The sequence below is a fragment of the Perognathus longimembris genome, chromosome 3 (assembly GCF_023159225.1).
Source record: "Perognathus longimembris pacificus isolate PPM17 chromosome 3, ASM2315922v1, whole genome shotgun sequence".
Taxonomy (NCBI): Eukaryota; Metazoa; Chordata; class Mammalia; order Rodentia; family Heteromyidae; genus Perognathus; species Perognathus longimembris.
In genome coordinates this window covers 20,935,528-21,079,706 of record NC_063163.1, presented here as the reverse complement: position 1 = coordinate 21,079,706, position 144,179 = coordinate 20,935,528, and the positions used below count along the sequence as shown (strand labels likewise).

Genomic DNA, 144,179 nt, shown 5'->3' with positions numbered 1-144,179 from the left:
CCCCCAGCCCCTGGCCTTCTTTAGTCTCTGGGAGGCCTTGGACAGTGTTGCTTACCTGGGAGAATGAGTCTGAGCGCTCAGCATCTCAGGGTTAAATGACACAGGTGCAAAGGAGCTGGGGATCTTTTGGAGACTGTGGGCAACATCAAATCAAACATTTTCACTGCCATCCCATCCCACCATTGTGGAATGCTGTTTTTGTAGCCAGTTAGGTCTGAAAATTCTGCCAAAGGCCACTTAGTCTTTCCCTGCTCTGCTAGGAAGGAATGCGCCCAAACTTTCCCAGAAAAATGGGAGTTCCTTTCAGAGAAATTGATTGCTCAATCTTGCTTGGTGGCAGCCAATTCCAGAGAATTGCAAAAAGTGAGGGCAAGATTTATTTGAATTTATTTTCATAGCTGAACGAAAGTACTGGTTAGAAGCTGGAGGGAGTCCATGATGGCCTGTGTTTACAATGATCCAAAAGTTGCCTGGCTGGAGGCCCGTCTCCTTAAGATGCCCACAAGATACCTCAGGCGAACCTGGGGCCCAAGCGAGGTAGCAGGGCCTGGAGAAAAAAAAAAAACAAAAAACCGGTGGAAGTACTGATCAATCTGTTTGATTGGGACTAATTTAGGAGACTGTGGTTCAAATTATTTATGCAAAAATCAGGAAATAATCTAGCTACTTTAAAAGAAGGCTAAGAGAACAAAAGATGCTTAAGAGGTAGGACTTCTGAAGAAAAGGAAGGAAGGCCAGGAAAGATAAATAAAAGGTAGAAGGGTCAGATTCAAGATAGGTGTGTTTCTATTTCCCCCACATCCCTGGGGAGGACCTCAAGGTCCCTTGGAGACCCTGTGGGGTTCCTTAAGGGATCACTGCTAGTGCTGCTTCCTGACCTCCTTCTTACCTTCATCCTCCATTTCCTCACGCCTAGCCTCCTTCCTTCTACCCATCCTTTAGCTAACTGTCTGATAAAGCCGTTTCCTTTCCTTTCCACTCCCAGACCTTCCCTGCTGGTTTCTGACACATAGTTTGTGTGTGCTATGTGTTGTTGAACTGAATCTCCATAGTTTTTGCCCTGTCGTGGGCTCCATGGATGAGGGGTGGGGAGCAAATGCATGGCCCTTCCTTCCTGTGCATTCCCAGTGGCTGGGTTTTCAAAGATCTTCAAAGAGCTCTGGTTTGATGTGGAGCTTCAGGCCCAAATTAATGGGGAACTAAACTTTCTCATCTTTCTGAAAAACTTCAGTGCATTCTTTTCTACTGAGAACAAGAAAGTCCACGTGGTCTTTGGAAGAATTTCATGAAATTTAACACAGAACTTCAACATTTCGAAGTTTAAAATTTGAGTCCCTGAATCCTAATGGACGTTTATGGTTTATGCAAGCCCTCGAGCTGGTTGGCTATGAGGACGAGGTAGTGTTCTTCCATGCTGTGTGATTTATGTGCTAGAAACATCTCATCCTTAGAATTCTAGAAATGTCTCCTCATCCTTAGAATGCGGTGACGGCAAAGGGAAAGGTGAGATGAAGTATTGTAGCTGGGAGGGTGATAGGTGACCCTCAATCGCATTTCATTCCCAGCCTTTGGTTACCAGTCTGGATCCAACCGGAAGAAAGGAAAACGACTGGGGGACCGGTCACTTGTGGCTGGCACAGATATCCTTTCCTCCCTACCTCTGTTTTATTAATCAAATAATCCTAACTAAAACATGGGCCTCACATTTGCTAGACAGATTGGTTCTTGCTTTTACCCTGGCTGGCCAACACCACCATTCTCATGCTTGTCCTGTGGATGGAATGACAAGCATATGCCACTGTACCCTGGTTTTATTGTTCAGGATGGTGGTCTTGTGAACTTTCTGTCTGGGCTAGCCTGTGACCCTCCTAATCTCAGCTCAGCCTCCCAAGTAGCCAGGATTATAGAGTCCACTTTATAGAGTCAGCTACAGTGGACTCTCATTTCTTGAAACATTCAACTTCAAGAAATCTTTCTCCTGGAAGCTATGCAGCCCGCACAAATGGCATTGTCGATGGGGAAGGCAGAAGAGACAGGAAGGACTCAGAATAGAACACACCTGCTCCTTTGTTTCTGAAAATGACACGACAAATATGGGCAGCCTCTGAATTTGAAGATCTTGTCAATATTCATGCAACTTAGGGTGATGTTTCTCCTTCCCTGCTTGGCGCACCTCCGATGCTAGAGTTACCATGCCAGGGATGGCCCAGTCGATAATCCTGCTCTTACTATCGGGGAGCCGCACAAATGGAGAGCCCTGACCCGGAGCCGTGCGCTGCCGGGTAGAGGACTGAGTTGCACCGAAAGCCAAGTGCACTCGGAAAGCCTGTGGAGTGAGCGGCCATCCCTGGCTCCATTTCTATCTTGCAGTCTCCTTCAGTCAACTTTAGGAAATTCCAAAGGAACAGTACAGTCCTGGGCCATGGAGCTCTGTGTGAGACAGGGTTGTGCCGTTTGCAGGAGTGTGTAATGATTACAGCGCAAAATGATTGGGGGTATTGAAGAGGTACGTGAGGAACTCTGAACGATGGGGGTACGCATCTGTTTTCTGTGAGGCCCAGGGCTTTCAGCAAGGACTCTCCAGAAATGATTTCCCTATGTAATTCAGCCTCAGACTTGCAGGCACTTTAGGATCTGAGCTTTTATCTTTGCATGTGACTAATTTATTTTACAATAGGTCCTGAAACTTACTAGGATAATCTAGCTTCTTCCTTTGTGTATAGTGGAACTAAGTAAAACCCTTGGGCATCCAGAATGACTGTGGCTTAGGAAAACCATGGGGAATTTTAGCCATTCAGTCTCTGTCTCTGTTGTCTCTCTCTGTCTCTGTCATCTCTGTCTTTGTCTTTGTCTGTCTCCCTTTGCCCCCTTTCTTTGAGCCAGTACTTGGGCTTGATCTAAGGGCCTCCCTCCTTTTGCTTGGCTTTTTTTGCTCAAGGCTGGCACTTTACCACTTGACCTACACCTTCATTTCTGTGTCTTTGCTCTTTGACTGGAGATGAGAGTCTCATATACTTTTCTGCACAGTCTGGCTAGGAGCTCCAATTTCAGATCTTAGCCTCCTGAATAGCTAGGGTAACACTCATAACTCAGCTAGTGGCTGCCACTTACATTAAGTGGCTTCATCATAGTGAATCCAATTGACCAAATATTTTAGGTTTGTCTGATTCTACGGATCCTGTGCCACCTGCACACAAATATATTCTCTCTCTCTCTCTCTCACACACACACACATGCACACACACACAATGGAAGGAAAGGAAAAGCCATTCAAAGGGCTCATAGATTTTCTTTTTAAAAAGAAGCTTGAATAAAATTCCTCATGAGATTCTATATAGGTTGTCTTCCATTTGATCACATGACTTGATTTTCTATGTGCTCATATAAAAAATGCACTTACTGGCAAAAATATGTGAGCAAACAAGGGCACAGGCATTTTTCACATCATAAGAGACTTTTACATCAAGAAGGCAGGATGCCATGTATCTGCTTCAGGAATCAAAATGTGCTGTTCCGACTTCGGTCCTCATTCTTTTCCGGTATGTCTAGTTCTCCCTAGGTTCTTTAGTGCCTGTAATATACACAACCTGTATCTATTATTGCATTTCTCTGATCAAGTCAGCAGTTGCCGATCTGAAGGACGTTTCTTGATATATTTCACTGTTTTCAAAGCTAAGAGCCAATTCTAGGCTGGAATGACCCGACAAGGTTTGTTAGCTTTAAGTGCTGGTATTCTTCATACCTCCTGTTTAGGATTCATTCTCGGTTGTGCTCGCCCCACCCACAGCCTGAAAGATCTTGAAAGCAGCAGTGCTCAGTGCCTGGATGTCTCTCACCATTTTATCTACATTTTCACACACATCTTAACATAGTGTGAGTCATTTCTTCCTCACCTCCCACAAATAGCGTGGGTCACACAGCTGTGGGGAGTTTTTAAAAGTAATAATGTGGACTTCACAGTCTAAAAAGACATAATTTACACACACACAGACACACAAACACACAGACACACAGACAGACAGACAGACAGACAGACACACACACACACACACACACACAGAGCCCCAGCCACCTACCAATGCAGCTTCCTTGGAAAGTTCCAGAAGGTGTAGGGGAGTGATTTATGTTTTGTTGTGGTGATCTTTTTGTAGGCAGAGTTAAATCACAGAGTGGATTGGGGGACTGACCTCACAGGGTCACGTGCTCCCAGTCCAGGGAAATGCTGGCCAAGGCCAGCCCTGCACAGGCTTGGTAGATATGGTTTTACTTAAATTTCTCATTGATATTGCATTAATATGATTAGGAAAATACTTTACTCCCCCCACGGCCTCCCGTTTTTTCTCACACGATAAACAATCAAATGCTTTAAAAAAAAAAATCCTGCAGAACAGTTTTCGTTATAAGGTTCTGATCTCAGCCTTTGCCTTGCGACAAGCTCAGTGTCATGACTGCCCTCTAGTGGCGACTTTGGATCATTTCAGGCTTCAAAAAGATTTCATCTTTGTTTCTTTATCACGTTGTGCCTCCAATGAAAACCTGTGTGCCTATGAGTCATCTTTGAAAATATGTGACGCTTTGGGCTATGGAAAAGAACAAGAGAAGGATGGATTTTAGTCTCTGTTTTGCTTTGTTTTATGTCAGTTTGAAGCCCTCAAGAGTTAAGTGAATTAACCCACTTCTGTTCGGACTACATGCATATATGCCGTAGCTGAGGAGTATTCATTCTTTGACCATCAGACTGCTTTTGTCTGCATTACTCACTTTGAGGGGAAACCACTTCTGGAATCCTATCCAAGCTCTTGGTGTTCTGCATGATTTCCCTGCCACTCTAATTATCAGCTAAGAGACTTATTTGTAATCACTAGCTTCCAATAATTTAAATAGGGGGTTGTTCAGTCAACCACCATTTTTATTCAAAATACACCAAGAGCTCAAATTGCATGTTGAATTTTATCCAGACGCTGTCTTCTTTTAGGACAGACCAGCTTATTCTCTTGTTCAGTTTCTTATGTCAGAAGCAAATTTTCATTTCACAAATCTAACTGGCAATCTACAATGAAGTCTACAATTTATGTATCAATTTAGTCCTTTCCAGAGCCAAGCACACAGGCCATCTGAAGAATTAATCCACTGTGTGCATATCAACATGCACAACTGCACATATGCCGTGCCCAAACATGGTGAGTTATTCTGCAGGGATTTGGATATAAGCTTTCTATTGCTTGTTGGTATTCAAACAAAGACTGCTTTAGTGGTTAAAAATTTTAAACCAGTAATAAAACAAATACATTGATATGAATATTACTGATGAATACTCCTGTAAATCCTTGTGTGCAAAATTGATTAACATCTTTAGCTCAAATTTTAAAAAAAAATCCCATGAAACAAAAAAATCTTAGATTCATGAAGAACAACTTGTTATTGAGTCAAGCTTTTTTATTTTTTAGGTCCAATAATTACTGAGGTCTAAACCAAATATTACAAAACTGAAAATCTAGGTGAAAGGCTTTTCTGTCCCATAAAATTGGCTTGAATGTGCAAGTCCCTAATTTGGTACGGGAAAAGTTTCTGTGAAGGTTTGCCTTCTCCTTTGTTTGGGTCTTTCTGTATGGAGTGTCTATGGAGTGGTGGTTAATTGCTATTAGCAAATGCAAATAGAAACAGTAGCCTCAGTGTGGATTAATGGTTCTTTTCCCACTTCCTAGTGGGCTGCTCTCTTGCTTCTCCTTGGGGCATTTCCAAGTCTTCCCTCATCTCTGCAAATCCTCCCCAACTCCCTACACTCCCTGTCAGCTGATGACCTTGGCTCTCCTATCACGGGGAGACAGAATCTACTACATAAGTCTTTCAGGTCCCTTCTGCTCACTAAATGTGCTTGCCTTTGCAATCTTGCCCTTATCATTTCCTCCCAGAGGGCCCTGAGGTGACTCCTCTTATTTCCAAGACCAATGCCTCCCCCATATCCATTTCCCTAGAGCCCTAGCTCCATCCTCATCTCTTCTCTCTCACGTATCTTCAGTTTTACCCTGGTGTCTGTCTCAGTGTATACACGGAGGACAGCATATACACCTGATGTAAAAACTCTCCCGCACAACCTCTAGCTCCTTTGCAGAATACAAAGGCCACAAATGGCTCGGCACACTGGAACAGCTATTAGAAGTGTGGCCCTATCACCCTTGGCCGCAGCAGATGTAAAGGCCATAGCCAAAGGGAGCTCAGATGTAAGACCAAAATTACGTGGTGCCCAAGCTCTGCCTAATTTAACTTCGCTGAGAAATTTGCTCAATAGTTGTCTGTGACTGGTGTATCCACAGATGCCTGGATGCAAATGCCCTGGGGGGACTCTGGGTGGGAGGAGTGTGTGCTGAACGCTGTAGCAAAGGTTTTACCCAATCAGCAACATGTTCAGCTTACTGCTTCTGCCATTGCTTTTTAAGGTGTGTGTGTGTGTGTGTGTGTGTGTGTGTGTGTGTGTGTGTGTGTGTGCGTGATCTGCTTTGGTTGCTTATATTTGTCTGACTGTTCCAGGCACAATGACTTGCTTATTCCATAATCAGACTAAATATGAAGCTAAGGCATTGGCATATCAGGTACAGCATGGAATGTGTGCGCCATTGTCTCATTAAAATGCAGCAGGATAGACTCAAAGAGACTGGTGTGTCCGTAGGTGTTGGAGGTAGAACTGCTCACACTTAGAAACAGTGCCTACAGATGGCTGCGCACGCACACTCAGATGCAGTCCTGGAGAGCATGCCTATGAGACCCCCAGAGAGAGGGAGGAGAAAGCACTAGGAAAAAGAAGATCTACTATGAGAGAAAACCAAAGATGTGTTAGATACAAGGAGCCAATGGCAGATAGGAAAGGAGAATGGTGGAGTCAGTCAGGGTGGAGAGATGGATGGGCCCCGTTCTGAGAGGTGGTGAGGCAATGGCCACCATGGACGTGGAGTGGGTTGGACACGGTGCTGACTCCATTCCGGAGTCATGGGCAATGTTACGTCTCTCCCAGGGTTTGGCATCAGACAATCACTGTGGTTCTGGGGGACAAAGTCCAGCTTCTCTGACTGGAGGACCTGGAGCATGTATTTTAAACACTATGCGTCTCCCCTTCTTCATGTGTAAAATGTTGTCTACGTTTTCTTCTTGACTAGAAAGTGAATCTTAGCAAAGTTCCTGGCATACTAAGCAGTGGCTGTTATTATTGTTATTGTTTCTGGTTTCCCAAGATTTTATAAATCCTGTTCCATTCTTGAATCTTCATAGAAAAATCTTCATTCCTTTTCTTTTTTTTTTAAGATCTCTTTCCAAGGTTACCATCTTTGCAAATCCAAATTGAAACTCCCTCCTTACCTGGAATATAATGTGTGACTGTTCAAGTGGACATGTTTGAGTGCATGCATACTGCGTGCAAGGTACAGTATTTTCTTAATTGTGGAAATATCAAAGGTCCTCAGACACCTATAATGTACAAGCCAAGGCAGAGGCATCCGATATTAAAGCCTTCTCCAGCTGGGACAGAGTTGTCTATTCTTCCACCGGAATTTCACCTCTTCCACAACAGCTCTGCCTTAGTCATTCAGTGGTTTGCACTCCACTTCTCTTAGGGGCGGGATGCTTTTTGAGTTCAAGAATATGACTTTTCCTGGGCTGGGGATATGGCCTAGTGGCAAGAGTGCTTGCCTTGTATACATGAGGCCCTGGCTTCAATTCCCCAGCACCACATATACAGAAAATGGCCAGAAGTGGCGCTGTGGCTCAAGTGGTAGAGTGCTAGCCTTGAGCAAAAAGAAGCCAGGGACAGTGCTCAGGCCCTGAGTCCCAGCCCCAGGACTGGCCAAAAATAAAAATAAAAAAAAAGAATATGACTTTTCTGTCTTTTTACTCCTAGAACATATGAGACAGTACACATCTTTCTGGAACAAAGTATGATTTCATTACATTTCCATTCAAAAACATAATACTTATTTTTAGGGATGTTATTTATTTGTGTATGTATGTATGTATGCACGTATGTAAATATCTATTTTTGTGCCAGTCCTGGGGCTTGAACTCCAGGCCTGAATTTTTTCCCTCAAGGACAGTGCTTTATCATTTAAGTTACAGCTCTACTTCTGGCTTTTTAGTAGTTGATTGGAAATAAAGTTTATTTGGTGGTTTACTTATTAAACATTTTGGAAAGAAGTTACTTATGAAATGTATTGGAAGTAAATTTACTCGGTAGTTTATTGGAATCTCACAGAATTTCTTGCCCCAGCTGGCTTGGAGCTGTGATCCTCAGATTTCACCCTCCTAAGTAGCTAGGCTTGTAGGCGTGGGCCTCAGAGCCCGGTAACAGGTCGTTCTTAATATTATGTAAAAGGGAACATTTTATTATTTATTTTATTTTATTTTATTTTTACCAGTCCTGGGCCTGAGCACTGTCCCTGGCTTCTTTTTGCTCAAGGCTAGCACTCTGCCACTTGAGCCACAGCGCCACTTCTGGCTGTTTTCTGTATATGTGATGCTGGGGAATCGAACCCAGGGCTTCATGTATACAAGGCAAGCACTCTTGCCACTAGGCCATATTCCCAGCCTCAAGGGAACATTTTTAATCTGAAATCCCACAAATAATTTCCTTACCCCAAATTAAGACTCGGTCACTGCTCAGTGTTGTCACCTCCAATCTGGTTAAACTTTGCACCAAAGTAGGAGAGGGGGCTGGGGGATTGCTGGGCCAAAGATGTAGGGTTGCTGTGAGGTCCCAACGGAGTCCAACCCACCCATGATAGAGAAAGATGTTTGGGGAAGGCCAAGCCATGAAGGTTAAAACTAGGACCCAAGAGGATAGAGACAGACATGGAATTGGACAGGCTGCTGAGGGCTGGGCATGGTCCAACATGGAGAAAAAGAGGGAAAGGAAGATGTTCTGAGCATTCCTTTGTGTGAGAAGGGAAAGAGCAATTGTGGCCAGCAGAGCAAATGAGAGCAGAGGTGACCTAAGTGACAGGGGTGGATGGAAATGAGGGATGGATTTCAATTATTGATTCATTTGAAGGTCAGTGAATCCTTGGCATGTATAGAGTTGCCTCATTGCAAGAAGGATGTATGCAAGGGTCAGGTTAGTCCATGGGACAAGCCAAGCCTGCTAGGTTGGAAAGAGAAAACTATCTTCCAGTACCAGACAGACAAGGGTGAATGGAAGATGGAGGGTGCCAGGGTTCAAGAAGTAGGCTCAAATCCAGAATTCAACCCAGATTTTATGTTCTCCTAATCACCTACTTGAGGGTTATGTTATACAACCCTTTAGCGAGAATGCTTGTGACTCACACAATATATTCATTTGTGTCTTCTATTGTCCTGGCTAGTAGACTTTGGCAATGTCAGTCTCCTATGTCTCTGTCTCTTCTTTCGTTGTTCATGATTAAGGTTTGTGTTGATTGATGGCCAGACATGGTCTGAAAATTTAATACTGCATTATGTACATGCTGAGTAACGAGATTATTTTTGGCTTACATGACTCAGAACTGGCAGCTTTTCAATTTTTATTTTATCTCCTTTGGCCAGTTCTTTTGATCAGTGGAGCTAAATGGAAATAGAGCTCACTTTGGGTGGGGCTGGAACATAGGAAGGAGACTTGTGTGGAAGGGTCAGATTGGGTGACATAGAGTTTACAGTTGTCCAGAGCTGGAAAGCTTTAGGTCTGGTTTCTTCATTGTGCAAATTTTGAAGATGCACATAGATAAGGATTTGACAGAGTAATAGTGTGGGAGGAAAATTTTTCTCCTTTCCTTTGTGGATAGAATCTTTAATATTTTAAAAAGACAATAGGAAAATTGCTTCTCTCTAGCACTGGGTAAGGAGAAAAGAAATTACTAATCATTTAGGTTTTGCTTACCTGTTCTCTATGTAAAAATCTGTTTCCCTAGATCTATGGTCTATTTTGAGAATCAGTGAGAAGTTTGAGGGACAGAGTAAAAGGACATGATTTACATTTTAGCAAATCAATCTAAGAAAGCAGGCAGTAATGAGGGCATTACTGTTAAGATTATATATGCTTCAAAATATTTATCCACTGGAGCTGTCATTGGTAATATGATTCATTGTTTTGATTTGTAAAACAAATACACTGCTCTTTTGTTATTATCCTTTTCTTTCCAGTTCGTGTCATTGTTTTTCCTTGGCTTTACTTGGAGAGTTGGAACTTTTGCTCAAGTTACTTATCATAATGACATGCCTGTTTGCTGACATTTATGTTTCACAGGCTTTTAGAGACTAATATCACCAGATATTAGTAGTAGCAGTGTCTGTCCTAGTCCATTCATGCTGAAAGAATAAACTATGTTAGGTGGGGTGGCTCATAAACAGCAGAATTTGCTTCTCAAAGTTCTAGAGGATGAGAAGTACCATGTCAAAGCACTAGCTAATTTGTTGTCAGGTGAGTGCCTGCTTTCTGGTTCCTTCTGTATCCTCACATGACAAAGAATCTTTCTGGGCCTTTTATAAAGGTACTGTTTACATAAATTAAAATTGAAACTAGATCTAAGGAATCCCTGAGCAGAGAATGCTGGTTAGACCTACTTAGTGATTTTTTTTTACCTTCTTTATTATGCAAACACAAGCAAAACTGAACTTGGGTTAATTTGTGTAAATGCTTATTTTTAAAAGAAATTTACAGTTAGCCAGAAGACACAAACTAACTTAATACAGCAAAAATCATATATAGTCAACAGAGTAGACAAAAGAAACCAGTTTTTAATTTGTGTTTAAACTATAACAACCTTTCTCTACCATTTTTTCCTGACTCTCCCTCCCCACCCCATATCACCATTATACTTCTGATTCAGAGCTGCTAGAGTCACAAATCACTGTTTCCTCAAGGTATAATAGAAATTATTAAGTCTCAGTTTACCTCTTAACAATCTTCATCTCATTCATGATGTTTCTGCCTGTCCAACCCCGTCATCTTCCCAAGTGTGCACCTCCTAAAACTGTCACATTGTGGATCCTCTTTTCTTTTGTTTTTTTTTTTTGGGGGGGGGGTTGATCAGTGTTCAAATCTTTCAAATACGAATATACCTTTCCACCCACGTAACAACACCCTAGAGTCTGTTACAAAGTTAGCCTCAAAGAATCACAAGATTATTTTTATCTAGATTATAAAAATCTGACTGATATATGTGATAGTGAATATTGAGACTCTTGACTAAATAGGGAGAAATATGATGAGAAGTGCAATATGTGAATCTGTGTTCCTCCACCTTTCTAAATTCAGTGAGAGGATTTAGTTACTCTTGTGGTCCACTGTTGAGACTTGGACACAACATTGGCCTACACATTTCTGTTTTAAAAGAGAAGTGAAAAGCTATAAAAATGTAGGGATATGAGTGTGAGTTTTCTACATGCAATCCATTCCCTTAACTTCCCAAGACCTTGTGACATATGCATGGAGGAATTCCTTGGTGTAGAGTGCTAGGACTAAAAAGACAAAAATCACAATGGAGGCTCTACCTCGTGGAGTTACAGTACTGGATTGAGAGGAAACACAGTTGAAATGAGCTGTGTCATTTCCCTGGAGTGTTAGATTCCCATAGGGGCAGAAGTTGTTAGAAGAACTCATGTGGGCGACAATTGGGGGCTGGGTGGGTGATTTGCAGGGGTAAGTTGAGTCACTGTAGTAATAAAGTGGTCCAAACCTCGATGTTTTTTTATCTTTATTGAGTCATTTTGAGATAAAACAACTTATAAAGTAGAGTAGATTTTTATTTTTTTTTTGGCAAATGGTTTCATAGGCTTTAGCCCATGATTGCTTGACCTTGTTGGCCTGTAGTGAGGTTATATCATGATGGGGAGCACATGAAAGATGAGACTGCTTCTTGATGGTGGACATGAAGTGAGTGAGCAGGTGAGAGAGAGAGAAAGACAGAGAGAGAGAGAGAGAAAGAGAGAGAGAGAGAGAGAGAGAGAAACAGACAGACAGGAAGAGGTTGGAATTCTAATAGTATCCCTGTTGACAGCAAACAACCAATGACCTAACTTTCTTCCACTAGGCACTACCTACTAAACACAAAGGTTCTACCACTTTACAAAAGCACCATGCATGGGTTAGGGACCAAGCTTTCAACCCAGAGACTTTTGGGGGACATTCAAGACACAAATGTAATATCATTCTAGAAGCAAAATATATGCATAACCAACTAAAAGAACATTTTGATGATAAAACAGCATCAACACTCACCATAGCCCCAAAACTTTAAGCCATTAGACGCCTAACTTGAATCTCTACATAAGAAAGTGTTTCACTTTCAAACTTAACTTCCTTATTAGAGTAAAAATTTTAGAAGAAGAAGACACCTTAATGAGCAAGAGCTTGATAAATCAGGTAGTTGGGGTGGGGTGAGCCAACTGGATTAAAATTGAGGGGGTCTAGCTGATATGGGGCTCCTAAGCATCTAGTGATGATCTACAAATATGAAGAAAGATTAAGAAGACAATGGAATATAAAAACAACAAGTACACAAGCTAACAAATTAAAGGCAATGTTACTTGCCTATGGGAATCAAAAAGCCACTACAAGGGACTTAAGAGTTTCAGGGGTGATGGCTCCCTGTCTGGTTTCCATTTAACTTGCCCACGTGGCAAGAGGCAGATAAGGCAGATGGGCAAAAGACGATTGTGCTTCTATATCAAGATCAAGGCAAAACACACATCAGAGAAATTCTGTCTCTGGACATGGGTGACCAGGGAATACCGTATCATATCTTTGAGTCCTTGCCATGATGTACCATGATGTGCCTTGGCATATGGTTCTTTCCATATTACTTTTGAAAGTGTTGTGCTGCTCAGCAGATCTCCATGAAGTGATACTACAGAGTCAAGTACTACAGCATATTTGAATATTATCCATTCCAAGCTTGACTGAGAGCTGTATTGTTTGTTTCATGAATGGCTTGTCTTTCCTTGCTTAGCTTTACCACCGTCAATCAATGGGACAGCCTGATGTGTGTGGATATCTAAGCTGAAATTAAAATCTGTTGGTTTGAGATGGCCTGGATGGATCAGTAGAGCAAGAGGGATGATTTGTACAGCAGTTTATCTCTTAGCATATTTGTTTCAGAACCCACTAGCTCAGTTACACACAGTGTTAGCTTTTGTCCTGCCCTGAATGATTTTGAAGCTGATCCAGAACACTAATATACAAAACCATTTCCTCCTATTTAATGTTGCTCCTTGTTAACAGCAGTTCTCTTTCCTGGAAAATAGAGCCTGAATTATCCACAGTAGTTTAAAAAAATGGAAAGGTATCACCTTTTCTCCTGTTGAAAAAACAAACATATTTAATTACATGTTGAGAAAAATGGCCAGGAAATGTATTCATCTTATCACTGCATGACAATTTGCCAGAGTTAGGAGCTTAAAAACATATGGAACCAGGCACTGATGGCTCCACGTGTAATTCTAGCTACGCAGGAGGCTGAGATCTGAGGATCGTGGTTTGAAGCCAGCCCAGACAGAAAAGTCTGTGAGATTTATCTCCAATTAACCATCAAAAAGTCAGAAGTGGTAGAGTGCTAGCCTTGAACAAAAGGGCCTAGAGACAATGCCCAGGCCCTGAGTTCATGCTCCAGGATTGGCACAAGAAAAAATTAAATTTGTAATTGTTTTTGTTGGGGTTCTAGACCCCCTGTCCCCGTTTCTCCCAGGGAGATGCCCAAATCCCAAACTATGAAAGAATCTCAGCCCTACCCCTCCTGCCGGCAGAAGGAGTAAAGTGTATCTTTGTGCACTTCGCTAAGCTGAGGAGAAATGCCGAAATCCCCTTCCCCGTCCATCCCCCCTCACGTGTCCAGAGCCGACGCAGGAAAGAAATTCCGGGGAGTCGGTCTGGATGGTCCACCGGTCTCACTCGTTCAGAGGGAGGGCAGAAGAATTTATTACGGTGACAAAGGCGGGAAGGAGAGGGACTTGGGGTGACTAGCTGGAAGTAAGCGATTGGCTGAGCTGGGCTGCCCATCAGGTGATGTCATGAAACGTCCTCTATGGGCGGAGACCACAGCCCTCCAAGAGCTGGGTCTCTGGGGGCTCCGCTGCCATGATGGCACGCACGTGTTCGTCCCCCCCAGGGGCGGGGACTTCTCTTCCGGTTGAAGCTGGAAGATGGGCGTGGCTAGCTTTTTACACTGCCCCAGGGCTGGGGGAAGGGCAGCGTGAATCCCCAACAGTTTTAACTACTATCACAAAAGCATTAGCCAAAATATGTCAGATTTTATGAAAAATCATAGAAATTCATCACCCTGGCTTGGGCTTTTGTAGAATGGCACAATACATTATTTAAATTTCAGTAGCTGGTGTATGTATGCACGTACACACATGTGCACACACATGTATACACGCACATGCATGACTGCACAGACACAGTCTATTATTCAACATTTCCAGTGGGTTTTTTCTCCCAATTGAGAAAATGTGCCTCATTTACCCTGATTCAAGCAGTCTGTTAAGCAAATATTTCATATTTCCCATCATTTCTATATTGCAATTCATGCTTTATTTCTTCAGGAAGTTCTCGTGATTTGAGACAATTTTCAGGTTATTTACTGAAACAATCTACATCACACACTCATTGTACTCATGAAATTATGAATATTTCTCTTATGTGGGCATCTGTCTACCTTATCTGTGCTATCAGATTATAAATCCAGACAGAAGTATACTGTGCCATAACTCTGGCTCCTTTGGGTACTATATATAAAATATACCTTTGCAAAATATCAAAAGGAAACATAATATTTTATTTCAGGATCTCCCATCTGCAAGGAAGAGATACTTAAATACTTAACCTGTCCTAGACAAGGAAGTAGTCAAGGATTTCATGAGAATATGAGGCAAATAGCTACAGGACAGCAGAGAACTACTGTCATCTGTCTGTCTGTCTGTCTGTCTGCTGGCAAGCAAGTTTTAAATACTCAAGAGCCACACAAGTTAAATCAAAGAAAGCATCCAACTGCTGGTACCATTTTTCTGAGTTTGTCACTTTTTTCCATTGCTCTGACAAATAACGATGATAGAACAAGTTAAAGGAGGGAACTTTTATTTTGGGCTATGGTTCCAGTAATTTAATTCCACAGTCCTTGGCTCCACTGATTCTGGGCCCTTCAGCAAGCAGAGCATCATGGGAATGGGAGTCTGTGGAGGGGACCCTTCACCTCAAGACAGACAGGTGTAATCTTCAGGGTAAAGTCCCCGGAACCATTTCCTCTAACTAGGCCCTACCTCCTCAAGTTTCTAGGACCTCTCAGATAGCGCAATAGCACCGCCTGCTGGAAAATAAGCATTTAACATGTGCGTTTGTGGAGGATTTCATAGGCAAGCAGTAACACCAAGTCCTCTTTTTCCACTTTCAGTCCATTTATTTAACACAACTATTGATCCTTAACTCTGAAATAAGAGTTCTAAGATTTTTCACTGTCTATGTTATATCTATGTAAGAAATTTTGGTAACTGAAGATATATGTCTCAAGGAAACAGAGATGGAAGTAAAAAAGCTTTATTAGAGAATGTTAATGTCTTCACTCAACTATGTTTCAGTCAACAAATGGTGAACAGTTGAATGGCAAACCATTGATTATCTGGACACTGATCTCCTGTAGATTCATGTCCATTTCACCCACTCTGTACATCAAGGGCCATTGTGGATACTTAGTCAGTGAAGCGGCTTGAAATACCACTAGTTTTACAAATGGGAATTATTTTGAATTGGGTATGGCTGTGACCATCAATCAATCTAAAATGAAAGCAGTTTAACCAAGGAGGAACTCAGCTCTACCTCCCATTAACACCCGAATTTGAGTATTTCATCTCCTTCCAATGGCAAGAAGCGCTGATTAGTGAGGTGCTCAAGGACCAAGGCTTTTTTTCTGGGTGCTGCCCCATTTAGGGTCTCTGTTCCCCACATTGTAGTATCAGATTCCCTTCTAGACCCTGAGAATGAGAAGCAGCATTTGCATTAGTACTAATTGTACTAAACACTGAGTTGTTAATTTCCCCATCATGGATTCTTTCCAAGACCAGATGTGTGCTTGGGTGCATGATTGATTCCTTTCTGAGGCTCAGTATTTTCCTTCTCAGACCCTTTACTTAATTAAAAAAATGCCCCAGGTACTGCCTAGAGCTTCCTATACTCTGTGTCCCACTGAGAGGTCTTTATCCTCTGGGTTACTTTTTCCCTATTCCAGCACATTCTAGAAATCCTCAAAGAATATGTCTGCATGTTTGTAATGCCTAATGACCCAGAGGAAGCAAGAGAGGTTTGGTGACACATTCCAAGTCCTAAATGTAAAGGTCAATAGAAAAGCAAATCATTGTTGTGGAAACCGATGTCCAAGATGGAGGAATGGCCACAGGGCACCATTGCTTATCAGTAGCTGTAGCCACAGACTAAGATGGAAACACCAAGTAAAAGGATTTCCCACAGGAGCATTCATGTACGTTGCCAATTTAAATCATAACCAGAAATATTTTAATTCATGGTGATCCAGTCAATGAAGAGTAGCAGTACTTCCCATAGCAAGCCACATATCTCATACACAGGTTCCTTAAACTTGCTTTGTATAAATATTCAAATAAGAGGAGGGAAGATGGCGCTGACACAGTAGGGAGGCACCCTGACTCGCTCCAACTGAATAGGGAGCTGGGAACTCCAGCACCCAACACCCCATCAAGAACCCAGCAAAACCAGCAGCCAGAAGCAGTGGAGAAACGCAGGAAAACAAAAAGGAGCAAAAAAGAAGAGCCGAAAACCTACAGGGAGCCGGAGAATCTCTGGGGCACCCTCCCCCCACCAGCTGACCCTGACCCGAACAGGGCCAGGCTGGGAAAGGGGAACCCGGCGATCGGCAGACCCACTGCTGGGAGCGCAGAGTCCAGACAGCAGGACTCCACGGACACCAGGGAGAGTGCGGACCAAGACATACGGCGACAGCAGCAATGGGAAGTTCGGGTCCACACCGGGAACGGACATAAGTGGCTGGTGAACCCAGTGGTGCAGAAGAGGAGAGCCGGGGACGCCACCATGACCTTTCACCACACCCGAAGGACCAACGGTGGCGCGGGACACACCCACAATCCAGGACCAGTGAGTTCCCCATTACCCCCTCCCCCAACGGGAGACCAGCTATCAGAGACCCAACTACAGAGAAGCTAGGTCTCCCTCCCTCCCCCTCCCCACCCCGAGGGAACAAAGAACCCCCAAATCAGGCGGGAAGCTCCCATCAGGCGCTGGGAAGTCAGAGGAGTTTAGCAGGGGAAGGGCTGGAGCAGCCCCAAGGCTGCCCAGGAGGCGGAACTGGCCGAACCGGCCCTGCCCCCTTCCCAACAGGGGCCGGGGAATGGCCAGCAGTGCAAGCCCCACCCAAGGTGCCTGGGCCTCGCGGACTTTTACAACTAAAATCACAGGTGCTGGTGGGCAATACCAGCACAGCAGGGACACCTGGGCCTGATCACGCACCTCTCTTGCAGTGGAGGCACAGTCTGAGGGCGCTAACCCGTGCCTGGACAGTTGATCCCACTGGGCCCCACACATACCGCCCCCCACATCGGCTTGAAGGAGGGCGCAAGCACAACCCAACAACTCGGGGCTCGCTCTGGTAGGCGTACCCCGCTCAGGTGGATGGGGCCGCAGCGGCAGCGCCCGTGGTAGTGGGTGCACAGCGCACAGGTGGGTGGGGCCACAGTGGCAGCACCCGCTCTGGTAGGCGTACCCCACTAAGGTGGGCGGGGCCACAGCGGCAGCACCCGCTCTGGTAGGCGCGCCTACACAGGAGCACAGAGCTCTCCATCGGCCCGTGCCCACTCAGTTTGGCGCATTTTGCACAAGTGGGTGGGCCGCACCCCAACAACACTGGCACCAGAGCGGTCCACACAGGAAGACGAACTGCCTGAGAGGTGAGCTCCTCTGACCAAGATACAGAGTGGAAAAAAGAACCAAAGAAGAGATAAGCCTCCACGCCACGCTGAATTAGTGACCAACAAACCCCCAACAGAGGCATGCTAGGGTCAGCACAGCACAGCGCCAGGACACTGTCCTGCAGAGAAAGACCCAGAACCTACCGGCCCCCAAGTGCAGGGAGGGTGACCACCTCAGCAACAACCGAGAAGATCACGCTCACCCATTGGGAAGCAAGGTCCAACAGCCAAACCCAAACCCAGAGCCAGGACACCAGGTCACAAGGCTCTCACTGATGGACCAGTGGGAGCCAGCACAAAACTAAACCAGGGAAGCCACCCACAGATCTCCAGATGCGCAAATCACAAAGAAATATAACACAGTTCATCAAAGGGCAAGCCAATTCACCAGCTCCAAAAAGCAGCACGACTGAAGAGGAGATGGAGAATAAAAAAGCAAATGAGGCCATGTTAACAGAAATGATGGAAAGTGTCAGAAACAAAATCAGAAAACAATTCCAGGAGTTTAGATTGGAAGTCTTGAAGGACATCCAGGAAGCCAAGAAAGAAATAGAAGCAAAAATAGATACAATGCAAACGTCCGTTAAAGAAGACCTTAACATCCTGAGAAGTGAAATGCATGAAAAAATAGATTTAAAATACAACTCTTTAAAGGAAGAAATTTCCACGATCAGAGCTGATCTGACAACCATAAATAGCTCTCTGACATCCATAAACTCCACAATTGAATCCACAGCACAAAGAATTGACCATATGGAATCCAGAATCTCTCGCTTGGATGATGAAGCAGCCGACAACAACCAGAAAATTACCACACTCCAAGAAACGGTGAAGCTTCAGGGCAGAATAATCCAGGAACTAATGGACAAAGACAAGAGATATAATCTGCGCATAATTGGAATAGAAGAAGGAGCCGAATACCAGAGCAGAGGGCTTCATCATATTTTCAATAAAGTTATTGCAGAAAACTTCCCCAATCTCACAAGGGACCCCATCCAGGTAACCGAAGCCTATAGGACACCTGGAAGACCAGACCCCAGAAAAGCCACCCCAAGGCACATAATATTCAAGACTTCAGATCTCAAGAATAAAGAGCAAATTCTGAATGCAGCCAAAACGAAGAAAGAAATTTTCTACAATGGGAAGAGGATCCGAATAACAGCAGACCTCTCCACACAAACCTACCAAGTGCGAAATGAGTAGAAGAACACCATCCAAGTTCTACAGGCCAACAATATGCAAGCTAGGATTAAATATCCAGCGAAATTGGAGTTCACATTCGAAGGGAAAACCAGATCTTTCCATAGCAAAGAGGATCTAAAGTAGTATGTGAATAAAAAACCAGCCCTACAGCGAATTCTAAGAGGGGATTCCCAAGCAACAGAGATCATACAGGACACACAGACAGAAACAGAAACAGAAAGAGCAGCTCACTAAAGACAAGGAAAAAAAGAAGAGGAAAAAACAGCCCAACAAGAAAATGGAAGGAGAAAAAACACCCTTATCCTTAATCTCTTTGAATATAAATGGTATAAACTCTCCAATAAAGAGGAGCAGACTGGCAGAATGGATCCGCGAACAAAAAGTTGGCATCTGTTGTCTACAAGAGACCCACCTTACAGCAAGGGACAAAAACAGGCTCCGAATGAAAGGATGGAGCAAGATCTTCCAAGCAAACGCACCTACCAAAATGGCAGGTGTAGCCACCCTGATCTCAGACAAGCTGGACTTTTCATTAAAATCAACTCAAAAAGACAAAGAAGGACAATACATTTTAATACAAGGAAAAATCCAGAATCAAGACATCACGGTGATAAATGTATACTCACCGAACAAAAGAAGCCCCACATATATCAAGCAAATTCTCACAGAATTACAGAACAAGACAGACGCAAACACAATCATAGTGGGAGACCTAAATACCCCACTCTCCCAAAGACACAGATCCAACACCCAGAGGATCAGCAAGGGAGCTGAGGACCTAAGTAACACCATATCCCAAATGAATCTGACAGATCTATACAGAATCTTCCACCCTACAGAGACCCAATACACCTTCTTCTCAGCAGCACATGGATCATACTCCAAAATAGACCATGTCATAGCCCACACAAAGAACCTCAGCAAATACAAAAGTATTGATGTCATCCCATGTATTATATCTGATCACAGTGGATTAAAGGTAACCCTAAATAACAACGGTTACCACAGAGGCTATACACATTCTTGGAGGCTAGACCCCACACTGTTATCCAACACATGGACCACAGACCAAATTAAATATGAAATCAACGAATTCATAAGCCACAATGACAATGAAAATACATCACAAAGAAACCTATGGGACACAGCTAAGGCAGTACTGAGGGGCAAAATCATTGCCCTCAGCACTCACATTAAAAGAATGGAAGCAGAGCAGGTGAATAACCTCACGATGAAACTAAAACAACTGGAGAAACAAGAAATGACCGAATCTAAAATGACTAGGAGGAGAGAGATCACAAAGATTAAAGAAGAGATAAATCTGATTGAAAATAGAAAGACCATTCAACAAATAAATAAGACTAAAAGCTGGTTCTTTGAGAAAATAAATAAAATTGACAGACCCCTCGCAAGACTTACAAAAAAAGAAGAGAAGAGATTCATATACGTAAAATCAGGGACTCCACTGGAAAAATTACAACAAGTACACACGATATTCAAACAATCATAAGGAGCTATTTCCAAAACCTCTACTCAGAAAAAAACAATAATTTTACAGAAATGGATCAATTCTTAGAGAAGTATAAACTCCCCAAACTGAACCAAGAAGAAATAAATCAACTAAATAAGCCAATAACTTACAGTGAGATACAGGAGGTAATCAAGAACCTCCCAACAAAGAAAAGCCCAGGCCCAGATGGATTCACCAATGAATTCTAGAAAACCTTTAGTGAGGAGCTAATACCAATACTCCTCAAACACTTCCGCGAAATAGAAACAGAGGGAGAAATCCCAAACTCATTCTATGAAACTAATATCATACTCATTCCCAAACCAGGCAAAGATCCAACAAAAAAGAGAACTACAGACCAATATCACTAATGAACACAGATGCAAAGCTCCTCAATAAAATATTAGCTAACAGGATCTAGAAACTGATTAAGAAAATTATACATCATGACAAAGTAGGCTTCATCCCACAGTCACAAGGATGGTTTAACATCTGTAGATCAATCAACGTAATTCACCACATAAACAGCACTAAAATCAAGAATCACATTTTTATCTCAGTTGATGCCCAAAAAGCCTTTGACAAAATACAACATCCATACTTATTAAAAGCTTTGGAGAGAACAGGAATAGATGAAACATTCCTCAAAACAATAAAAGCCATATTCAACAGACCAACTGCTAACATCATATTAAATGGAGAGAAACTTAAATCATTCCCCCTAAACTCAGGAACAAGACAAGGATGCCCACTCTCCCCACTTCTGTTCAACATAGTGCTGGAATCCCTAGCCATAGCAATAAGGCAAGAGGAGGACATCAAAGGGATCCACATCGGCAAGGAAGAAATCAAGTTATCCCTGTTCACAGAAGACATGATCTTATATCTGAAGGATCCAAAAAACTCAGTCCCCAAACTCCTACACCTAATAAACCATTTTGGCAAAGTAGCAGGATACAAAATCAATCCACAAAAGTCAGCAGCTTTTCTGTACACCAGCAATATACAAACAGAAAAGGAAATTATGGAAACAATTCCTTTTACAGTAGCCAAAAAAAGAATAAAGTACCTAGGGATCAACCTAACCAAGGACGTGACGGACCTATTTAATGAAAACTATAAAAATCTAATAAGGGAAATCAAAGAAGACACAAGGAGATGGAAAGACCTCTCCTGTTCATAGGTAGGCAGAATCAATATAGCCATATTGCCCAAATTGTTATACAAATTCAATGCAATCCCTATCAAAATCCCAGTCACATTCTTCACTGAAATAGAGAAAGCAATCCATAAATTCATATGGAACAGCAAAAGACCTAGAATAGCCAAAGCAATTCTAGGCAATAAAAGCAGTGCAGAAGGTATCACAATACCAGACTTCAAGCTCTACTACAGGGCCATCATAACAAAAACAGATCGGAAGACCAATGGATTAGAATTGAAGATCCAGAAATAAAACCGCACTCTTACAGTCAGCTGATATTCGACAAAGGAGCTAAAGACATACAATGGAATAAACATAGCCTCTTCAACTACTGGTGCTGGGAGAACTGGGCAGCTATATGCAGAAAACTCAAAATAGACCCAAGCCTATCACCATGCACCAAGATCAACTCAAAATGGATCAAGGACCTCAATATCAGACCTGAATCCTTGAAACTTCTGAAGGACAGAGTAGGAAAGACGCTAGAACTTATAGGCACAGGAAGGAACTTCCTGAATATAGTCCCAGGGGCACAACAAATAGGGGAGAGACTCAACAAATGGGACTACTACAAATTAAAAAGTTTCTGCACAGCTAAGGACATAGCCACCAAAATAGAAAGACAGCCAACCATATGGGAAAGGATCTTTACCAGCACAGCAACAGACAAAGGCCTAATATCTGTCATCTACAGAGAACTCAAGAAACTAAGCCCCTCCAAGCCCAATAAACCAATTAGGAAATGGGCAAAGGAGCTAAAGAGAGACTTCACAAGAGAAGAAATAAAAATGGCAAAGAAACATATGAGGAAATGTTCAACATCCCTGGTAGTAAAGGAAATGCAAATAAAAACAACCCTGAGATACCACCTTACTCCAGTTAGAATGGCCTATACTCTGAACTCAGGCAACAACAAATACTGGAGGGGGTGCGGGGAAAGAGGAACCCTTCTCCATTGTTGGTGGGAGTGCAAATTAGTACAACCACTTTGGAGAACAGTATGGAGGTTTCTCAAAAAGCTCAATATAGACCTACCCTATGACCCAACCATACCACTCCTAGGCATCTATCCTAAACAGCAAAATCCAAGATATCAAAAAGACATTTGTACTTCCATGTTTATCACTGCACAATTCACAATAGCCAAAATATGGAAACAACCCAGATGCCTCTCCACAGATGAATGGATCCAAAAAATATGGTACCTATACACAATGGAATACTACATAGCGATTAGGAATGGTGAAATACTGTTATTCGCAGGGAAATGGTCAGAACTCGAACAAATAATGTTGAGCAAGACAAGCCTAGAACACAGAAAACAAAGGGGCATGATCTCCCTGATATATGACTGTTAAGAAAGGGAGACGGAGAGACAGTAGAGACCAGGTCTGTGAAACCAAAAACTGCTTGTCAAATGGTATTTCCAATAGGATTGGGGCAGCAACCCAACAGTATGTAACTAAAACCAAACAACTACTCAACATATAAAGGTCAAAAATCGACCTCTCAGTGGAATACAATAGCTCAAAATCTATGTATGTACGTTCATATAAGTCTACTGTCGACATATTGTCTAATATCGACATTACATTTAAAGCCCTAGGCGAATTTTCTTGGGCTTGGCCACGTGGCTACTGTATATGTTCTTGATACATTGTATATTGTATATATGTCTACCTGACCTAGAGAAGGGATAGAAAAACAGGGCGTAAGATATTACAAGAAATGTACACACTGCCCTACTATGTAACTGTACCCTTTTTGCACAACACCTTGTCAAAAAAATTGTGTTCAATTAATAAATAAATTAAATTAAAAAATATTCAAATAAAACTTTAAATGTCTTTCCTGCCCTTCCCCCCCCCCAAAAAAAGAAAACTATCAAGAAGTGACTAATGGCTCAGGTTTCTCTTTCAGGCAGACCTCAGAGAACCCTGGATTTTCAGCTATCCCTTCTTAAATCTGTTTTCTTTCTTTAAAATAGTAGTTATCTCATAGGGATATTGGAGGCTAAAAGGAACAATTTATGCACATGCTCACAGTAAATACCAGCTTAAAACAAGATGGAAGACATAAATGAAATCACAACTTCACTGCTGTCTTTAAAATTAAGCAGGTAGAGACTCACATATTAGGTTAATATACATAGCATGCTCCTCCTCCACAGTACCCCAACATGACATGGAAAACTAATAATTCTCCACATGTTCTACCACATACTGTAATAAATTCCATTATTGTGGTGTTTATGTTTTAGTTTTGTGAGTGGTGAGAATTTGAGGCAATATGCTAGGCTCAACAGAAAAAAATGGAATGTTTACATAATTAGTACTCCACCCAACCACCAATCCTAATCTCTAAAATCTCACTGTAAGCCTGTTGTGATAAATTTGATTTCTGATACAACTGGCTATTACCAAGCAGGTGAAACCTGAAAACGTTGGGTGTCAAAGAAGAGATAGGAGTCTTATCTGAGATTCCACACAGGCATCAAGCAAAGTGTTGCCACTGGCAATGGCTGTATAGGTCAACTTGTTTGAAATGCAGGAAAAAAAAGGGTCTCGCCTTCTTCCTAAGTGACTCAAACTCTGTTTTGTAACAAGAAATCCAGAGAAACACAGAGATGAAAAACATTTGACATGATTTGCATTTTAGCAATAGTCGTGTCCTGCTGATGAATATTTCAGCCAGTTTGCTAGACTCTGTGTGTTTAATTCTATCTTCCCTTCTATTGTGACCTTTGTTACCGGCTTTGGGGGTGTCAGTGTTTCCGTTATTAAAGCTCATGTCTTGTGCCTCACCTTGTCTTAAATGCTCTTGTACTGCATTATGACTGCAAGCTTGGGTTCATCAAGACAGTTGTCCATTTCCATCTCTTCCAGGTACTCCTGTGAAAATTACAGCAAATCAGCATTCTCATTCTGAACACGAGAATAATAATGGTGTTTGCTTGTTCAATACTTCAGTAGCTCCCATGACCTATCTCTTGGTAATCAGTCCATTTTCTTCTTTTGGGGTTTTATCAGCGAAAACAACAAGATACATTTTCCTCATGGGTGAATAGCAATGAAATGTATGCATAAAATACAATACCTGTTTTTCTTCCATGTCTGCTATACTCAAAAAAAAAGAAGCTAAAGTCAGAGATGGATTGACACAATCTATGCTTAATACCATTGAAAATTGTATGCTTACATGTAATGAGGAGGAATCAATATACTGAACACAATTTAAATAAGCCCCAAATAATAAGGCATGTGTAACCCCAGCCTTTCTTGAACCTGAATGACTGCTTTACTGTTTTTTTTCTGAGTCCACCATAGATAATGGATCTCTCAAGGTTCCAGTTGGAGATTCGTTTCTGAAAAGTGAGCCTGACGTATTGTGAAATCAAGTGCAAGCCTATATACTTTGAAACTGGGCTACCATTTAGATGCTACTCATCTCCCAAAAAGATAACAGAAGAACACACTTAAATGAAAAGCATTTTATTAACAGCTTAATACGCTAGTGTCCAGTAACCCTCTCATTTCGTTTCCCTCTAGCGCATGGATATTTTGAGGACACGTCCAGCTCAATGAATTTGTTCAATAAAAGAAGTTGGAAACTGGGAACTGGTGGCTCACACTTGTAATCCTTGCTACCCAGAAGGCTGAGATCTAAGGGTTTCTGTTCAAAGCCAACCTGGGAAGGAAGATCTGTGAGACACTTATCTACAGATAGCCACCTGAGAATTGAAAGTGAAGGTGTGGGTCAAAGTGGTTGAGCAAAAAAGCTCCTGGACAGTGCCCAGACCCTGAGTCCAAGCTCCATGACTGAAAAAAAAAAATCTGCCCCTTCAGAATGCAAATGTCCTTCTACCTCTCTAGCTACCACCACCTCTGGACTCTCTTTCTGAAAATATTTGGATTTCTAGGGACAGAGCCCATAATCACATTTGTTGCCATATCTTACGCCTGGTCCTATGTTTTTAATTTTCAGAATTTAATAATCCTACCAATCACAGGGATGTACAGGTATTATACTCAAATTGGAGCAACTTTTAACTTATTGTTAAGTGATTTAACAGAATCAATTTCACTTTATTACACTATAGCATAGTAATTTTTTTTTCTTTTTTTTCTTTTTTTGCCAGTTCTGGGTCTTGGACTCAGGGCCTGAGCACTGCCCCTGGCTTCTTTTTTGCTCAAGGCTAGCGCTCTGCCACTTGAGCCACAGTGCCCCTTCTGGCCGTTTTCTTTATATGTGGTGCTGGGGAATCAAACCCAGGGCTTCATGTATATGAGGCAAGCACTCTTGCCACTAGGCCATATTCCCAGTCCAGAATAATAATTTTTGAAATGAGAAAATGGATGACTATTTGGATCTGAGGGCTTCATTTTTGCCCTGAGGGCAGCATCGTTGTTGTTTCTAGTTACTCTTGGACATCTGTCCTTCTCTTAGTCTTGGAACAGAGAGTAGTCAGGGCTTGTACCACTCAAGAATTATTGCTGGGGAAAGATTATTACTTGGCTGATACTCTAAATGAGACTTAGTATGCTTTGTGGTCACTGTGGGCTGCCACTTTGGAACAGTGATTCAGAACCACTAAGGCTTCTTTCAGCAGGAGGTGGGGTATATATTACCAATCATTTTTATGATGTCTCTATGGTTTGATGGGCTTACATTTCAGGTTAGACAACTTCTCACAAGGACTGCTTTATTAACCAGAGAATGTTAGTGTGATTACCAGGAAGGCTCTTTTCTCTTTTCAAAGAAAGTATAGGGTAAGCCAGCAGAGAGGCAAAGAGCTTCTGTGAGTTTGGCCCACCTCAGCCGGCTCTGGTTTCAAATATATGGCCACACACCTCTGTGCCATCTCTTTGCTCATTCTCTATCAGGTGACACATCGAACAAGATCACCTTGATTTCAATCAGTTGGATCCCTAATTTTTGTTGTTGTTGTTGTTGTGTGTGTGTTTGTTTGTTTTTTGGCTTGTTGTGGGGCTTGAACTCAGGGCCTGGGTGCTATCCCTGAGCTCTTTTTGCTGAAGGCTAAAACTCTACCACTTTGAGCTACAGCACCACTTCCAGTTTTCTGGAGGTTAATTGCAGACAAGGGTCTCACAGACTTTCCTACCCTCGCTTGCTTTCAACCGTGATCTTCAGATCTTAGCCTCCTGAGTAGCTAGGATTATAGACATGAGCCACCACCAAACAGTTGCTAATAGTTTCTTTTTTTTTTTTTTTAACTCAAGGTAGAGTTGATGGGCCGAAAGTGAGATCCTAGATATTTGGAATTAGAATAAGGAAGGGTGAGACGAAGTAAACCTGACCAGATTCTATCTTTGGCATTATTTTAAAGGCGTTTGGAAATAATCTTCAAGGAAGGATGTATGTTTATTGTTCTTGGCATGACTTTTGTTTTACTCGTTCTGGAGCCCCACCTTTTATTTGGGGTAATATTGCCTTCCATATGCCAGGTGGCTCTGCTGAAACTTCCTACAAACTCCCTGATACAGTTAAGGAAAATAAGGGAATTTCATTTTTTTGTCATCTGGTAGAAAAATAATATCCAAATTATTTCTTTGCAGTAGAAGATTGTTTGTTGTATTGATAATGAATGATCTGAGCAATTCAAAATTGTAATGAGCCATTTCTACAGAATCCACTGAAGTGAGCCTGAAAAAATAGGATAGAATATCAATCAACATTTTATGTTATTTAAAAAATTCCACTTTCACTAGCCACAATCAGCAACTTCACTTTTTAATAGCCCTCACAAGGACAGATGGTCTATGTTTATGTCCTTCAACTATCATTTTCTGGTTGTAGATCCGAATATGAAGGTGGACATGTTAATTACTAATATCAAATACAATGGTCAAGTGTGTGGTTGGAGGTAGACAATCTTAAGGATAAATAATACTCTTTTTAGCCTAGCCTAGCCTACTCTTTTTTCGGTTTCATGCTATTCTTCCTCCAGTGACTAGAAAACTCAGCTACCGAAGTGTTATTATTCAATCAATTAATAATTTTTTTTGTGACAGTCCTGGAACTTGAATGTCAGGCCTGGGTGCTGTCTCTGAGCATTTTTTCCTTAATGCTAATGCTCTACCACTTGAGCCACAGGTCTACCTCTGGCTTTTTTTGGTGGTTAATTGGAGATAAGAGTCTCATGGATTTTCCTGCCCAGGATGGCTTCCAACCACAGATCTCAGATCACAGTCCCCTGAATAGCTAGGATTATAGGCCAGGGCCACTGGCGCTCAGCTGCAGTGAATCATCTTTGACCCCCTTGAATGATACATTTGTACAGAGTAACCAATGCAGACCCAAGAGACTGAGACTCTTTCTCAGTACTGTCTCAGTCAGCTCTCACATTCAAATTTCTCACCACCCACCCAGGTCCTCTGGATTTCATCTCCCTCAATATCTTTTCAAACCAATTATACTCTTTGTCTTCTCAGCCATCACTTCCCTTCAGGCCAATATCATCCATTGCTTAAAACAGCATACTGCCTCCCAATATGTTTTGGTCACACTCAGGCTTCTGTAACCAGGTTGGTCTTTAGGGAGGAAAAAAATTACTTTGATTGAGGTAAAACATAAATGAAATGGTCAGATTAAATTGTACAGCTCAGTCAATTTTTATTTATTTATTGGACAGTCCTGGGGCTTGAACTCAAGGACTGGGTGCTGTCCCTGAGCTTCTTTTTGCTGAAAGCTAGTACTCTACCACTTGAGCTGAGGCACCACTTCCAGCCTTTTTTTTGTTTATGTGGTACTGAGGAATCGAACGCAGAGCGTCATGGATGCTAGGCAAGAACTCTATCCCTAAGCCATATTCCCAGCCCCTCAGTCAAATTTTAAGTGGATATACTCTGCTAACCACTATTTCTCAAATAGATCATAGAGAAAGACTTCAAGAACCAGTTGCCTCATGTGTGGTCCTGTTGCAATAACATGCTTCCAGCCATTGGGAGGAAAAAGTGTGTGCTAACACAGGCAACATTGTCTTCATGTCCCTTCTGTGGGAGGGAAGTTAATTACATGGGCACACCTAGCTTAAAGGGCCTGGGAAATGTAGTTCTAGCTGGGAAGCCATGTGTCTAGCCATAACTCTATTGCCTTAGAAGAAAGGGAAAATAGATGGTAACAGACAGCTAGCAGTCTATGCTACAACATGCTATAATGCTGATTTTTTTCCCCTCAATTCACTAAGTATTTTGTTTCTCACCACATATTTAGCAGTTACTTATTTTCTTCTGATAAAGTTGCATAATTTTCCCCCTGGAATTCTTGCACATCTTCTGTTAGATTTTTTCTCTTGGTATTTATTTGGTATGATTAATGCACTTCTACTTCCTTTTCTGTTGTGGATCATATAGAGGAGTGTGACTTGTTTTTGTATGTTTTTGTTGTGCATTTTTTATTGTTATTATAAAGTTGATGTACAGAGGAGTTACAGTAATGTAAGTCAGGTAAAGAGAACATTTGTTTTTGGAGAATGTCACCTCTTCCTGGGCTCTCCCCAAGTTTTTCTCTTATGTCCCCACCCACAAGTTGTATAGTTCATTTTCATTTTCAACATAGTGTCTAGTGAGAACCACTGCTACATTTGTTCACCCTTTGTCCCTTCATTTCTATGCCCCTTTATGCCCCCTTGGTACCATGGCTTGATCCATATGTTGGATGGTCATGTGGCTGATGGGGTGTGTTAGGTGTGCTAGTGCAGAACCCCTCCCTTTCCCTAGCTTTCATCCCTGTAGCCTGGGCTTCCAACATCAAGTTAACTCCTCCTGAGATGACCCTCTTAGAAGACCTTTTTGTGCCACCATGTCCACTGGGTAATTCTTCCATCTGAAGATCTATTACTTCATATGGGAAGTTTTCATAAAATAGAAAATACTATTTTTCACAGAGTTGGGGAATAGTCTTACATTTCAAGATTTACTAAATGTAGTTAATGTTAGAGAAAAAAAAGTGATTTATGTTATTTTTTTTCAAGATAGTAAGGAAGACTTTATTCAAGGAACGGAAGAGAGACAGAGGCAGCAGAGACGAGACAGAAAGAGATCAGGTTTAACTTCCAATAAATTAAGGAAAGTGGGAAAATTTGTAGCCAAAACAAGATGGAAGAGGTCAATGGATAGAAAATGATTAAGATGAAATACCAGGATGGGGAAGGCTCAAGCTTGTGGAAGCTGACTGAGTGCTTAAATATCACTCAGGGGATGGTGAAGGGTAAGAATTTTTTAAAAATTATTTTATTATTACCGACATGTGACAGACAGACATGTGATGAACGAATGGACATGTGATGGTGGACATGTGATGGGCAGACGGACATGTGACGGATGGACATGCGATGGATGGACATGTGATGAGCAGACATGTGACAGATGGACAGACGTGATGGATGGACGGACATGTGACGGATGGACGGACATATGACAGATGAACATGTGATGGAAAGATGGGCAGATATGACACAGGTATGCAACCAACATGCAACTGACATGAGATTGACAGGTGACGGACATGCAAGTGACATGTGATGGACATGTGGCCAACATGTGCCGGACATGCGATTAACACACAACTGACATGCGACCAACATGCAACTGACATGTGACCGACATGTGACTATGTGACTGACATGTGGCGGATATGTGACTGACATGTGGCAGACGTGCAACTGGCATGTAAATGCATGTGACTGACATGCGACTGGCATGTGGCTGACATGTGACTGACATGCGACTGACATGGAGTGGATATGTGACTGACATGTGACAGGCATGTGACTGACATGCAACCAACATGCAAGGGACATGTGACTGACATGCGACCACATGTGATGGACATGCAATGGACATGCAACTGACTTGTGAGGGACATGTGATGGGCATGTGACTGACATGCGGTGCACTTGTGACCGATAGGTGCCAGAATTTGACCAACATGTGACCAACATGTGATGGACAGACTTGTGACAGATGGACGGACATGTGACGGGCAGACATGTGATGGATGGACGGGCATGTGACGGGTGGACATGTGACAGACAGACATGTGACAGACAGACATGTGACAGACAGACATGTGATGGACGGATGTTGGGATGCATTTTCAGCCCATGAGATTCCCAGCCCAAACTTGCCTTCTTCATTTGACTGAATGTCTGAAACTCTTGGGTCCTTCATTTGAATAAAGGGGAGTGTCATGACTGGTGCAAAATAAAAAGAAAACATATCCAAAGACATATGCTTCATATACAAATACAGTGACTAAAGTATGGTATCCACAGGGATATGTGTACAATGTGTAACTCCTTTGAACAACAGCTTAAGAACATGTAGAACAGGAAGCTGAAACATGTTTTGTAGGAGGGAGTTGTGACTCAAGAAAAGGGCAGAGGAATGGAGAGAAAAAAAGATGGGTGAAGACAGTCATTATAGCCAGTGAATACGTGTCAAAATGGAATTTTTCAAAGGTAACTAGTTGAATAAGTAGGGCTGAGATAGAGATATGGTGGAAGAGATAACATTGATCAAGATACATTATATTTATTAATTGATATTTTGAATTCAAACCACTTTGTACAACTGCTTAAATAAAAAATAAACAAGAAAACTTAATGCTATGCAAATACTGGTTATACCCTATTGCTTATGGAATAACAACTTGGAAAATAAAACCTCTACATGATAAAAAAGTAATAACTACTAAAGATTACTTTATTATTGTTTTAAAGGTGATATACATGTTTACATATGTCAGACAATAAGTATATTGCCTTCCCTTTGCATAATATCATCTGTTCCCCCATTCCCTCCCATTCCCTCTCTCCCATCTCTGCCCACAAGTTGCATGGTTCACTTTCATCAAAATCCAGAAGGGTAAGACTTTTTTTTTTCTCAAATTTTTATTATCATCCTGATGTACAGAGAGGTTACAGTATCATACGTTGGGCATTCTTGTACTGTTTGTTGCCTTGTCCCTTTTGATCAGTTGAAAGTAGATAATTCTGGCAAGGTAACCCACTAGGATTCTTGCTATGATTGAACAATGAAGGGTTGAGTATAGATGGCTAGAAGTCTAGCTGAGAGGAGTTCAGAGGCTCTGTAATAGAGCTTGATCAAGGAATCTGATCGAAGCCTAGCTAGAGTTTGTTTATGGATTGTGTGAATCTACTACAAAATCCCTAACACGAATAATTTACAAACAGGAATGATTTATGTGATAGGAAGATAAACGGAAATATGTAATCTTTCTCTCTGCCAACCTGCCACATGGTTTCCTCCTTTTGTTCTATCCAGTAGAATTTTCAGACATATCAACTTCCTTTTCCCCACATCTTTGGCAATAAGTATGTTCTTCTTCAGTACTGGACTTGTAAAGAGACCGTTAGAGGTGAACTGAAAGGTTCCAGTGCAGTTTGGTTCAGAGAGGGAAAGGCTGCAAGCCACATTCACTAATAACTTGGGGTCCAGCACATGGTCAGAAGTGTTCACAGACAAGGTAAGGTTTTGTCAATGAGGTTACCATAAAGTACTTCCAGAGTCCCACACATATTTTATATCATTTCTCTCTTCACCATCCATCTTGGTGTTTTTTTTTTTTTAAGATGGTCTTTCTGGCCCACAGGAACTAGCCTATTATTTAATTGGCCTCTTTCCATGGACAACTCAGACTTTCTTATTTAAAAAAAAAAAAAAGACCAAAAAACTACCCTTCTAAGTTCTACACACTGCATTCTGACTTCCAGAACGGTCATGCCTGGTTCACAAATGATTCACAGGGCTGTGACAGCTTCTGTGGGGTGAGGTTCCCGACACTCAGCCTTCAGCCCAGGGTGACAGTGCAGCTCACTTCTGCAGGCTCCATGTCTTACTCCCCTCATGGAAGACAGCTCATCTTCAGCACAAGGGCCATCAGAGGAATGGTACCTGCAGCATCCCATACCATATTTGGTGCAAAGTAAGCAGACCATATGTCAGATGGAGGTCAGAGTAACCTGAGCTGGAGTGTAGTAAGAATTCTAGTGGTTAAAAAAAAAAAAGAGGAGACAGGGAGCAAATTCCTCTGAGAAATTCTTGAACCTTCACTGTATGGCGGTAGAGGGACAATAGCATCTCTGCATACCTGGCCCTGTACGACTGAAAAAGGACCCTGTCCAGTCCCCGCATCCCCTGGGCACATGACAGATACTTGAGTCCTGCCTGTTTCCCTCTTCTCTCCTCCCGTCTGTGGAGCTCCATGGGTGGGGGGGAGTGACAGACAGACAGACACAGACAGAGAGACAGACAGAGACAGACAGAGACAGACAGAAAGTGCTCCCACCATTCACAGTCCAGGAAGAACTCAATTATTCTTGATGAGGTCCTGAGTTACTTCCATCCTGTAGTTGGCTCAGTACAGGAAGCATTTGCAAGGATCTTATCTTTTTATTTTCTCTTTTTCTTCACCTCCCTCTTATTTCTAAGTTCCCTTTCCCTTCCCTTCCCTTCTCTTCTTCCATTTAACAAACTTATTGAAACAATTATTACCTTTAAGTAGTTGTACGGAGAAGTTGCCATCTAACAAAGCAGTTTATAAATATAATATCTCTTTTTTTTTTTTTTTTTTTTTGGCCAGTCCTGGGCCTTGGACTCAGGGCCTGAGCACTGTCCCTGGCTTCTTCCCGCTCAAGGCTAGCACTCTGCCACTTGAGCCACAGCGCCGCTTCTGGCCGTTTTCTGCATATGTGGTGCTGGGGAATCGAACCTAGGGCCTCGTGTATCTGAGGCAGGCACTCTTGCCACTAGGCTATATCCCCAGCCCATATAATATATCTTGATCAATGCCACCTCGTGCAACATTCTCACTCATCCCTCTTCTCCCCACCCCTGCCTTCAATGTTCTTTAATTTAATTTTTGTAATTTAATTCTTATTGTCAAGGTGATGTACAGAGGAGTTACAGTTACATATGTAAGGTAATGAGTACATTTCTTGTCAAACTTGTTACCTCCTCCCCAATCCTCCCTGCCCCCCACCAAGTTGTACAGTTAGTTTACCACTTATTGTCTTGTAAGTATCTCTGTTGCACTGATTCCTCTTTTAACCTTTGCATCACCATTTTGATGTTCCCCTTCCCTAATTCAGATAAATATACATACACACATATACACATACATACATATATATTATCCAGGGTACCAAAATCAAATACAGTGACAATAGGGGCTAAACCATAGGAAAGAAAAATGTAAGAAAAAAGAAATAATTTTACACAGGACATTAAAATAACAACAACAATGATAAAGCCACTTATTTCCATAACTTGGAGTTCATTTCATTTAGCATCATCTTATTTGTTCATATGGACATAGCTATTGAGCGATTGGGATCTTCTGCTAGGACTACCCTAGACATATACTAATTACTACCAGTGAGGGAAAACAGAGTCTATGTTTCTTTGAGTCTCGCTCACTTCACTTAGTATGATTTTTTTCCCAAATCTTTCCATTTCCTTATGAATGGAGCAATATTATTCTTTCTGATAGAAGCATAGAATTCCATTGTGTATATGTGCCACATTTTCTTGACCCATCTACTGAGGGGCATCTGGGTTGGTTCCATATTCTAGCAATGATAAATTGTGCTGCGATGAACATAGTTGTGCTGGTAGCTTTAGTATGGTCTTGTTTGTGATCCTTTTGGTAAATGCCCAAAAGTGGGGTTGCTGGGTCATAGGGGCGCTCTATGTTTAGACTTTTGAGGAACCTCCATACTGCTTTCCAGAGTGATTGAACAAGTTTACACTCCCACCAATAGTGTAGTAATATTTCCTTTTGGCCACATCCCTGCCAGCAACTGTTGTTATTAGTTATCTTGATAATGGATATTCTTACTGGGGTGAGGTGAAATCTCAATGTTGTTTTGATTTGTATTTCTTCTATGGTCAGAAATGTTGAGCACTTCTTCATATGCCATTGGCCATTCTCATTTCCTCTCCAGAGAAGTCTCTCTTTAAGTCTCTAGCCCACTTATTAATGGGGCAGTTGTTTCTTTGAGGACTTCTTTTGGGGGAACTTAATTTTTTTTAATTCTGAGTATATTTTAGATATGAGGCCCTTGTCTGTAGTATGGCCAGTGAAGATCTTCTCCCACTCTGTGGGCTTTCTAGTTATCTTGCAAGCTATGTTCTTTGCCATGTAGAAGCTCTGCAGTTTGATGTAATCCCATTTGTCCAACCTTTCTTTGATTTGCTGTGTTTCTGGGCCTTTATTAAGAAAGTTTCTACCTTTGCCAAGGAACCTTAGTGTTTTCTCTATTCCTTTCTGCAATGTTTTCAGGGTATCTGCTTTTATCTCCAGGTCTTTGATCCCTCCTGAGTCTGGTGCAGGGTGATATATAAGGATTTAACTTTAGTTTTTTACAGGTGCACCAATTTTGCCAGCACCATTTATTGAAGAGGCTGTCTTTCCTCCATCCTATCTTTTAGGCTGCCTTATCAAAGGTGAGGTGGCCATAGGTCTGCAGGTTCATTTTTGGGTCTTCAGTTCCATTCCATTGGTCTTTGGGCCTGTTTCTATGCCAATACCAAGCTGTTTTTATTACTATAGCTTTGTAATAGAGTTACCCTCACTGTTCTTAATTTTTTTTTTTTGCCAGTCTTGGGTCTTGAACTCAGGGTCTGAGCACTGTCCCTGGCTTCCTTTTGCTCAAGGCTACACTCTACCACATGAGCCACAGCCCCACTTCCAGCTTCTTCTGTTTAATGTGGTGCTGAGGCATCGAACCCAGGGCTTCATGCATACTAGGAAAGTACTCTACTGCTAAGCTACATTCTCAGCCCCACTGTTCTTAATTTTGAAGGATATATATATTGAGTTCTTGTCTGCATTTTCCCCTCTTCTGCTCTTCATTCTCAAAGGTATCAGTAGCCAGGAAGTCTTCAGGCATTTTAATGTACATAGGGACTTATGGGTAAGTGCAGTTTAATAGTGATTTCTTTCCAGAGATTCTAGACAATCCTCAGCCCTTGGCTGAGGAACTTCATTTTGGCCACACCTTATGGGGAAGGCATAGCTGCCAATTTCTCTCACACAAATCCCCAAAGAATGTCTTCACCTTTCAATGTGTTGACTGGGCCTGGTCAGATTTGACTGTGGTAGGTGGATCAGCCCACTGGGCGGGTTGCATTCCTTTCTGGGGAGACCCAGGAAGCTACCCAGCAAAGCCAAGGGCAGGGGAAGTTTTGGTGGATGGAAAACATTTTTCTGTAGTTAGGAATTTGCCTAGAGGTGTTGAAACAGCTTCACTGAAGTTCTCTAGATGATTAAAAATACCTTTACGTAGTTATATGGGTTTGCGTAGTTTACAAAGGGGTTTCAAGTCAAAATCAGTTTGTAAGTATAATGCATCTTGATCAATGTCACCCCTTCCATCATTCTTCCCCATTGGTTGTTATTTTTAAATAAATTTGTTTACTTTCAAAAATGAATTCTCTGATGCCCCCATCCAATCTTTACATTTTTATGGAATTTTTACTGTGTTATCTTTTATTTTTAATCCACAAAGGTATAATTGACATATAAGCATATATACAAGTACTCATATTGATAAGGTATAGGATGATATTTCAACCCATGTAACAATGTGTAATAATGAAGTAATTGATATTTAAATCACTTGAAGCATGTATCACTTTTTATGCTGGGACTCCAAAGTCTTCTCAACTAGGTATTTTGAAAAACAGAATTAATAGATAAATACTATCAACAAGAGTTGCCCTACAGTGTTAAGGAATACAAGAAGTTGTTCCTATTAAGTAATTCAACCCCAGAGCCAATTTGCCATCCACTTTCTAGTCACCCTTCCCAATCCGGTACCCACTATTTTGCTATGTCTATGATAATTTTTTAGTCAATATCACCTTTTCAGTGACAATGTCATAGCATCTTTCTGGGCCTGACTTCTTTCATTTAGCACATTTGGCCCATCACTTGACATTGCTTGACTTGCTTCTGCAGTCTTACAGGTCAAGAGTTCTGGGAACGATGCTGCACTCTTACCTTCTAATCTGCAAAGCCAACTCCCACAGCTTTGGAAGTCATTCATCCACTGTTCTTACTGCTATGATCTCCACCTTGGGAATCATGGGAAAGGGGCATGGAAAGCAGCTCACTTGATTGCCAGACCAGCTGTTTCATCAGGTTTCAAGGCTTGTCTTACTTTGCTACCACATGACACTGGAGTTTTTGTGCCAGTACTGGGGCTTGAACATAGAGCCTGCTCTTACTGTCCCTTAGTTTTTCTCACTCAAGGCTGGTACTCTAAATACTTGAGCCACACTTCCACTTCTACTGTTTTGATGGTTAAATTGAATAAACTCTCACATACTTTCCTGTCCAGCTAGCTTTGGACCATGATTCTCAGATCTTAGCCTCTAAAGTAGCTCTACTACTTGAGCCACCACTTCTGGTTTTTGAGTGGTTAATTGGAGATAAGAGTCTCCTGATGACTTTTCTATCCAGGCTGGCTTCAAACCATGATCCTCAGATCTCAGCCTCCTGAGTAGCTAGGATTACAGGCATGAGCTATCAGCTCTCAGCTCAGAGTTTTTCCTTTTAACTGTTGAAGTAAAGATGGGAAAGAAGAGCAAAGATAATAGGCCTCATAAAGTAGCTTAATTGCAACCTACTGACAATTTTCTGTCATTTCACTTTTTCGTTTGAATCAGTAGTAAGATGAAAAAGGAAAATTAGTAGGAGGTGATATATATGCTGCTGATGCTAGCAATCTGTGGCTAACACATTTTAACCTATGCCCTTTCCTAGACTATGAGATAGTGATTAGAGTCTATAGGTTACCTGTTTTCTTAAATAAGTGGACAAGTGAACAAGTGGCTTATATTAATGGTTAGGATGCATGCAGTGCAACATTCAATTCAGTCATATAAGTACATGACATATCAACTTCTTATTTATTTATTTATTATTTTATTTTTTGGCAGATTGAACTCAGTGTCTCATGCTTGGCAGCATAAGTCAAGCTTCCAGCCTTTCTTGCTTTTAGTTTATTGTTTTCAGCTGGGCCTCTGCTTGGTCTAGCCTTAGGTTGCAATGGTATCTTTGCCACCCTAATAGCTGGGATCACAGGAGTATGCCACCATGCTCAACCCTAATTTTTTTTTTCAAATTATAGCTCAGAGTTTGCCATTTAGTCTGCAATGGCTCTTTCTTTGTATGGTGGAGGATTTAATTATGATACTTGCCAACGCTCATAAAGAAATGCATTTATGGTGGGAATAAAGTGTGCATGAAATATCCCTTTATTTCTTCCTGCATCTCTGCACCTACTTGTTGGACAGGGCCGATGGGAAACAGTGGATGAAGTGGGAGGATGCTTATTGAATACAATATTGGGATGTCAATCAAAGCTTGGCTTTCATACATTCTGGCTCTGCACCAAAGTTTTTCTGGGGATCTGGTGTGTTCCCTTAGTGGCTGTAGGCCCTGGAAGGAGCCACTGAGCTGCCCCAAGAGTGTCCAGGAGATGATGGAGTATGCAGTTAACTGTCCTTCCTCATTCCCTGGGGACCAGGGTGTCTGAGAATTTCTGTGGTTGTCTAGAAACATTGAACACATACCTTCTCAGACTTTTTAGGTGGAGCCGGGCCTGGGTGTGTGAAGTCAAGTCCACTCCCTGTTTCTGTGTTGCAGAATTATCACTAGACTGGATGGGCAAGTCAGGTAGTGTGGCTGTGTCTGAGGCAGAAGGCTCGATGCTGTGGTGGGATCCTAGGTGTGGCTTCCAAGCACAGACAGTAGGCATGGCGTGTGGAAAAGGCCTCAGTTTGCTAGGGTCACGGAGTAGCATGCAAGGAGAAGTGGCCTGGTGGGAGGACAAGAGCAGCCCCAGGAGAAGCAGTGGGTAAAGTGCTACCTCTGTATGCTTCACATGCTGTGAAACTCTGGCTGAATTGTTTAATCTCTCTGAATCTGTTTCTTTCTCTGAAATGAAGATGGTGGTCAGACTTTAGCAAGTTGATGAAAGGTGGCAGAAGCTTGCACTTGAGAGGCTAAGGCAAGAAGACTGCATGCTTGAGGACAGCTGGTCTACATAGTTTTAATGTACTTTAAAAAATTCGAATGGGGTTTGAACTCATGGCCTTGGCAAGCACTTACCACTAAAGCCATGATTTCAGCTCATTTTACTTCAGGTTGTTTTCTAGATGAGCTCTCACATTTTTGCCTGAGCTGGCCTTATGATCACAATTGTCCAACATGTATCTCCTGAATGTCTGGGAACCACACAGACATAACACCTTACCCAGCCATACCCAGCTTATTTGTTGAGATGATATCTCTCACTAACTTTGTGCCTGGGCTAGCCTTGAACTATCATCCTCTTGGTTCATCTTCTCCCAAGTAGCTGGAATAACAGGTATGAGTCACCAGGCCCAGTCCTAAGCTCTGTCTTTAAAACAAAACAAGATAAAATAAAGAAATAAAAGCAAACTACAAACTGTAATGGAGTTACCCCTCCAAAGGGAGGGGACTCCTGGTTCCTCCTAGAGTCCACCACTCAGTCTCCAGCAAAAAGATGGTAAAAGATGGATTTATTGGGGAAGTAAAAAAGCGAACCGACCGGCCAGGGTCGCAGCCCAAACTGCAAACACGTGTGGCCTTTCAGGCCTGGTTATAAAGGCAAACATCACATAGTCAAACCTGCCACATGCAGGTGGCCAATGGGGTTACAGTCTGTCTCACAGTATCTGTTTGAACCAACCTATCATTCTAGTTAGAATTGGCGCATGGATTTGGTGGGGCTCACATGATGCAGGTGGATATGCCTACTCATGGGAGGGCACAGGTTTAACCTTGAACGTTCCATTATTCAGGTGGTCATGCAATTTACACAATCTTATCACAGCGAAGGGATAGGGCGGGGGAGATCTTAGTGAAGATGGAGTAGGCTTCTGCTCTCTTTAACTAATCTGAGATGGAGTCAATCTGACACCCCTCAACAGCCAATGATGGCGCTGGTCAGATCTGACCTCCATATTACACAAACAAGACACAATATTGTATACTTATACTTATAAACCCAGCTCTTTGGAAGTTGAGGCATGAGGATTGAAATTTCTGTCATCCTGGGCAATTTAGCGAGATCCTGTCTCAGAATAAAATATAGGGATATGGTTCAGTGTTAAAACCCTTCCTTAGTGTGTATTAAAGTCCTTAGTTCAACATCCAGCATTGGAAAGGAAGAGAGAGACAGACAGAGACAGAGACACACACACACACACACAGAGATACATACACAGAGCAAGTGAGCAATAGTTAGAGGAAGAAGGAGGAGGTGAGGGTGGGAGAGAGGGAGGGAGTAGGCATGAGGATGAAATCAGATAAGGCGAATTGCTTAGAAGTTTACCTGGCATAGTCAGTGGTCAAGAAGAATCCCATAATCTCTGAATGGACTCTACTCATCTTCCAACTAAGCTACTGAAGCTCTATCAAGTGACTTGGACCCCGAGAATGATTGATTGGAAGATAAAGTTCTGCCTAAATACTTTTTCCCTTTTACTCACTGAGCTTCTGTTCCACAAGAAGGGAGGGAAGGGGAAGAGGTGTGTTCATCCTTGAACACTCAAGGTAGCATAGACCAGGGGCTGGCCAGCCCTGCCAGCTTTGTCCATTGTGGGCCATCTGCCTATTGTCCACTCCGTTGCCATATTATTCACAGATGATTTTGGCTACAGTGACAGAGTTGTGAGTTTTGCACATGGCTGATATTCACTATCTAGCTCTTTAAGGAAATGAGAGCCAACTCTAAGCAACAGATCAAGAATAGAGGGATTAATGCTGGGTTCCATCAGCTGTCATAACAGTTTTTCTGTTGGATGTTTTCCTAGCAACCTTTGTTGGTATCTGTGTTCAGTGTCAAAAAGTGTCATATTTTATTTGCTAATGCTGATTTCAGTGTGTCTTGGGAATTTCTCTGGATTGGGAGGAAGTAATCTATAAGATGTACTTTTTCTGTAAGATATGCTTTCATGTGTCAAGTAGATAATGACTTAGGAATTATAGGTTGTTATTGTGACTCTTATGTCTATAAATAAATTCAATTAAGGCTTTACATATCTTAAACCTCTTCTTGGGAGTTTGATTTATCAATTTAAATTTTTTCACCTTGTCTATATTGCTTATGACTAGTAAAATTCAGATTTTTTTTTGGTTGCTTGTTTATTTTGAGCCAAGGTCTCACTGATCTTGTTCTGGCCATGTAGCCCAGGCTCACTTCAAACTTGCAATCCTTCCTCAGCTTCCTGAGTGCTGGTATCACAGGAGTCCACTACCATGCTGAATGAATCAAAATTAGGTTTGTTTGGTTTTTTTTAATAGTAGACATATGAATAGGAGCCATTTTTTTCTGGAGGATTTTTCCTTTGATTATACAAAGCGAAGGACCTAGAAGATGATATGAGGATGAACTAGATGAGTTGTGAAGAGGAACTTGAGAGGGGGGAGGAAGGAAGGGCAGGTATGACAAGTAGGGGGTATCAGATTCTGGGTATGGGCAAGGAGCAGAATGGCAGTTTCAGAACTCTTAGGCTGAGAGTCTATGCATAAAAAGTAAAAGACAAAGCAACAGAATCATTGAAGAGGGTAGACACAGAGTCACATTTTTCTAGTGTGTGTCTAGAGATAATAAGAAAGAGGAGAGAGTGGTTTCTAGTGGCTGTCCGTGGGCTGCTCTTCTAATTGTCCCCTGTCACGTGGTAATGCAAGTGCATTCCTTCGGGAGGCGATCTGTGAGGACTGCCCCAGTGAGGCCCACTAAGGGCTCAAGGATAAACAAGTCCCAATCTGTGCTTTATGCTCTGGTAGGAAAGATAGATGCAGAGCTGTGTGTGTGTGTGTGTGTGTGTGTGTGTGTATGTGTGTGTATGTGTGTGTGTGTGTGTGTGATGCTGGAGACCAAATTTAATTAGCCTTGTACATGATAAGTAAACTAGGTAAGCTTTACCATTGAGCTACACCAGCCTCTTTTGTGATTTTTAAGTATAAAATTTTAGATGCCATCCTACTATGGTACCTATGAGTCAATATAGGTAATAAGAATGAAGAGTTTTGTTTTGTTTTTTGCCAGTCCTGGTGCTTGGACTCAGGGCCTGAACACTGTCCCTGGCTTCTTTTTTGCTCAAGGCTAGCATTCTACCACTTGAGCTATAGCGCTACTCCGGCTTTTTCTATATATGTGGTGCTGGGGAATCAAACCCAGGGCTTCATGAATGGGAAGGAAGCACTCTATCACGAGGCCATATTCCCAGCCTCAAGAATGCAGAATTTTTGTATTTATTCTTTATAGCAAGTTGTTACATGTGCTTTAAACTTTCATTTACTCACTAAGAGGTTTGGCTTTTTAAAATGTAAAAATAAAGTTTTGGAGAACTTGCAAATCTAAAAACATGATAGGTGTGACATAATGGATAAAATGTCTCTACCTCCTCCCCCTCAAACCCCAAACAAGTCCACCTCCTCATCCCTAGAACCTATGAATAGGTTGTCTGGTTTAGCAAAAGGAATTTTTCAGATGTGTTTAAATGAAGACTATTGTGACAAGAAGATTTGTCTGAATTATCTTGGTGGTCTTCTTTAGAGGGAGAAAGAGCACCAGAGTCAGGAGAAGGAGATAAAATGACAGAGCAAGGCACTGGAACGAGGTGAGGGTGGGCTGGTGCACAGAAGGTTGAAGGTGGTGTCTAGAAGCTAGAAAAGGAAGGGAATGCTTCCCTTAGGGTCTCCAGAGGAAGAAGCTAAGCCTGATGACACTTTGACAGTAGCCCATTAAAACTAATTTTAGACTTTTCACCTCCAAATGATAAGATAATAGAGTCAGCTGCTGTAAACTACTCTGCATAGTCTGTGGCCGGATCAACAGGAAAAATGCTGCAGCAATGAATTGTGAGAGGAGAGACAAAATGGAGTCCAGAAACAAACAATGCTAGGGATAGGGACACTGAAGGAAAAGAAGAAATGGTGGTTCCAATAAGAGATAAATGGCAAGCCAGTCAAACAGAACATGTGAATAATGAGAAGCTGTGCTGTAAGAGAAATGAATTCGAGAATGTGGTAGTGAACATCACTCCTCAGGACACCTCTCTCTGTGACTAACAGACCCCTCTCATCTGGAAGACAACATTTAGCCTTCTACAAAACCATCACTAAGTCCTAAGGCTGACTCTTGAGAAAATCGTCGTATGACTTTGTTTTGGTTGGTCATGAGGCTTGAACTCAGGGCCTGCATACTGTCCCTGAGCTTTATTAAGCACAATTGCATTATACCATATAGTGTAATTAACAGTTTGAGGTGGGGAAGAGAAGGGAGATGCTCTTGGAATAATAGGATGTCGCATCCTGACCAGCTTTCTAGCTGGGTGCTGGTATGCCTGTAATCTTAGCCACTCAGGAGGCTGAGATCTGACGATTGCAGTTCAAACCCAGACTGGGCAGGAAAGTCTATGAGACATTTATTTATTTATTTATTTATTTATTTATTTATTTATTTATTTATTTATTTATTTATTTATTTATTTCTATATTTTGCTAGTCCTGGGGCTTGGACTCAGGGCCTGAGCACTGTCCCTGGCTTCTTTTTGCTCAAGGCTAACACTCTGCCACTTGAGCCACAGCGCCACTTCTGGCTTTTTCTGTTTATGTGGTGCTGAGGAATTGAACCCAGGGCTTCATGCATGCTAGGCAAGCACTCTACCACTAAGCCATATTCCCAGGCCCCTCTGTGAGACTCTTATGTACAATAAACTCAGAAAAAGCTGGAAGTGGTGGTATAGCTCAAGTTTTAGAGGGTTATCCTTTAGCAAAAAGAAGCTTGAACTCAGGACTTGGGGGCTGTCTCTTAGCTTTTTAACTCAAGGCTAATGCTCTACCACTTAGGCCACAGCTCTACTTCCAGCTCTTAAGTGGAGATGAGTCTCATGGACTTTCCTGCCTGAGTTAGCTTCAAACCAGGATCCTAGATTTCAGCTTCCTGAGAAGCATGGATTACAGGCATGAACCATTCGCATCTGGCTGGAAATAATACTTAGCATCTAAGAAATGCTATTAAGAGTGTATCCCTTTTTTGTTCTTGTCTCTTGAATCTTCATATCAAACCCTGTGCTAAGAAGGTTAATTCCAGGGAGGAGGTAGCAAGTTTGACAAGAAATGTACTCACTACCATATATATGTAACTGTAACCCCTCTGTACATTACCTTGACAATAAAGTTAAATTATAAAGAAAGTTAATTCCAACAGGTCTGGAATTATCTTCAGTTGTAATAACAGAAGATAGGAGCCTTCCCAGTACTGTTCTGGAACACGGTGATTGACAGCATTATTTTGTAACCGAGTGCCTGAGTGCTCTACAAGTTTTGAGATGGTTTGCACCAGTTAGTCTGCATTGTTTGTTGATAGCAGGAAGACAGATTATTTGTACCTGATAGAACCTCTACAGGCCTGGTGGCAGAGAACAATGTGCCAAGGTGACCAGCAGTCGGTCACGAACTACAAGAAACTCCAGAGGGGTGTGTTCCACTCGTAAATTAATGCTTCTTGACTCGAGAGAGAAAGTGAATACTGAAAAGTACCTTCGGGAAGAAGGCTAATTGGAGCTTGCATATGGCCTCTCCGACCCTTTATTGTGACACAGCCTTTAGCTAATGCATGCTTATCTTTACTGCAATGGGATTTCCATCTTGTCTCTTAACTGTAGATTTGAAATGGCAAGTTTCTAAGTGTCATCATTTTAGGTTCTATGGGTCTTCTCTGCATGACTGCTACTGTTAGTGTGTTCCCATGAACTGAACTTTGCAGAGCCTTACAACTGGAAAGCACTTCACTGGCTTAGCAGAGGATGGATGTGAACTGGGAAATGACCAGATAGCAGCTGGCTGTTGCTTTAAGATAGGGGAAGGCCCTGGGAATAGAGGCCCTGGGCCTAGTGGAAGTTAGCCTGAAGGCACAGGGAGAATTGACAAGGGTGGTCTAGTGATGAATGAATTGGGGTGGTTTACAGCAGAAGGAGAGGAAGAGGCAGTGATGATGGAAGTTTCAACCTGGGGCAGTAAATCCAGTCATGGTTGTCATTATTTGCTCAATCTCTATGAAATGCAGGAAAAATATCCCTTTGTTTTAAGAGAGAAATAGATAGTACAGGTGAGTTGAAGCAATGTTATAGTCTTCCAACCAGGGATAAAAAAAAATCTAATAAGAAAATTGGATATATATATATATATACATATATATAATAAAGATCAACTAAACATTTGTGAATAATGACTGCCTCTTGTATATAAATATTCATTTTTCATAAATATTCTTCTATTCAGCCCACAAACACAGTGCTTCAAGAATCACAAGTATGACAAATATGAAAGCCTCTCATCTCAAGGGGCATATTATGGAATAAGATTAAATACTTGGCAATGGAGAGCCTGGGGTAAAGCGGAAGAATTGACAGCGAATTGAGGAAAATCAGAAGTGAAGACAATGAAGTTCCAAAATGACAGTCCTAGTAAGATTTTTAATTGTAAACACATCAAATTGCCACTGTACATTTTTCAGTGGGAGAAAGAACAATTCTTCAGTCTTCATGGAGCTGTTTATTTCATCCCGAAGACTGGAGGGTTGCACTATATCTGCCACCCAGCTTATGGTTGTCTACAGAAGTTTAGGAGGCCAGGAAGCCAGTTCACATGAACACACTGAGGAACTGAGGTTTTCGGAGCTGCCACACTGCTGTTTTTGGGTGAACATAGGAAAGGCATAAAGGGGGCTGGGAATGTGGCTTAGCGGTAGCATGCTTGCCTAGCATGCATGAAGCCCTGGGTTCGATTCCTCAGCACCACATAAACAGAAAAAGCCAGACGTGGCGTTGTGGCTCAAGAGGTAGAATGCTAGCCTTGAACAAAAAGAATCCAGGGACAGTCCTCAGGCCCCAGTCCCAAGTCCTAGGAGTGGAAAAAGAGAGAGACAGAGAGAGAGAGAGAGAGAGAGAGAGGCATAAAGAGTAAAGTAGGAAAACTTTCAAGCAGCATCTTTCTTCTTCAGCACCATTGGATGTGTGCAGGTCTTGCTCACCCAATTATACCTCTGCTCATCCTTCCCTCATTAACTGGGCCAGTTTTGCCTGGTTGTATCTGATTTCCAAAACCAGGATACAGAAGTTTGTTATTGGTTTGGAGCCTAAAGGAAAGTGAAAAGAAAAAAAAAGAAAAAAGAGCTCAGTTCTCATTCCTCCTGGTGATTTATACAGCATAGGCTTGGTGTCTTGGTCTAAGAAACTCCAATATTATCATTTTTTTTCTATCCAAGTGGTAAGAGATAGTTATCATCAATCTTACTAAGAAGGACATGGAATAAGGGTTGAGTGATTTGCCAAGAGTGAGCAATGAGTCTTCACAGCAGACTGAATGCCGGCTGCTACAGGGTCTGTGCTGTGTTCTGCACCACTCAGCCTCATTCTAGTATTAAGCAGTTCACCAGCGCTCGTAGCATTGGCAGTCATTTATTAATTGTGGCATCTATCTACATTCAGACAAGGAGAAATTGGCTCTTCAATTACTATTCTAATGAAGTGCCTTTTTTTTAGAGTCACATAACATTTATTTCTCCCATCTGGAAGAAAAATGGGGTGCCTTCTGTTTGTTTCAAATTCCCCAAAGTACAGGAATAATACCAGATAAAATTTCCAAGATGCTAATTTGTCTTCTTTTTCAACATCAGTTTGGTATTCTTGGATGAGGAGGTAACAGTCATTTAATAACCACTATTACAAAAAGGCATGAAAATTTCCTAGATCCATGCTTGCCACATTAAAAGAGCAACGAATATTTTCTCTTTTAATTATATGCAGAATAAATGTTCATTTTGATTAGCTGTTCCATTGGATACAAGACATAGAGCAATGTGGCATTGCAGTGTTTTATTTATTGAATCAGGGTCAGGAAACACTTCCTAATCTAAGGTCTATGGTGGACATGGCTAAGGAACCAAACACACTCCTTAGCAAGTCCAAACTTGCCTTTGACTCAATCCTATCTAAGAAGCTGACAGCAATCAGTTGCCATAAAACTATGTGCCCTGCCAGCTTCTGCTCTTGACATTCTAAAGAGGCCTCAAGAACTGGGATGGATGGATATTATGAAAACAAGTTGGTTCTGCACATGCTCCAAGTTTCTCCAAGGCCTTAGGCATTTGGCCACCTTATGTGTTTGGCTTGTGGTGTTTGCTTTTTTTTTTTAATTTTCAGGGTTTTTATTAGAAATTTGTCACCAATTTTATTGACCTGCAGAGGAAACGTTACCAGTTGTTGACACATAAATATTAGATAGTATTTGTAACAGTTGAATTAGTACAATGCCAAACCAGAAACCTTACAGTCTGAAAAATGTGGGGATATTTGCTCTACAGGATAGCAAGATGATGCATAGAGCTCTATAATAGAAGCTTAAAATAATACTGCAAGTAGAATTTCCCTTGTCTTAAACTACAAACTAGTTTGAGCACTAGGATGACAATAAGTTCATAACAATGCAAACACAGTCTTCATCTGGCCTCTTCACATCTTTGGTTGGTTCACATTGTTGGTTTTAGGCAGTGTTTTCTGAGACTGTCTATTTAGTATAAGGAAATGTGAATTTTTCTTTGGTATTACTAATTAGACCTTTTCTGAATCAGCAACTTGGTTATATAGGAAATGACATTGGCGTGGCTTAGCAGAAGGGATAGTATATAAAGGAAGAGAAACTCTTAATTACATGCAGAAATCATTGCTTAGAAGCTCAGATGCCTTAATTATATCTTGAACAGCAATTCTTTACCTCATTACAGTATAAGAACCCATTTTTCTAATTTTGTATTTTATGTGGGACAACAACATCTGTTTGAGCATTCTATAATGCGAGTTACTACTTGTCCCAAGAAGGTAGCTTTTAAACTGGTTATCTCTGAAATTTTAACTAACTTCAAATGCTGAATATGACTTTTCATTTATTATTTAGGTTGAGCCATGTCATATCTTTGTTCTTCAACTTTCTCACTTGTAATATTAACATCCAACCTCAATCCAGTCAACACCTATGGGCATCACCTCCACTTCCAGCTTTTGCTGGGTAATCGGAGCTAAGAGCCTTGAAAATTTGTGTGCCTGGGCTGGCTGTGAACCATGATTCTAAGATATTAGCCTCTTGAGTAGCTATGATTATAGGTGTGAGTCAATGGCACTTAGACTAAAACCTATTAAATATATTCTTTGTATATAACTATCCAGCCATATGTGTTTTACAAGAAAACAACCTTCTTTGACATTTTCAAATTTCTCAGCTCAGAATAAGGGAACATCAGGGAAGTGATCTTTTGGCTGCAATTTGTATTGCAATCATCTTGTCCACCCATCCAGACCTTTTTACTTCGGTGATCATTGCCATAGGCATAGCTCAGCTGCCCTGTAGGTTTCTGGAGCAGTTTCCAGGAGGATTTTGAAAATTGTTGATGTGGATGATGAATAAAGATGACCCAGGAAATTTTAATGACCTGGCGCCTCTGGGCAGTGTTCCAGATTTGTTAAGCTTTAAAAAATCTCCTTCAGCTATGAGGAAAGGTACATTTCAGAGCCTGTAACAGAAACACCCACCCAAGGTGGCTGTTCCTTGTTGACTCGTCCTCCTACAAAAGAAATTTCAACCACCCTCTTCACTTATAATCTTGAACTAAAGATGAGAATTCTTCCATTTCAGGATACCTTCTTCTGATCATTTGATACAAGTTCCTGTGTGCAGAATTATGTAACAGATTCTTTCTATGTTTTTAGGTACCAGAGCTCCTGGGTTCTGGGGGGACTTTTCTTTCTTGAGCAGTGTGTGTGTGTGTGTGTGTGAGAGAGAGAGAGAGAGAGAGAGAGAGAGAGAGAGAGAGAGAGAGAGAGAGAGAAAGAGAGAGAGGAGGGAAAGGGAGGGGAGGGGGAAGAAAAGAGAGTGGAGAGGGGAAATTTCTTCTGAGTTGTTTGTTTTGATTTTAAAAAGAGAATTCAGAATAGGTTGGCTGGGCTACCATCTTGTCATTAATAATTGTGTGTCTTGTTGGTACCAGTTCAAAGGGTGATAACAGAAATATTTATGGCATAACAAGGCCATATGAAGAGCTCAGTAAACAAGAGACAGGAGTTCGGTGAGTGAGACTGCTTTAGTGGAGTTGGTATTTGTACAAGGTGACACCCTCTTTCATACCGCCCACCTCCTCCCTGAGTGACTCAGTGTTAAGGGAGAAGCCTCTAAGCTGTTCATTAACACAGCAGGTGGAGGTGGAGCACACTGAGGAAATTCCTGCTGCCCATTTGTTTCAGTCGGATCCGCCTGGGGAATCACTGCAGGCTGGTTCACTCAAGAGTTCTGGGTTTCTGTCCAAGAGGGGTAAGTTGATTTATAATTGCAAATGTAAATAAATCTACTTTGTTTTACTTGCATGACTTTCTTTGCCCTCCATCCAAATGATTGAAATCAGAGCCAGCTGTATTTTCTTTGTCTTTTTCCGAGTTGAATTCTTGGCATCTTCCAATGAGAATTCTGCTTGTCCAATAGCTGTTTTTCGGGATAGTGTATTTAGTGCGTGTTGCTATCCACTTGGCAATTGCTTCCATCATAACATCACAGAAATGAGTCCTTTGAGTGGGGCTGTGCTAGCAGAAGATGCCTTTCGCATCTAAGGGTAATGAACCTTTAATCTTGAGTTGATCTCTTGCAGGTCTGTTTTCTCAAGTGATATTTTAATTTAAAAAATCTTCCTGTATGCATAAGTGATGTTTTTACTGGAATAGTGAACTCTGTTAATTTATTTTTGTAAATATTTTTAAACTCTGTATTTTTAGATCCCAGAGCTCCTGTGTTCTGGGAGACTTTTCTTTCCTAATCAAGCAGTGTACATTGTGTGTGTGTGTGTGTGTGTGTGTGTGTGTGTGTGTGTGTGTGTGTGTGAGAGAGGGGGGGGATTTTAACAAGGCTTAATTGTTCTTTTCTTAACTTCTAAGAACGCTAAGCTGAGCTGTTAAGAAACATGTCAACCCCCTGCACTCTATTTGTCCCAAATAAGAAACTCACCTTCTCTTAAATGAATGTACTTAGCATAAAGGCAGAGTGATGACCGAGTGGTGTGTGGTCCTCCAGAGGCATCTGTGTTCACGTGGCTAGTTTCTTTATGTTATTTTCTGAATTCTAACCTAAGAACTTCAGATAGCCAAGACCAACTTTCAACCTCTATGTTCTAGCCCTGAAATGCTAGTTTTAGAAGCCTTTTGATAAGAATTCAAAAAAAGGTATTTTCAGCAATTCTAATCTCTTCTAATTAGTATCTAAGCAGACTTGTCAAACTTGTGTTTTTAGTCTTACCGTTTCCATACCATACTATAGGAACCAAATATCACTTGTTTCCGCAGCCCTGGTTCTCCAGGGAGCCATCCCTCCCCTCCCCCCCACCCCCCCCCACCCCCGCCCTCATCCCCACCCTTTGGGCTCCATTGGAGGACTAGAGTTTTCATTGCTTCCTGCTGGGCCACTTCTGAAGTTCCAGAGGAGTTTGGATATGACCGTGCTTAATCACTACACATTTACTCAAGAGTTTTGTTATTTGTCTTTCCAACATCTGGAGTAGTCACAAAGCAAAGTATAGCGTTTGTGCAATATGGTTTTATCTCTCATGACATATGATCAAATTGAAAGCCATCTTTCACTTCCATGATCTATTTTGCAGAGATGGACTTTTTAATTTTTGCTGTAGTTGAGGTGTTTTAAATATTTTGGCAAAACTAAAGACATAACAGCTGTTAAAAATCTCACTAAAGTATTTAGATGATTCTAAATGTCAGGACATACAGGGTAATGCAGACAGTCAAGCCAACACTTTTACTGAAATTTTAGCTTCATGCTAATCTTAGGTTTGACATAATTTTTCCATTGGAGTGGAGGTCTTTTGCTCATTTAGTCTAACTCTGGAATTTTCAAGATGAGGAAAATAAAGCCTAAATGTTAGGTACCTTGCCAGGCACCAAGTAAGAGAATCGGAATGTAAAGTCAGCTTGACTGTCATTGGTCTCACCGGATATTCTCAGTGACTTTTTTCAAATTCCTTACACATAGAATAATAGCAAAAAAAATAAAAATAAAAAGCCATACTCATCTTTATGAATGGGCCATACATGTTATGGGAATAAGAATGCCCCCACCTAGCTACCTGTGAAAATTTGTTAGTATGTGTGTGGTTTGACTGTGACATAATGGACTACATTTCTAACTTGCAAACTTAGTCTTTCTATCTGTTATTCTGTTCTTGGATGCAATCTTATGGGTCTAGGCGCATTGGTAGGAAGGTGATCTGGTGGGTGTAGATAGATTGTGGTCTACACCATCAGAATCATTCTTACCTCAGCTACCATTCTGTACAATCGGTTTACCTGGCTGCCTTCTCTGTCAGCATTAATAGAGATGGATCTGAGAGGTTTTCTTTATTCCTGGGGATTCTGGAAACAAAACAAAAGAGGTATGTTTTGAAGACTGAATTCATTGTGGAGTGGATTGTGTATACTTTACCAAGTGCCAACTTGAGAAAACATGACTTCAGAGATAACATCTGGTTAAGATGCACCATTAACTCCAGCATTCCTTCCAACCAAGAAGACAATGTCTTTGGCCCAGGTGTGTTGGTCCCACACACCTTGTCCTGGCCACACACCTTCTCCTGACCATTATCTGGCTTCTAGGTCATTGGTTGGTCCTTTTCCATTTTCTCCTCCTGAGAACACTGATCTAAGGGTTTTATGTATTAATTGTTGCATACCTGTCCACAGCTGCTCAGTGTTTCTCACTTATCATGGTACAAATCCCTGTAACTTTAAGATGGTCCTCACATGCATTCTTAACCAAATAAGAGCCTCAATTTATTACGCTTGCATTTATGTCAGTTGTTAAATTCTTTAAAGATATGAATCATCTTATTATTGTGATAATTAATTGGAAGAGTGAATTTTATAGCTATCTATTAAATGCCAACAGGTTTTCTTCTAGACATGAAAAGTAGTAGTCCTGAACATTCATTGTAATTATATACTGGAGAGCTCTAAGTATCTAAATAATGTATTCGTCGTCTCCGTTTCAAGTATCCCTTCTCTAAAATGTTAGTGAAGCCCCCAGAAGGACTAAATGAACTGTGTAAACAGAACTTCGAAAATGGAGGTGTTCTAGAAAAGTACACAAAAATTATAGAAGAAGCTGATATTAGTTAAATGGTTTGGCGAAAACTGTCTCTATACCTCTGCTCTCACCTCTTTTCTCATTAAGTATGCTGTGAATAAAAAATTTAAAAGCATCTGCATACCAAAGGTACAGGGAACTGGACTCTAAATAGACCTGGCCTTGAATCTGCAAGGAGTCGAAATAGCCCGTGATGGAGCTTAGGTGACTGATAATTACCATTGGAGTGGGTTTTTAATTGATGACTATTGCATTTCACATATAAGGGGAAATATGTGTGATATTTATCTTTCTAAATCTAGCTTACTTCACTCACGATGATCACCCCATGTCCTATCCTTTTTCCTGCAGATGTCATAATTTCGTTCTTTATGGCTGAATTGTGTCCATGTGTGTGCATGTGTATAAAATTTCATTTTTATGAGCATATATTAATTATGTGAAGGAATTTCATAGATGCCTATAATGTCCTTTGATCAAATTTGTCCCCTCTATTACATTTTCTTATCTGTTATTTGGCCCATTTGAAACAATTATATATGGATTTCATTATTCTATTTTCACAAATGTTTATGAAGTATTTTTTCATATCATACTCCCTTCACTTTTCTCTCTGACCCCTCCTGCTGGTTTTCAAAAATCCCTGTGTTTTACCCTTGGATCCTATTATCTATTCATTTACTTATTGATTGATTCTGCATATGTGAAAGAACATGCAATATTTCTCCAAGTTGGACTAACTGTGCTTAACACGAGTTTTCTAGTTCTATACACTTTTTTGAAAAACAAGACATATAATATTATTCTTTTGGGGGGCTAAATTTTATTCCATTGTGTTTCTGTACCGGATTTTCATTATCTGATTTGTCGTTGATGTTCACTATGGTAGATTCAACAGACTTACGATTGTGAGGAGTGCTGTGAGAAACATGGATGTCCAGACTTGCGTTGTTCTGATTTACATTCCTTCACATACATACCCAGGTGTGGTATAGCAGAATTACATGGTAGCTCTGATTTGAGTTGTGTGAGGAACCACCATTCTGATTTCTTTAGTGGCTGCACTGGTTTTCATTCCCACCAACAATGTCTGAGGGCTCTTTTATGCCTTCTGCATACTTGCCAGCATTTGATGTTTGTTTTCTGACTGGGGGAGATAGAATCTCAGTGTTGTTTTAATTTTCATTTTCTTTATGGCTGAAGACGTTGAAAACTTCTTCAAGGATTTATTATTTATTGGCTATTTGTACTTCTTTTGAGAATTGTCCAATTTATCTGTCTGTTTGTAAATTGGATTTTTCTTCTTTTGGAGTTTATATTTTGGAAGTCTATGTGTGGAATATTACTTCTTTATCTGATGAATAACTGGAAAATATTTTCTTCTATTCTGTTGGCTATCTTCTGATTTGGATCATGATTTCTTTTGCAGTGCAGACAGAAGCCTTTTAATTTAATGTAACTTCCCATTTTTTGTTTTTAATCACCTGAGCAATAGGAGCTCAATTCAGAAAGGCATGACCTATGCTTATGTTTTCAGGTTTTTCTCTATGCTTTTCTCAAGTAGTTTCAAAGTCTCAGGCCTCATGTTCTGGCTTTAATCCATTTTTAATTAACTTTTATACAGAATCAAAGTTAGGAATCTAGTTTCAGGTATTCAGTTTTCTCAAACAACAGTTATTGAAGACATTCTTTTTTTTCCTAACATATATTTTTGGCATATTTGTTGAAAATCAGATGGTTAAAGCTATGTGGACTGGTTTCCTGGATCTTCTTTTCTTTTTCATTGGTTGATGTGCCTGTTTTTGTACAAGTACCAAGATGTTTTTGTTACTATGACTCTGTAGTATAATTTGAAGTAATTTGAAGTCAAGTATTATGACACTTCCAACATTGCTTTTTTTTTTTTTTTTTTTTTTGCTCAGGCTTACGTTGGCTATTTTTTTCTTTTTTGTGTGCTTGTATATGAATTTTAGGGTAGAGATTTTTTCTGTGATAGGTGATATTGGAATTTATAATGGGGATTTTACAGTATATTCATTTTCTCAATATTGATTCTGCTAAATCCATGAACATTCCATATGCACAAGTGAGGAACCTTTTTCTGCCAAGGGTCATTTAGATATTTATAACACCACTTGAAGGCTATACAACATTTTCAATAAAGATGGGTGGCCACAAGCAGCTGATGAAAAGCATAGCTGTTCATTCCCTTATGTACTGAGTGATTTCTTGGGCCTTATATAGAGCCTAGAGACGAGACATTCTCATCTCTGTTGGTGTCTTCTTCAATTTCTTACATCAATATTTTATATCTTTTTACTGCCAGGGTCTTCTTCAATTTCTTCCTTCAACATTTCATATTTTCCTTTCTAAAGAACTTTAACCTCATTAGTGAGGTGTGTTTCTAAGTATTTAATCTTTTTTAGGCTATTGGGAACAGAATTGTTTTCCTGATTTCCTTTTCTGCATGTTAATTATTGGTACATAGAAAAGCTAAGTTTTGTGTGAGTTTTGTGTTCTCTTTTTGTAAAGTGTTCATCAGATCTAAGTTTTCTAGTGGAGTCCTTTAGGATTTTATAAGTATAAGTCCATATTGTCTGAAAATGGGAATAATTCAACTCCTTTTCCTGTTTATCTCCCCTTTACTTCTCTCTTCTTATTGCTGTGGCCAAATCCCCAAGCACTGTATTGAATAAGAGTGTCTTATTTTATATTGTTTCATTTCTGACTTTACAGGAAATGTTTTCAGTGTTTCTTATTTAATATAATGTGAGCTTGTTGTATATAGCCTTTATTATGATGAAATAGGATCATTCTATTCCTAGTTACTTTCAAGATTTTATTATGGAGACATGTTGCATTGTATCAAAAGGTTTTCCAGCAATGATTGAAATGAAAGGTCTTAAGATCATGAGGATCAGCTAAAGTCTGAGGGTCTGAGGGAGATGGAGAATTCTGGGAGCATCCAAAAAAACTAGAGTTGGAATCTGTTGGGAAGAAGAGACAGTGAAAGCGCAACTCTTGCTTGGGAGCCCAGTAGACATCTTCAAGCCTCAAGAAGAAGATAGGGCAAATGGCCACATGCAGAAGAAATACTTGCTTCTGGAACTTGCCATAAGTAGTATGAATAGGAGAATACAGTGTGCAAAAGACAAATTTGTGGGGTTTTTTTTTATGACTTCATGACTTCACATTAAAATTCCAACTTATACATTTAGTGCTTTTTCAGGTAAAGGATGATTTTACAATAGGAAAACTATTACACATCTCTTTTTCTAAATAGTCCATGTATAGAACATAATTATTTTCCTGTAATCGTCATACTCAGAGTTAGGTAGGCAGATGGGACATTCAAGGTCAGCCCTAGCTACATAGTGTGGCCACGTTTCAATCAACCAATCCACATTCACTGCTCTGTTAAGACAAAGGTACAGGAAATGGCTTTATGAACCACGATAAGGCTTTTATCTTTCTCATGAGAAGCTAAACCTTTGATGGAATCTAGAAGGTGACTGAAGTGAACCTAATTAGCCAACCTGAGGCTACTGAGGCATCTGACCTGGGTGTTGAATAGGTTTTTAAATTTAAAAAAATGCCTTATTATCATTAGATGTTGTACAAAGGAGTTGCTATTTAACAAAACAACCCATGAAAACACTGAATCAATGTCACCCCTTTTGGGGTAGGTTTAAAACTCTGGATAACCTCGGCCCCTAATAATAATCTTTTTAAATAATTTGAAGTAAGGTTTTGTTACATCTCATTTTCAATGCTGTAAGTTTCAGAGCCTCATTCACACCACTAATCTGTCCAGGGAGCATAGGGATTCATAGATTCATGTTTAATACCAACACAATCAATATCCATATATTTTACTGATTATTTGATTGGTTGCCAGTCCTGGGTCTTGAACTCAGGGCCTGGGCACTGTCCTTAAGCTTCTTTTTGATCAAGGATAGCACTCTACCATTTGAGCCACAGCACTATCTCTGGCTTTTTCTTTCTTTTTGTTTTTTTTGCCAGTCCTGGGCCTTGAACTCAGGGCCTGAGTACTGTCCCTGGCTTCTTTATTTTTTGCTCAAGGCTAGCACTCTGCTACTTGAGCCACAGTGCCACTTCTGGCCATTTTCTATATATGTGGCGCTGAGGAATTGAACCCAGGGCTTCCTGTATATGAGCCAAGCACTCTTGCCACTAGGCCATATTCCCAGCCCCCACCTCTGTCTTTTTCTATGGATGTGGAACTGAGGAATCGAACCCAGGGCTTCATGCATGCTAGGTAAACACCCTACCACCAAGCTACATTCCCAGCCCACCATATATTTTAAAATACTTTCTCCTGTTCTGTCCATGATGGTAAGAAATCCATTGCAGTAAAATGTCTGTGAAAGAAGAAACTGGTGAGACAACAGATTTGCATCTCTGAAGCTGTATTTTAGAACTTCTAGGATGTCTTTGGGGGCCAGCAAATAGACACAAAATAAGGAAATGGTCAGAGAACTGGGGCCAATGAGCCCTCAGAGAAACAGGAGCAGTGGCCAGTGAGTCCTCAGAGAAGCAAGAGCCGGCAGAGCTGAGGAAGATTGTGTAGGAGACTAGGCGAGTCACTAAGAGAATACAAGAACAGTGCAAAGAGCAGACCTTGTCCACCTGACAGGTACCACTACTGCTTTGGCAACATGTAAATATAATAAAAATGTAATCTTCCTCACAGTCAGCCACATTTTTATTTCAGAGGGGAAACCCTCCAGCATTCTTATTAAGATATTGTTCTCTGAAAATAGCATACAATATTCTATCATTTCCCATTTAGCTGTGTCAGTGGATGGCATCTGTCTGGGAATGAATGTGAAGCACTGTCATGTATCTGGTAAGGAGAAATACAAAGAGAAGGTCAAGGTCACTGTGTCAGGACACTGTTGGCTTCAGGGTTGGGTGGGACGGGGGGTAAGGCTCCATGTGGAATGTCAGGAGTTGGTAGAGCCACCCTTCATTACTGCCACATTCATTACTCCTCCCAGACACTCTTCCCTTATCCTCATCTTCTAGCACACCAGAGCATTTGTCCACATGCCTGGCACTGGCCATTCACATAGTTCTTGAGTTCCATGTAGGATCACTTACTGAAAAGAACCCTCCTATTAGAATCATATAGATCTAATTACAGTGCCTGATTCTGTCACTTCCTGTGTGATTTGTGCATCTTAAAGTTTGAGGCTCCTATAATTAGAGATAATAGTCCTCATCTAGAAGGATTAAATCAGATCATGTGCTTAAGGCACCTGATGCAGTAAGCAACACACAGGAGGGACTCAACAAGTGACTTGCGACAAACATCGATCACATAGACATTTTGTGATATATAATATTTTACTCATCAAAGAGTCACACATATCTTTCACAAACCTCCTCCAGCTTTTAAATAAGTTTCTCCATGAATGGCATTGTAACATAGAGGAAAAGCATTAGGCTTGAGAATTAAAAGGCAAACACAAAAGAATATACACTCTTCTAGTATACCTTGAAACCTTTACTGTACCTCTAGGAGTAGTAGTGTCCAGTGACCCATTTGCTCATTCTGAGACACTTCAGATTTTCTTTCTTTTCTTTTTTAAAACAGTGTTTATCTATGTCACTAGGCTGTCCTTGAATTAACTGGGTAGGCTAGGTGGGCCTCTAATTCATGATTCTGCATACACAATCTTATGTATCATATGCCTTAAGTCTTTGCTTTCTAAGGTGATAGAGGCATGAAATTAGGAATTACTGAGCACCTACGTATGTTGGGCAATAATTTTAGACATGGTGTGTGTGTGTGTGTGTGTGTGTGTGTGTGTGTGTGTGTATTCCTTCAAGGCTAGCATCTACCACTTTGAGCCACAGCTCCTTTCCTATATAGCCTTATTTCACTCTATTTTAAGAAGAAGGATTTGAGCTAATAGCATACTCGATGTGACATGGCCAGTTAACAGGATAAAGTCTGTCTAACTTCACAAGGACTATTAGACTCAACTCAGAGTCTCTGTTTAGACCTATACTTCACAGGAATCTGGGTGCTATGACTTACTGTGAGTGTGCTTTTGAGAAAAAGAGGGTTGGGGAAGAGGGGCAGAAGGATCTGAGCAAGAATGTCATGTATTGGTTGAACTTCAGTCAGAACCTGCGGTGAGCTCTGAGGTTCAAATTACTTTCACAGAATGGACTATACCTTGAAGCAAGGTCCTGGCATTTTCCATCAGCGGCTGGGTGCAAGGACGTGTTCTTAGCACTGCAGAGCAGTGATGCAGGACCTAGTTTTGCATCAGAGAATAAGAGGTTGGGGCTATATCTATACTGTCTGAGAATACTGTGTTAAGTTTAACAGTGTTTCTAGTTTAGCCAAGTGATTTTGTCTCTTTATCTTCAATTAAACGCCAAAAAGGCTGGAAGTAGAACTGTGGCTCAAGTGAATGAGTATTAACCTTAAGAAAAAAAAGCTCAGAGGGGCTGGGGATATAGCCTAGTGGCAAGAGTGCCTGCCTTGGATACACGAGGCCCTAGGTTCGATTCCCCAGCACCACATATACAGAAAACGGCCAGAAGCGGCGCTGTGGCTCAAGTGGCAGAGTGCTAGCCTTGAGCGGGAAGAAGCCAGGGACAGTGCTCAGGCCCTGAGTCCAAGGCCCAGGACTGGCCAAAAAAAAAAAAAAAAAAAGCTCAGAGACAGAACTCAAGTGAGTTCTAGTTCAGAACTGGTATACTATAGAATTTTTTTCTCTCTCTCTGCTCTCTGTCTCTCTCTGTCTCTGTCTCTCTCACACACCACATGCACACACACACACACACACACTCAAACACACACATACACACAAGGACTTGAGAGGATGGCTCAAGTGGTAAAGTGCTAGATACCAAACTGAGTTGAAATTCCAGTACCACTGAAAGACTGGTTGTGGCTTAAGACCTTTCAGCCTTCTGATAGTTGCCTACTGTTACTAGTGTTTCCCTTCAACCATGCTTCCATGCAAATGGGTGCTTCCCTTCTAATGCCATATCCCTTGCCTGGGTTTCCTTTGGCCCCTGAGTAGTTGCTGCTTTGACCTCATTCACACTGTACTGAGTTTCAACACAATTTCTCTTTCTCTAGGTGGTCTGTAATCCAACACATCACTCATCTTCTCACCCTCTGTCCCTGGCACTTAGGGGCCAACAATACATGCACCCAATAAAGATTTATTGATTGAATAAATGAATTGACTGTGTGTTACGTAATATTGGGGATACTAACTTCGCTGGGCCTTATTTTCTCCATCTGTAAAAGAAATTTTCTATAGTAGCTGAACTCCCAAGGTTATTTGAGGGACTTTATGCAGTGTATTTGTTATACTATATTATGAGGTTTTGTCTTGACATTGGAAAATGTATGTCCGCATTGAAAAATGTATCTTGGCAGTGAAATAGTCACTTTCAGATGTTTGATGACATTTTTAAGCTTTCTGTCATCCCCCATTTTCTTTTAGATCCATACTGGAAGGCAGTATGTCTAATTTTCCCTTGAGAAAGAAGTCTCCTACAGGAAATGGTAATGTAGACAACGTTTCCTTTACTCAAAACACTTTAAAACCTGCTAGGTATAGTGGTGTATGCCTATAATTCCAGCCCTTGGGAGGCTGAGGGAGGAGGAGGATGGAAAATTTGAGACCAACCTGGGATGTATAGCCAGACCTTGTCTCAATGTATGTAAGAGGGACAGAAGTGGTTGGAGTGGGAGGGAAGGGGAGAGGGAAGGAGAGAGAGGGAGATGGAGAGGGAAGAAGTGAGGAACACAGAGAGATCTTTTAAAATCTAAGGAAAGAAAAATAAGAAACTGATCATAGTTCTTAAATATAGAGATGGAATATTGGAAAGCAACTATCAAATTTAATTATCATTGCTTAAGTTAAATCTAAGAAAAAGTAAGAATGTTTTTGTTCATGTAATTGTAATTTTAAGGTGTTTTTTTTTTTTAAAAACAAACACCAAAGCAGTAAAAATGACCTTATTTGAGGATGACTTATGATGCTTCTGGCTCCCATGAGGTCAAAGAACTAGGTTTCTTGATATCAAAGTGCATCCACCGACTACTATTTACTAGGAATAATAAAACTAGTCCTGTGTGTGTTTCTGAAGCAAATTTCCTATTGAGCAGAAGGGCCAGCTCTCCAAAGCCTGGCTGGGTTTATTCCAGGCTGGTGGCTGTGCATTCCTCGGAGCCAGATGGGGCCCTGTGAGCTACACTGGCAGTTTCAGTTGGCACCTGAGTAGTTTTATATGTTATCTTTGATGATGGGGTGTAGGATTTGTTCTTTCTTGCTGGTATATCCTGCTTTAAAACAGTACTGGGCTTGCCAGCAGGGATCAATCCAACATGTCTCTCAAGACTTTCAGGTTAATAAATCCACACTGAGCCCTGCTGTCCTGTGTCTCCTGACTTTCATGTTTCTGTTGCTAGATATGAAGAGTTCCACTCAGGGGACTGCACTGAAGCAACAAGGTTTCCATGAAATGAACAAAAGACGAGCTTTCTTGCAGGATAACAGCTGGATAAAGACACGTCCTGAAGAGGAAAAGTAAGTGTGGAGGGGGATGAATAGGGGTGGATGAGTAGAAAGAGGTATTCATTCTTTGGAAAACTAAGGACCACTAGACACCCATCTTTTTCTTCCAAAACACCTTTCTTCCTGGTCTGAGTTTTGGTAGGATTTATTATCAATTGGGTTTGTCAGATATTAAAAAATATCTCTACCTTATTATCCACATAGCACAAGAGAATATTACTGAGAAAAAGCATGGTTGTCACCATGTTTGTGGTGTGTGTGTGTGTGTGTGTGTGTGTGTGTGTGTGTGTGTGTGTGTATGTATGAACTAACGCTTGAACTTGGAGCCTTGAACTGTTACTTAGCTATTTCTGCTCAAGGCTAGTGCTCTACCACTTGAGTTACAGCTCCACTTCAGGCTTTTTGCTGGCTAGGTGGAGATAAGAGTTTCAAGGATATTTCTGCCCTGACTGCTTTTGAACCACAAACTCAGATCTCAGCCTCCAGAGTAGCCAGGATTACAGATGAGAGCCACCAATGGTCAGTTTATTTGTGTTTTCCTGATGAACTGAAAAGAAAACAGAACGTGTCAATTTCCCAAAAGACAATGTTCAATCCACAGGGAGGTTCCTGGTGTGCATTGATCTTGTCAGTTGAAGCAAACATGTAATACTACGCTTTCAGATTTACAAATATAATAACAATTTATTTAAATATCTACATACACAAGTAAAAATTCTAAACTTTTCAGTCATTTTAGTACCATCTAAATATTAGAAGGGAAAATGTGATGAACTTTGTATGGGGAAATGCTGGCAGTCAAGACTCATTGGTTTCAAACATAGCTTCTGCATGCTATTTATTTAAAAGTCTAAAAACAATGATCACAGACAGCCATATTCAAATATAGACTTAGAACAGATATTTGTCCTTCATAGATGCTTTCTTGTTATAAATTATTCATCTACCATACATACCTTTTCTAATATTTTATGTTTTTTTTTTTTTTTTGTTTTTTTTTGGCCAGTCCTGGGCCTTGGACTCAGGGCCTGAGCACTGTCCCTGGCTTCTTCCCGCTCAAGGCTAGCACTCTGCCACTTGAGCCACAGCGCCGCTTCTGGCCGTTTTCTGTATATGTGGTGCTGGGGAATCGAACCTAGGGCCTCGTGTATCCGAGGCAGGCACTCTTGCCACTAGGCTATATCCCCAGCCCTCTAATATTTTATGACGCATACAAATATATCATATATATGCATCATAAAAATCTATATACTGATGTTAGATGCATGGTATATGAAGTATCACTAAATCTCACAACAAACATACAAGGTAGGTGTTATATCCCAATTTTATAGGAGAGAAATCTGAGGCTCAGAAATGATGTAATTGTGCATTGACATACAGCTATTAAGTGATAGAGCTGAGACTTTAATATGACCATTGTCTTTCCTCTGTACCACTTTTTTTTTTGCCAGTCCTGGAGCTTGAACTCAGGGCCTGAGCACTGCCCCTGACTCCTTTTTGCTCAAGGCTAGTGTTCTACCACATGAGCCACAGAGCTTTTTCTGTTTATGTGGTACTGAGAAATCGAAGCCAGGGCTTCATGCATGCTAGGCAAGCACTCTACTGATAAGCCACATTCCCAGCCCTGCACCCCTCTTTTGCAATCAAGGATGATGTTACCCTCCAGGGGACATTTGGCAATGTTTGTAGATGTTTGTCATTTGTCAAAATTGGGGTGTGCCCCTGATATTTAATGAGTAGAGGCTCAAAAAGCTGTGGAAACATCCCATATTATACAGGATGGCCCAACAAGAACTCTTGTCAACCTCAGATGTTAATAAACTTGAAGTTAAGGCCCCCTACGTTACAGAAGACTTACTTTAAACTTTCTACAAACTGTCCAAATACATTTTATTTGAGGAACATACTTGTAACTGAGAAATCAAAATGCATATTAATTTCTGATACTGCCTTATTAGGGTGTATACAAATGCACAGCATGTAAAAACCCACTATTGGAATTAGCACCCTCATGATCTATGGTTCATGCACAAACAGTATTTCTGTCAGAGCTTAAGATGGCATTTCTATTTTTCTGCAAGATAATGCGTACATAAGACATTTTTTTTCATATTACATCCTGCATTTTATTCAGTTCCAGGTGACAAAAATAGTACCCTAGACTAGGACATCCATTTCAGTCAGCAGATGTGTCAAGCAACAAGATTTATCATAAAAAATATTGGATCTAGGTAACCACCCCCGTCTCCCAGGACGGCCCTCGCCCTACATGGTACTACCGTATAAAAATAGTGTCTCTTTACCACACAGAAGGACGAGCCTGCCTGAATGCTGGGAGGGGTGGGTCTCCATGGACTTCATGTACATAAGACATTTTAGGTCAGAACTATTTCTTCAGGATGACAAAGGTAGAGGCATGTCACGTTGCTCACAGCTGGTAGATACATTGGTTTGATGCTGGTTAAGCCTCCCTCCTGAGGACCAGGAAACTGGTTTAGATGGCAAGACAGCTGCTAAGGGAAGGGGAAACTGGCTGATGTTCTCTAATTCCCATCAGACCAGTTCTGGTCTGTGTGTTATGATTTGTATTCATGCACAACACACCGGGTGTCTGCTGCATCTTTATGAGTTTTTGGAGGGATACTGAGGAAGATAGAAAACATTCTTTGGGTAGATTGCTAGGATTGCTCCCATGTCAAGGTTCATGTTTCTTTTTCATTGTCTGCTCCAGTGTGGATAGCTTTTTTTTTTTTAACATGGCTCCAGAGTGTTGAGTAATGTGAGTAGAGCCAAACCATCAAGTATGTTGTGTTTCAGGTTTGGTTTGTTTGACATGAAGAAGGTTTTAAGTATTTACTCTTGGCTTTGGCTCAAGTCCAAAGGCTTCACTACATGTTTTGACATTTCCTAAAACTGCCTGTACCTTCAAGTTCACTGTCCAAAGGAAGATAGACATAGAGTTGGGTATAAAGTGCAGGATTGATTACAAGAAAAAGTAAAAAGGTTTGGAATACAAAGATCTGAGCCCTTGAGTCATGAGTGACAGCTGCTAACTTGTCTTTTAGAAAAGCCACAGAATCCTTCATCAGTTTCCTCTTCTGAGAAATGAAAGGGACATGGTTATTTTAAGTATGAAGCACAGTGATTTATCTATTCTCGTGATTCAAAACTACCATGCCTAAGAATGATCAATCCCTTTAACCTAGGTATAGGCACTTGTTCACCTACATTTTGTCAAGGAAAACAGTCAGATCCATCAAAATATCCAGACCTAATGGGCTTCATTGAATTTGAATATAATTCATAGAAAGCTTTTGTATTTGCCTTTCTGTAAGAAAAGAGCTCCTTTGCCAGGCGCTGATATCTCATGTCTGTAATCCTAGCTACTCAGGAGGCTGAGATCTGAGGACCACAGTTCAAAGCCAGCCTGGGCAGTAAAGTCTGTGAGACTCTTATCTCCAATTAACCACCAGAAAACTGGAAGTGGGGCTATTGCTCACATGGTAGATCACTAGCCTTGAGCTGAAGAGCTAAGGGCAGCACCCAGGCCCAGAGTTCAAGCCCCACTACCTAAAATAAAATAAAAGAGCTCCTCTAACACATAAAAATAGATGGCTTCATGTTCTCTCCTCTCACTAGAAAAGCAACAACAAAAACAAATGCTGGTCCTGGTTGAATCATGAGGAAACCTTAATGGGATAAATGATCATTTGTCTTGACAGATTTGTTTCTTTTCTCCATGCTTGCAAGTGGTGACTGGTTAAAATAGGTTCATCATTGTGTTCTTAGGCCTGAAGCAAAATGAATTCACCTGGACAGAAATTGTGCACCCTTCCTCTGTCTCTCTTATTGTGTGCTTCCCAAACATTGTGGTAGCTTTTGATGTAATATAATTTTGTTCTTTCTTTGCAGAGATGAAAATTATGGTCGGGTAGTACTCAGCCGGCATAACTCCCATGATGCTTTGGACAGGTAGGTATTTTAAACCAGCTACATCATTAGTGGGATAACAACACAAGGTGTTTTGAAAGACTTGCTCAAGCCTGGTATGTATTTGGGGCTAGACTTAGGCCTTCCCTGACATTCTTTTCTGGGCATGAGAAGCAGAATTTGGCATAGCATCAGGGTTCTTGTGGGGAAAACAGCTTGTCTAGCTCCCAGAACCATAGTTCAGAGGAGGAACAGAATCCTTGAGGCGGTCTTACTGGACTTTAGAGAAAGGAATCATACACTATAGAAATAGTAACCCCAGAGTTCACTTGCTGTATGTGATAACACGTTTCTTTTTGGAAACACGTGGGTTTGTGAAGAAATGCAGACTTATTTAGGCTCAGTGGTGAAAAGCCAAGCAAATGCAAATTAGGAAGAAAATTCAGACACAGCTAAAGATCACAGATGCCACTGATCTCAGATTGATCAGGTAATAGAGAATACCCCCGTGAACACATATCTGTAAATATATGCATACAATCAACCACACCTTTCAGAAGAAGCTAAAGATTTGTCAGTATTGAGCTCCATTCTGATCCAGTATCTAGTATTAGTCTGATCCTGATATGGATTTTTTAAAAAAAGATAAACAGACACCTTGAGTATGTTTATTTTCAAGTTTTTATCTGTGAATCTCAACCATTTCAAAACTTTTCATAGTTTTTGGCCTTTTCTAAAACTGCTTAAAATCCTCTACAGAAAGTAGCCTGTTTGTGCTCCGGATGCCAGCTCCAGTTTTGCGGACTCAACCTGTGTGCTCACCTGTGTCTTCACTGTTGTGAGGACTGACTGAGCCTCCTGTCTTTCAAGGCAGGCTGGTGAGCTGAGCAGGGGCTATTGCTCCCTCCATACTATTTACTTTTCCCTGAAACTTTAAAGAATACATACATTTATTTTGAAGTGTGGCAGTAGACACTGCACATCAGATTCTTAATGTGTGTAATATGAGTATAAGGCCTGCTGTGTTGTTGTTGTTGTTATTATTATTATTATTATTGCTGGTCCAGAGGCTCGGACTCTGGGCCTGCATGCTGTCCTGAGCTCCTTTTGCTCAAGGCTAGTGCTCTACCACTTGAGCCATAGTGCCACTTGAAGCTTTTTCTGTGGTTTAATTGGAGATAAGAGTCACAGTACTTTCCTGTCTGGGCTGACTTTGAACCACAATCCTCAGAGCTCAACTCTTGAGTAACTAGGATTACAGGCATGAACCACCAGTACCTGGTTTGCTGTGTTTATTTTATTCAATAAAATATATCACAACCAACATGAAGCAGTTCGTGCATTTATGGGAAAAGGTCCATAAACTTGAATATGAAAATTTACCATGATAAGGTGTAGCAGTACTATGGACATAGAGGGAGGGGAGATTATTTCTGTCTGAATAATGGAGCCTTCCAACAAGGAACTGGTCTGGGCACTGAAGTTTAAAGTTGTTTAAAGGATGAAGAAGGGTTTCCCAAGTGAGCAGGGGTGGGCTGGTAGGCCTGGAGCAGGAAAAGAGGAGCTTCCTTCCAGGAGAGGTGGCAATGTAAGCAAAGGGCTGACAAAAGCTGGGACTGAAATGATATATTCTCATCATCATGGCATCATAGTATCTGCAAACTAGGGAATATTACAGTGTGTATCCTTGTAGCAGTCATATAGCCTGGTCAGATAAGACCTGCAGCATACAGAGTGGCTTGAATGCTTACTAGAAGCCAGAGACTGTGTTTAGGGCCAAAACCAAGTCCTTGTTTCCATATAACCCACAGTTGAAGGTGAAGGAGAAGGAGAAAGACAATAGATGAACATAGATTGTGATACCTGCTAGGAAGGATAAAGCCAGACAAAGAGAGCTAAAGTGATGGTCTCTGTTTATGGAAGGTGATAGATGTCCTCTTGCACATACTTGCACTCACACAATACACAAGATGGAGAATCACACCAGTATTTAACTTTGAGGGCTCGCTAAACTGTAGAGCTGTGTAGGGTAACTTTTCCCTGGACATTTTTTTCTTTCGCTGACACTGTTCTCTCTCTCTCTCTCTCTCTCTCTCTCTCTCTCTCTCTCTCTCTCTCTCTCTCTCTCTCTCTCTCTCTCTCTCTCTCCCTCTCTCTCCCTCTCCCTCTCTCTCCCTCTCTCTGTTTAAAAATGTACTGATCTGTTTAATCTCCAAAGCTTAGGCCAAACTTCATCTCATCTATAATAAAGCTCCTTTGGTTCTTGCACTTGAAGGTCAGCTTTTTAAATTTATAACTATTTTGAATTTTACCTGAACTCTTTCATGACATTAACCACTTTCTTAGTTTGACTATGTGTGTCCAGCTTGTCTTTTTAGTTCTGTGTGGGCAATAGCTACAGATATTTAATTCTAGACTTCATCATAAGCATCAGCAGAATACTTTGTGTATTGCCTACTTCTAAACATATGTGCAATGAAAATGAATAGGCTGTATGGAATTTAAATTTAAATCAAGAGTCTAATCTTAATACAAAAGCTTTAATGTGTCAGCTTCAAATGATGGTTTGTGGAACTGCTACAGGAAAGAGTAGGGGAAATACTAGGGTTTCTTGGACAGTAGCATGGGTAGAAACTTTCTGAGTAAAGATCCAGAAGCATAGCAAATCAAAGGAAGACTTGATAGATGGGACTGCATCAAACTAAAAAGCTTATGCATGGCAAAGGACATAGCCAACAAGCTACAAAGACGGCTTACAGAAGGGGAGAGGATTTTTGCCAGCTATGCATCAGACAATGGCTTAATATCCAGAATATACAGAGAACTTTAAACAATAACCCAATTAGTAAATGAGTCTTCTCAGAGGAAGAAGCAAGAATGGCTGATAGGTGCATGAAGAAATGCTCAATTTCTCTGGCCACAAAGGAAATGAAAATCAAAACAGCTTTGAGATTCCATCTCACCCCAGTTGAAATGGCCATTATCAAGCAAGCAATAACAGGTTATATGCTGCCCAAAGGGAACTCTAACACACTGTTGGTAGGAATGTAAATGATTCCACAACACTGGGAATTTTTTTTTTTTTTTTTTTTTTTTTTTTTTTTTTTGGCCAGTCCTGGGCCTTGGACTCAGGGCCTGAGCACCATCCCTGGCTTCTTCCCGCTCAAGGCTAGCACTCTGCCACCTGAGCCACAGCGCCCCTTCTGGTCGTTTTCCATATATGTGGTGCTGGGGAATCGAACCCAGAGCTTCATGTGTAGGAGGCAAGCACTCTTGCCACTAGGCCATATCCCAAGCCCAACACTGGGAATTTTTGAGGTTCCTCAAAAATTAAACACAGAACTCACCTAGGATCCAGCAATTCCACTCCTGGGCATTTACCCAAAGGATTACAAACCAGACTACAGTAAAGCCATCAGCACAACCATTTATATTGCAGTCAAGGTATGGAATCAGCCTAGATGCCCCTTAATGGATGAATGGATCAAAAAATGTAGTATGTATACACAATGGAATTTTACTCATTCATTTGAAAGAATGGTATTGTACCATATGTAAAGAAATGGAAAGACATGGAAAAAAATTAAGTTAGACTCACAGACAAAGGATGCATGCTTTCCCTTATATGTGGAAGCTAGATGTAAACTATGAACTTATAAGTAAACGCATTGGGTGGTATGCAAGTGTATACACATGTATTAACTGAAATATAGTAGACTGAAGGGAGATCACAAATAGTGTAATTCTATAGAAAGGCAAAAACAAGGTTTAGCAAAATAAAATACTAAGAAGTGGGTATTGAAAGGGGTGAGATTGGGTCAAAGGGAAAAGGATAGATGGATGAAGAAGAGGGGGTAAATGCAGACAAGAATTCAATATAGAACCTACCAAATTAAGAAGAGCAAGGGAAGAGGTGGGTAGGCAAGGGATGGGTGAGAATGTGGAAAGGAGTGGCATTGATCAAGATATATTGTATTCATAAGCTTGTTAAATGGCAACTCCTTTGTACAACTACTTAAAGATTAAAAAAAAACCTTGACTAAAAAACAAACAAACAAACAAAATCCCCCACAAATGATGGTTTGATATGCAAAGCATCATGACATAATTCCTCAAAAAGCTTTCTTTGCTATATCATAGGGAGACACACACAAGGCATTAAATTGTTTTACTTTCCCTTGGACCAATTTGATCAAGATTTTTTTATTTTTTATTTTTGCCGGTCCTGGGGCTTGGACTCAGGGTCTGAGTACTGTCCCTGGCTTCTTGTTGCTCAAGACTAGCACTCTGTCACTTGAGCCACAGTGCCACTTCCGGCCATTTTCTATATATGTGGTGCTGGGGAATCAAACCCAGGGCTTCATGTATACAAGGGAAGCACTCTTGCCACTAGGGCATATTCCCAGCCCCTCAAGATTTTTTTAAACTGTTTCCATAACTATGATTCTTAATGTTGAAATTCTTATTTTTATATCTTTGTTCTCCTCATCTTTCCTGCTCATCTCTACAATTCTTTCTTCCTCTTCCAGCTCTCCCTGTCTTCTTACTCCCTCTCCCTCTCCTTCTCCATCTTTCTATTCCCTTTCCCTCCCCTTCTCCCTTGCCCTCGCCCTCTCCCTGTCCTTCTCCCTCCTCTACATTTATCCTTTCTCTCATCTCTCATGTTTTTCTTTGCATTTCTTCCTGGCTCTTCCTGTTTCCTTTTTTCCCCTCCCCCTTCCCTTCTTTCCTTCCACAGGGACTGATTGTCTTTCAATCTTGTCCATGGTGCTGAATGTTAATGTGGTTTTTTTTTCACCCATCATTTGGGTTTCTGGCCCTGCTAAAATTGCCAACAAAACGTGATGCTAACTCAGTGAATGAGTTTCTATTATGTAAAAATCTCCAATGCTGACAAGCATACACATTAGTTATTAACCATTTTACATGTTGTGCTGGTTGTGTTACAAATCCGTATTCTCAATTTGAATATGTTAACAATGTAGTTAAAATAACTGGAGCCAAGAAGAATCCTTGAGTAGCACTGGGAATTGGGCATGGCATAATTTATTCTATTCAAGTCACAACCATAGAAGATGAGGGTATTCAAATCCGCCTATCCTTGGTAACATGTACTTTCCTTTCTTTAGGTCAGAAATTTGCCAAATGTGATAGGTTTTATACACTGTATTATTATTAGTTATTGAATACTTTAAGACTATTTAAAATGTAATTTTAGTTATTATTAGGGTGTTGTACAGAGGAGTTCCTATTTCATACGTTGGGAAATGAGTGTGACAATTTTTGTTACAGGAAAATAACCGAGAGAGACGTGAGCAAAGTCGCCATTAGCCGATATAGATCCGATGACACTTTGGACAGGTGAGGTACTACTTTTGAACCACGAATGTGGAAGTCATATGCACTGTGCCTTCAGTATGTGTTAACATATGAAGTCCCATTTCTTATAAAGCTATGAGGTCTTTAACTCTTTATTAAAATAAACCTTTGATACTTACAAAGAGACTTCTCTGATGAGGAAATGAGAATGGCCAAGAGACATATGAAAAAATGCTCTACATCACTGGCCATAAAAGAAATGCAAATCAAAACAACATTGAGATTCCATCTTACCCCAGTAAGAATGTCATATATCAAGAAAACTAACAACAACAATTGTTGGAGGGGATGTGGCCAAAAGGGAACCCTACTTCATTGTTGGTGGGAATGTAAAATGGTTCAGCCACTCTGGCAAGCAGTATGGAGATTCCTCAAAAGGCTCAATATAGAACTCCCCTATGACCCAGCAGCCCCACTTTTGGGTATCTATCCAAAAGACCACAAACAAAATCACAGTAATGCCACCAGCACAACAATGTTCATCGCAGCACAATTTGTCATAGCGAGAATCTGGAACCAACCCAGATGCCCCTCAGTAGACGAATGGATCAGGAAAATGTGGTACATATACACAATGGAATTTTATGCCTCTATCAGAAAGAATGACATTGTCCCATTTGTAAGGAAATGGAAGGACTTGGAAAAAATTATACTAAGTGAAGTGAGCCAGACCCAAAGAAACATGGACTATATGGCCTCCCTTATTGGGAATAATTAGTACAGGTTTAGGCAAGTCATAGCAGAGCATCACAAGGCCCAATAGCTATACCCTTATGAACACATAAGATGATGCTAAGTGAAATGAACTCCATGTTATGGAAACAATTGTTATACCACAGTTGTAACTACTTTCAATGTCCCATGTGCATCTGTAGCTTCTATTATTGATGATGTTCTTGTATCACCTTCCTGTGGTTGTACCTACACTATCTCTGTAATCTATCTGAGTATATTGGAAACCATGTATACTGGTATTGGAAGTAGGAAATTGAAAGGGAATACCAAATTTGAGAGACACAGGGTAAAAAAAGACAAACAATTACAAAAGCAATACTTGCAAAACTGTTTGGTGTAAGTGAACTGAACACCTCCGGGGGGGGGGGAGGGAAAGGGGGAGGAGGGAGGGGGTATGAGGGACAAGGTAACAAACAGTACAAGAAATGTATCCAATGCCTAACATATGAAACTGTAACCTCTCTGTACATCAGTTTGATAATAAAAATTTGAGAAAAAAATAAACCTTTGAACCAGTGATAGTCTATCTCAAGGGAAAGCTAGCCTCATAGAATTGAATTATCTTGAAGATACCTTTCCTTCCTTAAAAAAACTTAGATGTTTGGAACTAGTAGCAGGAGTAAACTCCACCAATCACATTTCTCACCGAGGTTTGGTAGAGATTCTTGGTAAACATAATAACATGTTTAACAAGTTAGGCACACCCAAGGCTGGTGAAAATCAATCTCATTCCCAGTAACTCAAACTTTGGTGCTATTTGTACACCAAAATGATACCAAAGGGTTTTAGACAGATGTGTTGAAATGTATAGTATATATGAATCTTGATGCTTTCACTACATTAGTGCTGATTAATTCAGTAAGTATATGTACTTCTGCACCGTTCTTGGCTTTCAACTTAATTACTCTAATTGAAGAGAATCAGAGTTGGCATCTCTTTTAATGATTAGCCTTGTCAAAATTGAGCTTTTACGATTACATCTGCACAGCAGTGCATAAAGAGGAAGTAGAGAAGATATCTTTGTGCTTTCAACCTGCTGATACAGGTTTTCTGTCACACAATTAATTAAAGAAGGAAACAATATGATGATTAAATTAAGAAGGGTAGGGATGTGGAAGACGTAGGCTTTTGTAGAAGGTGTTTCTAAAAGTTCAAGTCAAGCTCCAGCCTTGAGATGTTAGAGTGAGCTAGAGCTCCTGGGCAAACTGATCAAGTTAACACCAGCCTTCACAGAAAATCAGAATGCTGAGGAACTTTTAAACTTTGCTGATGCCATGGTATTACTGTCCCTTAATCTTCACATTCTGATTTAATTAAGAGGTAGGTGGGATTGGCATTGTTAGCAAGCTCAGAAGTATTTGAATGTGCATCCAAGACTCAGAATCACAGCCCCAACTTAACTGGTGTATTTACACAGTCATTCCAAATAAATTAATGGTGAAAATAAATGTGAGAAAGTGAACACAAGGATAATAAAGACATCCTCTCAGCAGGAGTAAGACTTCTAAAATTCAAGCCATTTCAAAATTCCAGGCAGAAAAATATTTCAGGAGGAAAATGGTGAAATACAGCAGTGTGTCTGTCTGCCTGTGCATTTTAATAAGAATCTATTCATTTTTGATGAATGTAAGGGGAGTAATGGGTTATTTTGAAGAATTGTGTGTGCACTTAGAAAATGAAACTTAAGTAGTAGCATGAAGATGTGGTTAAATGACTAATTTGGAAATGCTATCTTAGGTGGCCCCCTGGTGTTTCTTTATGGAAGTGCAGTTTCTTTCATTTCTTTTGACTGTATTACTAATTGTGTTACATCCTGTCTCCCAGACCATCTCTTACTGAAACATCTTATTTCAAATAACAAGGCAGCTGAAACCCAATTTTTAAGAGAAATACACAGTTAGCCTCCTTCAGCAAAAAGAAATTGACAAATGTGTTAGAATAGTGATTTAGATGGAAGAGTGTGACATAAGCAAGGGAAAATGAAGGCAGATGTGTTACCTTATTATATGAGCTTTGGAGACAATCAGATGTGTGACACTGGGATCAAGTGAAAATATTTCAAGATAGACTACTTACTTCTGTGGCCAAGAAAAAGTCATTTGACTTCTCTTAGGCCCCATTTCTTCATTTGTAAAATAAAAATAAGTAACCCTATATAGTAAAAGTGCTCTGAAGAATAGTAAAAAATATCCATAAAATCCATCAGCAAGAAACTGTGTAGCTATTGCTATTATTTTATGCAGTTATCACACAAATTTACACTGTGAGATTTTTTACTAATGCCACTTAAGTTTACTATCAGAATTTTCCTTAAGTGCACTTAACTTTTAAGGTTTAAGATTTCTGATTACTTGAGATTTATTTGTGGCAATTATGGTCATTTTCTGAAATTTAAACATCTCAGAGGTTCAGAGGCCTCAGTTTGGGCAGGGATGTGGTCACAGTCTTTGGCCTGATGATCAGCTTAGATCTGATTTTCCTGCTCATGACTCTAGGGTTCTGTGTCAGTTGCTGCTTATATTGTAAAATGTCTATAAAGAATGCGGGAGTTCTGGAGAGGTACAACCAGTTATTCATCCTTCTTTTATGCACAGAAGAGAAAGAAGTTTATAATATTATGTACCATAAAGAGAAACTGCTTGGGATGCTAGTGGCTCATGTCTGTAATCCTAGCTTCTCAGGAGTCTGAAGTCTGAGGAGGAAGAGGAGGAGGAGAAGGAGCAGGAGGAGGAGGAGGAGGAGGAGGAGGAGGAGGAAGAGGAGGAGGAAACTATGTTTGTGGTTGACCCAGAAATTTAGTATGTCAGAGTTATCATTCGAAATTTCACTACACATGTTGAGGGTGAGATGTAGAAGCTGCATTTTAGCTTATGACAATAAAGTCATATTTCCCCTACGTGACTTTTTCCCCTGCAGAGGGAAAAAATTAGGATCCATCTTAGCAGAAATATTTATATAAGTGCTGTCGTAAAGTGGATAGTAAAGGCAAAAGTTGGGCTGGGGAAATGGCCTAGTGGCAAGAGTGCTTGCCTCATATACATGAAGCCCTGGGTTCAATTTCTCAGCACCACATATACAGAAAATGGCCAGAAGTGGCGCTGTGACTAAAGTGGCAGAGTGCTAGCCTTGAGCAAAAAGAAGTCAGGAACAGTGCTCAGGCCCTGAGTCCAAGCCCCAGGACTGGCAAAAAAAAAAAAAAAAAAAAAGAAAGAAAGAAAGAAAGAAAAAGAAAAGAAAGGCAAAAGTTTAAGAAAAGTAGAACTCTAGTACAGGGTCCACATGTAAGTCTTGCTGACGTTTAGTTTTCCTGAGCCTTACTTTGCTATATCCTAAGCTAAAAACAAGCAGACAAACAAACAAACAGACAAACAAAAACACACAGCCTGGCAGGTAGCCATTCCTCAGAGCCCCAGCGCTATGAGGAACTGTTCTATCTGGTGTGAGGTAGGGAAAGAAGGCAGGGATAGGAATGTTTTCAGGAGATATCATTGGTGTCATGAAATGACAACATTCCTAATTTGAGGGGCAGACAAACATGTTCTTTCTAGATCTATTTTTGTTAAAAAAAAAAAAAAAGACCTTATATCAGAGAGAGGGGTTAAACCTTCTGGTGGCATTTAAGGCCTGTAGTCAAAGGAAGACTAACTATTTTGAACTATCTCCCCGAATCTATGTGGTATAACATGATACAAGTTATTATTGCCTGACTCACCACAATCTCATGTAATTTGTTGGCAGGCCCTCAGGGACTGAGGCACTTCTGTATTTTTCATGCTTCTAGGCATTTTATGCTTATAGATACCAGAGCCTTGCTGGAAAAGGAATAAAGACCATGAAATATTATGTAGGAAGGCTTATGGTAGAAGTGGCACATAACATGTTTGCCCACATTCTTTACTTTAGAACTTAGTTAAGTGATTGCAATTGTAATCAGCCCATGTAGCCTTTCTGTGTGCTCAGAAGGAAAGGGTAATTACTTGGGTGAACACAAAATTGGCAGTGCCACAACATTTTGATTTAAGCATTTAAGTACTTCATTGATTTCTTTTACTGATATATGAAGCATTATCATTAACTAAGCAATGAAGAATATATGAGTAATGAATGGCGTCAGTGCTCAATGAGACAAAAAAGACAAGGGCCAAAAGCCATCATATACTTAATATTGGAAGTATTCAAAATAGCCTTGGGCTGGGATGTAACTCAGTGGCAAAGCGCTTGCCTTGCAAGTGCAACATCCTGGGTTCGATCCCCAGTACCAAAAAAGAAGAAAAGACAAAATAGTCTCATAAATCGTTTTTAATGTAAAATGTTCTCACATGTGACACTGAAAAATAGTTCTCTTACAAGAGAAGGCTTATGTTGTGAACCTATTCTATCATGAACAAGGACTAAAAGGAGATGAATAGTCTGTTTACCCAGACTTCTGTGTTATTTCTTTACAAAGGATCTCAGACAGAAATGATGCAGCTAAAATATATAAGTTCAATACCCTGGATAACCGATTAATCAATAGTCCTGGGCCTTGGACTCAGGGCCTGAGCACTGTCCCTGGCTTCTTTTGGCTCAAGGCTAGCACTCTGCCACCTGAGCCACAGCACCCCTTCTGGCCGTTTTCCATATATGTGGTGCTGGGGAATCGAACCGAGAGCTTCATGTGTAGGAGGCAAGCACTCTTGCCACTAGGCCATACTCCCAGCCCACATATAATCTTTTTGAAATGTTACTTATTGTCTACAGCCATACCACCCTGAACGCGCCAGATCTCATCTGAAATGTTACTTATTTACTTACAATTCCTCAATCTTATTATCTTTTTGTAAATTCTTACCATCCATCATTTTAACATAAACTTTCTGCAGATAAATCTTTACTCCTGCTCATGGCTAGAATATAATGTTGTCTGGCTTAAAAATATGGAGGTCCACTGTTTAAAGTCATAGTTCTTACCAGTTCCATTTGTGTGCAAAGTGTCCTGGTGGCAAGATGCAAAGTCAAATGTTATTTTCTGATTGAATCTAACAAATAAAAAATCATCACATCCCTGAATTATCTGAAAAAAAAATTTTATATGGAATCTACTATGGGATTTTTCTAAAAATCATGAAATTACCTAATCAAATTTACTTAAATGTGATGCTTCTTATCTTTCTCTCAAATAATATCTAGCTTCTCATAATAATAATTCTAAATTCATGGGCAAGTATGAATAGTTGCAAGTATTAATTAATTCTTCACTGTTTCTCATACTGTTTTCCCCCTCCCTCTTTTACTAGAACATTGTCCACATTGAAGCCACCAAAAACAGCCAAGTCGTACGTACTCTTTAATTTGATGTGTCTTTCTTTATACATATTCAAAAAAGAACCTTCTCCCTCCCCCAACCAGGGTTTACCATCCTCAGGTCAAGACAGTAGGAGAGGACATATTTAAAAAAATGGTCTGCAGAGGTTTATATATTTACTTCCTAGGATTCCACCAACAAAGTTTCCTGAATATCACTTACCATGCACCAAAAGTTAAGTTAATCCTATGTCTCCTTAAAAAAAAACAAAAACAAAGGAAAACCCAAACAAAACAAAAACACCTCTAACACAGTGTTTTTGCTTCTGTTCCTTTGGTATCCAACGCTTTCCTCTTCTACAATTCATTTTCCTTCCCAACTTCTCTTACATTTATAGCTTCTCCTTCAGAGCAGACTGAGTTGTGACATCACAATTCTGATAGCTGTCTATCAGGTGGGAAAAAAAAAATATTTCCCCTGTCCTGCGTTCTTGGCATTTGCCAGTAACCCCAATCAGGTAGATTTCACATCCATTTTTTTTTCTGGTCCCAGAGCTTGAACTCTGGCCCTGAGCACTGCCCTGGAGCTTTTGTACTCCAGGGTGGCCCTCTACCACTTGAACCACAGCTCCACTTCTGACTTTTTGTGGTTCATTGGAGATGAGAGTCTCAAGAACTTGCAAGCTCGGGCTGGCTTCGAATGAGGATCCCCAGAGCTCAGCTTTTTGAGTAGTTAGGATTTCAGGTGTCAGCCACTGGTGGCCGGCTTCAAATGTAATTTTTTGATGTGTATCTGGCTCAGTTTTTGAAGCCTAGCTAGGAAAAAATGGCAAGTAGAGACTTAAAATTGTGTGATTTAATTTTTTTTCTTAGACTCTTAACTTTCAAGGTAAACAATCACAATATAATTGTGCTAGCCACAATGTAACTCATGAGATTAAAGGATATGAGTTGTAGTGAGCCAGAATTAATTGGCCTGAATTTTAAATAGTTAACATTACTTGACGAATGGCTTCCACATTCACTTCTTTCAGTTTTTTGTTTGGTTTTGTTTTTGTTGCCAGTCTTGGGGCGTGGACTCAGGACCTGAGCACTGTCCCTGGCTTCTTTTTGCTCAAGGCTAGCACTCTACCACTTGAACCACAGAGCCACTCCCGGCTTTTTTCTATATATAAGGTGCTGAGGAATTGAACCCAGGGCTTCATGTATACAAGGCAAGCACTTTACCACTAGGCCATATTCCCAGCTCCTTCTTTCAGTTTTTAACTAGATATGAAATGAGAGTTTTCAAACTAGGTTAAGGAAGGAAGAACTATTTTGGGTTGTTGTTTTGCTGTCTCATAATGAAATCCTTTGTGGAGAGCGGAGATCAGAGGTGGTTGATAACACTTTTTTTTTAAGCTGGAGAATGTGATGTTTTGTTGTTCTTTCCTTTGAACAGACAACCTGGGAGCTTATTGGATGTGAACACCACCAATCGCTCGGCTTCTACGGCTGCTACGACCCCCGTGAAGAAGAAGAGGTCTGTTGGGCTCAGGGCGCCTCTTGCTTAAGAACTGCAAAGGATTCTCCTTTATCGTCTTGTATACCAAATTCTACTGAAAAGCTCGTACGCAACACACAGGAGCCTCCTCCTCTTCCCCTCCTCCATTACCCGCATGCTGCTGTCTTCAAGCCCCAGTCTCCTTCAAATACTCCGCTTACCCCAAGGCTAAAGATCTAGAGTTCAAGCCCTGTATGTACTTCCTGCGTGTGCAGTACTGGGATTTGAACGCAGGGACTTGCAGTTGCTAGATAGGCACTCTAGCACCCAAGTAAATGCACCCCCCTCTTGTCTGTAGGTAATTTTTTGGACACAAGCCCAGATGTTAAAGGACGGTCTGTCTCAGGCACCCTGTTTTATAGACTCTCCTACAAATATAGTCTTACCTGGAAGTAATGGCGGCCTGTGACAGCTCGGGAAACCAGCCCCATGCATCCCTTCTTCCTGGGCTTTGCGGGCTAGGAAGGCCCTACTTCCAAAGACAGATCCAGAGGTGGTCTCTGGGGACAGCTTCGTGCCTTTGCGTGCCTGGCACCTTCTCCAGCTTGTCCTGGGTGGCCTCTCACACGCAGCCTGGGTTGCGTCCATGCTTCTCCCGCTAGGCCTAGAGGAGGAGACCGCTGTGGGGGTGGGGAGTCCCCATGATGCCGCGGGAGAGGTTTTTTTCCTGTTGAAGAAAAACACAGTGCTCAGAGTCATGAGGCACCGGGCATGTCAGCACGCTTAATTAAGCCTTGGTGCTATAGCGGTTTCTTGTTTTCTTTGTATGACCGTAAGACCACAGCTGGAGTAGAGTAGGTGGTCAGCATTTGTTGCTGGATGGGCTGACTTTGCCATGGTACCATCTCTCCCTCATGATAAGGATGTCCTCTCTCTCTCTCTCTCTCTCTCTCTCTCTCTCTCTCTCTCACACACACACACACACACACACACACACACATACACACACATTTTAAAAGATGTCCATAGGTTGTGAACTTGGTTTAGATTTAATGTTTATAAAGATGAATTAATTGTGCAAAGAGGTTTCATTATGCTATTTACATACCTGCATTTAACATACTTAGATCAAATTCATCCCTGGCTACACTACTCTTTCTTAAACTTCCTCTCCTATTTTAGAAGTTTTTAGTAGGTTTTATTATCCAATTTTTAGACATATATAATATTCTTTCATTATATTCATCCTCCATCACTATCTTCCCCCCCCCCCAGCTCCAACTATGGCCCCCACCAGTGTCTCTTTTACATGAGGGTTCTCTTTTTAACTAAGTTTAAACCTGAGATTAGCTTTATTGTGACGTTCACTTATGTTTTTAGAATTCCTATCAGAGTTTTCTGTCATAAGTTAAAAAAAAACAACTATTTTGATTGAGCATAAGATTGTTATTTTAGCCAGGTGCCAGGTGGCTCATGCTTGTAGTCCTAGCTACTCAGGATGCTGCGATCTGAGGATTGTGGTTCAAAGCCAGCCTGGGCAGGAAAGTCCCCACAAGACTCTTATCTCCAATGAACCACTCAAAAAACCAGAAGTGAACCTGTGGCTCAAAGTGAAAGAGTGCTAGTCTTGAGCAAAAGAGCTAAGGGACAGTGCCCAGGCCCCAAGTTCAAGCCCCATGACCAGAAAAAAAAAGTTATTTCTATTATGAAATTGTTCAGGCAGAAAAATAGGGAGTGCAACAGGATACACATATGAACCTACTAGGCGGATTTACTTGTTTTTATTCTTTTCCAATTTCCTCAGATTTCTTTTTAAATAAAATGTCTACATTATTTAGTGATAAAGAAAATGAAAAAAATAATAAGTTTACTCTGGGGAGCCAATATATAGAGGGTAGTTACTTCCTATTTTATTTATGATATAATGGTCCTTGTCTTTTTGGCAGTCCAATTATTTCCAGCTTTTCCTGATAGAACCAAGCGATCAGCCTTTCCAGCACCCCGTTTGTAACTAATGTCCTTTCTTAACAGACAGTCCTGGTTCCCTCCACCCCCTCCGGGTTACAATGCCACCCCGAGTGCAGGAGCCAGCAGAAGGTAAGGGGAAAGTGTCACATTTAATTGCTATGCCACTAAATGGAAGAACATGTTAGGTCTTGACAACATATAATTGTTGAGCTTTGGAATAAATTGGAAGCAATTTTGTGAACTCTTCACTCTGAAGGAGACAGTGCACTGTGGGAGTGAGGTCAAGACTGAGCCTCTGTCCTTGCAAGGAAATCAAACAACCAGAGCCAAGTCACTCATTTGCAGTGTTTGCTTGACAGTACCACACAGGGAATGACTCCAACAATGGGAGTTTCTGGTCTCCCAGTTCTGGAGGCTGGAAGTGCAAGGTCAAGTTGTGTCCAGTATTGTCATGTCTGTGAGGCAGATTCTGTTCTATGCCCTTCCTGGCGGTGAGTGGATGGATATCTGGCACTCTGTGCCATTCTGTTCTCTGAACAAGCCCTTTCCCCATGCCAGTTTTCATCGCCATGTCATCTTCTGTCAGTGTGCATGTTTGAATCCAATTTTCTTTTTTAAGACCACCAGTCATATTGACTTTTGCTCCATTCTATCCCTGACAATGGCAGGGGGAGTCAGGTGCCCGTGGGGACTCCGGTGTCCTTTATAGAGGGACCCTGGGGCCCTCTGCTTCCAGGCTGCACTGAGTCTCAATGGCTGCAGGGGGCGTGTGTGGGACACAGTCCTTCTAAGCGACATGGAGTATTATTTAGTATTGTTGGGGGCAGGTATTTTAACTAAAATATTGTATTGTTGGGGGCAGGTATTTTAACTAAAATGTTGCTAAATATATAAATATACAGATCAAATTCTAGAACATGTGGGACAGTTACAATGTGGATTTGTTTTCTTTTCAAATGTTTTACTCTTAAACTTGTTCCCATAATATGAACTCCCAGTTTTGGGTCATATTTCCAGTTTCTGACTATTACTTAGGCATTTGTCTATGAGCAATACCTTTCTTGGAGCGACACAAGAGGAAAATGTGTCCTAAGGTTTCTATAGGTTACATTTTTTTTTCATGAACATTATAGGTCCATCCAATTTACGTGTGTGTGTGTGTGTGTGTGTGTGTGTGTGTGTGTGTGTGTGGTATTGGGATTTGATTTGAACTCAAAGTCCAAGTTCCTTTTCTTTCTCTCTTTTATCTTTTCTTTCCCTTCCTTCCTTCCTTCCTTCCTTCCTTCCTTCCTTCCTTCCTTCCTTCCTTCCTTTCTCTCCCCCCCCCTCTCTCTCTCTCTCTCTCTCTCTCTCTCTCTCGAGCATTTATCCCCCTCAAGCTTATTGCTGTACCACTTGAGCCCCAGCTCCACTTCTGGCTTTTAGGTGGTTAATTGGAGATAGTCTTATGGATTTTCCTGCCCAGGCTGGCCTCGGACCATGATCTCAGCCTCCTGAGTGATTAGGATTGCAGGTATGAGCCACCAGCACCCAGTTCAACTTCATTTTGATAGACAATCACAAGTGTTTATCTTGGAAATATTTACTTCCTTTTAAAATAACTTATCTTTATCTTTCACTCATTGGTCTGATATTAATACAAGCAATCATTTTAATAAGCCACTGGGTATGTAACTGTGTAAAAAGTATGCTAAGATTATTCATGAGCCAGCATCTCATACTTCTACTGCCTTTGAGCCTGTGGATAGCTGTTTGCCCAGAATGAGAGACTGGCTCTGTGCCCTTACAATTTGTGCATTGCAGGATGTGATTTTACATGGAAGATGAAATGAGTTACAATGCTCCTATTTTTTTTTTATTCCTGGCTCACATCCACAGCTAAGGAAAAGAGAAGATTGTTGGGCTTCATGATCAATTAGATCTCTATTCTCTTTTGAGTCACAGATTATTAATATAATAACTAAACTGAAAGACTTCTTTTTGAGCATTAGAGATACTGTCTTGCCAAGCTTTCAAGGGAAGGAGAAAATAATAGCAATACAGCAATGCCTTTGATTGTAAAGCACTTTTTCCTTGGATGAGCTCAAAGCACCGTGCCTGCTTCCCACCTTCATGCCAGTACAATCCCAAGGCTGATAAATAGCCTTTTTAAAAATTAAATCCTGAAAAATAGAAGCAATTATTAAGTGATGAAAGGGAATAAAGGCTTCAAAAAGAGATCCTCGCCTCCAGAGGAGTCCCATGAAAATGAAAATAGGTCAAAAAGAAATAAAAATGAGACTATGATTCTTACCACTAGATAATAGCCCAAGCTTATTTCTTTTATCTGTCATGAGAACCTGATCTCCTGCCTCCCTGCCTTCCCTCCTATTTATCCAAAGGAATTTCCCCTTAATCCCAGCATTCTGACCCTTTTCTGCTTGTTTTACAAGTATGTTTTCCCCACCTTATCTTTCTCTGAAACTTCATTTTCTTCTCTTTCATTTTTCATCAGCATTCATTAACAGTACCAGAGGGCTTCATTGTGACAATTCCTTAGATACACAGTGTTTTTTGAACATGTTCACCCCTCAATTATATTCTCTTAATCATTGTCTCTGAAATGTCATTTTCACCCATTTATTTTCTTTTTAGAACACTTGGAAAAATACCCAGACTTCTTTTTTCACTTCAGGAGTGAGTTTTCTTCCTGGCATTTTCTCTCCATGGTCCTTTTAAACCAAAGATCATTCCTTGCCTTGTTGGCTAATATATTTTGGAAGAAATTAAATGTGTTTAGAATGGTACAATTGACAGTTATTTTATGTTACTTTATATCTGAAAAAGTGCATAAAATGAACACAAATAATGACATTTTAAAAAAGAAATTAAACGTGTTGTTGGGACAACATGTAAACTTCACCTAAAGAATTTCAAGCAAACTTGCTATCAGCAGAACTCATGATATAATCTATCTATCTATTGACATATATGCTTGTGACTATATAAGTCTGTCTTTATGTATGTACCTATTTCTATATTTACATCAATAAGTATCCACTTAACAGAAGGCTTGAACTCTGGGGCTGGGCTCTGTCCCTGAGCTCTTCAGCTCAAGGCTAGTGCCCCACCACTTGAGCCACAGTGCCATTTCTAGTTTTCTGGTGGTTATTTGTAGTAAGAGTCTCATGGACTTGCCTGCCTGGGCTGGCTTTGAACCGTGATCCTCAGATCTCAACCTCCTGAGTAGTTAGGATTACAGGCATGAGCTACTGGCACCAGGTGATTTCTAAGGTTGCAAGTTTGGGTTATTGTGCTTTTGGTCCTTGGGCTATAAATGTTCTCTGCGAACAGAAATGGCCAACATAACCTCTCAAATTGTCCACATATGCCAATAAGATTGTATCTTTCTCTTTCCTTTCTTCTCTTTCTTTCTTTTATAATGTCTTCCTTTTTCTTTCTTTCTTTTATGCCAGTGCTGGGACTTGAATTCAGGTATTTCTCATAGTTCCTTGGCATTTTCACTAAAGGCTGGCCCTGTACCACTTGAACCCTGCTCTTATGGCTTTTTGGTGGTTAGAGATAAGAGTCTCTCAGTTTTGTCTCCTTGGTTCTCAGATCTCAGCCTCCCGAGTAGCTAGGATTACAGGTGTGAGTCAGCCATTCCTGGATTGATTTTTCTTTCATTTAAAGCCAGTGTTCCTTTTGTCTCTTTTCTACTCCTTCATCTTCTACCAACTACTGATGACCCTAAAGTCTCAAAGTTCCTCTTGCCCTCTCCTGCTGTTCTTCGCTCCTCTGCAGCAGTGTCTACACCAATCAGCAGCTATGTGTGTGCTCTCTACTCTCATTTATATACACTGCAGAACTCTGAGCCTACCTAACACTTTCAGAAGCACAGTAAGCTCAACACATTCATAGTGAACTCCAGAAGTCTTTATCCTAACCTGGTCTTTTATCTCGGGAAACACCTCTGCCCTCTAGCCACTTGATACTTTGAAGACCTGAACCTATTTTTGCTCACATTTTTCTCCTTAACCTCAAATTCTGTCAGTTGATCTCCGGAATGCTTCTTGAATCCATATGCTTCTTTCCAGTTCCATCATTTTCATCATCGCTTCCCTGGGTTACCAAGATAAATGCTGCCTAAATGCTGTCTTTCCCTACCCTGGTGCTCATACCTTACCTTCTCTAGTTGATGAAGTGATCTATACAAAAGAATAATTGGAACATGTAAATGTGCATAGCTAACACTGAGACTGATTTTTTTCAAATTTTTATTATCAAACTGATGTACAGAGAGGTTACAGTTTCATACGTTAGGCATTAGATACATTTCTTGTACTGTTTGTTACCTTGTCCCTCATACCCCCCCGAGACTGATTTTTTCATCATCTTACAATAAAGATCCAAGTCCTTAGCGTTGACTATTGGCACTTACATCCAGCCCTCATAAATTCCTCTTGCTCTTTGGTTCAGCTACTTACTGTGTTTTGTGTTTTATTTATTTATTTTTTTGCCAGCCTTGGGGCTTGAACTCAGGGCCTGCACAATGTCTCTGGCTTCTTTTTATGCTCAAGGCTAGTAGTACTCTACCACTTGAGCCACAGCTCCACTTCTGGCTTTTTCTATATATGTGGTGTTGAGCAATCGAACCCAGGGCTTCATGTATATGAGGCAAGCACTCTACTACTAGGCCATATTCCCAGACCACTGCTTACTCTGTTTTAAATGCAGTATTCTTGCACAGTCTATAGACCATGAATGCACAAATTCTCCATCTATGTGCAATGTTATCTTTTCTTCTATCCAGGAAACTTAAGTTCCTGTGACTATATTTGTTTTTAATTTGATTTCTCTTTAGAATTTCATTTCTAATAGATCTCTGTTCTCTCAGTCCGACACTAGCCTATACTTTCTTTGATTTGCATAAGTGCTACCTGTGTAAGGATTTTTTTTTTTAGCACCAATACTGGGGCTTGAACTCAGGGCCTGGGCTTTGTCCCTTAGCCTTTTCACTTAAAGCTTGAGCTCTACCACTTAAGGTACAACTCAAGGCTTTTTAAATAGGAGATAAGAGTCTCATGGATTTTCTTTCTGGGGCTCTCTTCCAATTGTAATCCTCAGATCTCAGCTTCCTAAATAGAACTACAGGAATGAGCCATCAGCACCCAGATATGTTTAAGGTTTTGATTAAGATTTAGAATGGTGGCAAAATATTGGACATGCCTAGACCACACTGCCAAAAATGGAATCTGAGACATCTCTGTAAGTTCTTTGGTCATTTCATTTGGTATTTCTCTACAGAAATATTGCTTTTTTGCTTAGAAGCCTCTTATTTCTGCCATCTTCTTTCATCTCCTCTTCCTCTCAAATTCTTGATAAATATAAATGCCAGGTTTTGTTCTTTCTTTGCTATGCCCTGCACAACAATCAAATATGATACATACTTATAATCAAACAAGAAGATACATTCACTCTTTGTGAGGCAGCCCAGACCAGTTTTCTTCCCCTGCTTCCCTGTCATTTCACTTCAACATTTGTTCTTATCCATACATAGAGCCTCAATCTGTGATTGACCTCCCTGTCTTCCTTAACTCCTCTTTATGCATTCATTATTGTAATGAGATTAGGGTGCTGAACACAGAAAAGATATCACCACTAGGTGGCAGTAGCTTGCCATGAGCATAATTTGGTTGGTGCTTTGACCAGTCAGTCACGTGCTAAGGGAGTCCACTCAGCATGAGGTTTCTCAAATACAACTGCAAGGAGCTGGGGACCTGCCGTCTAGATAGATAGGTAGGAGGATAAGGGCACTCTGGGAGGGCGAAGAATTAAAGGGAGCTCTCATGTGTAAGTTCATGTCACTCTTTAGCATGAAGTTGCTGCCCATGGAGAAGGTATTAAAGAATGAGTGGGGAACCTTCATGTATGTCAGTTGTCAGAGGAGGAGCTAGAAAACTGGACTACTGTTGTTACCTGGTGAATATAAAGTGAAATGAGAAGCAGGTAGGGTGGAGGTAGAGTGGGTGGATGGATCCTACCATCTAATACACTTAACTATCCCTTAAAGCCTGGCATGAACCCTACTTCCTCTACATAACTCCTGCAGCTCTTGAAGTGTGTGTGTGTGTGTGTGTGTGTGTGTGTGTGTGTGTGTGTGTGTGTGTGAGAGAGAGAGAGAGAGAGAGAGAGAGGAGACAGAGACAGAGAGAGATTCAGAGAGAGACAGAGAGAGAGACAGAGAGACATGCCTGAGTCTTGAACTCAAGGCCTGGGGCACTGTCCCTGAGCTTTCGTGCTCAGTTAGTGCTCTGCCACTTGTTTCACAGCTTAACTTCTGGCTTTTTGGTGGTTAATTGGAGATGGAGTCTCAGGGACTTTCCTGCCTGGACTGGCTTCCAACTGAGTTCTTCAGATAGTAGCCTCCTGAGTAGGTAGGATAATAGGCACAAGTGATGGGCCCAGCTCCATGAGGTTCTTTTTGTTCTATAGAACCAGAAACATTATTGTCTATGACTCTCATGTGACAACTGATAGTGCATCACCTTGAAACATCACTTATCCTTTATTCTTCAGTTAAATGTCATTATTTTTTCAACTTTTTAAATAACTTTAAGTGTTTGTACACAGGGGTTTTAATTCAACATGTCAGTGTATGAATACAATGCATCTTGATCAGTGTTACCCTTCTCATCATTCTTCCCATCTCTTCCAACCCCACCCGATCCCTTCAATTGGCATCAAGTTATAGGCCTTTGCAGGATTACATAAACATACAGCATGTTGTTGATATGTACATATCAATTCATTGATTTTAATATTCTAAGTATCCACAAAATAATGAATTTCTTTCAAGTTTTTATTCTATTTGTGTCTTTGTAGTTGGGCCTTATTTCTGTGGGCTGAAATACCTGTCTCTTTCCCTCTCTCCTTTCTACATACCCTCAGCCAAAAATATGTTGATCTCTGTCTACAGACTAAGAAAATACCTGTCTGGGTGCCTCCATGTAAATATGTATAAGACCCAATCCCTGCTTCAAGAGACTCAAAGTCTATTTTGAGTCAAGATTACTAAACATGGTAACTGGGCCTGCTGACAGTGTGGGTCTTAGAGGAATCATGACTGCAAAGGTGGGAACAGCCACAATGTATGGGTGTGTGTGTGTGCACGTGTGTAAAAAGGCAACTGAGGCTCAAAAGTCAGTGCTCAAGAAACACCTCAAAGGATGAGTTAGTGTGAGCCAGCCACAGGGCTAGAACACAACAAAGGTTGTAACACTGGAGAGCATTGGTGAGCATTAGTGTATGATTATAGGCGTGCACGAATGTATGTGTGAATGCATCTGTGTGTGTGTGTGTGTGTGTGTGTGTGTGTGTGTGTGTGTGTGTGTAGCAATGAGCTCTTTTTCTAAGGAGATTCTCTGCATTCATTACCAAGGAAGCCAATATTTCCCAAACTGATGTCTGTGGATACATGTCTGTTAGCATAAGACATTATGGGTAGCTATCCATTCTTTGTGGTAAGACTAAACAGCTTTTCAGAGTCTCCTGTTTCTATTTTGATAGTTAGTGCTGTGTTCTGCAATTTGCACTCTGACCACCTAGAGGCTGTGACACATATGTGAAAGTTTATATGTTGTTGATGTGGAAGATTACGGGAAGGTCAGAGCCAGCGATGGTTTCCCCTTCCCACTGGAAAAAGCGTCAGAAAGCCTGACACACAGCAATAAATCTGCCGTCAGTAGCGCATGCACTTATATTTCAAACTCTTAAACTCTTCCCCATTGTCTCCGAGCCCTTTCAGAGTAATAACATTTGCCAGACTCAAGCTAGTGATGAAGTGGACAATAGTGCCATTTAGGAGACATAAAATCTGGGAATTTCAGTCTAGAAAGTTGGTATTAAGCTGCTTTCTGTCTTCTGAACTCATTGGTAAAGCTTGGTAAATTCTAATGCTTCTAGCTCTGTATTTCGATGATTAGAAGTTTCTGTGATTAAAGGTCACTGTAGGCCCACTTGAGAAATTCACTCATTTAAGCAAACTGTTTAACAGACAGTGTAGCTGCCCATGAATGCCACCCAGAATATTGATTTAGGAAGGACAGTATAACCACTACTCATAAATCCTATTTGGTTTTTTTTTTAATCATTGTCAAGTACAGAGAAGAAAAGAAATAATATTGGATAAAATCTGATATTTCTTGCCTGTCACCATTATTTCTCATACTTACTTTTTAAAACCTCTTCTTTTTAAAAATATTCTTATTATCTTTAAGTAGTTGTACAAAGCAGTTGCTATTTGACAAAGCAGTTTATGAATATAGTGCATCTTGATAAGCCTCTTCTTTGTTAGTGGTTTTCACTTGCAGTTAGCTGACTGGTGCAGTTAGAGGAGAAAAAGAAATCCTGATTGAGAAGGGAAGTTGCTATGGCAACCTTGCACTATAGTTATATTTTTCTGTCTGTAACTATAAATGGTAAAATGTAACCTTTCTAATTATGCTTCAACATTTTTTAACTCTATTGGTACTGAATCCTCTATAAAATTTGATTCCTTGCTATACAAAAACAATAGATTTCAATTTTATCTCAATCCAAAAATATCTTTACATTAACTAGAGTTTTTTTTTAAATAAAAATTAAGGTGGTCTGGCACTCAATAAAATGTTAAAGTGACCCATTCTAAACATGCAAAAACGATTAAAATATTATCCTGAGATAAGGATTAGCTTTTTAAAAATGTTGTTTGATAGGTAGCCGTCACGGGGATGCAAATAAAAACTACAATGAGATTCCATCTCCCCTCAGTTGGTCAGAATGGTCATCATGAAGAAAGCAAGCAACAAATTGAGTTGGGGATTTAGGGAGTGTGGGGAAAATTCTTATTCATGACTGGTGAAAATGTGAGTTAGTCCAGCTACTGTGGGAATCAGTATGAATGTTCCTCAAAAAAATCAAATTTAGATCATGTGATCCTGCCAAACCATTCCTGGAAATTCACTTGAAGGAATCTATCTGCATACCCATGTTTACTGTAACAGTATTCACGATAGCCAGGTCAGGAAATCACCTCAATGCCAATGAACAGACGAATGAGAAAGAAAATGTTGCAACATACCCAATTTTCTGAGCCTTAGTGAAAAAAAATTAAATCATACCCCCAAGTTATATGTAAGCACGAAACCAAAGAATGTGGTTCTCACGTACCTGGTTCTAGCTCAGATTAAAATTTTATGTGTGGGAAACAAAAGCAAGATACAATAAAATGTGAAAAAGAAACATGTAAATAAATATGAGGAGGTAGAACCTAAATGTGTGCTACAGTAACAGAAATGCTCACAAAGTCAGATGGAACCCAAGTCTCAGAGCCAAAACATGTTGTATAGAAATACCAGAACAGAATGAAATGATCTTCCCAGTAGCTTGAGGAGTGACATCAACAGGCTTCCTTACTACAGCCATCGCTTTCAGCTCTGGCCTTTGTCATACAATCTGCAAGTTCATTTTAGTCCTCAGAACTCTTCCTTGCATTATAGCTACCAGTGTGGTGACTCCTATCCTGTGTGGGACTTGCAGGGGGGAGGGATTGCTGGGGGTCAAGCTTCAGCTTGGAATCTCAAAGAGCATTCAATGGGGATCATTCCAATAAATGTCCCTTGTTTCCTCCTCTTTATGAAACAGCTTCCTGCCCGGCTCTTGCATTTTAATCACCCAGCTCAGCTCATGTGGTGCTCCCTGGCAAGGCATGAATGACTTTTCTCACCCCCTCCTGCCAGCTCTATCAACACACACACACACACACACACACACACACACACACACACACACACACACACACTGTCATCTGTGACTAGCCTTGCAGAAATGCAATGAAAACTCTCCAGCTGAGTGAAGTCCTATTGATTCACACAACTCCTGGTCCAGCAAGGTAGAAACATTTAAGCATTTCTCATCTACATAGCCTTCCCAGCTCTTCTTGCCACTCAGTCATGACCTGACACCACCCCCCCTTTTCTTTCCTGAGCACTCCTCAAAAAAACAAACACTTCATAGTGCCTTCTGCTTCCAAAGCCACCATCAACCCGGGGAGCAAGCAGGGAGACACTGTGCCCTGCTTCTCCCATTGCCTGCCACCCATAACCTCAGCACCTCCTTCCTCACCATACCACCTGCCCGAGTGCATGGCATCACCAGCTACAGCCAGGACCTTTCTCACCACTCAGAGCAGCGCTATAGAGATGCTGGATGTAACCTTCACCTAGGCATCCCTACTCCCAACCTTCCATCCTGCCTCCTATCCACTGTTAGCAAAACCTCCTTATGCACCCCACTGAGTGCACCGTTCTTTGGGTGCTTCCAGTAAGGAAGAACCCCTCTCAGTGAGGGGTGCTTTTTCCTCAATCACACATATCACAAGGCCTTGTTTGGGGCTTGAAGGGGTCTTGTTAGTTCCCATTGCCATTTCCTGTCAATTTAAACTCCTTCCTCCCTAAATTTTCCGCAGCCCTTTGAAGCCAGGCCGGCAGGAGCTTCTCCTCCTCACACTGGCACCCTCTGAGGGTCTGTGAGTCATTCAACCTCATTTTTGGAGACTGGCAGCAGGCTTTCTGTCTTTCACAAGCACCTCTTGCCCTTGTTATTGTATGGGTAATATGAGTATCTGGATGGAAAGCCCTTTCCTACTCTGGCCTCTCACTTTCTTGACTTCCTCTCCAATACCTTCCTTCAACATCCAATATCCAACCCTTTACCCTACCGCAAGACACCATTCCAGGAATTCCTCAGCCCAGCCACAACAGCCTAGGGATCGTGCCATAGGCTTTTCCCACAATCCCTCTCTCCTCATTGCCTATTTCATGCATTCTTTTCTGTCTCCCTACTCCTCATTGCCAACACCTGCTCATTGTTCTCACTTTAATGTCTTTGATTCCTTTTGTATTGAGATAAAAAAGTAAATGAATGAGAACTTTCTCTACCTCAAATGGTTCCTATCGCTTTTGCTACAAGGAATGAACTCTATATGTGTACATCAAAGATCAAACACTCAGCTTAGGGCAGGTGGCTCATGCCTGTAATCCTACCTACTCGGGAGTCTGAGATTTGAGGATAATGGTTCAAAACTAGCCCAGGCAGGAAAATACGTGGGACTCTTATCTATAATTACCCACCAAAAAGCAAAGTGACTTTTGTGGTAGAGTGACAACCTTTAGCAAAAAGCAATAGGACAGTGCCCAGGCCCTGATTTTAATTCCCAGTAGGGGTAACAAGAAGCCCAAATACTCTACTTTGTGACTTGGCTCCCACCACTTCTCAAGGGTATCTGTCTAGTAATCCCCCCTTAATCCTGCATTCCTGACTCACTGGCTCATTCTTTGCATCACATCTATATGCAGTAATGATCTGCCTTAGGCCATCCAACTCCAGCCAGCTACCCATTGGTCTCTTCTCTCTTCATTGCAAAACTCCTACTTAAATCTTCCTAGTTTCTTGTCCTCCATTTTCTTCCATATCCATTCCTACAATGCCACCTCCTCAATATTATATCAAAATTGTTCTTATTAGAGTTACCAATGACCACCATACTGCCCACGTTATGCTCATTTCCCAGTCCTTGTTTAACTTGATCAACTGGTATCATTCATTGGGCAGGGCCAGTGACTTCCCTCTTTTGCTTGATTGGCTTTGAGGATACCACACCCTCCTATTTCTCATCTTCTCTCCGTGGCCACTCCTCCTCAGGTTCATTCACAGCTCCCTTCTATTCTTGATCTCCAAACAAACACTGGTATCTGAGGCCTCAGCACTTGGCATTCCCTCTCTATCTATGGCGACTGCCAGAGCAGCGAAAGGGAATCTTGATTGAGGGGGCGAGGATAAAAGAAAAAGAAAAGCCCAAGACGAAAGACAAAAGACAAAAGATGGGGTTCCGGAGGTCTGCAGCTCAAGACTGCAGCCCCGTTTATTTTTAACTTCCAGCTTATATGCACTTTAGGAACCAGGGACTAGCATAGGGTTACTAAAGTTCAAGAAAACAAGAAAGCCTTGAAGTCTGCAATAACAGGTGGCAGTAAAGACAAAATAAGGTTGAATAGTTCACATAAACCAGACTGCTGTCTTTTAAGTAAGCCATATCCTTGTACATTTCTTGAGGTAACAACATAACCAGAGGTCAGGATGAACTTTGCTGTTGGCTCCCTACAGGTGACTTCCATGATGATTTTATCCCTTTCAAGTGTCAAATATCATCTCTAAGTACAACAATATCTAGATGTTCTTCCTGCAGGAACAACAAGGTGCCTGCTGTCAGGTCCTGCATGTCTCTGTTCAGATTCCCCTTCCCAAGAGGCCTTCCAGGCCACCCCAAATAAAACAGTGTGCCTGTCCTTCACTCTATCTCCTTCCTCTGTTTTACTTTTCTACATGGACCCTTTTCCTCTAACATATACTAATTTTCATATTGAAAGCCTTTTGAGAGCCAAGGACATTTTCTATCTGATAGAATACCACACATAGAAAGCTACCAAAGAGTGTAGGATAAAAAGCATGATCTCATTGAGTCCTGATAATCCCCCAACAATCCTATTACAGAATTATGATAGATGAAGCAATGGAATCAGAGGAACCCACCATCCTCCAGCCGCCGATTCATGCAGCCTGACCCAGTGTGTTCAGAGAAGCCAGGACAAGCTATGGACTTTACATTTCAGGGCTGTCTTTTTACTAGGTACAAATCCCCTGGGTGCCAGTGGCTGCTCAGGAGGCTGAGATCAGCACATCACAGTTCAAAGTCAGCCTGGGCAGAAACATCCCCATGAGACTTTTGTCTCAAATTAACCACTCAAAAAACCAGAAAGTGCTGTGGCACAAAGTGGTAGAGCACTAGTGTTGAGAAAAAGAGCTTAGAGACAGTGCCCAAGATTGAGTTCAAGTTCCACAGCTGACAACAAACAAACAGAAAAAAAAACCCACTGGAGTAGCAGTAGAAGGTGAAGCATGAGGGGTAGGTAGATGTCAAGCCTTTGGAAAGAGCTGCTCCTTCTAAAATGTGCATGTAACTGCCCATCTCTATTCCTCCATCACTAAATTAAAGTAACTCAGAGAGTACATGGTGCTTTATTGGAAAGTTTCAGCTAAAGATGTATTTTATACTTTGTTACCATTAAAATAGCCTGTGTGACAATATTTATCAGATTTGGCTAAAAGGGTCAAACCAACTTCACCTTGAGGTCTGTGAAATTTAAAGCCTTCTTGCTGTTTCCATAGCAGCCTGCTCACTGACATAATTCCTAAAGAAGCTTATACATTAATGCTCAAGAACCATTTACTATGCTCATGTGCAGCCAACTGAAAATGCCATGCCTTGGGCTTAACGTCCTAGCAAATACTAAGCTATTTAAAGAAATTCATCGTTCAAGTGCGGGGTTCCAATTTGATGGAATGAACCTTTCAAATACCACATTGTAACTGTTTGACTTCTTGGATGTTGTGCTCCTTGGCTTCGGCACTGTTGTGCCTCTCACAGATGGGGATTGTGGACTGGAAGAGCCATGCTCAGGTAGCAGTAGATGCATTTGGTGATCAGATCCCACGTCCCACCATAGTTCCATGGTAAAATGAATTGCTGTTTTTCTGTTTTGCAGGGACTCCGCTGTTCACCCCCCAATACCTCCGAAACCCACTTCTCCTGTTTCTTCTCCTAACCAATTGAGACAGGATACTAGGTAAGACCTGTGGAATTTCTTGTCAAAATGAAGTTCCAGGGAAATAAGGAGAAATGGATTATGACCTGCTTTGTGCAAAGCAGGGATATGTTTTGTGTGCACATTCACCCATGAAACACTCACAGGACTTCACTTCATTTGTCAACTCTTGCTTTTGAATACTGTTTCTTATGGAAGAAAAACAATATTTGTGTTCAGGAAGTGTCCATCACATGAGTTTCATAATCCTGAATCATTCTGCAAGATGTACATTCCACATTCCATTATTATTATTACTATGAGATTAAGAAATGGTATCTCAGTGAAGAATGAATACATTGGATATGCTTGACTGCCTGCCTTTGGTTCTTTTGTATTTTTGCTTTTTTGATGGTGATTTTTTTGACACCATGTAAGACACAATTATCAAGCTATTCTTCAACAACTGTTCTTTAGGGAGAGGGTAACCAGTTAGGAAGTACTGCCCAACAAGCAGGACTATAGCCATCAAGCTGAGGAAAACTAGGTCTAAACTTCTATTCAGTAAAACTTCACAGAATCTTTAAAATTTTGTCCTTAGGATGAGAGCATAATTTTTTAATGAGTCAAGAGAATATTTCATCACTGAACTAATTAATAATATAGATTAGACTTATAACTTTTCATTTGCACAATGGTTATAATTATCTCATAAAATAACTTCTTAAGCTTTTATCTTACCTGATTTATCTTCTTGTAGTACTGAGCAATGAAATCATAACTTGAATGAGAGTCTTTAAAGAGCTAAGATAAATTGGCTTTCTACCCCCTAAATTTTAATCTTAAACTAGTAGCACTTGAGCAATGAGCTTGTTTAGATTCAAAAGAAGCTAAGTTTCACAGGAATTGGTCTCATCCAGTTCTGTCTTCTACCAATGATCTGAAAAATAAAATTAGGACAACTTGCATGTATTTTCAAGCCTGATTACTTTAATCACAGCAAGATGATTTTAATGAAAGAATATGAAAGGGAACGTGGTTTTTTTATGTAATTAACACATGTCCTCAGGAGAACAAAAACTAGTTGAATATAACTTCTTGAGAAAAAGCAAAAGTGGATAAGTAGGTCACCCATGTTCTAAGAAAGAGAACAGAGAAAAAAATCATATCACAAATTGACCAAGAGATATTATATTCATAAACTGCTTTGTTAAATGGCAATTCCTTTGTACAACTACTTAATGATAATAATAATAAAAGTTTTAAAAAAGTGTAACAGAACTTTGTATAATTGAACACCCTGTTCATTATGGCCATTCTTTTTTTTTTTTTTTTTTTTTTTTTCTCAAATTTTTATTTTCAAACTGACGTACAGAGAGGTTACAGTATCATACGTTGGGCGTTGGATACATTTCTTGTACTGTTTGTTGCCTTGTCCCTCATGCCCCCCTCCCTCCCCCCTTCCCTCCCCCCCGCCCAGTTGTTCAGTTCACTTACACCAAACAGTTTTGCAAGTATTGCTTTTGTAGTTATTTCTCTTTTTTTACCCCGTGTCTCTCGAATTTGGTATTCCCTTTGAATTTCCTACTTCCAATACCAGTAAACACGGTTTCCAATATACTCAGATAAGATTACAGAGATAGTGTAGGTACAAACATAGGAAGGTGATACAAAACATCATCAATAATAGAAACTACACATTCACATAGGACGTTGAAAGTAGTTATAACTGTGATATATCACTTGTTTCCATATCATGGAGTTCATTTCACTTAGCATCATCTTATGTGTTCCTAAGGGTATAGCTATTGGGCCTTGTGATGCTCTGCTATGGCTTGCCTAAACCTGTACTAATTATTCCCAATAAGGGAGGCCATAGAGTCCATGTTTCTTTGGGTCTGGCTCACTTCACTTAGTATAACTTTTTCCAAGTCCTTCCATTTCCTTACAAATGGAACAATGTCATTCTTTCTGATAGAGGCATAAAATTCCATTGTGTAAATGTACCACATTTTCCTGATCCATTCATCTATGGAGGGGCATCTGGGTTGGTTCCAGCTTCTCGCTATGACAAATTGTGCTGCGATGAACATTGTTGTGCTGGTGGCATTACTGTGATTTTGTTTGTGGTCTTTTGGATAGATACCCAACAGTGGGGCTGCTGGGTCATAGGGGAGTTCTATATTGAGCCTTCTGAGGAATCTCCATACTGCTTGCCAGAGTGGCTGAACCAGTTTACATTCCCACCAACAATGAAGTAGGGTTCCCTTTTGGCCACATCCCCTCCAACAATTGTTATTATTAGTTTTCTTGATATATGACATTCTTGCTGGGGTGAGATGGAATCTCAATGTTGTTTTGATTTGCATTTCCTTTATGGCATTATGGCCATTCTTAATGTGTAGATGTTTTAGCAATATAGATGTATTACCTTATCTGACAAATACATTGCTTGATGGTATTCAGATGGGATAAGTCTTTAAGGAAAACGTCATCCCTATGATACATAATAACAAAAAAGTTATTGTTTTAAAATACTGCATGATTATTTAAGTTATTATTTTATTATATATTTACAAATACATGTTTTATTATTTTATTATCATAATACTATTATTTAATAGTTAAGTATGAAAATATTCTCAGGAAACAAATAATGAACATAAACATATGTAGAACAGGTGTTTCTATATGTATCTTATGACTTAAAAAGTACAGGAAAAGAAGATAAAATGTTTAAATTAGCATATTATACTCCAGACTTTCAATAGGAGATAGTTGAATGCTAGCTAAGCCAAAGACCAAAAGTAAAGTTTGTATGTCAAGTAGTGGTATTGTTCTAAAGCATGTTCAAAATTTTCAATATAAATGTCTCCTAATAAATTTAAATTTAACGAAGAAGTGTCTTTTTTATCTCACATGTTACCTTTAATAATTTAGGCAGATTCGTCAACCTAAAACAGAAACCAACAGACCGGCTGAAAGAAAGATAAGGTACAATGACCCCTGTGAACACAATTACAATTGTAGAGATGATAGGGAGGTTTTGTAGGACAAAGCATTTTAAGAGTACAAAGTAATAGCAAAATAGAAATTAGTTTTAGCTGTCTTTAATGTAGTGGGTAATAAAAATTTTCAGAGCTACTTAAATTATTTTTCTTTTTATTTCTATCCTAAGCCTTACATTAAAAAAAAAAAAGCCAAACTTGGAGGAATGAACCTAGTTACAGAATAAGATCAAGCTCCTAGAAAGAGGGAAAGGCTTGTTCACCTCATATGCCCACCACTTGCCCCAGTGTGAGGTCACACTGTGAGTATGTAGTCATGAATAGAAGGACATAATCATTTATATGAACTTGTGCTGCATAAGCTTTGCCCCGAGATGGCTCTAGATCTCCAGCTCTTCCCGCAGCATCAGGACAGGTTCCCGCATGGTGCTGATTCTCCTGAGGTGATGGCATTTCCTAAACGTCTGTTTTCCTCAAAACAGTACAGATACACACCTGCTGTCGGCGCTTCCTGTCTGGGTCAGCATCTGTCCTGCTTATATTTTACTTACTGTTCTTTCTCCTTCATTTGAGGGAAAATACTATGTTTGGAAGTATTTTCAATGTCATTGTAAAGGCTTCTCAACAGGATAAATGTTTTTGACTGAAAAGTTTTCCAAGTTCAGAAGAGAGTCCCAGTTTGAAACACCCAAGTGTCTGAAGTGAATCATTTCATTCTTCCCTAGAAATGTATTATACAATGCTTAGCATTTCTCAGACTGCTTCTCTTATGTCACATGAGGTCATACTTAATCTATGAGAGAAAATCATAAAATTGTCTTTGCAGTGGGGATGTATCAGAACCTTCAGCCTTTGTGTGTCTTCTGAATCACCAAAAGTAGATGACATTTTCCAACTCATTTGACAACAAATTCCTTTCTTCATGTAACCTTACTAACCATCGATGAGACACAAGTCTTTTTTTTTTTTTTTTTTTTTGCCAGTCCTGGGCCTTGGACTCAGGGCCTGAGCACTGTCCCTGGCTTCTTTTTTGCTCAAGGCTAGCACTCTACCACTTGAGCCACAGTACCAATTCTGGCCGTTTTCTATATATGTGGTGCTAGGGAATTGAACCCAGGGCTTCATGTATACGAGGCGAGCACTCTTGCCACTAGGCCATATTCCCAGCCCTGAGACACAAGTCTTAATTACAGATAAATCTAAGAAGATTTTCCTTGTTATTCCTTGTTATTTTCTTATAGAGATCAATATGGATTCGTTGTTCCTTTGAGATGCCTGGTAAATATAGTTTCATCCCATCTGAGGGATTCATTAATTGTCTGGCATTCATTCCTCAATGCTCCTTGGATCTAGCTGATAAACTCCTAAGGTCCTTCCCACTCATATCTCTGTTGATGTGTACAGCTAGTTCATTGTATTTCCTCCTTCCCTTCCTTTCTTGTGAATTAACATTATTAATATTTACAAATTTAATGTGTTTTACTGTGCTGTTTCACATATACAGATAAGGTACTTCAATTGTATTATTTTCATTTCTTTTTAAAGTGCAGAACTTGGTAGTCACCAATATTTTAGAAGAAAAACATAGTTACTTCAGTGGGTGCTAGATGGTAGAGCCAATACCAAGACAGAATGATGAAGAACGCATAGGGTGTGGGCAGCGAATGTTTGTGGAGGTGGGAGATGGCCTGTCTGTGTGGGCTTTGAGCTTGTATGATAGGGCCATCTTGTTATTTTCCTGAAGTTCTTATTACTTGAGTTAACATTTGGACTATCACTTTCTTTACTAGTAGTAGATGAAAACTTTCAGCTCTTTCAGTCCTGGCTCCCCTGACCTTGATCTTTCTTTTGCATTGCTTGAAGGAGTCAGGATCTGGACAACATTGTCAAGGTGGCTGCTTCACTTCAGAAAGCTGATAAGGGGTGAGGTCTCTCTCAAGCTTGATCTTTTTTTTTTTTTTCTCTTTGTGTTTCATCCTAGCAAGTATCTTTAAAAATCAAAATATGAGCCAAACGCTCATGATGCTTACTACATATAATTTAAGAGGAAAAAGTATGCCTATCTTTAAGTACTCTCTAATAATGGGTACATTCTTCAGCTTCCTCTTCCAGTGACTTTCCTCCTCCCGGTGACATCAGCTGTCCAACCTTATTCCAAGTTTCCAGCTCCAAATTTGTGTTGCTGGCCTAAATCTTCATCTCTGTTCATGCCTTCATTGAGGATGTTCAATTTTCTTCCCAAAGTGCTATGTCCTGACTCCTTTGTTTTCTGCAGGCTCACCTATCTGGAATCATTAAAACTTGGCTTGTTTTTAGTATTGCTGGAGATGGGATGCTAGGTATCATACATGTGAGACCAGTGCTCTGTCACTGAACTACATCCACAGCCCCTACACTCATTCTGATCATATATCATGCCCTCTGTGGAGTGACTCCTTAGTGAGCTGTGACTTTTGCCTCTTTTGGCAATTAAACCACATTGTTCATACCTCACACCTAATCGTGTCGGCCTTTGTCCCACGCTATTGGTGTAAAGGCACTGTCTTCCCTATTGTCTCACTGATGTTCAGTGCAGATATTTTTGCCTGATCACCAAATGTAGTTGCACTGTCTGGTATTCTACTGACTTAAAGGAGGTATTTCTATAACAGGCTAAGGTAAAATCATGAGGAGCAATGAGAAAATCCTGGGTATAAATATTCCATTGCTTATATCCAAAACCTGAAACTTTTTCATTGTTTAATATAATTTAATGATTGTAAGAATGTTACTAGAGGCTGCAGTCATCATCAGAAGAGAAGAAAACAGAAGAGGGCCATTTGGCTTTTCTGTGCAAATTTGTAAGCTAAGAGGAGCCATGAATCAGGACCTCTCAAAGTACCCAGGGTGTTTCATTCCCATTTTTCTCTTTCATTTAAATTTCTTGGTCTCTGATTCTATTCATTTACTTTTGTTTGAGGGAATGTTTTATTTTCAATGGGGAATGGACAATTTTTTTGGCAGGTGATTGGGATGTTTGAGGGGGAGATAAGTGAGTGATACTGAAGGGAATTATTTGTAGTTCTGCATAAATCAAACAAAAGCAACAAGAATAGCAGTTCCAATTCCCATTCTCAATCCACAATATCCAAATCTCACAGCCACAGATAATGTAGGATGGGCTGTCAAACAGGGACAGAGATAGCTTTATTTATCTGTGCTGTTCTTTGTGGAAGAAGGCATTGCTGCTATCTGATTAGGAACATTTAATTTGTTACAAATACAATGGTGAAAGTTAATATCCCAAGCTTTCATCAATTTACAGCCATTTTGAAAAGCTTAGGTACTTTATTCAGAACATAGTCTCCATTTGCTTTAATTTACCACAGAGTGTATTTTCATGATTTGTGCTAATTTTCTTGTCACAGACACAGGCCACCCCAGATCCTGAGAATCTTATTCTGTGATTCTCATGCCCATCAGAAAGGCCTGGCACTGAATTTACAGGATTCTTGGGTTTGTTCTTTCCCCCTGGATGCAGCCCCACTATTAGTAGATTGAATTTTAACCAATACGACTGGAGCTGTGGTTCAAGTGGTAAAGTACATTCCTGGCAAATGTGAAGCCCTGAGTTCACACCCCAGTACCACCCAAACCAACTAACCAAACAATGGAGAACCATATTAGGCCACTAGTGTTTGTCCCCACAATGATAGACCATTAGCCTTTTTTTTTTTTAATGAGGACGTTAGGATAGCAACTTAAAAAATATGTTATCATTTATTCTGAACTTGCTATTCTGCCCTTGAATATGTACAATTACATGCGAGGATTAATCTGTGTGGTTTCAGTTAATTAACACTTATTCAGGCTAAGAAGCCTACCCTCACAGCTATTCTGACACTAGCATTATGCCAGCTCTTCATTATGCCAGCCATCTTCACCCTGCATAAGTGGTTCAGCCACTTCATCTCACTAAGCTTGATACAGTGTCTTGATGTCTCTACATTCAATTAAAAATATGGGAAGCTTGTCTTAAATGTACAGTTTATTATCGACAAGGTCCTATTTATTATGTTGGCCACAATCAATGACTTGCCAGGCATCATGCCATGTGCTCTATATGCATGAACTTGCCAATTCTTTTCTTGGATAATAACTAAGATGAGCACTCTCATTTTACAGATGGAGAAATTGAGTCCACACAACAAAGACAACTCACCTAGAGCCAAGGCAACTGACCAATGAGAAGTGGTGTCCCCTAGATTGGGATGGATCTAAGTTTCCTGATTTAGGACTTGGAAGCTTGGATGTATAACTGCTGAGTTTCTGGGTTTTAAGGCTTTCTGGTCGACACCAGAGATGACTCAGCTCAGGAACATTCATTGAGAGAGCTCTGAAACTATGTGATTCTAGAGAAGCAAGAGGAAAGAACTGAGATTTGTGAATGGAAAAACTAAATAAGGCGGGCAGGAAAAATGGAGATGTGGTGGGAGGAAGAGAAAAGAAAGGAAGACACTGTAGGCAGCAAACTGAAGGAAGCAGCCAAGAGTCTTGGGGAACACGTCACTCCCCTGGGTGTCTATGTGGGGAAGAGAGCTGAATCCATTAGTTTAAGAGAAATTCCCCTACCCAGAAGCTTAGCTTAAATAGATTTACTCCAAAACAAACAGCCAAACAGTGTTTTGTGTTCCCAGATATGGAAATGGGCTAGCAAATTTAGCTGACCTGGAATAAGGTGGTAGTAGAATTCAAGAAAGAAGCCAGATTTACAGACGAGCCAATGTCTTCCAGTTTCTATTTTCTATGCAAGGACATTGTTCAAAGATTGAATCTGTAATCAATCAATGTATCCTCTAGGTGTTGATTCAACTAAAAATGTGTATTAAGCAGGGTATCAGTCGCTCTGTAATCCTAGCTACTCAGGAAGCTGAGGTATACAATATCATAGTTTGAGACCAACCAAGGCAGAAAAGTTTGCAAGGCTCCATCTGCAAAATGACTAGTAAAAAGAAGGGCTGGAGGCATGGCTTAAGTGGTAGAGTGCCACTCTAGCAAGTGTGAGGCCCTGAGTTTCAGGATCACAAAAAATATATTTTAAGAATCTATTTAAAGACACTATATTAAAGACCGAAGAAGATGGGATGTAAAATGCAGTCCTAAATTTTAGGTGATGTGTATAAGTGGGACAACAAAACATTACATTTGACAAATATGTAATTTCTATAATACAAAGTATAGTGAATAGACGTTTTATAAGGGATATAAACTTTCCCTGCCCCCTCTATGCTACATGTTTTCCAGACGTAGGAAGTCATCAACTGGAGGGCCAGGAAAGGCTTCTTCAGAGTGTTTGAGGATTACCTTGATGGTTACATAGGATTTGCAAAGGAAGTCAAAGTAGGATGTGCTAGATTTCAGAGCACCTCTTCCAGGGTGAGCTGTGTGTGTGGACTCTGGGACAATCTTTACTAACATGAGATTATTTTCTTTCAAAAGTGAAGAACTGGATAATCTCATCAAAATGAACAAAAGCTTGAATAGGTAAGAGTTTAAAATGTCTATTATTATCATCTTACTACTGAACTCTGTATTATGTAATAGCTTTTCTGTCATAGAACATGAGGATATATATGCCAACTTAGTCAAAAATATCTTACTAATCTTGGGGGGTGTAGGAGGGAAGCTTGTAGAAATAATCATTGCACATTATTGTGAATGTTTATTGAAATCTAAAGATACAAAAATGTCTGATTTTCATACTCTATTAAGGTAGTTACATATAAATAACCATTGTTCTTGAAATATTATTACTCTAATATATACACAGAATTTTGTTTGGTTATTGAATACTTCATTTTAAAACCCACTGAAATCTTAGGAAACATTATGTCCTAATTTTGAACCACTTATAATTGCAAAAGTTAAAATATGCTAAGAACTGTGAATAATGGCAGCAGAGAGGATGTTATAATTTTGACGATCTCCTGTGTACTTTGCGAATACTCTTACTACTAATAGACTTTGCATACTAACAAGCTATCTAGCTGGGACTAAGTAGGAGGAAAATTTTTAAATGTCAAGTGAATTAATCTGAGTCTCATGAGATATAGTTTTCATATCCTGTTTTGACAATAATGTTTAGCAGGACTGGTTACTGACAAGTCACTTAAATCTGCAATTACTGCACATTTCTGGTGCTGGTAGATCGTACCTGTCATCCAAGCTACTCAGGAGGCTAAGATCTGAAAATGGTGGTTGAAAGCTAGTCTGGATAGGAAAGTCCATGAAACTCTTACCTCGGATTAACCAGCAAAAAGTCAGAAGTGGAGGCATGGCTCAGGTGGTAGAATGCCAGCCTTGAGTAGAACAAGTCACATATATTTAGAATGAAATTTTTTGTTTTTAGAACTTTGGCTTTTCTTTCTCAGTTTCTATTTACTGCTCTAGATGTAAAAGTAATCTGTTTATATGACATCTGCTATTATTACTGATGAAAATTGTAATCAATGTACTTAAAGAAATCAAGGCCTCGATGGGCTCTTCAGAGCAAGTCCAAAGGCAGAACAAACAGCAAAAAGGTAAGTGCATCTGAAAATTGTCTTACTCCTTCAGCCATTAGCTGGGCAGTACTGCATTCTTTCCCACTCAAAAGCATTAGCACTTGTGGATGGTCAAGTACTCTCGGCATTGTACATTTAGTTTTGACATAATTGCCTGGAAAGATGTCTACCCTCCCATTCAATAAGAGTAAACGAGCAATTCATGGAAAATGTTTATTGTATCTGACCTTTGAAAAGACCATACAATTTCATTTCAATATGCACTTTTATTGGATTTTTTTCTGTGTTTACAGAGCCCAAAGTCTTGAAAGTCTCATTTATGTGAATACCAGGCTAGACAAAGACTGCGAAGGGTAAGATTCACTTGACACATCACTTTGCTTCAGCCCAAGACTATGCACTACTGTTTTCTGGGGGAGACCTCTTCTTCAGGGCCAAGTTTAGACTGGCTGGTGTAACGGGCTCTGAGCCAAGGTCAGGAGAGCCAGGGGGACCACAGTGCTGGCCCTGTCACCAACATCATTCTCAGTGGCTAGCTAAGCTGTTTCTTTATTCCAAAAAATGAAGGGTATGACCTTGGCAATCAAACCCCTTTATATATATATAAAAAAGAGAGAAACATAACTTGTTGTTAAGGGTAGTGGACAATAGACTTGTTTATGAACTAAATATATTGCTTCTTAGACACTTCCGTCTGTTAACATAGCTACTCACACCACTGAACAGAACACAGAAGACATTTGGCAGTTGGAATTGTGTAATATGTATTTCTTGTATACATCTCTACCTTGCAATCAATAGCCATGTTATTATTATTTTTATTATAAAATGGGTTAGTTACTATTAACTGAAATAGTAGAGATAGACAGATATAAAAATACTTGAAACTGACTTTTCATTACTGATAATATTTTTCATATTGATAAAACCAAACTCTTGACAATTTCATTAAAAACAATTCCCAGAAGAGTCAAGAATGGTGAAGGGTTAGGATTTATGAGCTGTCTACTATTTTTCCCCCTGGACTGGCTGCTTTCTTTGTCTTTGGTTAGTTATTATATTTATCTTCCTAACATGGTGATTACTTTTATTGTCACAGCTATTTAAAAAATCATTTATTGATGCCAATCTGTGCCCAGAATGCTATTCTAGCTTTCCAAGTCTATCTTGGCACATCTGTTCTCAACTTAATAATGCCTATATGATAAAAAGTATTGGCAATCAAATGCAGGATGCTAGCTAGTTAAAACCATGATATTACAATGTAAACGTGCCAAGTACTGCAGATGATTTTTTAAAGAAGGTAGCAAGCATTCAATTCTTTTTATGTAGTTATGTGTATTTTACATATATTTAGAAACAGTTTGGAAAGCTCCATCAATGTGTTGGAAAATAGGAAAAATCAGATAAATGCCACAACTGAATCTCTCTCTCTTTCTCTCTCTTCCCCTGCTCATCACTGTTATAAAGAAAAAAAAGCTTTGGAAGTCTTAATAAAGTTAATACAAGGACTGATGAAAAGGACAAAGGGTAAGTAAACCTTCAGGTTAGCTCCTTGCCCTTCATTAAATAGGAATATTCGGCTTTCTTTTTCTCTCTTTCTCTCCCTTCCTTCCTTCCTTCCTTCCTTCCTTCCTTCCTTCCTTCCTTCCTTCCTTCCTTCCTTCCTTCCTTCCTTCCTTCCTTCCTTCCTTCCTTTCTTCCTGCCTTCCTTCCTTCCTGTCTTCCTTCCTTCCTTTCTTTTGCCACAGCACTGTTAAAGATCCTTCAAGTTAATGGACGCTTTCCCCAAAGAACCATATATTTGAAATATAGAGAAGTTGGTACAGGAAAACTATCTAGATAATATCTTTTTCTTAAAAATTCAAACATGAATAATCAGTAACAAGCCAGAAGTAGAGCTGTAGATCACGTGATAGATTACCAGCCTTGAGTGAAAAAAATTAAGAGACAGTGCTAGGCGCGCACGCGCACACACACACACACACACACACACACACACACACACACCCCACACATACCAATTATACTCCCTATACATGGTCTAAAACAATTGTTCTACTAGCACTTTCTAGGCTATGAGAAAACTGAAAGAAATTGACATTGTGAGAATATTTAGGGACTTTGGTTTGTTTCCCAAAGGCAGAGGTTCTAAGGAGGTAGAGATTTTAATTCTTAATGTAAGGGAAACAGTTAATGCCTGTTATCTACTTACCAAAAAGAATTTGCTTTCCAAACAATTGTAGCAGCTATGTTTGAAGTGTATATATATTTAAAAAAAACATTTGTTAAGAAGAAAAAAATTTCAGACACAAACCATTTTTAATGTGAATTAGAAATATACGAAATATAATTGCAAAGTGAGAGGACTGTTGGGAAACATCTATAAGTGACTTTACAAGTCTATAAGTGACTGGTTTAAATCAATCACTACTTTGGAAATATGTAAAGATAAGAATAATTATTTTGGGGCTGGTAATATGGCCTAGTGGCAAGAGTGCTTGCCTCATATACATGAAGCCCTGGGTTCGATTCCTCAACACCACATATATAGAAAAAGCCAGAAGTGGCGCTGTGGCTCAATTGGTAGAGTGCTAGTCTTGAGCAAAAAGAAACCAGGGACAGTGTTCAGGCCCTGAGTTCAAGCCCCAAAACTGGCAAAAAACAAAAACAAAAACAAAAGTTAAAAAAAAACCACCAGAATAATTATTTCAAAGGTCTTTGGGATCATTTGGTTCTAAAGACATCTGATATCATATTTAGGACTTTTTTTTTTTTTTTTTTTTTTGCCAGTCCTGGAGTTTGAAATCAGGGCCTGTGCACTGTCTGGCTTCTTTTTGCTGAAAGCTAGCACTCTACCACTGGAGCCACAGTGCCACTTCTGGCTTCTTCTATATCTGTGGTGCTGAGGAATCGAACCCAGGGCTTCATGTATATGAGGCAAGCACTCTACCACTAGTCCGTATTCCCAGCCCTAACATTCTTTTTTTAGGTAGATATCAGAGAAAATTGTCTATAATCTGCCTGACTTCTAAAATTTTTATGTTTTTTCCCCCCAAGAAGCCAAGATCTTGAATCTGTTGTCAAAGTGGATGCCAGGACTGCTAAGACCAGCAGAAGGTGAGAACTGCATGTTTCTGAATATAGAGTATTCCTCCTCGATTTGTTGGTGATCTTCACAGTAGTATCCAGGGCATTACATCCTTGAGTTGGTCTCCCCTTTTCTATGTCTCACTCATTTCTGGCCTACAGATATTCACGTATAGCTTAGTAAACTCCTAGAGTTTAACTTATATATTGTTGTTAGGCAATTTTTATCCTAAAGTCAATTTAATATCAGTCAAATAATTTTCTCCAATAAAATAGAGACTATGTAGGATGCATCTAATAGTAGGAGAATATTTTGAAACCTATGTGAACTTTTTTTTAAAAGAGGTGAAGACCTTGATGATATTATCAAATCATTCCTAATGGAAATGGAAATACCACTGGGTAAATTTTTAAAAATTTAATTGTTACTATAAGCTGATTTACAGAGGGGTTACTGTTACATAAATCAGGTACATTTCTTTTGAAACAATATCACCCCTTCCCTCCCATCTCTACTCACATAGTGTCCAGTGAGTACCATTGCTTAATTTGTTCACCCTCTGTTCCTCTACTTCTGTGCCTTCTCTTACATTTGAGTAAGTCTTAATAATATCCTTAATTCTGAGTTTTGTAAGTGATTATAAGAAGATGAAATTTGGTCTTTTAGCTTCATAATCTTAGTTTATTAGCACAAGGGTGGACAGTTACCACGCCTTCTTATCCCCCAGAAAACTACATTTTTTTTTCCTGTAATTGTGTTAATATTTGTAAGTGAGTTGCCTTTTCTCCAAGATTTTGGGTGTTTGATTTAAATTTAGGACAAGTTATTGAGTTGAATTTCCTTGTCTAAGGAACATAGTCAATAGCATTTTCAAAGAAAGTGTCCAAAATGTCAAAGATAGCTATGAGAGGAAGAAAGCACAAGCCTTGATTAAGGCTGGCATAAGTCACCTTGTCTAAGGGTGGAGTCTCAGCAGGCAGCTGAGATGTGGGCAGATGTTTGTGGAGGGGGCTTAGAAGGAGACCATATTGCCTCTTGTATGGAATTACATTGACATGGCAGCAATTCCCAATTCTTTACCACTCCTTTTGCCTCCTTGGGTGTCACTCAGCTTATGTGGCCTTGGGTGTCACTCAGTGAATTTTATTGAAGTGCCATGTGTCCCCTTCCCTGCCACTACAAATGAATTATTTATTGTCCTTTTGTATGTGGTAGATTTGTATTGCTTTATATTATTTACCACGACTTTATAATGAGGCAAATTACTATAACGACGATTTGGGCTCAAGGAATATTTGAGTTTATATGAAGGCATGCTTTCTTCTTATCATTATTTTTAATATTGTAAGTTATTATTAATTTTTTCTTATTTTCAAACAAGATAGCCAATTACAAGTAAAAAATTATAGTTTGCACTCAGTGTGACACTTCAGGTGTGACAATTCAGCTAACGTTATTTTCATGTTTTGGGTGTTCTAACAAGATGTATGTTAGAGAAAGGTTGATTTTGTACAGAAGATTAGTCTCTGGTTAACAAACAACCTTAAATAGTTGTCAGCTCAAGATATAAGAGAAGAACTTTCATTTGCACTTGAAACTTCAAATATTTACATTGCCATGGAGAACTTGGATATTTACCACTTCTTAATTTTGTCATTTCATTATTCTTTTTATTAGTGCTTTAATTAATGCTAAAACCTCATTTCCTTAGTCATAGAAAACAAGACCTCACAGGCTTATAAAAGTGAACTCTGAAACAAATAAAAACAGCAAGCGATAAGGCATTTAAAACTCTCATCTTCCTTTGTCAAACATTTAAAAACACATTAGAGGGCTGGGGATATGGCCTAGTGGCAAGAGAGCTTGCCTGGTATACATGAGGCACTGGGTTCGATTCCCCAGCACCACATACACAGAAAATGGCCAGAAGTGGCGCTGTGGCTCTAGTGGCAGAGTGCTAGCCTTGAGCAAAAGGAAGCCAGGGACAGTGCTCAGGCCCTGAGTTCAAGGCCCAGGACTGGCCAAAAAAAACCACAAAACACATTAGAATTCTGATCACTTGTATTCAGGACAGTAGATTGAGATTTGAGCCAAAACCATTCTTTCTCCAAACACATTGAAGGAGTTCTATATGAGCGGTGCAGAGAGGTCTCTTCCAGGATATTATTTGTTGGTTCTAAAAGCTGTCACCAGTGCCTGTAGGCCCTGTTGGCAGAGCAAGGGCTCAGCTAGCTGTTGTGCTGCTCTGAGCTGTCAAACATGGTTGGTACACAATAACCCTATGAACTAGAAGCCTAAGCAGTCTTAGGAACAGGCTGAGGACAAAGTATGAGTCCTATTGGCTACTGGGTGATTCTGGGTGGTAACCTGAAACTCTCAATGTCTACAGGGAGTCTGAAAGACCTGGGTGCAAATTGTAGTTCTTGCTAACTGTGTGTCTGACCCTGTTTACTATTTTGTTGAAGAAGGATCATAATACCCTCAGGCTTGGCACATGCTACCCACAGGTCATCACAAGGATAACGATTCAAGTGCACAAAATTTTAGTTTACCTTGACTTCCAGGAAAACCTATGCTCTCCAATTTATAATTTATAAATTATATATTTATAATTGTGACATTGTTATTTTTTTGTTTTGTTTTTTGCCCATCCTGGGGCTCAAACTCTGGGCTTGGATGCTGTCCCTGAGCTCTTTTTGCTCAAAGCTAGTGTTCTATCAGTTGAGCCACAGCACCACTTCTGGCTTTTTCTGTGGTTAACTGGGGATAAGAGTCTCAGAGACTTTCCTGGCCAGTTTGGCTTCAAACTGCAATCCTCAGATCTCAGTCTCCTGAATAGCAAGGGTTATAGGCATGAACAACTGGCTCCTGGCTTATTGTCTTATGTATTTGAGTGTACACCTGTGAGTGCATGCACAGAAATGCTTTTATGTGTACATGCATGTGCATACATGTCTAAGTGTGTATGTGCTCACATCTGGATGTGTATGTGAGTGTACTTGTGTGTGTGAGGTGCCCATGCATAATTGAGTATGTAAGTGCTGCTTTGTGTTTGATATATATGTGTAGGAATATGTGTAGGTTTGTATGTACATGAGGACATATGTGCATGGATGTGTGGGAGCATACATGTAATGTGTATTAGTTATATTTGTATGAATGAACTTTCCCAAGAAAGTTTTTCAAAATAGTATCTCTTTTCCTACACATAATGAAGTTCTATAGCACTTTTAAAAATAATATCAGGTCATGTTTCTTTCCTTATTATAAGCATCGGTGTTTTTCCACCTCAGATACAAAAACATTCTAATGTTTGGTGATTTTCCCAAGAAAATTTCACCACACCAACTTCCCTTATTCTATGTCTTCTTGAGGCTTCTGCATGTGCTGTTCCTTCCTCATGGGAAGCTCTCTCTCTGTGATGTCACCTTTTCAACAGGTTGTTTATGACTCATGAATAAAATTAAGTCACAACCCCTTCTTTGTCCTCAGTCCAGAGGCACCAAGTACTATTTTTGCTTAAATTTGCAGTGTATATTGCAGGCTAATCCTGGGCATGTACTCCTGCCATCTGTCCCCGCATGTGAGGCCTGTACTCCACTGGGATTTCCAATTTGGGGATTGAAAGAATGTAGAAGTACTAAGAATATATACACTGTGAGGTGACTCTTCACATAGGAAAACTCAGCATTACCTTAGATAGGTTACCACATTAATTACCTCACTTTAACTTACTGACTGTATGAACTAAGAAATGTAAAGCACCTTCTAGGGCTGGGATGTAGGTCTGTGGCAAAGTGCTTGCCTAGCAGGTGCCAATGTCCTGGGTTCTATCCCAAAAACACAAAAAAGAAGAGACCACAAAATTTTACAGTTAAGGAACCTTATCTGTGGTATGCCTCAATTAATGTTTAAAGAAGCCAAGATCTTGATAATCATATAACGAAAGCATATTCCACAACCAATACCAATGTTAATGTCAATGCTTAATATTCTTTTATTTATTTGAACACTTAAACCTGTAAATACGAACCTGAAAATTTTTTCTGAGTTCTTGCTATTCAAATTCTCTATACTTCATTTAGACAAAACTCCAGGGATACTCTGGAGTAGCAGCTGGGTTGTCTCTATGGGGTTGATTATTCCATTATTTATATGGCAAGCCCTTGCATTTTTGTTACTTGTAGCCTGAGTATCATGTCCTTAGACATCTGGATCTGAGCAAAAAAACCTGTATCAACATCTGGTTGCCTCCAAATATCTGTAGCTTTGATGTTTATAGATGAAATCTCCGTGGCTTTTTTGATACGTTCTTGGTCAGGTTGCAAGTGTGGAGAAAGTGTAAATATCCCCTTTTGTGGAGGCTCCTTTTTCCATGTGGCCTCCTCTGTAGTTCAGAGAAAGACTTGCTGGTGTTGTGTATGTGGAAAACCACATGCAGATGCTACAGGGTAATGGCAAGACACTGGGCTGTTTGCAGTGGTGGTGTGGAATGTTACATTACAGTCAGTATGTTTCACATAAGCCCTGAAGATTCGAATCTTCCCATTGATTGTCACCCAATCAGTTAGGATATGTTGTCCTCCTCCTCCTCCTCCTCCTCCTCCTCCTCCTCCTCCTCCTCCTCCTCCTCCTCCTCCCCCTCCTCCCCCTCCTCCTCCTCCCCCTCCTCCCCCTCCTCCCCCTCCCCCTCCTCCCCCTCCTCCTCCTCCCCCTCCTCCCTCTCCTCCCCCTCCCCCTCCTCCCCCTCCTCCCCCTCCCCCTCCTCCCCCTCCTCCCCCTCCTCCCCCTCCTCCCTCTCCCCCTCCCCCTCCCCCTCCCCCTCCTCCTCCTCCTCCTCCTCTTCTTCTCCTTCTCCTTCTTCTTCTTCTTTTTTTTTTCCCAGTCCTGGCGCTTAGACTCAGGGCCTGAGCAATGTCCCTGGCTTCTTTTTGCTCAAGGCTAGCACTCTATCACTTGAGCAACAGCTCCACTTCTGGCTTTTTCTATATATGTGGTGCTGGGGAATTGAACCCAGGGCTTCATGCATATGAAGTGAGCACTATTACCACCAGGCCATATTCCCAGCCGGACATGTTGTTCTAAGGATATTAGGGAATCAGATTTCATACTATGGACTGAGTGTGTGTGTGTGTGTGTGTGTGTGTGTGTGTGTGGTGTTACTGAGGAATGAACTTGGAGTCTCATATTTGCTGGGCATATACTCTGCCACTTGAGCTACCCCTCTGGCTGCCCCTCCCCATGTCATGGAATTTATCAAACATGAATTTATATAAATGTACTTTTGAGAGAAAACTTACCAAGAAGATATGGATTCTCCAAAGTTGGTTTTAAAGTTCTACATGTGTTGGAATATACCTTCTGGAACATTTCACAAGACACACACATACACACACACATACACACACATATATACATGACACATACATATATATGTGTGTGTATATGTATACACATGTACACATATATATATTTAATTATTTGTACATCTGGCAAAGGCTACCAGCTTACCATTAAAGGCATCAAATTAGAGCAAAAATTGTTCATGGCCAATGATTCCAAGATTATAGTATTGGGATAAATTTCAGAGATATGTAAATTTCTATGTACTTTCACAGTCACCTTTAACAATCTGGACAATCTGCTCAAAAGTAAATAGAAACAACCAAGAGTAAGGATTGTGTCTTTTCTCTCTTCTATCATGTTTCTGCCAATTTGTGGCACTCATACGAAAGGATGAGTTGAAAAACATTTGGATTGGAATCAGAAAGACTGAATTTCATTACATGACAGTGGGGAGTCTTTGAGCAAGTCCCTTCTTTACTTACACAATGAAGACCATAATGTTTATTCTGTTTGGCACTGGATAGATGTCAAATCTCTTTAAAACCAAAAAGTACTACAAATGGAAATGATTAACAAAACACAGTTTAGAGTGGTGCTGTGGCTCAACAGGTAGAGTGCTAGCCTTGAGCTGAAGAGCTCAGGGATAGTGCCCAGGCCCAGAGTTCAAGCCCCACGACCACCAAAAAAGTGCAAACAAACAAAACACAGTTTAGTTATACCCATAGCATTAGGTAGTAATATGTAGGAAGACTCTTTTGATAAGAGGTATAGACTATTTTACTAACAAAACTTGAGGAAAATTCACCTTGAGAGCATTCAGCCTTTTGATAAAAATAACCAAATGACTATTTATTTATTTATTTAATTGTGTTTAAAGTTCGAAAGACCGTAATAACCTCGTCAAAGTGAGTCCATCAACAGGAAAAAGGATGCAAGGGTAAGATTTAATTAATTCCTCTCTTTCATTTCATGGAAATGCTTAAAAGTATAACTAAATCATTTTGCCAACTGCTGCTGCTGAACTAAGCTATCTATCATCAAGAAAGAGCTACCTCATGTCTGAAATGCTCTGGTTAACTGATTTCGGACATAAACATAATGAAGATGCCATTTCACCACTTAAGTCCACAGGAACTGGCGCATCAAAAGTCAAAAGTATTCTAAAACATTTGTCATTATTCATTATTCCAATACAGTATTGTTTATATTATCTTTATGAAAGTATGCACATGTAAGTCTATGTGTATATACACATATATAAGGAATGTGTGTATATATATGTACATACACATATACATACATATGAAAAATTTCAGCCTTCATAGATAACCCCTATTTTAATAAACGTTTTATTTAAATTTGTCAGTGTCCACTTATATTTTCAAGCATTTGATGTAAATACACCATTAATATGGTTATTTCTTCCATACTGTTAAGGTGCCAAAGTCTAGAAAACCTCATCAAAGTGGCTCTTGAAACAAATATGACGGATCAATGGTAAGGTTTATGAAGTATTTTTCTTTCCTTCTTTATGCATTTACCTTTAAAAATATGATGAGATTGTCACCCAACAGAAAAATCAGTGTTAAGGCCCTTGATTGGGTCTCCCAAGCTGTGCCACCTATGGGAGAGAGAATTTCTGACATGTAGTACTGATCTTTTGCCAGTATGAGATTTATATCCTATATTTGAGAGCTTCCTTAAAATAAATGGGGATTTCCCAAGGGATGAAATATCATACTTAAACAGTTTCCTAGAAATGAGCAGACTAAGGAAGGGTTTTCAGATGATAAAAAAGGTTCTCCTTTTTTCTTCCTGTGTTGTTTATTTCCTTTCTTGTCTATCTTCCATACAATCAGCTCTCATTGACTATTAGTGTTTTCAGAATGGAAGCATAAATGAGAGAATCATAAAAATTGCTTTATTTTCTTGCCATAATGCATATTCTGAGTATATATATGTATATGTATACATATTTATATTAATTATATAACTTAGAATCAAGAAATAATTCTTTTTAAAGAGTCTTAATACATTTGTTTCTTTTAAAAGAGGGGAAGCAAGGAAACCATAGAAATGATAAGTATTCTCTTGCTCATTACAAGTTCCATAAATAAGTGCTAATCTTACTACAAATATATAATGTAGAAAATAAGTTTAGGAATAATTCTACTTTTATGTTGACTTGGTGGAAACATGAATAAAACTAAGTCAAAATCTCATATATACAAAGGGATTCAAGAAATAAATTGATAGAGGCCATTGTGTTTTTACATGGGTCTAAGAATTCAATTGATGATGGTGTGTGTGTGTGTGTGTGTGTGCATGTATGCACTAGTATTAGGACTAGACCTCACATCTTGCTCATGGCTAGCACTCTATCACTTGAGTGATGCTACTACTTCTGACTTTTTGCTAGTTAACTAGAGAAAAGAGTCTCAAGGATTTGTCTGTTAAGGCTGGCTTCAAGCTGAGGATCTCAGATCTTAGCCTCTTGAATAGCTAGGAAAGCAAACACAAACTTGACGGCAGCCTTGATGGTGGACTTTTAAATTAGCAACAGTTGTATGATTCAATATTTAGTATGAAAAATATAAAAATGGTTGATTTTTCTTGCATTTGTCAGCTATTGAAATTTAAAACATTATTTTTAGGAACCAAGACCAGAACAATCTTATCCAAGCAACTCCTTCAGCAAACAAAAGGTATGCTTGTTGAGATATCTGATGATCATGCCCAAGTCTCCAATTTATGTACAAAGAGTAAGATTATTTTGCTTAGGACATTTTTTTTGGGGGGCAGTCCTGGGCCTTGGACTCCGGGCCTGAGCACTGTCCCTGGCTTCTTCCCGCTCAAGGCTAGCACTCTGCCACTTGAGCCACAGCGCCTCTTCTGGCCGTTTTCTGTATATGTGGTGCTGGGGAATCGAACCTAGGGCCTCGTGTATCCGAGGCAGGCACTCTTGCCACTAGGCTATATCCCCAGCCCTGCTTAGGACATTTTGAAAGGGGACATAAAAATAAGAACATGTTGGCTTCTTGGTATATGATAACACTAGAAAGATTTTTATTATTGCTCCAGTTTATTTCATTATATTCTTTTTTTTTTTTTTTGCCAGTCCTGGGCCTTGGACTCAGGGCCTGAGCACTGTCCCTGGCTTCTTCCCGCTCAAGGCTAGCACTCTGCCACTTGAGCCACAGCGCCGCTTCTGGCCGTTTTCTGTGTATGTGGTGCTGGGGAATCGAACCTAGGGCCTCCTGTATCCGAGGCAGGCACTCTTGCCGCTAGGCTATATCCCCAGCCCTCATTATATTCTTTTAAAGTGATGTTTTTCAAGGTAAGTCTATTAAACTACTACTTCAGAATTTTCTTTTGACACAATCACATACGTTGAAAGTATAGTTAATAAATTATAGGTATAAAACAAAAGGTTTTATTTCCCTTGTTTTATTTTCTTTTTGTCTTGTTTATTCGTTTATCTGTCTTTGGGAAGGAAAGGGGTAGCACAGAAATGGAAGGACAGAGGTAGCAGTGGTACTCACTGGATACTATGTTGAAAATGAACTACACAACTTATGGGTAGGGATTGGAGGGAAAAAACTGGAAGAGAATGAGGGAAGGGTAAGGTTGTCCAGAAAGAAAGAAATTCTTTATCTGATTTATTTAACTGCAACCATCTGTATTTATTTATCTCTCATAATTTTGAAATGACTTGCGAGAAAATCAGCCACATAACATTTTTATACTTGACTAGAATATTTTTTGCCAGCTAATGATTTGCTTCGGTTCTTGAGAACTAAGGTGTATCCTATACTAAAGCAAAAATCACTAAAGTCGTGGCAGAGAAACTCTGCTATTTCAAAAATAATTGTGAAGGTCATGTTGGTGTAAAGCAATGTGCAAATGGAAGGAATTATTGTGAACTTAAGAGAGCAGAAGTGCAAGAAACAGAAGAGGTGTGGAGTTTACAGGACAGTTGTTCTGGTTTTAATTTTGGTTCACTCTCAGTCACTTCTTAAGTATCTTGTCACTGGTTATGTCTTAATCTTTCTGAAGCTCAGTGTCTTTCAACGAAATGCTATTATCTTCATCGTTAGTTGTATTGAAGCTTAAAATATTATTTAAGTTGGGCAAGGCCGGGCAAGCCTGTATCTCCAGCACTCTGGAAGGTGATACAAGAGGGTTACAAGTTCAAGGCCAGCCTAGAATGCATAATGAAACCTTCTCTCCAAAACAAAGCAAATGGTAATTAATGTATATAAGGTAGAAGACCAATAGACTTACTAATTTTTATTCTAGATCCCATGCAATAATTTATAACTGTCAAAATTAAGCCAGGCAATTCCTGTTGACTTTGACTCTGTTTTATTTATTTATTTATTTATTTATTTATTTATTTATTTATTTTATCAGAGACCAAAGGCTTGGTGAACTTATTAGTGTAAGCCCCAAAGCTGTCAAAAACACTACTGGGTAAGAGAAGAATATTATTTATTTGCTTATATTTTCTTCTTCGTAACTAAACATAGCATGAATATTAATGTAGGACTTGAATGATCATCATAGTTTTTATGTGTCCCTAGAAACATAGATGTTAACTACCCTATTTGTTAATAGTAAGGAAAAATGAGAAATAGCTGAAACCCTTCTCTTTTCTCAGACCAAGCAAAGCAGTTGAAGGAAGAGACCAGAGAATGGGGCAGAAGGGACATTGCTGTCCAGAAATTGTTCATGTTTGCTTTGTGTGACAATGATATGAATACTTTTGCATCTGGAATTAATGTTTATTAATGGTACTTAATTTAAAAATAGACCTAGATACATTAGACTCATTATTATCAATGTATTTGCTTGGCTTGTAAAAGAGTATTTTCAGTCAGTGGGAACTTTACGAGGTTCATTGTTTTTTAGAGGGTTTGTGCTACCACAAAAGAATATGATCCTAAACTTTGAAAAATTTTAAAGTAGTATTCTTAGGGAAATGAAATTCACTTTTTGCCTCTAGGCTGTATAAAAAGTTTTATACCATTAGGTATCATTATATCTTCCCATCTCTATATTTTTAAAATAAAATCTTAGTAACGTTTTTATTATTTCCATTTTTATGTTTTCTTGGTACCAATAAAGATCATAAAACTTATGCCAGGTGCCAGTGGCTCATTCCTATAAATACTAGCTTATGAGGAAGTTGAGATCTGACAATCATGGTTTGACATCAGCACACAGGAAATGTCATGAGACTCTAATCTCTAATTATTGACCAAAAAGCCAGAAGTGGAGCTATGGTTCAAGTGGTAGATCACCAGCTTTGAAGGAAAAGCCAAGGGATAGTGCTCAGACCCCAAGTTCAAGATCCAGTACAGGCAAAATTCTCATTAATGCTCTTTAATAAAAACAATCACAGAATCTTCAATGGGTTTGAAAAAAAAAAAGATCATAGGTTTTAGAGATGGAAGGAATGGAAGGACGGAACTTCAAAGATAGTTTAGACCATTTTGAAAACCACTGTTCTAGTTGAACCTCTTCCTTTGGTGGAAGAGAACCCAGAAAGGTTAAATGATCTGAGCAGGGTCACAGAGATAATTAGTGGAAGGCTGACCGGAGCTCTGTGATCTCTTAGGCAGTGAGTAATTACTGAGCACCTACTGAGTTTCTAGCATATGACTAGGTATCATTAGTTGCACATTAGGTATAATTATAGTCTATGGACGCCAAAAAGAGAATTCAGTAGTCATTCTGAATCTTATTAACAGCAGGCAATTAACATAGATTAAAGCTAATTATGTACCAAGGGCACAAAGATATTACTCCAAGACAATAATAGGTTGTCAATTTAATATATTACATTTTGGAACACTCATGTGCTGCTTGCTGAATATAGGATGTATTGTCATTATGTTGCATTTAAAAAGAAAAAAAGGCACTAAAGGCAGTAAAATTCGTTTCATAATGTCCTGGGTAGATATTAGAGATAGAGTCTTTAAGATTATCCACTCCAAGTGCTTCATTTGCGCACTGAGAATCTCAGCCTTATATAAGGTCTTTCCAACTCCCAGCCCCACTCTGGTCCTTACATCAGAACTCATATGTTTATTAATCTTCAAAGACATGAACGTTAATGAAACATCTCAGGAAACACTGCAGTCTCTAAGAAGGGATTATTGCTGATATGAGACAGTGGGGAAGTGTCTTGTAATATTCTCACAGAGTCACTTAAAAATTACTCAGTGGAAGATGATGCTCTAATGTGAGTTTTTAGCCTCCATGGAAGAAAGAACGAAATATTCTAATGAGGTCCCAAGTAATCATTTGAGTAGGAAAGATGTTGCATTTTTCCCTATAGAAAATTTACATATCATATTTGTGCATTTTCGAGATCTAGGTTCTGAAAAAGAAAAACCCAAACTAAATGTATTTGCTTTCAATCCATGGAGATAAATTGCATAGCCTATACAGTTTAAGATAATTCAACCTTATTACTTAGATTGTTATTTTATGAACACAGTGTTGCCTTTTTAGAAATAGTGGTAAATGATAGGACATGGCTTGAATAGACTTGCTCAAGCTATGGGTCAGCACCTATTAAAGAGCTTTGGGATTAATTTAGTGAGTGGTAATCAGCAACCCTAATTCCAACCTAACAGAATGAGCCGAATAGAAAATATGATTATTCTTATATAGAACAGGTTTTCTTTCGTGTAAAAGTGTATGTATGTGTGTGTAGAAGCAAGTGTCAGATGGCAATGTAAAATGTGTTTCTTATTGGACTTTATGAAATACCCTTTCATTAAATATAAACCAAACTTTTTGCACTCACTGAAAATAGATTCCCCTCTATTTGCATTTGCGTTTTCAATGATGCTTATTTTTAACTCTGCTGGCACAGCATATTATATGTGGTTACACTGAAATATGATTTATTTTGTATATAAAATTTGGGGCTTTTGAATATACTATTTCTCTATATAAAGTTTTATTCCTTGTTATTCTTTTGATATGGCTAAACTTACCTCATCTCAAGCATTGTTGTCTTAGTTCTTTTTTAAAAATGCTCTTATCTTAGTCTCCTAATAACATTTTGACTTTATTATCTTATTCAGTCTTGAAAGCATCTATTTTTATAACAGATGCATTCAATCCACTTCTAAGCAGAAATTATGTTTCAAATAGCTCTCAATTGCCAAATCATTTTTTTAATTGTATTTGTACAATACAGTGGATTATTTTTGAGAATATGATTATCGGGGAAAATACAGTGAAAACTCAGGTACAGACTTTCTATCTACCACGGAGATCTGAGAACTATGAGAGCTCCAAGAGAATACCTGAGCGGGGCAGAAGCACCTCCTACAGGGAAGGCAGGGCTGCGGACAGAATGGAAACCTTTGCTCAGAACTTTGTAATGACTCATCTCTAAATGGCTTCCTCACCCTTTGTAACTTTGTGTCAGTGCTTTCGGTGAGTGAAATGTATCTTGATTTAGAAGAGAGTAAAGGACTGTGGAGGGGTAGTGGAGGCTGGGGTGCTGCTGTCCCAGATGGCACTGGAAGCAAGTGGCATTGGTCCTGCAATAGCCTGCCTTGGCACCTGCTGTGTATTTTTCTGAGTACGCATTTAAAAGAGTCTAGACTTAACAATGAAAGAACAAGTAAACCAATCAAAATGGAGCAAATGGTCTGAACAGATACTTCTCAAAGGAAGAAATAGAAATGTCTAGCAGATATATGGAAAATAGCTTACTAACATCAACCATCCAGGAAGTGCACATCAAAACTACATTGAGACTCCATCTTGTCATAGTCAATATGGCTACTACAAACAAAGAATAATAACAAGAACAAATTCTGGAAATGATACGAGAGAAAAGCAAACTGTATACACTGTTGGTGAGAATGTAGATTAGTGCAGCCACTATAGAAATCTATGAAAGTTCTTTAAAAATAACAAAACAAAACACAAAAAGTAGTACTATCATATCATTTGTGAATATAGTTCCAAAGGAATCAAGCTCAGCTTACAGTTGAGATACCTGCATGACCATGTATGTTACTGCTCTGTTCACAATAGCCTAATCATGGACTCAGTCTAGATGTTCATCTTCAGATGAGTGGATGAAGGAAATATGATCTGCATACACAATGGGCTATTAATCAGCCACAAAGAAGAATGGTCAAGCAATGTAAGCTTGACACAGAAAGACATGCCATGTGTTTTCTTTCATACATATGTGGAAACAAAAAAAATATGACTTGAAAGTAGAAGAGAGGGCATCAGGAGGAAAGGGGAGAGGGAGGAGGGTAGGAGATGGAAGTAGGGAGAGTAGAGCTGATCACATCAGTATCTATGCATTTAAGAAATGTCACAGTAAAATACATAGATTGTGTAATTAGTATGTATTAATAATTATACTAAAATGGTTGGACATGGTAATTCAAGCCTTTATTCTAGTTTCTTGGGATGTGGATATCAGGAGATTGTAGTCTAAGGCCAGCCTGGGCAAAAATAGTTCATAAGACTTTATCTTGACAAATGGCTGGGTGGAGTGGTAAGTACTGTCGTCCCAGCTACACGTTATCCAGTCATGGGAAAGTACAAAGAAGAGCAGTGCAGTCCATGCTGGCCCCCGCATAAAACAAGACCTTATCTCAAAAATAATCCATACAAGGTAAGGAGGTTGAAATAGCTTGGTGGTGGAGAAGCTGCTTAGCAAATATAAGATGAGGCACTGAGTTTAAACCTCAGTAACACTTAGTAGTAGTAGTAGTAGAAATAGTACATGGGCAACTTAGAAGGATGATTTTTAAAAAATCACCACCTTCCAGTCCTTAAAACTGGAGTTATATTGAGGCAGAAATGAAAGCAAACTATATGGGTAAAAACACTGTTCTGTTGCTGAGAAAAGAAACTGGTGGGACACTTTTCAGAATATATTTCTATTTTGCCATCTTTGTTAAAAGTTCAGTTATGTGGGTGTCATAAAGAAAAGTCACAATTTTGATGGATTACACCTCCTTTTATTAAGAAGAATTCCTGATTTAGAAATATATACACACATATATACACACACACACACATATATATATACACATGTAAATGTATATATCCGTATCCTTAGTATATGTGATTTGAGAAAGTGTCAAAGATATGAAAATCAGTTTCTATCTTCATAATATTTGAATGATCCAAAGGGAAAAACTGTTAATTACTCCATATAATTAACAAGTGGAGCACTAACCCCCATGCTCTTGTAGATGGTTTTAGTAATAAAATGTGCTTACAGTATACTTTCTTCTCCTCTAAATGGGTTAGAAAACACACATTATGGCTATTCTATACCAAAGCAATATGTCTCACAGTATAATCCTATTTTCCTATTTATAATGACCTTAAACCTTTTACCTCTAACCCAAGCTGCTTTAATCTGTGTTTCTCCTTAAAGAGGCCAAGATCTCAACAAGCTCATCGAAGTGAATCGTGAAATTCTTACAGACAACCAAAGGTAATAGCACTATTTTTAATGTGCTTTGATCAGGAGGAATATTTTGCTTTATTATTATCATGCAGATTTATAACTGAAATCTTGGCAACAAGACTTTATCAATGAGCTATTCTCTTTCTATTTTTTTGAAATTTAAAATAGAAACCAAGATCTAGATAACTTCATCAAAGTGAATCCTGAAGCAATCAGAAGCAATCAGAGGTAATCAAATAAAAGAAATTAATTCATATTTTCATCTATTGATTGCCCCTGGATGAGTCAGATTTACACTAGTAGTTTATTGACTTAGCACAAGACCCTCAAACATTACAAATCCTAACTTCTCTGTTGTCTTTTAAACAATCAAGATTGGGACATTCTTGTTAACATGAAGTCATCAGCTCTCAGAAACACAAATCAGGCAATGACTTCCCTGATTAATTTGAACATATTCCCAAGGTTCTAGGGTGGAAAATTTTCCCTCTTTCCTTTTTTGAAGAAACTTCTATTTTTCTTTAGTATTTGAAGTGAGGACACATTTATAATCTGTGTGTCTCTTGTCAACAGGAGCACTGTCCCTGGCTTCCTTTTGTTCAAGGCTAGCACTCTGCCACTTGAGCCACAGAGCCACTTCTGGCTTTTTCTGTTTATGTGGTGCTGAGGAATCAAACCCAGGGCTTTGTGCAGGCTAGGCAAACACTCTACAACTAAGCTACACTCCCAACACAACAATGTACTCTTTAGCAGTTCTCCGAATCTACAGAGAAATTTGTGGGTTTTGTGGGGTTAATCCCAGTTGCTCATAAATTAAAAAAAAATCTCTGAGTTGTTTCTTTCAGTGCCACAGAGAGAGTTTGGAATCCAGTGTTTGTTTCACCCTGCAGCATTTTGCTGTGGATTCCTATAAAAGTCTATTTTTCACACTGTGACTCACAGTTCTTCATCTTGTGCCACAGTGTAAAAGACACCACTCAATAGATGTAGTCTTAATTAAAGAACAAAAATTTATTTTTACAACTTTTAACTTGAGGAGTTTGAGAGAAGTTCGAACTTTTCTTGTATCTTTCAATCTAGCTAGTGCTACCAAACCATGCAAGGAAACAAAGCAAATATACATTCCATTATTTTCATTGTTGGGGACTCTCTAGTTTAAACATTGTTAGTATAGAGTGTTTGGGAGAAAATATTATATGCCACCCAGTCAGAGATATGTTGTATTATTGATTAAAATAAAATAAATTCTGTAAAGCCTCAAATAAAAAATGGCATACTTGATGGTTCACACCACTTGGAAGGCATACATAGGCTCTGCTTTTCCCCACTTAAAAAATATGTCTCAGTTGTATAAGGGGGTTTTATTTTGACATATTCATATATGCATTCAATCCACCTTGATGCCTATTTATCTTCCACATTATGAGTTGTTTACTCCAGTATTGGGTTAATTTTTCTGTATATCTGTGAATGAAGTCTCGAGGTAAACATCCAAGAGTTGATTTTTATATGGGCAGATGATTTGGTCTAAGATTTCATCGATCAGCTATCTTTAAGTGGCCTCAGAAGCCTCACTTTTTACTGTTTTCTAGCCACAAATGCCATCTCACAGGACTTTGGGAGATTTTAATGGGGCAATCCATGTAAAATACAGAGTCAGTACTTTGTGATACCAGGTCAGGACTCGTTAAGCATTAGCTAAGTGTGACATAAACAAGTGATATCTTTTCAGACTAAATTATCCAAATCTTCCTAAAAATTTATTTTTTAACATTTTTCTCTTGAATAATATAATCTATACTTTGTGTGTGCTGGGGACCAAACCCAGGGCCTTTTTCATTCTAAGCAAGTACACCACCACCAAGCAGCACCACAAGTTACACTTTCATATTTGATCCTTCAGTTGTATTGCTCAAATAGTTCAATGTCTGATTTTCAGTCCCCCATATTTCTATTGACTTCAAATGACTATGTCTAGGGTATTTACTGACTTTTAATTTCTGATTATTAAACTTGTTTATATTCTAAAATTGTGACATATATGTTTGTTCCTTTAGAGGCCAGGACCTAGACAATTTAATTGAAGTAAATTCCCATGTGTCTGAAAATAAGAATAGAAGGTAAGGGTCATTATAATTTACTTTCTTTCTTATGAATTCCATAGGCACCTGCATAAATTTTGAAATCTTAGAATATTTTCTCAGTGGGGCACCAGTGGCTCATGCTTGTAATCCTAGCTACTCAGGAGGCTGAGATCTAAGGATAGTGATTCAAAGCTAACCTGGGCAGGAAAGTCCATGAGACTCTTACCTCCAATAAATTACTCAGAAAAAGGTAGAAGTGGAGATATGGCTCAAGTGGTAAAGAGCTAGCTTTGAACACAAAGTGGCTCAGGCACAGTACCCAGGCCCTGAGTTCAAGTCCTAGAACAGGCAAAAAAAAAATATTTGGGGGAGGGGGAGTTAATTTAAACAAAAATAGTATCTAGAGAGGGAGGAATGACTAAATTGGTGGAGCCTAGAAAGCATGAGAGTTCAAACCCCATGACACAAAGGAAAGCAAAGCAAAACAAAACAAAATAAAATAGAACAACATACCTTAATTCAAAATGTAATGGCACCAGGTGCTTAGAAGATGATAAAGGAAAAAGAAAGAATTGAATATTAATTATTCAGAATTTCTTTCTCAGGCCTATCCTATTACTTAGTGAAAAGGAGTCATGGAAACTCTAAGTTTTTTTACTTGGGCTGTGAGAATTTATTTTTACTTACTGTTGCTTGGTAGATTTTTCTTTTCTTTTCTTTCTTTTTTTTTTTTTTTAGTGGTGTGGAAATTACTCAGAGAATCTTCTCTTTGGAGATATTGTGCTACAAAAATGAACATGTTCCCACAGCCACACATACACACAAACCTAATTTTGAAATTTTTAATAGCATGAAGTATAATAGCTTTAAGCTTTAAAATAACAACAGCTTGTTTGCCATTACAAGGAAGATTAAGATAAAAGCTGTGTTCCACTGTTGTTACAGCTTATTTACATTTTTGGGAGGATTTAATAATATTTCTATGTTTAGTAGTTCTACTTATATGTAGAGGAGCTGTAAAAACAGTAAGTTTGAATTTTCCATATATTTCTATTAATTGTGTGTAAGACATAATATTGCTGATTTTTTTTCCCTGCAGAGTGTGTGAAAGCTCAGGAAAGAAGAGCTAGCTCAGTTTCTCTCCACAATGCCTGCAAAAATCTCTTGATTCCAATAGCAAGATAGTTTCTTCTGTAGGTCCCCAAACCATCTTCTGCTTTCTTTGGCATAACGAGAAAGACTGACACAAATGATAAGGGTAACAGTTCTGGAGGATGTGCTATCCTGGAAGCATACTCACTACTTGGGGAATAGGATTAGGGAAATTACTAACAAATCACATTCAAATATTATTTGACTGTGGACAGGTTAAAAATGATGAGTGAACAATTTAGCATAGCAAAGAACATGACATTTAATTTGATTTAATAGTGGCTCCAATTTGGGTTGAACTTGTTCATGAAAGGTGGTTTTATGGAAAGGATTAATAAGGAAATAATTTACAGCAGTTACATTGAGGCTTAAGAAATTTGGGAAATACAATTCCGTTTATGACCGTACTGTTTTGTTAGTTATATTCTTCTTCTGTTATGAGCTTTTCAAACTGGTATTTTGATGTATTTTTTTTTTACTGATGAGCTCAGTGCAGATTGGCTGATAATCTTTTTCCTTTAATGCTACCTATTTTTAACAAGTGGATTTTACCTTATCTATCACGTTGTTTAAATATCTACCTATCTACCAGTCTTTGTCGGTCTGTCTGTTTGTCTGTCTATCTTTTTATGTATCTAAGATCAAAACTAAGGTCTTATGCATCCTAGGCAAGCACTTGCATATTTTTCAACAATTCCTAGTTAGATTTATTATTCTTGGGATGACATATTCTAATCATTATGTTAGAAAAATCTAATAATTCCACCTTTTCACTCCTTAGTATCATTTGAACTCAAATATATGCTTACCAAGCATCTATACCTTAAAAACATTAGTCTTCTATCATATTTGTCTCTATTTATATTCTCTCTCTCTTTGTCTCTCAAGAATTGTTTTTATTTTGTTCTACATTGCTGAGGATCAAACATAGGTCCTAATACTAAGATGTTGTATCTACAACCATGTTCTCTGGAAGAGAGTTCTCTGGAAATGTAAAGGTGGTTTGAGAATTATGAAGCTTGATTAATATCTGAACTCTCTTATAAGTCTTCTCTCTCCTGTGTGAGAATTTACCAATGTGAGTTAAAGAGGAAAAGGAGCTTTTGTTTTCTTTCAAATTTTACATTGAAAATGTCCTCAGTTCCATTGGAAAAAATGAATGTGCCTACAATCTGAAACATGCTGGCATTTTTAGAAGAGCATTGCCTTTCATTTAACAAAAAAAAGATGGCAACAGAAATTCTTAAAGCAACTCCTGGATCATTTTCATTAAACTGATAAATTCTCAGATATATTGTACCTAGCTAGCAAGCATTCTAAAATGACATGCTCGTGTGAAAAAGTTATGGGAAACAACTTCTGATGCTTTCAACCCTCCCTTCCATGCAAAGCTGTCCTTTCCTGGCCAAAGGTAATGTGGCACACACTTATATGTTATTCACAAAGAGTGGTTTCCATGGAGGTAATAAGATAGTCCCTGTGTTCTGTGTGCTTTTGTACAGAAACCAGATAGACATAAAGAGGTTCAGTGTATTTAGTAATGTTAATTGAATAGAAGTTAGAAAAAACTTCTAAGTGGTTTCGATTGTAAGTGCTAACTAAGTTTATTTATTCTTTCAGTCTAGATGGCCAAGTCAATGGCTTCTCCAGTACTCCTCTGCACAAGGAATCCACGAGACCCTCTGTCTGTTCTTATGAAAACAGGGACAATCTCAGGTATGACAACCCATTACAAAAGAAATGACAGGATTATTCTGGATTTGTTGTTAAATCCCACATTGGAGTTGCTTCTTCCTCTGAAATGCAGAAGTTTTTAATTTTATATGGAATTAGAGGTGAATAGCCATAGACCATAGTGTTGCGGTAGCTACTCACCTATTGTTGGGACATCTGTGCAGGAAGGCATAAAATGTGGATTTGTTTTCCTTAGTCTACAGTTTCAGAAAGCATACATGTGACATAGCTGTTTACATCCTTTGTCAAGTTCTAAATATGTCATTTAATCAATTCTCAGAGTGGTCCACTTTGTATTTGAAGCCTAAGGAGATTTATGGCATGGAAGTATGAATTGGACATTAGAGAAGCAAACACTAAAGCACAGTACACAGATTTTTGAGATAACCTTTATTCTCTACCACAAATTTACTGAGTGATCAGTTTTCATAATTATTCTCTGGGAGTAGGTCAAGGAGTCAAGTTGAGAATGGAATAGAAATAAGACAGGAAATGTTGCAACGTTGATTAATAATACTTTAACATTTATATTTCAACAATTATAGTTTAGAAGGAATACAAGCCTTGCTTTTTATATTGACTTGGATAACAGCCTAGTTATGTTTTGTTATCCTTATAAGTAAACTTTCAACCTGAAAGAAATGGTTTGTATTACAGCTCTAGTGCTGGAACCAGGCCCCAAGGACCCAGGGACACCATTGTATACACAAGGACATACGTGGAGAATAGGTATTGGAAATGTATTTAAAATACCTTGCCTTATTTTATAATTATGACTTTGTCTATCTTAATAAGAGATGCTAGTGGTTTAGAGTATGTGCCCTTCCAAGAGAAGACCAAAGAGGTGAGTATAATAAGCTCTAGTCATATCATAGCTCACATTGTTTCCAGTGTTAAGTAGTTGATAATCATAGCCAGTGGCTGGAGTCAACAATTTAAATCACACACACACACACACACACACACACACACACACACACACACACACACACAAACAGGGCCGCCATTCGAAAGTTATCACACACATATGTATGTGTGTATGTATATGACTACCTGGTTATAATTAGAGTTTTGAAATTCCATACATATTTTTATATCAGTATGGAGTTCCCATCTGAATTGGTGTTTCTAATTACTGTTGTTTTCTGCCAGTCTGAAGTAGAAGGTGTAACTTTGAGTAGATGCACTCTGGCTCAAGTAATGGTGACTAGAAACAAATGAAAGCTGCTGTTTGGAATGATAGTTGGAGGAAAATGGTAATCGAGACCAAGGATTCACAACCCACTTGATTTTTTATTTTATTTTTTGCTGGTCACAAGGCTTAAACTCAGGGCCTAGGCCTTGTCCCTGAGCAGTTCTTTTGCTGAAGGCTAGTGCTCTACAACTTTGAGCCAGAAGTAGCCAGAGTGCTACTTCTGGTTTTTGAGTGGTTAAGAGTTTCATGGGGACATTTCTGCCTGTGGTGGCTTTGAACTGCTATCAGATCTTACTTTTCAAAGTATGAAATACAAGAATAGGCTCAGTAGTAGGGTAATGTAATGGACCGCACAAATAAAGGTGTATGTGAAATGAGTTTGTTTCAAGAGGTCCTCAGAGCAGTCTGCAGGGGAGTCTTCTGTGTGAAGGGAAGGGGGTATGCTTTGGGAAACTATATATGTCAGGAAGGAAGCCATATCCTGAGAAGGCTCTTTAAGTCTATGCATAATATACTTTTTAGAATGCATTTTCAAAATTGCCTTTGCTTTTAATCCATTTGTCACCCTGTAGATTATGCACATTAATGATAGCTACTGTTTTCTTACTAAAGTAAAAGATAAAACATTTCAGAGTAAATTTGAAGATAGCAGGAAGCTACTAAAAAGAAATTGATAAGTAGGTAAAGAGTATTATATAATTTAGGAAAACAGCACACCAAGTATTGGAATATAGAATAAAAAAGAGATAGACATTTATTCTATGTTGGTGCAATAAATTTTTCATGTATTTTAACTCCAATGGAATATTTCATAAATATATTTTGCTTTCTAAAGAAATATCTCATGGGAATTAATGGCAAACAAATATAATACTGGGAAATGATGTTTTTTCAGAAATTAAGCATATTCTACTAAGCATCATATTCTAGACTTTTCAATTTATTGAATATAAAAATAACAGAATTTAACTTGGCTCACAGAAGTACATAATCTAAAAAATCATGCTGAATTGTTTAATGAAATGACTATAGTTATTTTTTTGGACTACTAGGTATATGTTAGTAATATTGCTGTATGCAATAGAGAGATATTATATAATTATATATGTATAAGTATACATATGTATACACATAGATATATGCATGTATATACAATATACACACATGATATAAAGTATATATGTGCTGTATAGTATATAATGAATAACTTCTGTGCATATGTAGAACAGTAATTCTCCAAGTATGGTTCTCCAGGCCATTCATCAATATAATTTGTTAAAAATGAAAATAATCAAATGTATGCCTTACATATGAAACTGTAACTCTTCTGTACATCGCTTTGATAATAAAGAAATAAATAAGTTTTGAAAAAAATGAAAATAATTTGAACCTACCTGATACCTATTGAATCAGAAACTTCAGGTCCAATGTCTTGGGCCTAGAAATCTGTGTTTTAACATATTTATCTTGTATTTCTGATTCCCATTCAAGTTTGGGGAAAATCATTGTAAAAGATAATATTGTGACATACCTGGATAAAATTGTTTGAAGCGTAGTATGTTCTGGAGGGATTTATTTTTTTCTATATTAGCCCAACATGATTACTGATACCCCTCAAATATCTTGAAATTCCCTAATATCTACCCTGACAAGCAGGACAGGATTATACAGAGTTACTGAAATCAGAGTGGGGTTGCGTCACATTAGTCATGTGGTTTGGCAAGGTTACTCTACAAGTCTCAGTTTCCTTGTTAATAAAATGGGAATAGTGATGTACATGCCTAGGCACATGTAAACTCCTACATGTATGACATGTTGTGGCATAATGTGTTTTATGAAGTACATTGTAGTTCTGGTAGCAGTCCGCTTATGGAAAATATGGAGTAAGAGAGGGAAAGAGAGATTTCTCATTACAAAGTATCTTAAGTGAGGTTTGTAAATTAACATCCACTGTGTGAAACTGGACATAGTAGCTTCTCATCTTGGTAAACTTCCAGGTAGTAGGAACACTCAGGAAGTAATTGTGAGGAGTCAGGTAGGAAGGGTTAATTTATTGCAGCAAAGATTGGTGGTTACCAACTGGGCTACAAAATGAAAAAGAGAGGACTTTAAAAGATTATACTTCCTTTGCTTACATTCTAAATGACTCTTTCTTAAATGTTTTCTAAATTCAATTTTTAGGATTTTTCTCTAAAAGGTTGAGTCTCTCTATTTGAGAATGCTGTATATGTGTGTGTATTTCCTTTATGCTAGACTACATGTAACTTTATTTGAACAAGTAAGTATAGATACAAATTTCATGAAAAATGATTTTTCTTTAAAAAGTGCATCACAAAAGAATAACGATTATAAGGCTGTAGGCTGTAGGAGGGAGGTGAGTGTTTTATGTTACCCTTATAGGGAAATGTACATCCATTTCTGGGAAAATAGCCCGACTCCTGTGTGTCTCTCTATATTTATTTTTAGCAAATCACCAAAGGATGGATATCAGGAAAATATTTCTGGAAAATATATACAAACTGTTTATTCAACTTCAGATAGGTAAGTCTGTTTCCAGTCACAAATGAATATATGCATACACATGTATACAAAGGACATATACATAGTGTATTAATTATATGTACATCTGTATGACAAAATTCCTGATATTAAAAAATAAAGACAAAGAATGAAGGATTTCGTTTGGCTTTCTGTCTGGGCAGTTCAGCCCATGGTTGCCTGGCTCCCTGCACTGGGACAGAATATCATGGGGATGGTAATGTGTGATGGAGGAGAATCTTTACCTCATGACAGACAGTAACCAGAGTGAGAGGAAAACATCAGGGGATTTGTTTACTTTCAAAAGTATTTACCCAGTGATCTGGTTCCTCCAGCTAGGCCTTACTCCTACCACCTGAAGTTTCCATAGCCACCCAGCTGGGGACTTAGGGTTTAACAACATGGATATTTAGGGAACATTTCATGCTCAAACTATAGCACACACTTACACATGTGTGTATTTAGATAGTCTCATTGTCCTATGTTCTAGAGCTAGATCTCTTAATGATAATTGTTAAACACGCATGAAAAGAAGAGCACACAATTCTACATCTAAGATTTTGCTTTTGATTTCATGGCGCTGCTACTCTCTGGTTTTGATTCTACTACAGTAGCCCTTTCTGTGCCTTACAAACTGTCTCCTAGGTGAGCTCTTCGGCAGTTGTGGATTTCAGGTGTGTCACCTGCCACATTGTTAGGTTTTATTGCATCACTAGACTGCCTCTAGCCTTCCCTCCTTGTGCTTTTCCACAGCCAACTCATCTTACAAACAGTTGTATGGTTATGCTCCTATAACATTTGTGCTTCTGGGAGTCAGGTTAGGTGTTTTGATTTAGTGCTGAGGAACGAATTGTCTTCACTCCAGGCTTCTGTTCCTAGGGATCCTCTTTACTACTTAATGTTCAGTAAGGCCTCCAGGGGACACTTCAGACAGTGTGGCCTGCAGGTTTCCAGGGGGGTAAATGAAAGTAATCAGCATTTCAACTCAACCACTGAAAATAAACTATACTAAAACAAATGATAGTCCATCATTAGTGGTGGTTCTTTATAGCAAGGGCTGGAAATATCACTCAATGAGAGAAAGATCATATCTCAAAACAAAACTTTATTTCTCATTGGCAAATTTGTGACAGTTATATCTTTCTGTACTATATAAGTTTTGTTAAGATAAATATTCTTGTCTTTTCCTTTACCATAGTAAATAGTAAGAAGAATGTTCTTGTGATTCTAAAATTTAGAGTCCAGATATAACAGATCCACTAGTTTTGAGTCTATTTTTTTGCCTGTTGAATGCTGTGCGAGTTAAAAATTTGCATTAGTCTGCAACATAATTTTCCCATGCAATCTATAAAATGATCTACGTAAATTAATAATTGACAACCCTCTTCTAACTTCAAGGGATACATATGTCCTAGATCAAGTAAGGAACTGAACATATTTGTCCAGATGCACTCTTAATTGCAGATGAATTAGTAATTTGAGCATTTCCCTGATGTTAATTCTTTGACATCATTTTGGGGTAACTAGAGAATTAATTGTATTACTAAAATAAGTAAACTCTGAGCTTTCATTGAATTTAGTGTAATTTTCTAAAGTATTCTCAAAATTGATGTTATCGTTTCCACATGATTTTATAGAGAATACATCTTTTATGTGATGATAAATTCATTTTCAATTGCATATGTCTTTATAGGTCTGTCATTGAAAGGGACATGTGCACTTATTGTCGCAAACCTTTGGGTGTAGAAACTAAAATGATTTTAGATGAATTACAAATTTCCTGCCATTCCACTTGCTTTAAGGTAAACAGGTTTTTATTTTGTTTAACTAAATGTAAAATTGCATAAGGACTAAAATATCTATTGAAACATGTAGCGTGAACTTAAATCTTTAAAATACCTGTATAATCTTCATTAAAAATATACTGCTTAACCACTCAAAGTTAGTAGTTTCTGTCCTGACTTAGAGTTGATTATCGCCACATCTATTTACTCTTCCACTAGAAATTCAAGTCTATGAGAAACAGAAACACTTGTTCTTTTTTAGAAAAGCTGTAACATTTTAATAAAACATGCTCTTTGTATAAATACATATATAGAGAGAGAAAGAGAAGAAATTTAGTAAGCATTTCATCATGAAATTAGGAGTCATAGGCTTAAAATGGATTAAATTCAGTCTGTTTTTGAAACTATGATTAATTGTAGCTAATTGTTGCTTAATCACTTATAATGAATTTTCATTAACAGAATACTTCACTGCTTTGTTTTCATCAGTCACTAATTTTCACTAGCATACTAACATTGGTGGGCCAGTATTATAGTTTTTATTTTAATTGTAGGAATACTGAAAGGAGAATCTGAAGACCTTAGTTCTTATTTTACCACTAACTGGCTATGTGATGTTGGAAAAATCACTTAAACTAGCTTGGCCTCAGTTTAATTACCTATAAAATGTGTTAGATAAGTGGTTTTCTCAACTATAGATACAAACTATCTATAATCATCTAAAAAGACAAAGGAGTAGAGGCAGAATGTTTGAGACCTTTCTAATTAAACCACAAATCCCAAAGATGATTTTCAGACATTTGTTTTTGTTTTTATTTTTGTTTTTGTCAGTTGTAGGGATTGAACTCGGCCTGAGTGCTGTTTCTAAGCTTTTTTGCTCCAGGCTAGCACTCTATCACTTTGAGCCACAGCATGGCTTACAGTGGTTTTCTGGCAGTTAATTGGAGATGAGTCTTACAGCACTTCCTGCCTGGGCTGGCTTTGCCCTGTGACCTTCAGATGTCAGCATCCTAAGTAGCTAGGATTACAAGCATGAATCACCAGTTCCCACCACACTAGTATTTTTTTTTTAAGACCTAATCAATTTTAGAGCCATTTGTCTAAATCTGTACCCTCTCTAGTGTTGACATTCTGAGATTGATGTAAATTATCTCACCTGAATAGAAAATTCTCTTGTTTATTATGCTTTGTATATAGAAATAATTTTTATCTATTATATTTGAAGTGATGATTTTCATTTTCAATATGATTATGGAATGTGAAAAGGAAAAGGTCCCACATTCAGAGAGAAAAATAATGTTTTTCTAGACATGGTAATAAAAAGTCATTTGAGATTATCTCAGTACATCATATTAACCATTTTTTTGCTTTAGTGAGTCCACTTTTGAAAGCTAAGCCAGTGTATAGATTGAATGTTTATCTTTATTCTCTCCCTCTCCTTCTTCCATTGGTTTACCTCCTTCTCCCTAATGGAGCATCTACATGTCTATAATTGATGTACCTTCTCCCACATACCTCAAGTACCAGGTTCCTGGAACTGATTTTTGTGAGATTGTGAGTTAGTTGTTCTAAGGAATTACGCCATTTGCTCCATATACCATATTTTGGTTAATATGGTTGTATACAAATGCTGATAGCCCTGTATATTTTTGCTTATATATTTAGAAATTAGATCTTATTTCTATAATCAATACAACTCATCATAACAAAAATGTCCTCTAAAGGATATCCTGTAAGATCAGGAGTTTGCTTTGTTTGTTAGGGTTGGTTCTGGATGGCATAGCTCTCCCTTATATAAGCAAATGATAAAGGCTAGTTTGTATCCTTGAAATATCCAATTAAAAGTATTAAAGCTACTCCACTACTTCAGTAGTAGATATGTACCCACCCATTAGAGAGATGATATGAGAATTCATTGGAAACGTTCAGTATGTCAATTAAGACCCAGAGACTCCCATTTCCCCCTGTTTTGTCTTGAGACTCTGAGTGTCACTAAAGAATATGGTCTAAAATGAATTATGAACACTTTTCTATCTTGATTTCTCTGGAGACCTAGACTTAGTCTGTAATGTAAGTGCTATATTTATATATACACATATGTTCTTCTTCAGTGTGAAATATGCAAACGCCCTTTGGAAAACCTACAAGCAGGCGACAGTATTTGGATTTATAGACAGACAATACACTGTGAACCTTGCTATTCAAAAGTTATAGGTAAGTAGTGAGCTCTCTGAGGAGCAGCCATTTTCACTAACATGAATGAGCACTGAGTGTTGTTGGAAGTGATGTAGTTCAATAAAGTTAAACCATTTTATAATATTTAGTTAAGAATTCAGCAACAGATAATTACACTTTGGTGATATTTTTCAATAGTTATGTTAATATGCCATGGTGGTTTAAACAAAAACAAAAAATCAAGATGTCATCATGGTGTAAATGTTATAAAAGATGTCAAATGTCATAATAGTACAAAATTTTGTCTTCTGATATCAGACAGGACAATTTAACGCAGCAAAGAAACCATTTGGTTTAGAAAAAAATTCTACCTTTTTAAATGAACGTAGATCTCTGATAAAATGACTTTTAATTCCTCTCCATGAATAGATTTTTACACTTGCATTTGAATGGGTTCTTTTTCCTGTTGTGGGGCTTGAACTCGGGACCTAGGCACTGTGTCTGAGCTCTTTTACGCAAGGCTAGCATTCTACCATTTTGAGGTACAGTTTGGATATAAGGGGTCTCAGACCACTTTTGGATATAAGGGGTCTCAGACTGAGAGTGGCTTTGAACTGAGATCTTCAGATCTCAGGCTTCTGAGTAGCTAGGATTATAGGTGTGAGCCACCAGCACCTGGTTTTGAATGTGTTTTAGTTGTTGATAGAGATCAGGTCTTACAGTGCAGCTCAGTCTGACCTTAAACTGGAAATCTTACTGTATTCACTTCCTAAGTGCTGAAATTAAAAGTATGCACCAACACGACTGTCTCTTAATATACTTTTAAATCTATTTTGATTAGCATAGCAATTGCCTTTTAATGTGTGTGTGTGTGTGTGTGTGTGTGTGTGTGTGTGTGTGTGTGTGTGTAGGCCAGTACTGAGGCATGAACTTAGGGTCTCATGCTCTTACTCAGCTTTTCTTTTCTTTTTCTTTCTTTTTCTTTTTTCTTTTTCTTTTTTTTGCCAGTACTGGGGCTTGGGCTCAGGGCCTGAGCACTGTCCCTGGCTTCTTTTTTGCTCAAGGCTAGCACTCTGCCACTTGAGCCACAGCATCACTTCTGGCCATTTTCTATATATGTGGTGCTGGGGAATCGAACCCTGGGCTTCATGTATACGAGGCAAGCACTCTTGCCACTAGGCCATATTCCCAGCCACTCAGCTTTTTTTGTTAAGGTTGGTACTCTATCATTTGTGCCATACCCCCACTTCCAGCTTTTCACTTTTTTAATTGGAGATCACTATCTGGAACTTTTCTCAGAGTAGCTAGGATCGTAGATTGAGTCACTGGAGTCTGATTTCAATGTTACTTTTCAGTGAAAAAAAATTTACAAACATGTATACATACAGAGTTAATTTGATATTAAATTTAGCATGTAAGGTTAGAATAAAAGTATTATAATTTAGACTTTTAGTTTGTATCATCAAAAAGGTGAGAAGAGAGTATTAAAGACATGTATTTTTAATTAACAGCTTTTATAAATGAAACTTGAAAATTAAAAGTGATTTAAAGGATGTACAATGATCACTTTTAAATTAGCAAACTAAAGTTCTATGACATTTTATTGGGTTTTTAAAAAAGCAAATCCTGCATTTTACTTTTAGATTTAACCAGATGGAAAGGAGAAAGTCAATTGTCCTGGGTGGACAAGGCTTTTCCTGCTCACACTGCCACACCATTGTCTTGATGTGGAGAATGGGAGGGAGCCATTTGGCATTGTTACATAGGGTCTGAAGTATGGAACTTAGTGGCAAATGCGTGAGCTTAATGAGCTCCTGGGAATCTACATCTGGAAAATGCTCTGAAAAAAATATTGAGAAACCCACGTTCCATCAGGCTTCAGAGTCAATTATAAGAATAAACCTCATTATATTCGTACTTCCCCTCCTATGTTCTGCTTTTTCCCAACAGTTCTCATATTCATTTTTCTTTCTAATTTTACAGCGTTATCACAATCCAATATTATATCATAGTTCTTCATGCGAATAGCAGTTACTCTAAAGCTTTTAGTCTCCCTTGAATCCATGGGAGAATCTTAGGGGTTTGGTAACCAAAAGACTTAAAAGTCATTATGTTCCTTCTTGCCTAGGTACATTCCATATATCTTGCATTTTTTACATTGCACATAAGCTGTCAGGATATGATTCTCAATAATTTAATACAATGTATTTCTGGTGGCTGGTACTTCATACATGACCAAAGGCCACAGGTGATGTATGAGAGTACAAGAAAAAACAGAAATCTTAATCTACCATTCTGCCCAGTGATAGATTTAAACTTTACTTGTGGGCTTATTTTTTAGGCTAAAGTTGTCTATATAACTGATTCTATTTTTACTTTGCAGCCAAATGGATTCAATAATGCTGGCAAATGGAAATCAAGATGAAAAAAAAAGCATTAAGGAATGATAACTTACAAGATGTACTTTAAAAATATGTAATCTAGAAAAGCTTTCACACGGAAGATCAACTTTGTATACAATTAGCAATCCTGCTATTATATAAATAATCTGATTATGTTCAATAAGGTCATAGACATAGAAAGACTCATCTGGTATCTGTGTAGATTTAGGTAAAAATTTCGCATGGTTCGAGTTATCAGTGCCAAAGGCAGGGAGCATTGTCGGCCTAAGTCAAATGCATCCTGCCCTATAATTTGGCTGTCATCCAGGTTCATTATAATTCAATTTCTTACCTGCTCACTTTTAATTCCTTTAAGAGTTTGGATCTGTAAGAGAAATGCTGATGGAACATTTCTCACAAAGTTTGGCAAAGAGATGGATGTCAACATTAGGAGTCATTTGGACTTTAGAAAATTCAAACTTTCCAGATTCCTGTGATATTATTTAGGGCACAAGGGGATTGTAGAAAATGACTTCCAAGGTCTCTTTATGGTCCTTAAATTACTGATTCTAAAAGAAGTTTGAGTTTGCTCTTTGGAAACATATCATTATATGTATCTGTTAAGCTTATGAACTAGATAGAACATATAAACAGTTCCAGCTTAGTGTCAACCTTCATTGTATTGCAGGCATAGTTTTTATAAACTGTTTTTTTCTAAAGAAGGAGATTTATGGGTAGTAGGTGAAATCACTATGTGTACAATTTATGTATTATAATTTGTTAAATTGTCTTTGCAGGCATTTCAAAAGCTGGGTACACAAATCATCTATGAGAAGTAATGGTTATGGATGACAAAGACATGTTGCTTAGCACTTTACATGTACAAAATGCTTATAAAATAAAATTTCAGTTGCTCAGAATCTTTTTGTGGAGTATCTATATTCACTAACACTGATTTTGTCAGTTATAGTGATCACAATTTATTATATTCTATGGTATGCTGGTTAACTTTAACTGCTTAAATCTTATATTATAGTTTTAATTTTTATTATAATGTATTAACTTATTTATTTTCATATTCCTGAGGTTTGAACTCATGATTTTGTGTTTTCTTGGTTTGTTTGCTTGGCTTGGTTACTACTTGAGCTGTACCTCCAGCCTAGCTTTTTACTATTTATTTTGAAGATGGAGCCTAGCAAACTTTTCAACATGGGCCATCTTTGAACCATGATTCCTCAGATCTCAGCCTCCTGAGTTGCTAGGATGCTAGGATTATAGGCACCCAGGTACAGTTTTTATTTTTAAAAATTAATTTATTGTTATTATAAAGGTGATGTACAGAGGAATTACAATTACGTGAGTCAGGTAATGAATGTATTTCCTTTCACACAGTGTCTTCTGTTTCCTTACTCTCTCCTAGTCTCTCCCTCCCTTCTCTACTTATAAATTGTATAATTCACTTTCTTTCATGTGTAGTGAACTCCACTGCTGCATTTTCAGTTTTTATTTTTAAAGAGATTTTTAAAGGGAAAGAATTGCAAAATCAACAATCACATGAGAAATTAGTATTATTATTAATGTTGAAGATTTGAACCTATAAACTATTTTATGGGCACATAGCAACTATTTTTTGAAGGAAGGCTTACTTAACTGGGGATGGAATTCTAGGTAGGTTTTAAGCAGCTGTGGAAAACTGACAGAGCAGGGAGATCAAAAGATGATGTTACATTTTACAAGTGCTGACAAATTCAGAGAAGTATTCTGATAATTTCATGCATCTGTCTCTCATAGAACCTGGTCTACAAAGAGTTAAACACAAAGTACTCATAGAAATACAGTGTTGTATAATTGTCCTATGGAGAAGGAGCCAGAAAAAACAATTAATAATAATTTGATATTCATTAATTCATGCCTGATGAGAAGCAGTGATAATTGAGCCATATGTTTTATTGTTCTTTTATTACATGCTATCAAAGTGAATCAAAAGAAATAATTTTCTTCAAGTTGAAATGTACTGCAGAAAAGGGTGGATGGATGAAATAGAAGCCCTGCCTTTTCTATAAAGACAATTAGCATCTCAATGCTTCTGTAGTAATCAAAAATTATGTGAATGTCATTTTTAAAGTATAAAAACCTCAAGGAAACACAATTCTCACTTTTCTATAGTTGTTCAATGGACATTTCCTTGTATACTATTGCATCAAATACAGCTGTAAAATGGAATAAATATGGAATGAAAGAGAATAGTTTCTGATTTAAGAACACTTCATTATGTCTGAATTTATTCCCACTATCAGAATGACAGATTCCAAAATCAATTTGTTGGAAGATAACATTTCTTGGAGCCAATTAATTATATCATTACTGGCATAGCTTTCCTGAATATAATTATCTAAATCGAAGAATATGGTGTCCTTAATTCTCTTAGTAATTAAAAGATATCTCTACAAGAGAAGTAAGTGTCATCATGACAATTCCCTCTTAGAGAGCAAAATAAATACAATAATTTCCAAAAGAGAATTTGTTAAAATAGCATTTATTTATTTATTGGCAGTACTAGGGTTTGAACTCATTTGAACCATACCCCCAGCCCTTTTTGCTTTGCCTAGGGCTAGGCTGGGGCCACAATCTTGCTTCCACATCCTCCTGTGAATTAGGATTACAGGTGTGCATGGCCACATCCAGCCATCCAGTTTATTTTGTTTGTTTGTTTGTTTGTTTTTGCCAGTTCTGGGGCCTGGATTCAGGGCCTGAGCACTATCCCTGGCTTCTTCCCGCTCAAGGCTAGCACTCTGCCACCTGAGCCACAGCGCCACTTCTGGCCGTTTTCTATATATGTGGTGCTGGAGAATCCAACCCAGGGCTTCCTGTATAGGAGGCAAGCACTCTTGTCACTAGGTCATATTCCCAGCCCTAGCATGCACTTTTAAAATATGGCCAAGATGTAAGAATTTATTCAAGAAGTATCCTGTGCATCCTTAGATATCTGATTGCTATCATTTAGCTCACTGGATAGAGTGCCGATCATTGCTAGTGTGCTTGCTCACTGCCTTCTTTAGTGTGGTGGAAATTGTTTTTGAAAAAAATCCTGTTCAGTTTATTTAGAGGGCTGTCAAAAGAGGTAATTGACCTGCGTCATTGGCAGCTAACAATATTAGGGGTTTTTGTTTGTTTGTGTTGTTTTTACTGTAGAATTGTTGTTTGGCACAATGAAAATTAACTTTACAGCTCCATCTTTTCTATGGTATTCAGAACTCAGCATGAATGTCCTCACTAATGTGTGTGAGCTCATTCTCTTCTGTTTAAACCCTGAAGTTTAGAATATTGGCTCTGCAATGCAGCCACAAGATCAAACATCACATAGTGTGGAGTATATTCTTATCTGTTCATATTCTTAACAGATCCTTTTTTTTCTAGATACCCAAAGTCACCACATGTTTTATATATAAGAATTTCATTTGACATGATCATAGCACAAATGCTCATGCCAGGGGAAATGAAACTGGGTTACTCTGTGAGATTGCAGTCATTTTAAAAATAATGTAGTATGATATAGAGAAAGTATTTTAAATAGTATAGGAATAAACAGAAGGTACTAGAATGGAAAGACTTCCAGGAGAAGCTGTCTTAGAAGGCCTTAGTATAACATAGGTTTATGCTTATAATCCTAGTGATTCTGGATGTAGAGATTGGGAGCATAGCAGTTTGAGGCTAGCTTAGGTAAAAGACCCGTCCTAAGAAATATTCTGGGCACATAGTTGTAGTCCCACTTGCTTGGGAGGCATAGTTAGGAGAATCACTGTTCAAGGCTGGCTCTATGCAAAGAATCTGTAACCTTATCTGAAAAAAGAGAAAAGGGGCTTGGGTGCATAGCTCAAGTGGTAGGGCACTTGATTGGCAAACACATAGATTCAAGCTCGAACCTAAGTATAAGAAAAAAATAACTAATTAATTAATAAGGGTGCTAGCTCAGATTTGGTGGAAACTGAGCCAGTTTTGAGTGAGAACTGCTTCTTTTAGATACAGTATAATGAGATGAGAATGCAAATGCTAGGAGGTAGAATAATCAAAAGACTTTTTATTTTTTTTTTTGCCAGTCTTGGGAGTTGAACTCAGGGCTTGAACACTGTGCCTAGCTTCTTTTTGCTCAAGGCTAGCACTCTACCATGTAAGCCACAGTGCCATTTCTGGCTTTTTCTGTATATGTGGTGCTAAGGAATTGAACCCAGGGCTTCCTGACTACAAGGCAAGCATTCTACCACTAGGCCATATTCCCAGCCCCAATCAAAGGATTTTTTAAGTTTCCCCTTATTCCCTTGGCAAAACAATGTTCAGATTTTATTCCTGCTGCTTTATGCTTTCTGTCAAGTCCTGCTTAGCCCCAGACCCTAGGCTGAAGACCACACGCATATTCTTGGTGAATATGCTAGCAGATGGCCCTTTTATATGTACCACCCTTAATAATTTTTGCTTGTGAATTTTACTTCCTTTCCTAAGAGGTAAAGAAAAGATTAAGTGTCAAGGGTTCTTGGGACCTCTAATGGCCAACTAGGCCCTAAGTCCAGGGAGGCTTTGATATGATCCACCCATAGAAGCACAGCCAGGAGGCTGGGATCAGTGAAGAGATGGTATGAAAGAAGGAGGCAAGAACCAAGCCCATGGTAGTTTCATGGGGGGGGGGGGGTGTCATTAAAAACATACATTACTAAGTGAAGATCATATTAAATAAAATTTATTGAAGTTGTCCTAAGAAACTAAAATGAAATAGAATTAGTCTTGCTAAAGTTCACGGCCACAAATGGAAATCAAGTTGTGAATTTAAACATCAAAGAAATCAGAAGAGAGACAACCACCAAATTCCCTAGCAGGACAGTTTTAGCCATGATAAGGAGATCCTTTCTTCTCAAAGACCTTGACAAAGAAAGTAATCTTTACAAAGAAAAGGATTTGAAACAACCCAGTTCACTTTTTGTTCCCTGTTTCTGCTTTCTCAGCCCTTTCTCACCATAAAACCACTCCCTTTGCTTGGTTCAGTATTCTAGAATCAGGTGTTACCTAATACAATAAATAAGTTAATATCTTCAGACTTATTGTAATTGTATCTTTTGACAACTGACATATGGCCTAATTCATTTAGACCTTTTGAGAATTGTGTCATTAAAATATTATATAATATTACTGATTTTATGAACAGGTTTAAATAACTGAAATAAATATAGTCAAATAAGCTTTTTAAAATATATTTTACATGGTTTTCAGATTGTCTCAAATTAAACATAGATCTAAATATAAAACTGCAAGTGTATTAAACTTCTAGGAGAAAGCAGGAGAAAATTAACATGAGCCTAAGCTTGGTGAAAATCGTTCTACGTAAGAAAGAAAAAAAAATCAGTAAATTGAACTTCATTAAAAAAAAAAACAAGAAAAAAAACAAACACCTGTGCTCCATGGAAGAAACTGTTGAAAGGGTAGATCAGAGTCTGGGGGAAAATATTTTCAAAACACTTGTCTTTAACATATACAAACACTTTTTAAAAGGTGGCAATAACAACAAAAAAATAAAAAAAAATAGATAATAGTTCTGAACAGATATTCACCAAAGAAAATGTGTAGATGACAAAGTGCATATGAAAGCTACTCAACAATATGTTTCATTAAAAATCAAAATTTTAAACTGTATATGCCTATTGGAAAGAAGAAATCTGGCTGGGAGCATGGTTCAAGTAAAAAAGCACCTGCCTAGCAAGTCATACCCCAGTGTCATGAAAGAAAGGAACAGAGAAAGAAATAAAGGAAAGAAGAGAAGAAAACAAAGAAGTGTAAAACCTACAACCTAATACCCAACATTTTATGGTATGGAATATAGTGTATTTGCTTGTACAATTTTGATAAGAAATGTACCTACTGCCTTATGTATGAAACTGTAACCCTCTATACATCGCTTTGAAAAGAAAGGAAGAAGGAAGGAAGGAAGGAAGGAAGGAAGGAAGGAAGGAAGGAAGGAATGAAAGAAGAAATAAAGACCAAAAAAGTTACTCAGCTTATTATAAACAAATGTCAGTGTTTCACCCTGATTTCCTTGGATATACTTAGTGTCTTCTCTTCTGGTCTCTTCCACGATCTCACAACACATTTAGCCATCATGTCCCCTTAACACTTCCTGCCTGTGACAGTTTCTTGGACTTTCTTGGCTTTGTTGACCTCTTCACTCAAAACTTTTTCTGATGTTTTTCTCATGAGTAGGTGTTGATGAAGCAGACTATAGAGGAAAAAACCATTTTTATGCTTCCATACATTAAGGGTCTGTGCTAACCATATGATTTATTACTGTTGGTGTTAATCAGAGGCAGAGTTTGTCAGATTTCTTCATGGTAAAGTGACTCTTTTGTTCCCCTGCCTTTCCATTTTGCGCTGATTGGGTGAAAGAGAATGCACAGGCCACAGATGATGGAGGGAGATTCACATTTCATCTCCTTAAGGGTGGAGGAGTAGAGTAGCTACTGAAATTAAAATTGCTTTCTTGTACATCAGGTAGATGTATTTTCCCCATTTGTTTGCTTAATCATTTACTTATACCAGCATGGGCTCCTGGACACTTATTTTATACTTTGTATTAAAATTTAGTACTTCATCATATGTTGTCTTGCTCAGATTAGTCCTGGTTTGGTCACAGAGAACTTTTCCGGAAATCGCCACATTGTCATGTATGTACTCACTGCATATTTGGACACTTTCCTGCTTTTTTGACCCTATAAAATATTTTAAGCTCATATATCATACATTCTGTCCTAGTCTCAGAGGTAAAATGAACCTTTTCTTTTTATAGATGGACTAATTTCAGGCATTTGTCATAATGACTTGATATATGTGTTATAGTAGCTTGACTAACACTATGAACTTTGCAGATGAGTCAATTCTCTGAGGAAAAGAATGGAATGGAGGACCCTGGTAGAGTTTCTGAGAGACAATGATATCTCTTGCCCTTTGTTATAAAGTTGTAGCTGGCTTTTCTAGTTCATAAGACTCTCGGTAACTGAACTCTCAATCTAGAAGTATCCAACATGGGCTATGCCACCTAAGATTCTTCAGTCCCTTCATTGAACATGTGCTTCATACATACAAGTGAGAATAGTATTAAGTGTTTTTGCCATGGTGTAATAGCCACTAGATTTCCAGGCTATAGTATTTATTTCCTCGTTGTCCACTATATGTGCAATTAGCCCGTTCCATATGTTTTAGGCTTTTGTTTGATTATACTTGATTCCTAATGCCAATTTCTGTGTAAGTTAGGGCACAACTAAATGTCTATATTGAAAAGCCTTTAAAACACACCAACTAAAACGTGGTAAACATTTTTCGGTAAACATTTTTCTTCTGTTTCTTAGAGTGGAACACAAGTAGATTCTGTCCACAAAATTATCCAGAGCACACTATCCAAGTGCTTCCTGGTCAAAGTTGTACCACTAGCTCCTTAGCTGTGGCCCTGATTAGAGAAAAGGTGTGTCAAAGCTTCTTTTCTTTCACTCACAACCACTGGTCACTAACCAACTAACTCACACCCAGCGGGCTGTGGAATTTCGCTTCTAGTGATGTACCTGATAAAGATAAGGGTTGGGAGGGGAGGGGAATCCTGTGAGCCATAATGCCTGACCTGTCCCCATATTACCACTGGGTGGGAGCCCAGGGCTTCCTATAGTAACACACCGTGTATACAAAGTTAGTGAGACTAAATCTTCTCCAATAATTTTAGCAGTGTTTCCCTGTTGAGCAAATGATTTTAGACCTGGGTAGTCATTTGAGGGCTATTCTGACCTGATGACTTGAAATCTACAGGGAAAAACTGTATGTAAAGAATTTAGGGAATAAGAATGACCAGTTCTATTCAATGGTCAATTTATCAGTAACAAAGCTACGACTGGGACTTGGCTTGCTGAAGTCTCTCTCTCTATCTATGGGGTTTTCAAATGAATACAATAATCTAAAAATGATCTCACTAGAATAGAAAAATATGACAGATTAAGCCTTACATGCCTTTCTCTAATTTGGATAGTGCAGTATTTTATTAACTTTTAGAATTACACTGACACACTGCTAACTCCTACTTAACTTGTGGTTTGTACTAGTCTACATTAATTTTGCTTTGCCTTATATTTGAAAAATAAGTTCTGTTCTAGCTCACGTTTGTGTAGGTTGTTTTTACATGAGTTACCTTTTGTTCTCTGCAGGTGTTAGTATTGAATTGGCCAAATTTATAATCCTTTTCGAGCCTCTTTAACATGAGATCCTTAACAACATCGAACCGTGGAGCCAAATTAGAAAGTGTACAGAATTTAATTTAATGAGTGTTATCTCCATTATATGCACTCACTTTGCTTGATTTGTATCACTATTATAAAAATATATAATGAACTAGCATTTATTCTCTTAAAGCTCATATTTACTTCCCATGTCTCACTATTTGACTATGTATTCTAATGTACCTGTGGAAAAATAGTTATCTGTTTACACATCTGCATTTGTTTT

The 144,179-nt window shown here is 39.3% G+C and overlaps 1 protein-coding gene across 2 annotated transcripts; it reads left to right on the top strand.

Moving 5' to 3' along the window:
• Positions 1 to 49,202: 49,202 nt before the first annotated feature.
• On the top strand, positions 49,203 to 136,555 carry Scel (sciellin). Of its 2 annotated transcripts, none has more exons than XM_048341208.1 (28): positions 49,203 to 49,307; positions 59,636 to 59,697; positions 60,607 to 60,724; positions 64,628 to 64,687; positions 69,938 to 70,006; positions 76,036 to 76,074; positions 77,484 to 77,564; positions 79,557 to 79,622; positions 93,116 to 93,196; positions 96,095 to 96,148; positions 98,026 to 98,085; positions 101,641 to 101,685; positions 102,663 to 102,722; positions 102,998 to 103,057; positions 104,175 to 104,234; positions 105,768 to 105,824; positions 112,019 to 112,078; positions 112,579 to 112,638; positions 113,796 to 113,846; positions 115,555 to 115,614; positions 120,581 to 120,640; positions 122,671 to 122,733; positions 125,470 to 125,565; positions 126,241 to 126,312; positions 129,245 to 129,319; positions 131,010 to 131,118; positions 133,212 to 133,314; positions 135,659 to 136,555. In XM_048341208.1, exons 2-28 carry the CDS (start codon positions 59,655 to 59,657, stop codon positions 135,673 to 135,675), a joined length of 1,779 nt encoding a protein of 592 aa, XP_048197165.1. In that variant the 5' UTR covers positions 49,203 to 49,307; positions 59,636 to 59,654; the 3' UTR covers positions 135,676 to 136,555. The 2 variants fall into 2 exon arrangements, with proteins under 2 accessions (XP_048197165.1, XP_048197164.1); XM_048341207.1 differs by having other exon boundaries at positions 105,765 to 105,824.
• The last annotated feature ends 7,624 nt before the right edge of the window (positions 136,556 to 144,179 follow it).

Excerpts from the sequence above, each read along its gene's own strand:
- Scel (XM_048341207.1), top strand. The coding sequence starts at position 59,655 with ATGTCTAATTTTCCCTTGAGAAAGAAGTCTCCTACAGGAAATG. Across the intron at positions 79,623-93,115 it reads AGTGCAGGAGCCAGCAGAAG|GGACTCCGCTGTTCACCCCC; the intron begins GTAAGGGGAAAG and ends TCTGTTTTGCAG. Across the intron at positions 103,058-104,174 it reads CTAGACAAAGACTGCGAAGG|AAAAAAAAGCTTTGGAAGTC; the intron begins GTAAGATTCACT and ends ACTGTTATAAAG.